The sequence below is a fragment of the Kogia breviceps genome, chromosome 12 (assembly GCF_026419965.1).
Source record: "Kogia breviceps isolate mKogBre1 chromosome 12, mKogBre1 haplotype 1, whole genome shotgun sequence".
NCBI classification, from domain to species: domain Eukaryota; kingdom Metazoa; phylum Chordata; class Mammalia; order Artiodactyla; family Physeteridae; genus Kogia; species Kogia breviceps.
Genome location: NC_081321.1, coordinates 47,317,481 through 47,461,659, shown reverse-complemented (window position 1 = coordinate 47,461,659; position 144,179 = coordinate 47,317,481).

The following is a 144,179-nucleotide window of genomic DNA, read 5'->3' as shown; positions in this document are numbered from 1 at the left end:
AAAATATTAATCTGAGTACTTTTATATTTATGTGTTGTATCTTTAGGAATTATTTTAATTTTTAAACATCTTCTCTTAATGAAAAAAAAATTTCATCCAATGTTAGAGGAATTCAGAACTTTACAAATAAGTGCAAAGGATTTCGGGAAGGTAGACAATAAAATTTTTCTTTAAGTGAACTATCAAACTTTTACATAAGGTTGGCCGTCTATAGTGCTACATGTAGATAAGTACATTCTAAATGCTTTAGCTAATGAAGAAGCATTTGAATTGTCTTATGATAAAAGAACTTAAATACATTTCAATGAATTGGTATATTTTAGAAATTATATTTTGTTTTCTTTCATTGACACGGATATTGTACATTAATGAGAAGTTGAATTACCTAAAAATACATCTCAGGTCATAGAAACTGAACACCAAAGGGAAATACTACTACTACTGGTATGACTGCTATAAAAAATAATAACAAAAAAAATCTTAATTGCCACTGTACTTCTGCTAGTCTAACAAAAACAGGAACATTTTTACAAATATAAAATATATTTAAATTACATATATTTGTACAAATGATTCTTATAACCATTTATTTATATATTATATAAAACAGTTCTTTTTGTTATATTAGCAGAAGTCTAGTGATGATTAAGAATATGTACCAAAATACAGTTATAACTGACATGGTGCTATCAGTACCCCCAGTTATTGAGGACCTATTATTTTGACCTCTTGGTATGTGTCCTCTACTACAGGTATAATATCTCTATGTTAATGGATCTTCTAGTGAAGTTGTGAGTTGCTGGACTCAGGAAATGTCAGTGATCATACTTATCATCTGGAGAAGAGGAACTATATTAAGAATAAACCTATTTAACCAGAGAGAAACAGAGATGGAAGAGAAATGCGGGATACTGTTTGATCCCTTACTGCCTGTTTTGAAGTGTTTGTTTGTTTTTCTTGACACAACTGTATTCCCGTAATTAAGAGGCTTGGCTGTCAACCTCTTTAGCCATTAATCATGCTTTGAGATGGCTTATGCTAGCCAACTGGAGGGTAAAGATGAATATTCAGGTAAGTCTGAGTTAAACACACACACACACACACACACACACACACACACACACACATATAATTAAAAAGGCAAACTTTTTGCCCGCTGCTATCATACAGGTATAATTAATTCCTGCAACTAGCTTAGGTATTGATTATTTTCCAACTAGCTTAGGTATTGATTATTTTCCACTGAGGTTTATTCACTTCATTGCTCAACTTCATAGATACAGATAACTAAAAATTAACCAACCTTTATAAATTTTTGCCAAAAAATAGATATGTAATAAAAATATGATGTGGGCTTCCCTGGTGGCGCAGTGGTTGAGAATCCGCCTGCCATTGCAGGGGACACGGGTTCGTGCCCCGGTCCGGGAAGATCCCACATGCCGCGGAGCGGCTGGGCCCGTGAGCCATGGCTGCTGAGCCGGTGCGTCCGGAGCCTGTGCTCCGCAACGGGAGAGGCCACAACAGTGAGAGGCCCGCATACCACAAAAAAAAAAAATATATGATGTAAATACATATTATATAGTAATAATCACATATAAGGAGTAAGTTTATTAAGCATATATTAGTGTTAAGACAGAAAAAAATAAATCTTCCACTGTTTGTAGCCCATGTATTCAAGTTCATGCAAAGAAATTGAGAAATAATACTTGGAGGAGTATAATCTGCCTCATTTGTTTTCAAAGGTAATTTCCTTATCCACTAATTTTTGTGGAAGTGTTTGCATGAGTAATCTCAGACAGAGATATGATAAGAGGAGGAAGCCAGGGAAGGCTTTGCTGTGCTTTTGCTATAAAATCTCTTTCTGAGGATTTGTCAGGTAATGCCATGTCAAGGGAGAGTTGGTCTCTCAAGGAGTATGTCAGTTGAATAATTTTAAGCAAATATCAAGGAGAATCAAATAAGCAATTAACTTAAATAGGTGAGTAAATGCCCATTTTATCATTAAAACTATCAAGGTAAAGATTTACAAAGTGCTTAGGTTTCCAAGCTATTTGCAAGATTTGGAAGAAAGGAACAAAGGATTGGAAGGAAAACTAGCACTTAGGTTTCTGAACATTTTTGTCAAAGCATGTACTGCCACTAGAGAGTGTACTTACTGAATGTAAAGAAAGATATATGCTAATTCTATACATGGACAAATTCCACTTAAACAAGTAGCTAATTTTACTAAAATTTTAATTTTCTTTCAAAAGGTTTGAAGAAGCAAATGATGTAACTGCTACTGGGACATAATTATAATTAATGAGGAAAAACAAGTGAGCATTAGTGGACCTGGCATAGAATATGTGCTAGTTAAATAAATGTTTATTAAATGATTTAATTGGTTAGAGATACAAAAGTTACCTGAATCATACACAGTGTCAAGTAGAAACTTATAACAGGATAGGAAGAAAGTACTAAAAAGTGTCAGACATAACAACTTACTTGTACAATAGATTTATTCTGAGAGTCAGACAAATGAGTACGTCATCCCATAGTGAATACATTATAAAATAGACTCTACTCTTTATTATTCTTGTAACATTTAAATTCACTTAAACTTTTTGAGCCTCAGATTTTTTTCACTTACAAAAAAGAATAAAATATTTAACTCACAGAACTGTTATAAATATATTTATACTATTTGCATGTGTACACACATACACACACAAATACCATGTAGACACGTATACTGATCCTAGAAACTTGTAAGTTTCTAGCAAATAAAACTACCACTTTTTAAAATTATAAACTCTAAATTGATAAATTTATTTTTTACTGTAATCAGTAATCAGCACTACTTTTGACTTGAATCTGAAATTAGCTTTTGGCCATAAATCCAGTATTCAATTCCAACTTCTCAGTTCATAACACATTGAAGCAGAGATTCCTGTAACCTCCACTGTGGATGGCCAGTTCCAAATGACTATTAGTCTGCCCCAGTTAGTGGTTCACTTTCCTGTTCTCCACTATAATTACATTCCTGTCCTGAACACTAACCCAGTTGATGAGAGACCAGTTAATTCCCCTTGTACGAATAAATTCTTAGTCCTGGGACAAGATCTTATCTCTATTCCCCAGCTACAGACTATGCCCCTTCTTTAAAGTAAGATGTTGACACTTACTGGATACTGACAGAGATCCCTGATAAAACTGTACTCTAAAATTTTGTCCTCCTCTCTCATCTCTCCTTCCAATAGGAGAGTGAATCTAAATTTTTCTTACACAGGAATATAACTTCTTACAAGTAGAGAATCCTTATATCATCTTGATAATACTATGTAAATATTTAGAGATATTTATCTAGGATATTTAAGAAGTGTTTACAGATACCATCAAATGGACAGAATTAATTGGATAATAATTGACTGTTTATTTAATGAACACTATTGCCAGCCTGTAAATAAGTGACCTTTTGATGGAATGACTGATTAGGATCAGGTTAATGTCAGGTTAATACAATGAAAATGGTAAAATTACTTGTGTAAACAGATCTAATCTCAATGCTGAACATTAGGTGTTCATTCATACTCTATTTTCTACTGCTACAGAATACGTATTTTTAAATTATTGCTATGTTGAAAGAGCCAATTATGTATTTACAAGAGTATCTGCAATTTTACACTATTAAAAACATAGTTTTGTAAAGTCTTTGTTCCTTAGAAGCACCAATCTTTATTATGACAAAAAGGCTTCAAGTTCTCTGGGGATTAAGATTCTAATTTATTTATGTCTGTATCAAAAATGTCTTGTATGGCATATAGTTGATAATCCATAAATTCATGTTTTTCCCTGTTTTTCCTGTGCTGTAATACAAATGCATTTCTTACTATAGGTAATTATTTTAAAGTGTGAGAAACATGGCATAGAGATATTTATTGAGCTTACTCATTGAATGACTAAATTCCTTCGCCTTTCTATCCCTTATCTAGCATAAATTTGAAAATGTGTAAAACTTAATTGAGATTGAGATGAAGAAACTTTCTATCGTCACCATAATAACTGTCGACTTAAAAAAAATGCGTAACGTGAGAGGTGCAAGTTAAGTTTTATTTGGGGCAAAATGAGGACTGCAGCCCCGGAGACAGCATTTCAGATAGCTCTGAGAAACTACTTCAAAGAGGTAGGGGGGAAGATCAGTATATATGTGACGTTGGTGAAGGGGGAGTACGTGCAGTCGAGCACATATGTTTTTTTGCAGAAGGTCTCTGCTAGTCACGAGGAGCAGTCGTCACCATGCAGGATTTTAGTGTTTTTCTAGGTATGAGGAGATATGATAATTGGGCTCATAAAATCGGCTCCTGAAAATATCTATCTGAAGACTTGTTCTGCCAGTTTTTCCCAGAGCACAGCGTGCCTCATTTCTGCTCTCCACCCTGAACTCCTTTCAGGGGGTGTTGAAAGTCAGCAGCTGCAGCAGCACATGTTTTAATCCTTGTAGAGGGAGATGGCAAGTGCCAATTTGTAGTTGACAAGGCCCCCTCATGATCATAAATTCGACCATGCTTTGGGAGGCATTTCATGACCACTTCATCCCACAGTGCTAGGAAGGCTCTTTCCTAGGTATGGTGAAGATTTCACTGATAGGCCACTCAGTGTGCTATTACTGGACTAAGTCTTATAAACAATAACCAAAGGGAGCTCTGGATCACCTGTCTTGCTAATCTGTTATGGTCCAAGAAAAATTCCCTCTTGTATCTTCCCATATGCAGAGTTATACTATTATAATCATTGATCTCATATAAAACTATATATTTTTGACAGTCACACATTTGGTAATGCAAGAAGCAACTATCTTATAAAGCAGGCAAAATACAAATAACATAGCTAGCAGTATTATTAAAGTCATAAGTAAGAATTCAGCCAAGAACTTCCATTAGATGCAGCCCGGTATATCCTCAGGTCATCTGACTTAGTCTCTTGTGTACCACTCTTTATCTTTCAAGGAAATTATATATTGACACAGTCCATAAGGCTCCCTAAATTCTAAGTTTTCTAAATTTTATATTATTGTCTAAAGTAATTAAAACTTGACTTAACATTTACAAAGTACAATTTGGTAAGGGAAAAAAGAGATTTAATCCTTTTATGATCTAAGAATGACATGCTATTTTTATTCTTTTTAATGTGAAGCAAATTTTCTAGCTGATTATTGAACATCATAAAATTACATAGCATATAGTGTTTATTAGGAAAATATAAAATATGTCTGATTTTGGTATTGCGATAATACTCATCTCATGAAGTAAGTTGAGAAATGTTTCTTCCTCTTCTATTGTAAGGAGAATTTGTGAAGTGTTAGCATAAATTATTGTTTGTATATTTGGTAGCATTCACCAGTAAAGTCATCTGCACCTGGAATTTTCTTTGTGGGTATTTTTTTTTCCCCTGTACTTTATGTCTTTCCAGAAATTTGTCCATTTAATCTAAGCTCTCTAATTTGTTGGCATTCAACTGTTCATAGCATTCCCTCATATTCATCCTTTATTGCTGCAAGGTCAGTAGCAATGTCCCACTCTTTGTTTTCTTCTTTTAATAACTTGAGTCTTTTCTCTTTTCCTCTTGGTCAGTCTACCTAAAATTTGTCAATTTTGGGCTTCCCCGGTGGCGCAGTGGTTGCGAGTCCGCCTGCCGATGCGGGGGACGCGGGTTCGTGCCCCGGTCCGGGAGGATCCCACGTGCCGCGGAGCGGCTGGGCCCGTGAGCCGTGGCCGCTGAGCCTGCGCGTCCGAAGCCTGTGCTCTGCAACGGGAGAGGCCACAACGGTGAGAGGCCCGCATAATGAGGAAAAAAAAAAAAAAAAAAAAAAAATTTGTCAATTTTGCTGATACTTTCAAAGAACCAATTCTGCGGTTCTTGGGTTTTCTTATTAGTTTTTTTTCTTCTATAATTCACTAATCTACATTCAAATACTCATTATTTCCTTTTTTCTACTTGCTTTGGGTTTAGCTGCTCTTTTTTCAGTTTCTCAAGGTGGAAGTTAGGTTATTGATATGAGATCTTTCTTCAAAATTAATGTAGATACTAATACCTATACATTGCCCTCTAAATACTGCTTTAGTTAAATTCCATAAGTTTGGTATGTTATGACTTTTCATTCATTTCAAATCATTTTATAATTTCCCATGTGATTTCTTCTTGACCAATTGGTTATTTAGAAGTGTACTGTTTAATTTCCACATACTTGAAATTTCCCAAAGTTCTTCTTGTAATTAATTTATAATTTTACTGCATTGTGGTCAGGAGTGAGTCAGAGAGATAAGACATGAAAACCAGGACCATGAGCTAAGAAACATGGCAGCCTCTAGAGCTGGAAACAGCCCTCAACTGACAGCAGCAAGAAAAGAGAAACCTCAATCCTGCAATTGAAAGGAACTGAATTCTGCCAATAACCTGAATGAGGAAGGCAACAGATTGTCCCCTAGAGCATCCAGAAAGAAACACAGGCTGCCAGCATCTAGCCTGGTAAGACCTGTATCAGACTTCTGACCTAGTGTAAAAACTATGAAATGATAAACTGGTGTTGTGTTAATCTGGTAAATTTGTCATAATTTGTTAGGGCAGCAATAGAAAAGTAATACAACACTCTATGTTTATTTGAGTAATGTGAAGCTTCTACTTAATTTTATTAGTAACCCTATCCTTGGCTTGTACACCTGTCTTTATTCATCAAATTCATTTTATGAAAATGAAGTAGCTTTTACATATACACATCTCTTAATCTTCTTAATTATTCTAAATACTGTTTAAAATCATTGGACTGCAGGAGTTATTTACTATATAATTCTACCAAGTCCTTATTTGTGAGGCATAACTGCCTTATCTGTAGGTCTTTCAGATTAATCTTACCTGCTTTGGTAAAAATTATATAGTACCAAAGGGAATTTGGTTATAAAGAACTGGCACTTATATCCTCTGTGGAAACCTATCCCAACACACAAAGGATGCAAAGCATAGAGAGGCCCTGTGAAAATATATTATGAAGTCTCTTCTACAAGTTTATTTGATGTAACTTGAGAAAACAAAGTATGTGAATCCTAATTTCTGTAGGATCTTACTAGAAGAGCAAAGTTTTTAAAGCTTAAATGTCTATCCCATTTGTTTTATTTTTCTCTGTATTTACTTTTTAATTTATATTTATTTATTTTATTTAATTTTGGCTGCGTTGGGTCTTCGTTGCTGCACACAGGCTTTCTCTAGTTGTGGCAAGCGGGGGCTACTCTTTGTTGCGGTGCATAGGCTTCTCATTGTGGTGGCTTCTCTTGTTGTGGAGCACGCGGGCTTCAGTGTTTGTGGTGCGTGGACTCAGTAGTTGTGGCTCACAGGCTCTAGAGCGCAAGCTCAGTAATTATGGCACACGCTTACTTGCTCCACGGCATGTGGGATCTTCCCAGACCAGGATTCAAACCCGTGTCCCCTGCATTGGCAGGCAGATTCTTAACCACTGCACCACCAGGGAAGCCCTGTATTTACATTTATTGTCAATTTAGAGGTATATTTATAGTTCCATTAGTCTTCTAAATTTTATTAAAATTCTGCCTACTTTGAATGGTCTTTAATTACTCCTCATATCATTGTGTCATGAGATCCTCATCTAACTTGTTATGAACATGATTTGTAAAGGTAGAATATGCTTTTTTATGCAAGAGTTAGGTCAATTTTCCATCCCAGTAGTACTTAGCTCAGATGGAAAAAAATCTTGAGGCTCACAAGGATTGAATGGCTGAAACAAAAATTCATTGCTTCAATTGTTTTCTGGTAATGCAAGATTTAAAGATAAGAAATATTTAAGGTTCTTCTACAGTGAACTAATAAGTTAAAAACGTAGGCATCATGCTGGTGCTGCTTTTACTTCTTTCGTTTGGAGTTTTTCGTGTACTGCCTTCATAGAGGTTTGGAGATTTAAGCTAAATCAAAATTATGTGATAGTTTGTTGTATTTGAAGTGGGAACGGGAGTGAAGATTTAAAAGGTAATTGGTATTTGAAGTCAAAACAAAAAGAAAATTCCAAGGAACTGTATGAATGTTCAATTCTCCTCTCAATTCCTACATTTCGTAAAGGATCTGGAAGTGATCTTAGGGTTTATCCAGTATAGATACCAAGCCACTGGAAGACTAAGGAAGTGGTCCAAGAGCATAAAACTAATTAGAAGTAGAATGGGTTCTTGTCACTCCTAGTTAAGCATTTCTTTTTATCTATAAAATATTAGCTTTCTGTGTAACATTTTACATCTTTCCTAAGAGAGGAAGGTAATGAAGAACAATTTTTTTTAATAAAAATGTGTATAATAGTCACTCATTGTACCTGGGAGAATATAGAAATAGAAAGATTACAAAGAGCACTTCTTTAAAATAATATTCATTCTAATAGGACTTTGACAAATGCCCTAATATTTCTTTCTCAATGTCCTCATCTAATTCAGTTTGTATAATAATCCTTTTCTAAATGCATTACCCTAAGTGGTATAACTGAAAATGGATCATAAAATTTGTGAATTTAAGAGCCATAAATTCCTGTATATGCATATTCCTTAAGACAAGTTTAGATAAAAGAAGAATCTAGAGTAAAAAAATCATGTTTTAATAGATATTTAATTGTAGCATACAGCTCACCTTTTTAATAAGGAAACCATGCTATCCAATGGCATATTACTTGAAGCTTCTGTGGGGTAGAGACCACAGGGTTGGCAAATTGGCTTGACTAAGTATGTGATAACATGTGTGGCTTCTGATATCCCTAAAAACTCATAGTAGGAATAAAATTGAGCTTCTCATTTTGATGCTAGGCGATGTACTAGAATAAAAGCATGCAATGGATGAAATAAAAAAATACATGGGGGAAAGGTATACATCATTTCTTGAGTTCATGCATGCTGCTGCTACTAGGGAGTGTTGAACCTGAGCATAAACACTGGCAAGTAAACCACTCTAAAGGTAAAATAAAGCAAGGACTATAATGTTTATATCACTAATGATTTTTCTTTTTTTTTTTATTCTGAATAGATTTTTATTGCAAGAACAATTGTCAGCCTCACTATAAAATAATTTTCATTAACACATGTAAAATAGAAAAAAACCTTGTCTTAGTTCAGCCTGCTATAACAAATTACCATAGGCAGAGTGGCTTAATCAACAAATATCTATTTCTCACAGCTCTGTAAATGAAGTCTGAGATCATGGTGTCAGAGTAGTCAGGTTCTGGTGAGAGCCCTCTTCCCGGTTGCAGAGGGCTGGCTTGTATTTTCAAGTGGCAGAGAGCTAGCTAGCTTTCTGACCTCTTTTAATAAAAGCACTACTCCCACTTATGAGGACTCTACCCTCAAGACCTAATCACTTCTGAAAGGCCTCATCTCAAAATACCATCACAACAGGATTAGGGTTTAAACATAGGAATTTTGAAATTTTGAGAGGAGACAAACATTCAATCCATTGCAAAGTTTTTCTCCACAGTAACTCTTCACACTTTCTCTTAGGTTCAAGCATTCCTATCACTGCAACAGGAGGTGGTGAGAAGATGATCAAAGGAGGAATGGGGAGTATGTGTAGCATTGGGTTACCCTTCTGTCTCATATATTCACCCTACAAAGTACACTCATCTTTGTGAGGACTGGTAAGAACTCATAACTCTATGCCTTTAAGGCTGAAATAACCTTGTTTACTAGATCCTACAGCTCCAAAGGCATCCCTAGGACTCTCCCCAAAACCCTATTTGTTGTGACTTAGTTAAATCAATATTTGTTTAGTAGACCTCCAGGGTGTGAATGGTGAACCCTATAGTTCAACAAAAGATCAGATCCCAAGGGAAGGTGAAATAGAGAAGTTTATTACTTGCAGGTCTTGAAGGAGGTAATTAGCACCTCCAGGGGCCACAAGGGGAGGACAAGGTAGGGTACAGGTAGAGAGAGCAGGGCAGGACCTGTGGCACATGCCTTTATTAGGGTCCAAGAGGGCGAGGTCCTCTATGAACTTCAAGCAGGGAGGGTCTTTTCTAAGGTTTGCACTGGGGGAAGGCTCTGGACAGCTGAGGAGAGTGCTTTTCACAGGGTTGTTGGGGAAGTCATAGCAGGAATTTACATTTACTTGTGACTCTGCAGACTGTGAGCTAAGGCATGAGTTCCAAGCAGGGGGCTAGTGACAGTTGAAGGCCCCTGCATCATGTCTGGCCACACAGAATGGATGTCAAGGCAGCAAGATTATGGAGTCCGTTAGCTAAGCTCTCAGCATCGTAGTAAAGAGCCATAATAAATCAACCACTTTGAACGTATCTTCTAATATTCCTGGTCTCAGTTCCCTGACCAGCCTCTATTCTGTCTCTTAAACATTCAAGTATTTTTTCCCTAGGTCCATTTGCCTTACTTCATCTGCTAGGAGCACACATCTCACACATCTTCCCTTGGTTATTTTTCACCCTACAGCTCTTACCTAGTAACTGTCCTTAACGGGGTCTTTTCAGACACCACTCTAAAATAGCCCTCACCCTTCTTTTTATTTTTTTTTGTCTTTTTTCGTTGTTGTTGTTGTTGTTTTTCTTTTTTTAGCATCTTTACTGGAGTATAATTGCTTTACAATGGTGTGTTACTTGCTGCTTTATAAAACAGTGAATCAGCTATACGTATACATATATCCCCATATCTCCTCTCTCTTGCATCTCCCTCCCAAACTCCCTATCCCACCAATCTAGGTGGACACAAAGCACCAAGCTAGGGCCTGGTGGTGCAGTGGTTGAGAGTCCGCCTACCAATGCAGGGGACACGGGTTCGTGCCCCGGTCCGGGAAGATCCCACATGCCATGGAGCAGCTAGGCCCGTGAGCTATGGCGGCTGAGCCTGCACGTCTGGAGCCTGTGCTCCACAACGGGAGAGGCCACAACAGTGAGAGGCCCGCGTACTGCAAAAAAAAAAAAAAAAAAAAAAAAGTACCAAGCTGATCTCCCTATACTATGGGGCTGCTTCCCACTAGCTATGTGTTTTACATTTGGTAGTATCTATATATTTTTTTTATTTTTTTATGTTTTATTGTTTTTTGTGGTATGTGGGCCTCCACTGTTGTGGCCTCTCCCATTGCGGAGCACAGGATCCGGACACGCAGGCTCAGCAGCCATGGCTCCCGGGCCCAGCCGCTTCACAGCATGTGAGATCTTCCCGGACCGGGGCATGAACCCATGTCCCCTGCATCGGCAGGTGGACTCTCAACCACTGCGCCACCAGGGAAGCCCGGTAGTGTCTATATGTCCATGCCACTATCTCACTTCATTGAAGCTTACCCTTCGCCCTCCCCATGTCCTCAAGTCCATTCTCCATGTCTGTGTCTTTATTCCTAGTTTCTTCAGAACCTTTTTTTTTTTTTTTTTAGATTCCATGTGTAAGTGTTAGCATACGGTATTTGTTTTTCTCCTTCTGACTTACTTCACTCTGTATGACAGTCTCTAGGTCGATCCACCTCACTACAAATAACTCAATTTCATTTCTTTTTATGGCTGAGTAATATTCTATTGTATATGTGTGCCACATCTTCTTTATCCATTCATCTGTCGCTGGACACTTAAGTTGATTCCGTGTCCTGGCTGTTGTAAATAGAGCTGCAATGAACATTGTGGTACATGACTCTTTGAATACTGGTTTTCTCAGGGTATATGCCCAGGACTGGGATTGTTGGGTCATATGGTACTTCTATTTTTAATTTTTTAAGGAACCTCCATACTGTTCTCCATAGTGGCTGTAACAATTTACATGCCCACGAACAGTGCAAGAGGGTTCCCTTATCTCCACACCCTCTCCAGCATTTATTATTTGTAGATTTTTTGAGGAGGGCCATTCAGACCAGTGTGAGGTGATACCTCATTGTAGGTTTGATTTGCATTTCTCTAATGATTACTGATGTTCATGTGTTTGTTCGCAATCTGTGTATCTTCTTTGGATAAATGTCTCTTTAGCGCTTCTGCCCATTTTTAGCTTGGGTTGTTTGTTTTTTTGATATTGAACTGCATGAGCTGCTTGTAACTTTTGGAGATTAATCCTTTGTCAGTTGCTTCATTTGCCAATATTTTCTCCCATTCTAAGGGTTTTCTTTTCATCTTGTTTATGGTTTCCTTTGCTGTGCAAAAGCTTTTAAGTTTCATTAGGTCCCATTTGTTTATTTTTGTTTTTATTTCCATTTCTCTAGGAGGTGGGTCAAAAAGGATCTTGCTGTGATTTATGTCATAGAGTGTTCTGCCTATGTTTTCCTCTAAGAGTTTTATAGTGTCTGGCCTTACATTTAGGTCTCTAATCCATTTTCAGTTTCTGTATGGTGTTAGGGAGTGCTCTGATTTCATTCTTTTACATGCAGCTGTCCAGTTTTCCCAGCACCACTTTTTGAAGAGGCTGTCTTTTCTCCATTGTACAGTCTTGCCTCCTTTGTCAAAGATAAGGTGACCATATGTGTGTGGGTTTATCTCTGGGCTTTCTATCCTGTTCCATTGATCTGTATTTTGGGTTTTGTGCCAGTATCATACTGTCTTGATTACTGTAGCTTTGTAGTATAGTCTGAAGTCAGGGAGCCTGATTCCTCCAGCTCCGTTTTTCTTTCTCAGTATTGCTTGGCTTTTCAGGGTGTTTTGTGTTTCCATACAAATTGTGAAATTTTTTGCTCTAGTTCTGTGAAAAATGCCACTGGTAGTTTGATAGGGATTTCACTGAATCTGTAGATTGCTTTGGAGAGTACAGTCATTTTCACAATGTCACTTCATCCAATCTAAGAACATGATATATCTCTCCATCTGTTTGTTTCATCTTTAATTTCTTTCATCAGTGTCTTTTAATTTTCTACATACAGGAGTTTTGTCTCCTTAGGTAGGTTTATTCCTAGGTATTTTATTCTTTTTGTTGCAAAGAAAAATGGCAGTGTTTCTTGAATTTCTCTTTCAGATTTTTCAGCATTAGTGTTTAGAAATGCAAACAATTTCAGTGCATTAATTTTGTATCCTGATACTTTACCAAATTCATTGATTAACTCTAGTAATTTTCTGGTAGCATCTTTAGGATTCTCTATGTATAGTATCATGTCATCTGCAAACAGTGACAGTTTTACTTCTTGTTTTCTGATTTGGACTCCTTTTATTTCTTTTTCTTCTGTGATTCCTGTGGCTAAAACTTCCAAAACAATGTTGAATAAGAGTGGTGAGTGTGTGCAACCTTGTCTTGTTCCTGATCTTAGTGGAAATGTTTTCAGTTTTTCATGATTGAGAATGATGTTGGCTGTGGGTTTGATGTATATGGCCTTTATTATGTTGAGGTAAGTTCCCTCTATGCCAACTTTCTACAGGGTTTTTTTCATAAATCGATGTTGAATTTTGTAGAAAGCTTTTTCTGCATCTATTGAGATGATCATATGGTTTTCTCCTTCAATTTGTTAATGTGGTTTATCACATTGATAGATTTGCGTATATTGAAGAATCCTTGCATTACTGGGATAAAACCCACTTGATCATGATGTATGATACTTTTAATGTGCTGTTGGATTCTGTTTGCTAGTATTTTGTTGAGGATTTTTGCATCTATGTTCATCAGTGATATTGGCCTGTAGTTTTCTTTCTTTGTGTCATCTTTGTCTGTTTTTTTTATCAGGGTGATTGTGGCCTTGTAGAATGAGTTTGGGAATATTCCTCCCTCTGCTAACTTTTGGAAGAGTTTGAGAAGGATAGGTGTTAGCTCTTCTCTAAATGTTTGATTTAATTTGCCGGTGAAGCGCTCTGGTCCTGGGCTTTTGTTTGCTGGAAGATTTTTAATCACAGTTTCAATTTCAGTGCTTGTGATATGTCTGTTTATATTTTCTAGTTCTTCCTGGTTCAGTCTTGGAAGGTTGTGTTTTTCTAATAATTTTTCCATTTCTTCCACGTTGTCCATTTTATTGGCATATAGTTGCTTGTAATAATCTCTCGTGATCCTTTGAATTTCTGCAGTGTCAGTTGTTACTTCTCCTTTTTCATTTCTAATTCTATTGATTTGAGTCATTTCCCTTTTTTTCTTGTTGAGTCTGGCTAATGGTTTATCAATTTTGTTTATCTTCTCAAAGAACCATCTTCTAGTTTTATTGATCTTTGCTATCATTTCCTTCATTTCTTTTTCATTTATTTCTGACCTGATCTTTATAATTTCGTTCTTTCTGCTAATGTTGGGGTTTTTCTGTTCTTCTTTCTCTAATTGCTTTAGGGGTAATGTTAGGTTTTTTACAAGATTTTTCTTGTTTCTTCAGGTAGGATTGTTTTGCTATAAAACTTCCCTCTTAGAAGTGCTTTTACTGCATTCCATAGGTCTTGGGTCGTCGTGTTTACATTGTCATTTGTTTCTAGGCATTTTTTGATTTCCTCTTAGATATCTTCAGTGATCTCTTGGTTATTGAGTAGTGTGTTGGGTAGCCTCCATGTGTTTCTATTTTTTACAGATATTTTCCTGTAATTGGTATCTAGTCTCATAGCATTGTGGTAGGATAAGATATTTGATACAGTTTCAGTTTTCTTAAATTTACCAACGCTTGATTTGTGACCCAAGATATGACCTATCCTGGAGAATGTTCCATGAACACTTGAGGAGAAAGTGTATTCTTTTATTTTTGGATGGAATGTCCTATAAATATCAGTTAAGTACATCTTGTTTAATGTATCATTTAAAGCTTGTGTTTCCTTATTTATTATCATTTTGGATGATCTATCCATTGGTGAAAGTGGGTTGTTAAAGTCCTCTACAATTATTGTGTTACTGTCAATTTCCCCTTTTATGGCTGTTAGCAGTTGCCTTATGTATTGAGGTACTCCTATGTTGAGTGCATAAATATTTACAATTCTTATATGTTCCTCTTGAATTGATCCCTTTATCATTATGTAGTGTCTTTCTTTGTCTCTTGTTATAGTCTTTATTTTAAAGTCTGTTTTATCTGATATGAGAATTGCTACTCCAGCTTTCCTTTGATTTACATTTGCATGGAATCTCTTTTTCCATCCCCCCACTTTCAGTCTGTATATGTTCCTAGGTCTGAGGTGGATCTCTTGTAGATAGCATATATATGGGTCTTGTTTTTGTATCCATTCAGCCAGTCAGTATCTTTTGGTTGGAGCATTTAATCCATTTACATTTAAGGTAATTATCCATTTGTATGTTCCTATTACCATTTTCTTAATTGTTTTGGGTTTGTTATTGTAAGTCTTTTTGTTCTCTTGTGTTTTCTGCCTAGAGAAATTCCTTTAGCATTTGTTGTAAAGCTGGTTTGGTGGTGCTGAATTCTCTTAGCTTTTGCTTGTCTTTAAAGGTTTTAATTTCTCTGTCAGATCTGAATGAGATCCTTGCTGGGTAGGGTAATCTTGGCTGTAGGTTTTTTTCCTTTCATCACTTTTAATATGTCCTGTGACTCCCTTCTTGCTTGCAGAGTTTCTGCCCAAAGATCATCTGTTAACCTTATGGGGATTCCCTTGTGTGTTATTTTTTACTTTCCCTTGCTGCTTTTAATATTTTTTCTTTGTATTTAATTTTTGATAGTTTGATGAATATGTATCTTGGACTGTTTCTACTTTGATTTATCTGTATGGGACTCTGTGTGCTTCCTGTACTTGACTGACTGTTTCCTTTCCCATATTAGGGAAGTTTTCAACTTTAATCTCTTCAAATATTTTCTCAGTCCCTTTCTTTTTCTCCTCTTCCTCTGGGACCTCTGTAATTCAAATGTTGGTGCATTTAATGTTCTCCCAGAGATCTTGAGACTGTCCTTAAGTCTTTTCATTCTTTTTTCTCTATTCTGCTCTGCGGTAGTTATTTCTACTATTTTATCTTTCAGGTCACTTATCCGTTCTTCTGCCTCAGTTATTCTGCTATTGATTCCTTCTAGAGAATTTTTAATTTTATTCATTGGGTTGTTCATCATTGTTTGTTTGCTCTTTTGTTCTTCTAGGTCCTTGTTAAACATTTCTTACATTTTCTCCATTCTATTTCCAAGATTTTGTGTATCTTTACTCTCATTTCTCTGAATTTTTTTCAAGTACACTGCCTATTTCCTCTTCATTTGTTTGGTCTGTTGGGTTTTTACCTTGTTCCTTCATCTGCTGCATATTACTCTGTCTTCTCATTTTGTTTATCTTACTGTGTGGGGGGGGTCTCCTTTTTGCAGGCTGCAGGTTCATAATTCCCATTGTTTTTGGTGTCTGCCCCCAGTGGGTAAGGTTGGTTCAGTGGTTTATGTAGGCTACCTGGTGGAGGGGACTAGTACCTGTGTTCTGGTGGATGGGGCTGGATCTTGTCTTTCTTGTGGGCAGGACCGAATCCGGTGGTGTGTTTGGGTTGTCTGTGAACTTATTATGATTTTAGGCAGCATTTCTGCTAATGTCTGGTGTTGTGTTCGTGTCTTGCTAGTTGTTTGGCATAGGGTGTCCCTCACTCTAGCTTGCTGGTCTTTGAGTGGTCCTGGGTCTTAGCATTGAGGTGGAGATCTCTGGGAGAGCTTTCATCATTTGATATTATGTGGGCCTGGGAGGTCTCTGGTGGACCAATGTCCTAAACTCAGCTCTCCAACCTCAGAGGCTCAGGCCTGACACCTGGCCAGAGTGCCAACACCGTGTCAGCCACATGGCTTGGAAGAAAAGGGAGGGAAAAAAGAAAGAAAGAAAGAAAAAAATAATAAACGTTATTAAAATAAAAAATAAATTATTATTAAAAATAAAAAAGTTTAAAAAAGAAGAAAAAATAAAGAAAGAAGAGAGCTACCAAACCAAAAAACCAATCCACGAATTATACCAAATGCTAGAAACTATACTATTAAAAAAAAAAAAAAAAAAAAAACACAGACAGACAGAACCCTAGGACAAATGGTAAGATCAAAGCTATATAGACAAAGTCATACAAAGAAGCATACACATACACACTCATAAGAAGAGAAAAAGGAAAAAATATATATATATATAAAAGGAAGAGAGCAACCAAATCAATTAACAAATCTATCAATGATAATAAGCTCTAAATATTAAGATAAACAAAAACCAGAAACAAATTAGATGCAGAAAGCAAACCCCAAGTCTACAGTTGTTCCCAAAGTCCACCTTCTCAATTTGGGATGATTCATTCTCTATTCAGGTATTCCAGAGATGCAGGGTGCATCAGGTTGATTGTGGAGATTTAATCACCTGCTTCTGGGCTGCTTGGAGAAATTTCCCTTTCTCTTCTTTGTTCGCACAGCTTCTGGGGTTCAGCTTTGGATTTGGCGCTGCCTCTGAGTGTAGGTCGCCTGAGGGCATCTTTTCCTGCCCAGACAGGATGGAGTTAAAGGAGCAACTGATTAGGAGGCTCTGGCTCACTCAGGCATGGGGAGGGAGGGGTACAGAATGCGGGGTGAGCCTGTGGCAGCAGAGGCCAGTGTGTCTTTGCAAATGCCTGAGGCTTGCCATGTGTTCTCCCAGGGAAGTTGTCCATGGATCACGGGACCCTGGCAGTGGGAGGCTGCTCAGGCTCCCGGGGTGTGGGGGACATGTATGGATAGTGACCTGTTCTTGCACACAGGCTTCTTGGTGGCTGTAGCAGCAGCCTTAACATTTCATGCCCATCTCTGGTGTTCATGCAGATAGCCACGGCTCATGCCCATCTCTGGAGCTCGTTTAGGCAGTGCTCTGAATCCCCTCTCCTTGCACACCCCAATGCAATGGTCTCTTGCCTCTTAGTCAGGTCCAGACTTTGTCCCAGACTCCCTCCCAGCTAGCTGTGGCGCACTAGCCCCCTCAGGCTGTGGTCATGCAGCCAACCCCAGTGCTCTCCCTGGGGTCTGACCTCCAAAGCCCGAGCCTCAGCTCCCAGCCCCTGCCCATCCCAGCAGGTGAGTAGACAAGCCTCTCAGGCTGGTGAGTGCTAGTCGGCACTGATCCTCTGTGCGGGAATCTCGCTGCTTTGCCCTTTGCACCCCTGTTGCTGTGCTCTCCTCCATGGCTCTGACGCTTCCCCCACACTCACCCCCCGTAGCCACCAGTGAAGGGGCTTCCTAGTGTGTGGAGACTTTCCCTCCTTACAGCTCCCTCCCAGTGGTGCAGGTCCCGTCCCTATTCTTTTGTCTCTGTTTTTTCTTTTTTCATTTGCCCTACTCAGATACGTGGGGAGTTTCTTGCCTTTTGGGAACTCTGAGGTCTTCTGCCAGCGTTTAGTAGGTGTTCTGTAGGAGTTGTTCCATATGTAGATGTATTTTTGATGAATTTATTGGGAGGAAGGTGATCTCCACGTCTTACTCCTCCACTGTCTTGAAGGTGCCCCCCGCCAACTAATGATTTTTCTAAGTTACTCAGCTATGTCCAGGGCCCTGAATTATGCAACTGAGTTATTCCACATTTCCCTAGGGTGCTCTTTTATAGTTGACAATGGTGGAGGGAGGAACAGTGTAGATTAAAAAGGAATTTTTATTCTATGTAGGAAGTCTCACAGTTTTCCACAGACTGGAGAGGAAAAGAAACTACTAGTATTAGTACCTCCCATGTTGCTGAGGAAATTTCAAACTATATTAAATACCAAAACATTTTTTTTCAGAATTCTTATTTCTCAGGTCTTAGAGTACTAATTTGATATATAACAAAGGTTTATTTCTCACTGCACACCATACTATAATGTGGGTTGCCTATGGAGGTGAGAAAGCATCTTTGCTGCATGCAATCATCTGGGACTCAGTTTTATGCCATCTAATGGTTTGGTCATGATGTAGGGCTTGAGTATACTCCACTGGTCATTGGCATCCTACTAGCCAATGACCAAAGAGAGAAATCTTTTGGAAGACCTCCAGGGACATTTTAAGGGCCAGCATCTGTTCAGTTTTCAGTGGCTAAAACTAGGTCACTTGGCCCCACATAGATGCAAGGACACTGGGACATAGTCTGGAAGTTTCTTTAATAGAGGGAGTTCATTGATATTGGTAAAAACTCTCTACTACAGTAAATACCATTAAATTATTCATAAACACAAAGTTAGCTCACAAATAGATTCCACCCCCAGCAGGTACTCCTCTGTATTTCTTGCATCCCTCGTGTAATTCATCACTAACAATATTCTAAATGACACTATAATTCGCTGCTATCCACTTTCACTAAAACTCAGTATTTACACTCCTTTTAAAGCCTGTAAAATCAGCTGCAATTTTGCTGCCTAATAACTAAAACATTTGGTGACACCTTTAATCCACCTCTAGTTCAAATACTATAAGTACTTACTTCAGATATCCCTGAAGATTCAGTTGAACAATTAGCCTTGATAAGCAGATTTTTAATCAAGGAAATAAGCAGAGTTAATTATGCACATAGGCTGTGCTTTAAATGATTCTTATTAACTGAGTGCTTCACCTACTAGCACACAACCCAGGGGCAACATGGCAGTTCTTCCTTTAACTGCTGCTTGCTGAGATTACAGTTAGAGACAGACTTAATCCAATTAGCAAATCAGTCCTCATGTGAAAAGTGAAAAACCACTGACAGTTGCAAAGGTTCCCATTAGTGATTTTCTATTGCTGTGTTCTCTAATTATATTCCTCCACTACACAAAGGTGTCACACAGGCCAGAAAACAGACAATGAAATATATTTGAATACCAAAAAGATAATTTCTGCTGGAAATAATGTAATCTCACCAGGATCTATGGTACAATATTAAAGCTAGGTAATCCCTTGAAAATGTTATTTTATTTAAAAATCTTCACCCCAACTAGCCACTTTTTTATTTAAGGTTAACTCTGTTGTGGAGAAAAAAAGTTATAAGAAAAACAAATCAATGGAAAAAAAATTCTGAAATAGCCTGGAGTTTTCTGAATTCTACTTGAATGAATTTCAACATGAGTGCAGGATACATGTGGTGTAATTAATTCTTAGATTACTAGTGTAACAAGGTTATCTTTTTTTTTTTTTTTTTTTTGTGGTAGGCGTGCCTCTCACTGTTGTGGTCTCTCCCTTTGCGGAGCACAGGCTCCGGACGCGCAGGCTCAGCAGCCATGGCTCACGGGCCCAGCCGCTCGGCGGCATGTGGGATCTTCCCGGACCAGGGCACGAACCCGTGTCCCCTGCATCGGCAGGCGGATTCTCAACCACTGCGCCACCACGGAAGCCCAAGATAAGGTAATCTTATGTGATATCTTACAACAGTGGACATTAAGCCCCATTGCTAGAGCAGAAAGGAAATTCAAAATGAAGATAGTCTGGTTCCTCGCATTATAGTGTTATGATGTGTTTCACAACTATTATCAGCTCAAGACAGGCTGGAAAGTGAGAGTCCCTGCTTTGTTTTTAATATGAAATACTACTTGTTTAACCTGATTCTGTTACAGGACCACAAGAAAACGTAATCTACACTTGGTATTTTTTTAAGATCTAAAAATCTGAGTTTAATATCTGGAGAATGTGTTTGAGAGAGACTTCCAAAAAACTGAGAATGGAGATTATGGCATTATTTTTATGCTTCTATAATCCTACTCTTTTCCTTGACAATCTTTCGTGTTAAAGGAATGAAGATCATAAAGTATACCTCTCTTCATTTAAATTTTTTTTCTCACTAAATAGTATGAGCCTCTTTGATATACTCATTTTCATATAAACTATGTGTATTATATTCTTCTGTGCAGACAACTATGAATTCTGCTTAGGATCTATATTACATTTTCTCAGAAGTGTCAATATCAGGGTCCAAATAATTAAAATGATAGAAACATTAGGTGATATTTTGTGAGATGTTAAAGGCAAGAGATATAGAATGCACAGATATAGTTTTAGATCAATAGATTGTATGTAGACAGGTATATGCATATGAGTATACATAATATATAAAATATATATTATATACTACATAATGCTTATTATACTTAAATATATAATGGTCATTTATATACAGTCATATAATAATATATGACATCTAATAATTCATATCTATCTGTCTACATCTCAAAGCTTAAAAGTGAGTCTAGCAATATCCTTGAACTCTCAGTAGATCTTATTACAACATTCAAACTGTTAAATGAGTCATTATAGCACACTAAGGATTAGTGAGTTGGAATTGACAAGTAAAGAACTTATAAATAATTGAGATCAGAAATACAATTCAAGGTGATGAAACTCGCCAAAAATTATTCTGGGTGGTACAGTGCCAAGTATACAAAGAAAGTGTCTGTGAAGGCAGAAAGTTAATTTTACAAGCATAATACAGGAAATAAAAGTTTTGTCCTTTCTGGGGCTAATGAGTGTGGGTTAGTTGTTCCATGTATGTCTAACCAAATGATCCAGAACTTCACCTAAAACTATTACCTAATCAAAGTGCAAAATGCATTTTGATGTGTGGTGCAATTAAACAATAAATTCTAAATGTATTCATTAAACAGGAATTGAAAATAAATATGACTTTAGGGTCAAGTCCTTCAAAACCTGAGTTAGTACTAAAGTCAAATCCATCAAAGTTACAATTATCTCAGCAGTTAAAATTCTATGAGATTCAAAGTATTAATCTGCATATCCAGTATATCTCTTGATTGAGGAGAATACTGCAGAAGTTCTTCATCTCACTCAAAAAGCAAAAACAAAACCAAAAAACACCACTCATCTATTTCCATGATATTAAATCAATTTAGTTTTACCTACATGTTATAGGTTTATGTAAGAGCTCACACTATTTATATGGTAGAATTTCAGTTTTACTGTATATGGCAATTTTTGTAGAGTGAAAAAGTTATGTAAATGGTAAGACTTTAAATATAATATAGCTAAGAAATTTAGCATTTTTTAATGAAAAAATTTCATGAGAAAAAAACTTAAAACATAAACATGGTAGGTTTTATTTTACTCTAGTATATTTTATTCATTGCAAAATACCATTGTATTACATGAAATAAAATAATCCAGTGAGAATCCATAGATACATACAAATACTTAAATACATTAAAACAGAATTTTCTGCTCATGAACAGATGCAGGATCATTTTGACACTACAGGAGCTACTATGAGTAAAGTAATACAGATTGAAAGGTTTCTGAGACAGGTCTTAATGTGTGACTGAGAGGATGTATAGGCCCCCAAATTGGATGGAAATACACACGTACAAACATATCACATACATAGTCTTTTTCTATTTATATAAAGACTCATGCTCTTAAAATCATAAAATTTTTGTAAGGTATTTAGAAATCTTCCAGTGATTCTCAACTATTGTAACTAACCTTGGGGTATTTATTATTAAATTTATTAATGTGTTTAAACATTTCAAATGGTATTAAACTATAAAGAAAATTTGAGAAACATTGGGTTAAGAAACATTGTATTAAAAAATGAAATTTCCATAAAGGGATATCAATGGAGAAGTTAAAATACCTGAAAACTTGCTTGTGATAGGAAGACTTTTTAATATAATTTAAAACAATGTATTCAATAATAGGTACTTTCCTTTTAAAAAATTATTTTGAAAGTTAGAGTGATAACTAATTAAACTTTTTTTTTCTGTTTGTATTGAGGTAGAAAAAAGTGTTTTTGCTTATCCTAAATATTTTTCCAATCTTAGCCATGTCTCATTTGGCTGAATACAGATCGACTCACACATTCCCAATTCTTGAGAATTTTATAGTAAAGCCTAGTAAAATATGGATGACACTTTATAATGAAAGGTGAAGATACACTGAATGATATACAAAAAGGTGAAATATGGAGATATCAGCTAGAAAGAAAGAAGTCAGAAGTCACATGTTGGATGAAAGAGTGGGGGTATGTTAGGAACTAGATTTTTCACTAAGCACTAGCTAACTAAGCACTAGTTTTCACTAAGCACTAGCTAACCTATGGATAAAGCCAGTCCTGCATTCCTGGGTCTCTACTTATGCTCTTGTGCTGGCTGGAGATGTCGTGCCCTTCACTCATCTGCTGGCTAATATTTATTCATCCTGACTTTGAAGACACAGATCAAATAGCATTTCTCTGCCTTCCCCGCCTCCCCAAGAATCATCCATCCATTTACTCCAGAGTTTACTTCCCTTTAATCTGTACTCTCATAGAAGTTTGCCTGTTTACAATATTAGTCACAAAGCATTTTTATTTATTTGTCTTTCCACTTAACTATAACTATTGTTTGAGATCTTCAAGAATAGGACACAGTTTTTGGAGATGGAGAGAATTATTCAAAATCATAGTCAACCTCTAACTAGCTAACCGACTCTGGCCTAGTATGTTAGAGAATCTATAGGTTCCTCATTTGTTAAAATTGAGATAATAAAATCAATTTCATATGGTGGTGGCAAAGACAGATTTAGGTAAAACGGGTGATAAGTTTAACGCATTACTTATTGTAACATATATGGGCCCACGTCCCCATGCAACTCCCTTGCACTTACTTGTTCAAATTTAAATGCCCAGAACATCTATTACTTGTTAAGTGCTGAGTATATGGCATTTTCTTCCCATTTTTCATCCTTCTATTTATCTTCAAGTCTAATCTGAGCATCAAAACAGTGCTTGACAAACAGGAAAAAAAAATAATTGAATTATGTGTGAATATTTTTGTGCTTGTCTAATTTCAATAACTCTTATTATAAATGCAGCAGTTAAAAACATGAAAAATAAAATAAGCATTCATCCCATTTTCCTCAGACATCACACACACACACGCATACACAAAATGCCTTCTTTCTGTACTTTTACATTTTTATCATAAAAGTGTTTATATTATATGTATTATATACATATCACCTATTATAATGATACAATATATAGTATGTAGGTTATATACAGTGTATTCTATATAATATAATACAGTATTATACTATGTGTGTTATTGTGTATAAATATATATACATATTTTAGCCTGTACTGTTCACTTTAATATTGTTTCAATCATCTTCATATGGTCAAATATAGTAAAACATGTTATTTATAATTCCTGAACAGTATTGCTTCAAGTGATGCACTATCATTTATTTAACTATCCTGTTGCTTTGGTGAGATAAATGCTTAACATTTTTAAGTCACTGTCTCTAAAATTTAACATATTCACATTTGCTTTCAAAATTAATGTTTTCCCTTCATATAGTCATATTTTTTCTTTTTTATGTTTATTTGATGATTTGTTTGGGTTTTTTGAGGAAAATGTAGAGTAGACTAAAAACTTAAAGCAGGATACAATCTCTTTTGCTAAATGAAAATAATGTTGATAGAGATGCACTGAGCAGATATATATAAGAAATGTCCGAAGCATAAAAAGGTTTTTATTTTAAATTTTGAGGAAACTGCTATAAACACAGGCAAAAGAAGAAAGCCAGTCAATGCAGTTATCAAAATGATTGGTTCACCTACTGAGTATTTTATGAATTCAAAAACACTATAAAGAGATGTTACAGAAGTAATGTCACCCAGGACATAGATTTATCCTGCTATTTTATAGACAGTTTTATAATTTGTTTTAGTTTTCCTCTTTTTCTGTCATTTTTCTTCCTTTTGAATAGTCACTTTTAATACACTTTCTTTTCCTTTACTAATTCACAAAGTGCTTCACTGAAGTGTTTTTATATAACAAAATCAACTGAACTAATTCTATATGCATGTACCAACATCCATGGATTTTCATTTCTACTATTGGCATGATATTCTTGGCCTAATTTCCTCTTTATTCATCTATTTAAACCAAAATGTTCAATATTTTTCTAATTTGTATCTGGATAAATCAACCCTGTAAATAAGCTAGAGTGCTTGGGATCAATGACAAATCAGAGTAAGAACTCTGAAATCGAGCAGTTTATTAAAATTTTTCTTTTGTTTTTGTTATAGCTGCTAATTTTATTCTAAATAATACAGATATTGGTAAGCAAAGCAGATGCTGTTGTAACAACAAAAATTAAAAATCCCAAAAACAAAAGGGTGGCATCTGTTAGAGGTTGTTCACCAGGCAGAGAGGAAACAGTGCAGCTGGAAATTTGGAGACAGAGATTCTCATTGGTAAAAGTGCAAGATATTCAGGTTATCTTCTGACACTAAGGCTCTATGGGAAAACATTAAGACACAGAAAGTTAAAGCATGCATTTGCTGTAACTGGCTGAGTTCATCAAGGTAGTAGAGAAAAGAGATGAGCCCAGACAAGACTGGGCAAGTTTAAGAGCAAATAGTGAAAGCTAATAGAAAGAATCCAAAATCTTGGGGCCTACAGTATTTGAAAAGTCAACCACTTCTAGCCCTCAAAAGTAAAAGATGTGATTGAAAAAGGGATTTGGATGGGATAGGCCCATTAAGATTTACATGTGCAAGATTAGATTAAGAATAGGGGCTTCCTCATTCAAACTCATTCTTTCAGGCAGCCTCAAGATGCGTGTTAAATTGAGAGCAATAACCAACGGAGTTAAAAACAAAAACATAAATCAGTTTTAGAAGTTTCCTCTGGAAAAGATTTTTGTATAGGTATTGGCTTATACAATTAACTAGAAATAAATGGATTTCAAGCCTACTAAGTTTTTGAGAAAATTATGTTGTCAAATAAATTATTGATGTAAAAAATTTTGAATATTTCTTTTATTTTTTATTGAATGAAACAATAGTGCTGTACAATTTTCAAAAGTTTCACACACGTGATTTCATATAATCCCATAATAACCCTTTTTTCATCCCCTAACCCTTTATTGCTCCTTGCCCCTTCCATCCCCACTGGTAGCCACTAGTTTGTTCTCTGTATCTGTGAGTCTGCTTCTTTTTTGTTTTATTCACTAGTTGTATTTTTTAGATTCCACATATAAATGATATCATACAGTATTTGTCTTTCTCTGTCTGACTTATTTCACTTAGCATAATGCCCTCCAAGTCCATCCAGGTTGTTGCAAATGGCAAATTTTCATTTAATTTTATGGCTGAGTAGTATTCCATTGTATATGTACCACATCTTCTTTATCCATTCAATTGTTGATGGACACTTCAGTTGCTTCTATACCTTGGCAATTGTACATAACTCTGCTATGATCACTGGGGTGCATGTATCTTTTCAAATAACTGTTTTTGGGTTTTTTTGGATATATACCCAGGAGTGGAATTGCTGGGTCATATGGTAGTTCCATTTTTAGTTTTTTGAGTAATCTCCATACTGTTTTCCACAGTGACTGCACCAATTTACCTTCCCATCATAGTGTAGGAGGGTTCCCTTTTCTCCACATCCTTGCCAACGTTTGTTGAATATTTGAATCTTAACCCTTGGGTCTCCAAACTTAAAGAACCTAAGTCACCCCAGGGGGGTTCACCCCTGATACCCACCTTAAAAATGTCTATGGAGGAAAATGGACAAGAAAAACCTCTCACTGTTGAGTCTGGAAAATAAAGGACAATAGAGAGAGGAATTCCTCCTAGAAAGCAGAATCAAGGGTTTCCCAGGGAACTTTACCACTGCCATAAAAGCAGGATCCATCCACAAGAGTTTATCATTGCCATGAACCAGTGAGACTGTGTTTTTTCTTATTTTTTCCTGATAAAAGTGTTCGCTGCAGTTACGGTTCCCCTTTGCCACCAGTGGGCACTAGTATATGTGTGTCTGTAGTGGGAAAAGATGGAAACAAATAAATTTACTTCCCATTTATAGAGGACCAGTTTATATGCAGCTACATTTAAACATGGAGAGTAGTTCACATAGTTCAGATTTCTTGATCTTTGAGCTGAGTAAAATAACTAAATGGGACTGTAGCTTATTTGTCTGTGGAAGAGTGTGAGGGTACTCTGGTTGTGGGAAATATCTGCAACATAAATTTATGTTGGCCAGAGTAAGAAAATCCAGAGACAGCTTGCTGCCTACCAAAGAGTTACGTTCTTTCTTCCATAGTGTTATCGTGCTGGGTTGCAACTTCCTAGAAAGAGATTACTTTTTTCAACATTCCTTGTGTCTTGGGGACCTACATGAATAATATATTCATTTGTTAAGAAGAGAAAGCATAGATGAGGAAAAGTATTGGTGTAGAGGGTGAGTGAATCAAGATACTTATATTGGACAGATTTAGTTTGAGATGGCTATTAGATATCTAGGTGGAAATTTCAATTACAAATATGCAGTTACAGATATTGTCTTGGAGTTCTCCTTATTAAAATCCTTTTATATTGTTAATGTTTACTGAGGCATACCCTTTAGCCTGGTGTTAAAGAAGTACTTACTAAGGTCATGCTTGGCTTTTTTCCTTATTTTTAGAGCTATTAAAACTCTATCATTCTAGAAACGATTTGTCCTGATGGCAAGATCCATTTTCCAGAAAAGAAGGAAACATACAACATAGTGGTTCAAGACAATAGCTCTGTAACAATAACAAAGTTACTTCATCTCTATAAGTTTATGTTTCTGTTGATGTAAAATGACATAAACACTTGTCAACTTGATGTAAGGATTAAATGAGCTAACATTTAATATGTAAACCATAGAAAATGTTTGACATATGGTAAAAATAAAATGACATAATTGTGGTAAGGTTGATAAATTCCCTCTCTATCGTGCAAAAATTTAGTACTAGAACACATTGCACACCTCTGGGGCAAATGATTCATGGTCTAAGGAATGATAGCTTAATGCTATCATAATACCGAATGAGTTTTCTTTTTAGTAAAACCAGGATATCAAACTCCTAACTCTATTATTTAATTTACAAATGATATCTCAAAGTCAGTCTTTTAAAAATGGGGTAAATTATGTTGAGAAATACTTTTCATTGCCAAGAAAAGAATAAAACCTGTTATTTTCTACTTATGTGTATCATGTTGTGAAATATTCGTACAATTTAGGCCTGTTAATTTTGACTAAAGGAATAGTAGGGAAAGGGAGTTGCTTTAAAAAAACAAACCTATTAACTGCCATCAGTCTCTTGGCCATTAATGCAAACTAAAACCTTTTATTCATAGTTATCTTGTAAAATATTGACAAATTTTTATAGTTTATTCTCAATATCTTTTCACAAAGTGAGGAGTATAATCTGGGATTCTGCTTTAAAATTTAATGTCATAACGAACATTTGGTTTTAATGAAAAGTTGAACTAAAGGAAATTCTCACTGACTTTTGTTTCTTGTTTTTTGCTCTAAGATGCTCATTTTTAATGATGTAATTCTTTTTCACAGTATGTCAGAGGTTACAGTACATTTTGCATGTACTTCAAATGGTATATCACAAGTTATTAGCCCATGAATTTAATTTTCTTACTACTAACAGAATGACTAAATGTTTTCATCTGGCAAAGTTGCCTGTAAATGGATTCTATGTGGCATGTTTCCAATGATGAGAGATTAAAGATTATATTCAGGTGTTATTTGTCTTGCCCAGAAAGAGTACTCACCAATATATAAAAGTGGCAGGATAACGCATTTAAAATTAGTCCAAGTTCCAAAAGTGGATTACAGATGATCCATGTAAAAGTAATACTCCTAAAGCGTAATAAGTGGTGCTATTCACTGGGAACATTTTGATACTTCAACATTTGGCAAACAGAGGCAGCAGATTTTAAATCTACTTGCTCTTAGAAATAACAGTTTTGAGGATTTTGAACTTGGCTGAATTTTCTAAAGTCACTCAATAAACAAACTATTAAGAATGCATTTCATGCACATAATAAAAGGGCAGAATTCCAAAGCAAACAAACACATATTTTATTAGTCTGCTTATGTCCCAAACAGGATATGTTACTGACAATGAAACAAATTTGGTTTAAATATTCTAACTCATATTCCTCCAAAGACTTTTTTTCAACAGCTTGACATTCAAAATTATTGATGACTTTACTCACATATTAAAACTGCTTTTATAATTGCTTTTAATCAATTTCCTTGTGTTTGTCATTGTCCATCATATTTTCTCTCTGTTAGGTGTAGAGAAATATTAAGGCCCCCCTTTTGACTGTTATTTTTTTTAATTTTCATGCTTTTGAATTTGCTTCTACATATATGTTGTCATTTACTATTCACAACATCCTGTTAGAGAATTAAGATAAAATTTTACCTTCATTCGTTTTACGTGTAGGAAACAATAGACATTGTGAAAAGTCAAGTGTCACAAGCTAGTTAATGATAGCTCCAATACTGGGAGGTAATTATAATTGTTCAAATTATGCCCCAATTTAAGGTGTATTATATCACCAAAATATTATTTGTGCTAGTGTGTTCTCCCTTTTAACCCTTTCCTCTGCTATTATTTGTATAATTTCTCACATCAAGAAGCCACAGTAAGCATGGAGGCCATTTCATAGTGGTCCCATTATTTCATTAGTATACTTGCAAGCTCGTGTTATGTCACAGGATGAAAGTGTTTGGAGTTATGAGGAAAACAAGTGAAGTAAAAATATTTCAAACAGCATGACTGATATTGTAAACAATTGATAAAATTCAGTTTCTATTCATATATATCTAAAATGTAGAATACATGTATTTAAAACTTCTAGAATAAAACAGCTCTCCGTATAATTGTGCCATTAGTAACAACAGTCAACTGTTTTAAAAAAATGTCAAGGGAAGTATTTTGTGTCACATCTCTTCAAGGACAACCTGTTTCTATTCCACAAAAGATCATGGACTCAACTGCATCTTGTTTCTTTAATGACTGCTTAATTTTTTAAGAATTGTGACACGTTTCCTTTAAGTTCATGTTGCTGCAGTCTTCTATATAGCAAGGCAAAGTTTCCAAAGTCAATACACAAAGAACTTCCATTTAAGCCTATAATCAATAGTTGCCAATGATGAATGAGCATCAGTTATTAACAGTGGATGTGGTTTAGGTTGTTTTACTTATGTCTGCTTTTAAAGTGCTTATAATGGATTGCCACTGTCAGGTGCATCCATTAAACAGAGTTCATTCCACTGAAAGCACAGAGAAGGATCAGAATTGTTGATAAGAGATGGTTAATAATCCCAGGTTACCTCTCTTTGATTCAAAAATTCACTCTCTGTGATATACGAAGAAAATTAGGCTCACAGATTAATTTCTGCTATATTATTTTTACAAAATATTAGGATTATTATTGAATACCTGTATTCAGATTTTATTGAACTTGCAACAAATTTACTACTAAATGAGAATTTGCCAAAGTTTAGACATAACGAGTTTTTCTATAAAACATTCCCAACTAAAAGTCAGTAATCTTTACTGGAATAAGGGAATAAGTTACAAACTGAGATGAGATATTACAAACTGAGATGAGATAAAGTCTTGGCATGTGGCAGCACATGGCAGTATTATAATGTGATGATAAAATGAATTAATGATATTTTAGAAGGTGTTATATAAAGACCCATAGGAGATCAGTATGGAGAAAAAATTCAGATTGAAACTTATCCAAAGTACCAGGGCCATGTGTGGAAAACAGAACTTGGAGTAGGACTCACTTAAATTTCAAAACTAGAAACCCAGGTAGAATAAAAGGCAGGCAAATGGTAAAAAATCACTCAACATCTTGAGTTTATACTATGAGAGAAAATGGGTCAACAGTGTAAAAGCAAGCAAGAAAAATACATAGATCCAATTAGCTTTTCTACAAGAGAATGACAAGAGTTTGACCTTTCAGAGGGAAAGAAATGATGTGAGATTAGTTATCAATGGAGTATAACCTTTAAAAATTGCCAATCAGTATATTGTATACCTGTAACATATAATATTGTACATCAACTATACTTCAATAAAAATAAATAAAAATTTTAAAGCACATGATTATTAATTCATCATCAGTTATATGTAATGACTATGTGCCTAGTTTTTCAAGTGTAAAGTATTATATTTAATTCCTAAAATAAACTTGTAGGGAAATCATTATGATAATATTTATTCCACATCGAGAACTGAGGTTCAAAGGTGTTTAATAACATGCCCAAGACAATATAGCAAAAAAATGAAAAAGCACAGTTAATCCTTATCTAATTTATGATCTATCATTGGTGTCTTCTGTAGCAGACAGCTAAGACCAAGTATAGAACTTAAAATACAATGGTTAATATGTGTTATAATTTTCACTTTTCCCAGTATCCTATCTCTTGCATGCACTTAATTGCCTAGAAATATATTAATGCATTAAATTAAGGAGAACAGCACTTAGCACCATGAATTTATGGATTGGTGAGTGATATCAAAATAATATTTCTTCATTATCAAATTCTAACTCTTCTGTTTCTACTAAGAAAAGAATTTCTACTAACAGTAGCAGCTGAAGCTGTAGATTATTTCCTTGACCTGAAGCGTGCTTTTTTCCAAACTTTTCTGTGACAAATGTTAAGGTCTCTGACACATACTTCTGATTCTTCAAGTCTCAGTAGACACTGGCTGCCCTCATGTGCTTCCTAACCCTCACTCTGAAACCTACTGAATATACACAATAACTGGGGATTTCAAAAGGAAGATTTTCATCCAACTTTCTCCAGGGAGATTTTTGTCTCTATATTCCAACAAGAAATTAGACATTTTAAATTTTGACACACATCCTTGAAGGCTTCCCACAATACCTTTTCTCTACCAAGGTTTGTCTATTTATTGGTTTGTCTTGTAGAACCCTCCAAACTCTTGATAGTTTTTCTGAATTACATAAAGTAAATCACATATAATTATTGACATAGAATATCACTGAAGTATGTTTTGAGACAGCTAAGATTAAATATAACTGATAAGTAAAAATGAAACATACCTTTTTACAGTGTCATTACAATTTTTTAAAGAGTTCAGATTTACAGTGATTTAAAACACTTGATTAAAATATGATTCTCTTTTATATATTTAAGTACCCATATTGCTTTTGTTTCTTATTTGTCTCAACGATAGCCTTGAGTCATCTCAAGATTTTTAAATAGAAATTTACCAGCCAAATCACAGTTTAAATATCAAGTTGTTTCTGGCCTTAAAAGTATCATAAATTTAACTCTGTAATATAGCAAGCCCAATATTTCCCTTAGACTTTATCACACCAAGTCTCAACCAGGTATCTGGGGGAAGCAGGTTAGTTTAAAAACTTAAAAATATCTGAATTTATGGTTTGTGACATTCACTTACATAAGTATCTATGGAATAAAGAATAAAGGCTAACATAGATTGAAAAATCAGTTAATTTATATAGGAGAATCAATTCTTTCAAATGGTTTCACTATAAACTTTACTTATTTTATTGGCTTTTATATATAACACAATTAGTCTCCAAACATTACAAAAAATGAAACCTAATATCTTGATAAAATAACATCAAAGGTATATTTTCAAATTTCTGGCTTATATAGAATTAGCTGAAGGTTAAATCATTTCTCCAAGATTAGAGATCTAAAATATTTGCTTTCTGAGAATAGTGAAGAAAGTGCTTTACTATTTACCTTTGCGAATACTAGGTAGTTATCAGGAGAGAATATGTATTAAAAAGACTGAGAGCATGTTATCTGAACCTTTCCTTTGTGGTCAGATGCTTTTTGCCATAAACTAAAGTGGTTCTACGAGACTAAATTTCACATCCCTGTAATAGAATCAAACATGATCAGATACCCATCTATTCCATTTCTTAAAATTAAAAGACTTCTAAAACAAATTTTAAATTGATGTAAACATTTTAAATTGTTATAAATCAAATGAGAATGGAAACTAGTTATTTCCTTTGAAGCACAAGTTATAAAAATTATGTAACATTTAGGAAAGAAAATTAAATCTATCCAACCATATGATATCCTCTATGATAAATAAATTAAAGTATAAAGAGATTATCATAGTATATTATATCTTATTATGCTTTTCTAGAATTCATTAAATTGAAACACTGTAAAAAAGAGGCACAGGGGATGAAACCGGATACCTGGAGCAAAAGATAGCATTTGTTTTGATGATAAATATTTAAGTGAAATATTTTTAAGCTGTACATTACTAATCCCAGTTGTTATTTTACCTAATTATGAAAAGTCATACACTGCAGAAAAAAAACATGATTTGTTAATTTTTCTACCAATATATTTCAGTGTCTTTGTTCTTTTTTGACTAGGAAAACTGCAACAAATTTCAATTGTCTCAAATTATTCATTTTCTCTCTCTCTCCCTCTCCGTCTCCCTCTCTCTTTAAAAATTTTCCCTATCTCCTGGATTTCAGGATCTTTTTCTCCACTTCAACTATCATACCAAATATTGTGTTGGTATTAGAGTGAGATCTTAAAACTTATAAATTAAAAAAAAAACAAAAGCAGATGAATCAGTACTACTTTCTTTTTCCAAACTATATAAGTATAGTCCAGAGAGGAAAAAATAATTACAAGCAACATTGAGTATATATCCATTTCTGTCAACAATAAGAATGGAAAAATTCTCTTTAGAAGATAGTCTTTTGCATTTCAACATATTTTACATTGCCAGAAGTTTTTCAGAAATTAAAAAGAAGGTTCTCTGTACTCTGTCCTCTGGAAGGAGATGTTGAAACAAAGTGATTCTCTGATTGAGAGAGAAACATTAAAGAGAAAATTTAGGTCTGCTGGCAACACATTTTTTAGTTTTCCTTCTGTGACAATGCCATGATTTCTTCTTCATTCCTGAATATTTTCCAGGATATAGAACTCTAAACTCATAGATTTTTCTTTTAGCACTTGAGAATGGTGTGCTAGCTCCTTCTAATTGCAGTGGTTTCTTCTGGGAAATTTAGGGTCATTTAACTTATTTCTCCGCATATGTAAGGTACTGTATCACTCTCAATACTTTCAAAAAATTTTCTTGGTCTTTAGTTTTCAGAATTTTGACAAATGATGTGTCTTGGTGTGGTTTCTTTGAGTTTATTCTGTTTGAGATTTGTTCAGCTTCTTGAATCTGTAAGATTATATCTGTTGCTAAATTTTGGAAGTTTTCAGGTCAGTGTTCAAATACATTTTCAGCACCACCCTTTTCTTCTATTTTTCCAGGACTCTTAAATGACACAAATGTCAAATATGTAAAGTCCAATATGTTTCTGAGACTCTGGGTTTTGTTTGTTTGTGTTCAGTCTGTCATCTTACTTTTGTTTAGATTGGATAATTTCTGTTCTGGTTTCTTCAAGTTCAGTAATTCTTTCCTCTGTGCACCTCATTCTGCTGTTGAGCCAATCCATCAATAAATTAAAAATTGCATTTTTTAATTTCTAAAATTTCAATTTAGTTCTTCTTATCTTCTATTTCTTTACTAAAACTTTCTGTTTTTTCATTTGTTTTAAGCATTTTAATAATAATTCATTAAAATATCTTTATGATAGACACTTTGGCATCCTTGAAAGTATACATCTACACATAAGTGAATAAAGAAATTGTGGTATATGTATATAATGTAATATTATTTAGCCTTAAAATATGGGATCCTGCCATTCATGACAACATGGATGACCTAGAGGACATTATGCTAAGTGAAATAAGCCATATACAGAAAACTTTTAACAACTATATGATATCATTTATACAGGGGATCTAAAAATGTCAAATACAAATAGCAGAGATTTGAATGGTGGTGGCATGGGGAAATGGTAAGATATTCATTGAAGGATACAAAATTGTAGTCTATAGGATGAATAAATCTAGAGATCTAAAGTGCATGATGAATATACTTAATAATACTGTATTGAACACTAGAAATTTGCTAAGAGAGTAGATTTCAGGTAAGGAGTATACATGTGAAAATTAAGAAGCTGGCCGTGGATGATGTCATCCAGAGTAAGAAGAAAATACTGTCCAGAACAGAAAACCTACTTAAAAATTAAGTAGAGAGGAGACCTTCAAGATGGCAGAGGAGTAAGATGTGGAGATCACCTTCCTCACGATAAATACATCAAAAATACATCTACATATGGAACAACTCGTACAGAACAGCTACTGAATACTGGCAGAAGATCTCAGACTTCCCAAAATGCAAGAAACTCCCCACATACCTGGGTAGGGCAAAAGAAAAAAACAGAGACAAAAGAATATGGATGGGACCCACACCTCTGGGAGGGATCTGTGAAGGAGGAAAAGTTTACACACACTAGGATGCCCATTCACTGGAGGGGACAGAGGGTTGGTGGCGGGGAAGCTTCAGAGCCATGAAGGAAAGCGCGGCAACGGGTGCAGAGAGCAAAGTGGAGAGATTCTCACACAGGATCAGTGCTGACCAACATACACCAGCCTGAGACATTTGTCTGCTCACCCATCAGCATAGCTGGGGGCTGGGAGCTGAGGCTCCGGCTTCGGAGGTCAAATCCCAAGGATAGGACTGCAGTTGGCTGTGTGAAGAGAGCCTGAAGCAGGCTAGTGTGCCACAGCTAGCCAGGAGGGAGTCTGGGAAAAAGTCTGGTCCTGCCAGAGAGTCAAGAGACCTTTGTTTCAGGGTGCGCGAGGAGAGGGGATTCCTTCCCCGTGTGCCCACAAGCACTAAAATCTACCTAAAGTCATACTAAGTTCACAGACACTCCAAAAAACACCACCGGTCGTGGCCTTGCCCAACAGAGGGACAAGGTAGAGCCCCACCTGCGAGAACAGGGAAGCCCCCAGGATATATTTAAAGTGATAAAACGGAAAAACCAACAACCAAGATTACTCTATCCAGCAAGAATCTCATTCAGATATGATGGAGAAATTAAAAACTCTACAGACAAGCAAAAGTTAAGAGACTTCAGCACCACCAAACCAGCTTTACAATAAACGCTAAAGGAACTTCTCTAGGCAGGAAACACAGAAAAAGAAAACACCTACAATAATAAACCCAAAACAATTTTAAGAAAATGGTAATAAGAACATACGTATCAATAATTACCTTAAATGCTGTCTACAAGAGACCCGCTTCAGACCTTTGGACGCATACAGACTGAAAGTGAGGGGATAGAAAAAGGTATTCCATGCAAATGGAAATCAAAAGTAAGCTGGAGGAGCAATACTCATATCAGACAAAATAGACTTTAAAATAAAGACTATTACAAGAGACAAGGACACTACATAATGATCAAGGGATCAATCCAAGAAGAGGATATAACAATTGTAAATATTTATACACCCAACATAGGAGCACCTCAATATGTAATGCAACTGCTAACAGCCATAAAAGGGGAAATCAACAGTAACACAATAATAGTACGGAATCTTGACACCCCACTTTTGCCAATGGACAGATCATCCAAAATGAAAATAAATAAGGAAACACAAGCTTTAGAAGAAAATCTAGACCAGATAGATTTAATTGACATTTATAACATTCCATCCAAAAACAATAGAATACATTTTCTTCTCAAGTGCTCATGGAACATTCTCCAGGATACATCATATCTTGGGTCACAAATCAAGCCTCACTAAATTTAAGAAAATTGAAATCATATCAAGTATCTGTTCTGACCACAATGCTATGAGACTAGATATCAATTACAGGAAAAAAAACTGTAAAAAATACAAACACATGGAGGCTAAACAATATGCTACTAAATAACCAAAAGATTACTGAAGAAATCACAGAGGAAATAAAAAAATACCTAGAAGCAAATGACGATGAAACACGATGACCCAAAACGTATGGTATGCAGCAAAAGCAATTCTAAGAGGGAAGTTTATAGCAATACAATCCTACCTCAAGAAACAAGAAAAATCTCAAATAAACAACCTAACCCTACACCTAAAGCAATTAGAGAAGAACAAAAAAAAAAAAACCCCAAGTTAGCATAAGGAAATAAATCATAAAGATCAGATTAGAAATAAATGAAAAAGAAATGATAGCAAAGATCAGTCAAACTAAAAGCTGGTTCTTTGAGAAGGTACACCAAATTGATAAGCCATTAGCCAGACTCACCAAGAAAAAGAAGACTCAAATCAAAGAATTAAAAATGAAATAAGAGAAGTAACAATTGACACTGCAGAAATACAAAGAATCATGAGAGACTACTACAAGCAACTATATGCCAGTAAATTTGACAACCTGGAAGAAATGGACAAATTCTTAGAAAAGTACAACCTTCCAAGACTGAACTAGGCAGAAACAGAAAGTATGAACAGACCAGTTAAAGCACTGAAGTTGAAACTGTGATTAAAAATCTTCCAACAAACAAAAGCCCAGGACCAGATGACTTCACAGGTGAATTCTATCAAACATTTAGAGAAGAGCTAACACCTATCCTTCTCAAACTCTTCCAAAATATAGCAGAGGGAGGAATATTCCCAAACTCATTCTATGAGGCCACCATCACCCTGATACCAAAACCAGACAAAAATGTCACAAAAAAAGAAAACTACAGACCAATATGACTGATGACATAGATGCAATCCCTATCAAACTAACAATGACATTCTTCACAGAATTAGAACAAAAACTTTTACAATTCATATGGAAACACATAAAACCCTGAATAGCCAAAGCAATCTTGAGAAAGGAAAATGGATTTGGAGGAATATGGTTTCCTGGCTTCAAACTATAACACAAAGCTACAGTAATCAAGAGAGTATGGTACTGGCAGAAAAACAAATATAGATCAATGGAACAGGATAGAAAGCCCAAAGATAAACCCATGCACATATGGTAAGCTTATCTTTGACAAAGTAGCCAAGAATATACAATGGAAAAAAGGCAACCTGTTCAGTAAGTGGTGCTGGGAAAACTAGACCGCTACATGTAAAAGAATGAAATTAGAAGAATTCCTAATACCATACACAAAAATAAACTCAAAATGGATTAAAGACCTAAATATAAGGCCAGACACTATAAACTCTTAGAGGAAAACATAGGCAGAACACTCTATGACATAAATCACAGCAAGTTCCTTTTTGACCCACATCCTAGAGAAATGGAAATAAAAATAAAAATAAACAAACAGGGCCTAATGAAACTTCAAAGCTTTTGCACAGCAAAGGAAGCCATAAACAAGACAAAAAGACAACCCTCGGAATGGGAGAAAATATTTGCAGATGAAACAACTGACAAAGGATTGATCTCCAAAATATACAAGCAACTCATGCAGCTTAGTATCAAGAAACAGCAACCCAATCCAAAAATGGGTAGAAGATCTAAATAGTTATTTCTCCAAAGAAGATATACAGATTGCCAAGAAACACATGAAAGGATGCTCAACATCACTAATCATTAGAGAAATGCAAATCAAAACTACAATGAGGTATCACCTCACACCAGTCTGAATGGCCATCATCAAAAATTCTACAAACAATAAATGCTGAAGAGAGTGTGGAGAAAAGGGAACCCTCTTGCACTGTTGGTGGGCATGATATTGGTACAGCCACTATGGAGAACAGTATGTAGGTCCCTTAACAAACTAAAAATAGAACTACCGTATGACTCAGCAATCCCACTACTGGGCATATACCCTGAGAAAACCATAATTCAAAAAGAGACATCTACCACAATGTTTATTGCAGCACTATTTACAATAGCCAGGACATGGAAGCAACTAAATGTCCATCAACAGATGAATGGATAAAGAAGATGTGCCACATATATACAATAGAATATTACTCGGCAATAAAAAGAAATTGAGTTATTTGTAGTGAGGTGGATGGACCTAGAGTTTGTCATATAGAATGAAGTAAGTCAGAAAGAGGAAAAACAAATACCATATGCTAACACTTATATATTTGGAATCTAAAAAGAAAAAAAGAAAAATGGTTCTGAAGAACCTAGAGGCTGGACAGGAATAAAGACACAGATGCAGAGAATGGACTTGAGGACATACGGAGGGGGAAGGGTAAGCTGAGACGAAGTGAATGAGTAGCTTGGACATATATACACTACCAAATATAAAATACATAGCTTGTGGGAAGCTGGTGCCTAGCACAGGGAGATCAGCTTGGTGCTTTGTGACCACCCAGAAGGGTGGGATAGGGAGGGTGGGAAGGAGGGGATATGGGGTTTATGTACACATATAACTGATTCACTTTGTTATACAGCAGAAACTAACAACATTGTAAAGCAATTTTACTACAATAAAGATGTTAAAAAGAAAATTAAGTAGAGAAAGGTGAAATAGAGGGGTTTTTTTTCAGTTAGAAACTGTACTTGAAACATTAAAGATGGTACCTGACACCTAAACTAAATTATTTTAGTAAAATATTCCACTTTAGAACCTATTTAGATAATAGAACTTTGAGGTTGTCAATACTGTCACATAACCATATTGGTTTTTTTTTTCTTAAAATGAGGAGTTTCTCCAACGTTGTGTTGACTCATGTATCTTGAATAAAAGCCTTTATATACAGCTGGTTTATACAGTGCTGTCTTTGAAGAATGCCCAAAGCACAACCCTTGTAATTGCAGAGATATGACTTATGAATAATCAGTACAGTACATGCATATTTGAACTGGCTCACCAGTGACCCAGAAGCTTGTTAGAGCTAAATCCATATAACAGCGTGTTAACTTTCCTCAAGCTCTTTGGAAATGAAGTGCTGTCTGGTAGTCATTAATTTTCATTATTCCTGATTAAACAGTTCTATTGGGAGGTGCATTAAAATTATGAGCTAAAATTAGACTTTGGGAATTACTGCAGATTTTCTTTACATGCTTTTCAACACTATATTATATAGGCTAATTCAGGCTCATTCTCTTTAGAGATAAAATTATCTTTTGTTAAGTTTTGTTTTCTTTTCTGTTAATTCATGCACGAAGAAAAATCAGAAGGACAGTTGCCTGCATTCAATGTGAAAGAGTGTTGGATGCTTTGTGGTAGGCATTTTATCAAAGTGAAAGGCTTTTCCAGCACCATGAGTCCCTGTCATTTTTGGTTTGACAATATGTGTCTCCCGCTTAGATTCTAGGAGGTGCAGCACCATTAAATATACTTTGATTCTCCTTTAGACATCAAGTTTTTTAAGTTTCAGTAAGATTTCCATAGCAATCTGCCTTATAGTTCTCCACTAATAAATGCATAAAACATGGAACAAATTAAGATTTATAATGCACATTATCTGTGTCCTGAATTTCATAACCATACATGTTAATCCCAGATGCTAAAATCAAGCAGATGTGTTTTGTGAAAGTGGAAATTGAATATATGATTCCATCTCTATTGTAAGGATTAATAATGAAAATCAAAAGAAGAAACAAAAATTCTGAAAAAAAATCAGCATATGCTGTGCGTGGCATATTTATATTCTCTTGCCTCGTTAAAAAAACCTTAACATAATATTAAATGTAGCGAACATGTTGAGTTTTTTTTTAAATTTTAAGGTCAGTAAATATTGAGTAAAATCATGTCAATGCATATGTATTAAACACATTATTTGCAGGACATTATTTATTCATTTGATAACCTCATTTGCACATATTATTAGCATTAAGTTAAAAATGTCATGGTGTGAGTCTGGATCAAGATGGTGAAGTAGTAAGATCCTGAGCTCACCTCCTCCCATGGGCATACCAATACTACAACTACACATAGAACAGCTGAAAATTACTTGAAGACTAGCAGAACAGACTTTCTACAACTAAGAATATAGAGAAAAGGCAACATCAAGCGGGGATTGGGGGGCAGTGTTGTGGTCTAGTCAGAATCCACACCGCTAGCACGGCAACCAACAAGTAAGAGGAATATCAAATTGCAAAGGTCCCCCCAGAGGAGTCAGGGGTCCAAGCCCCACATTGGGCTCCCCAGCCCAGGGGAACACCCATAATATCTGGCATTGAAAATCAGTAGGGCTTACACCCAGGAGAGCCAGAGGACTGTGGGAAACCTAAACTCCATTTTTAAAGGACTTGTGCACAAACTCTCTCCAGATGCCAGCACAGAGACAGCAGCTTGAAAAATGTCCGGGTCATGGAAGGAGATTCATTGACTGATTTTAGGGCATGTGCCAGAGGGGCAGGGAACTGGTAGAACTTTTTCCAAGGACAGAAGTGATGGCGGGTGCCATTATTATTATTATTTTAAAATTATCTTTCCACTTAACTGACCTGGCACTGGTGAGCACCTTTTATGTCTCTTTCCATCAACCTAGCTAACACAAAAAGCCCACCCATGCATTCCACTCAGGACCCACCTGATTGAGCCGGCCCCTCCTAAGCAGCTGTTGCCCTGCACTAGCTGGTGGGCTGCCCAGTCAGCACCACCACCCCTCTAAAGTGTCTCCCGCTTCAGAGTGCCAGCCCCACACACAAGCACACCAGCAAGAGACACAGATGGGCTTCGCAGCCAGCACACCCACAGCAATTGCAGCCCAATCACAACAGGAGGGTGCACACAACACACACAGGGGCTAACCTTGGAGCACCTGCCTTTGTGACCAGGGAGGAATGCACCACTGGACCGTGCAGGACACCTTGTACATACGGCCACACTTTCAAGACCAGGAGACATAACTGAAATGCCTAATACATAGAAACAAACACAGAGCATTAGGCAAAGTGAGGAGAGAAAATAATACCTTCCAAATGAAAGAATAAGACAAGACCCAAGAAAATGAACAAAATGAAATGCAGATGAGCAATTTACCAGATAAAGAGTTCAAAATGTTACCTTTTCACCTACCTAACATGTGTTCAGTCTTTCTTTAAAGACTTCTCTGAGACAGAAATTAATACACAGTGTAACTCTGAGAAATTAATAGTGGCTGTAGGCCTGTATTGAGAAGAATTCTGAGTCCCATCTATATTCAGTGCAACAGTTTCATAAATTTTTTTCAGTCTTTGCTCTTAATGCCTGCAGGTGGAAAAGTGTCTCTTGAGGGTACATTCATAGAGACTATATGATTAAAGCTTAAGATATTATTGTCAGAGCTTTGAAACAGGATGATTTTAGTTTCTAAGCCCGGATCTGTGAATTACTAATTCTGTGTCCTTTAGGCAAGCTAGTTGGACTCCTTGTCCCTTGGTTTCCTTATCCATTAAATCCAGTAATAATGCCTGCTGAAAACGTTTAGTCTAGGCACAAGTGAGAGGAGTCAGGTAAGGAAAGCTTAGTGAAGTAACTTTATATGTGGTAAAGTTACTATATATATAAATATGTATATACAGCTGATGTTGTTTTTATGTCTACTGACCACTCAGCCACTATGTCTCCTTCTATGCTATCAGAGTACTTGAAACATAACATATATGCATTCCACTCTGCTGTGACTATACATCAAGGCATGGATTTCTATCCTTAAACTCTGAACTTCTCTACAGTAGAGCTTGCATCTTATTCACTAGTATATTCCCAGCATCCATCTCAGTGTCAGGCATGTAGAAACACTCAATAAATCTTGAATAATTGACTAAATAAAATAAAAAAGGAACAACTTACTATATTCTTGGATCAGGCTCAAACCCTCCCTCACTCACGGGATTTTCTCCATGATGCATTTTGTTCAAATGTACCTTTCTTCCATCTTAATGGCAGTACTTAATGTAGATTTAATTGCAATATAAAATCAAAGATATATACTTTTCATTTAATGTCAAAAATTGAGGGAACAGAAACTTCACATATTCATCTTTGGACTTGGTTTTGTCTTACATATAGCATACAGTTAATGAGGGAGAAGGCATTGAAACAAATAAGTATGAGGCTAAACAGAATTACACATGTATTATAATAATAATATAGAAACAAAGCAAAGTACTCTTAAATAACAGAAGAAGGAACTATTGATTTTGACTGGAGATCTTAGGGCAACTAGACTGAATATTTAGCATTGAAATAACTTTGAAGAAGGAGTAGAGTTTTGATAGCAGAAATGAGGAGAGATAGTTCATTCTCTCATTCTCTTTGTTGAAATATATTATTGTAACTATATTATAAAATATCTTTATTTTTCAAGACATTTATTATGATTTATATTAAAAATATCTCCCTCCCATAGGTACGGGTTGATATATGGATGAAGAAAGAAAGAAATGGATACATACCCTATTTCTTCTTCCAGCATCTTTTGCAGAAGTAAATGTCATGGTAGGATAGTGTAGCATACAAGAACACATATTCTTGTATGGTTTTATATTTCCCAATAATAGAAATATGGCCATTATTCGAATAGCAACAATTTCCTCAAAACAATGTTAGACAAATATTTGATTAACAATATTTTATTGAAATACAGTGTGCAGAATGGAAAATGTATGCATGAAATGTGTATAACTTCTTTAATTTTCACAATGTGAACATACCTGAGTAAGAACCACTCACATCAAAATATAGAAAAATCACCATGAAAATTAGAAAAAAATTTTGTGCTCCTTCCATGACACTGTACACCTAAAGAACCATTATTCTGAATTCTATAAGCAAAGATGAGTTTTTCTTGGTTTTGAAATTTATGTAAATGAAATCACACAGTATGTGTTCTTGATTGTGGCTTCTTTCATTTGTGATTATAATTTGAAATTCATATATGTTGTTGCATGTAGCAGTGATCTGTGTGATTTATCCATGCTGTTGCACATAGTAGAGATTTATTAATTTAGATTTGGTGCTGTTACAAATAATGCTGCTTTACACAATTTTATACATGTGTTTTGATGTAAAGTTATACACAGATACTTTGGATATATATGTAGGAGTGAAATTGCTATAAGATATGCATACGTTTAGCTTTACTATTTTTTTAACATCTTTATTGGAGTATAACTGTTTTACAGTGGTGTGTTAGTTTCTGCTTTACAACAAAGTGAATCAATTATACATATGTTCCCATATCTCTTCCCTCTTGCGTCTCCCTCCCTCCCACCCTCCCTATCCCACCCCTCTAGGTGGTCACAAAACAACAAGCTGATCTCTCCCTGTGCCATGCGGCTGCTTCCCACTAGCTATCTATTTTACATTTCATAGTGTATATATGTCCATGCCACTCTCTCACTTTGTCACAGCTTACTCTTCCCCCTTCCCATATCCTCAAGTCCATTCTCTAGTAGGTCTGTGTCTTTATTCCCGTCTTACCCCTAGGTTCTTCATGACCTTTTTCTTCCCTTAGATTCCATATATATGTGTTAGCATATGATATTTGTTTTTCTCTTTCTGACTTACTTCATTCTGTATGACAGACTCTAGGTCCATCCACCTCACTACAAATAACTCAATTTCGTTTCTTTTTATGGCTGAGTAATATTCCATTGTATATATGTGCCACATCTTCTTTATCCATTCATCCGATGATGGACACTTAGGTTGCTTCCATCTCCTGGCTATTGTAAATAGAGCTCCAATGAACATTTTGGTACATGACTCTTTTTGAATTACGGTTTTCTCAGGGTTGCTGGGTCGTATGGTAGTTCTATTTGCAGTTTTTTAAGGAACCTCCATACTGTTTTCCATAGTGGCTGTATCAATTTACATTCCCACAAGCAGTGCAAGTGTGACCCCTTTTCTCCAACCCTCTCCAGCATTTATTGTTTCTAGATTTTTTGATGATGCCCATTCTGACTGGTGTGAGATGATATCTCATTGTAGTTTTGATTTGCATTTCTCTAATGATTAATGATGTTGAGCATTCTTTCATGTGTTCGTTGGCAATCTGTATATCTTCTTTGGAGAAATGTCTGTTTAGGTCTTCTGCCCATTTTTGGATTGGGTTGTTTGATTTTTTTCTTATTGAGCTGCATGAGCTGCTTGTAAATTTTGGAAATTAAAAATTTGTCTGTTGCTTGTCTGTTGCTTTATTTGCAAATATTTTCTCCCATTCTGATGGTTGTCTTTTTTTGTTTGTTTTTGTGGTATGCAGGCCTCTCACCACTGTGGCCTCTCCCATTGCAGAGCACAGGCTACGGACGTGCAGGCTCAGTGGCCATGGCTCACGGGCCCAGCCAGTCTGCAGCATGTGGGATCTTCCCAGACCTGGGCACGAACCCCTGTCCCTGCATCATCAGGTGGACTCTCAACCACTGTGCCACCAGGGAAGCCCCTGAGGGTTGTCTTTTCATCTTGTTTATGGTTTCCTTTGCTGTGCAAAAGCTTTTAAGTTTCATTAGATCCCATTTGTTTATTTTTGTTTTTATTTCCATTTCTCTAGGAGGTGAGTCACAAAGGATTTTGCTGTGATTTATGTCATAGAGTGTTCTGCCTATGTTTTCCTCTAAGTGTTTGATAGTTTCTGGCCTTACATTTAGATATTTAATCCATTTTGAGCTTATTTTTGTGTATGGTGTTAGGGAATGTTCTAATCTCATACTTTTACATCTACCTGTCGAGTTTTCCCAGCACCACTTACTGAAGAGGCTGTCTTTTCTCCACTGTATATTCTTGCCTCCTTTCTCAAAGATAAGGTGACCATATGTGCATGGGTTTATCTCTGGGCTTTCTATCCTGTTCAATTTATCTATATTTCTGTTTTTGTGCCAGTACCATACTGTCTTGATTACTGTAGCTTTGTAATATAGTCTGAAGTCAGGAAACCTGATTCCTCCAGCTCCATTTTTCGTTCTCAACATTGCTTTGGCTATTCGAAGTCTTTTGTGTTTCCATACAAATTGTGAAATTTTTTGTTCTAGTTCTGTGAAAAATGCCAGTGGTAGTTTGATACAAATTGCATTGAATCTGTATATTGCTTTGGGTAGTAAAGTCATTTTCACAATGTTCATCTTCCAATCCAAGAACATGGTATATCTCTCCATGTATTTGTATCATCTTTAAGTTCTTTCATCAGTGTCTTATAATTTTCTGCATACAAGTCTTTTGTCTCCTTAGGTAGGTTTATTCCTAGATGTTTTATTCTTTTTGTTCCAATGGTAAATGGGAGTGTTTTCTTAATTTCATTTTCAGATTTTTCATCATTAGTGTATAAGAATGCCAAAGATTTCTGTGCATTAATTTTGTATCCTGCTACTTTACCAAATTCATTGATTACCTCTAGTAGTTTTCTGGTAGCATCTTTAGGATTCTCTATGTATAGTATCATCTGCAAACAGTGACAGCTTTACTTCTTTTCCAATTTGGATTCCTTTTATTTCTTTTTCTTTTCTGATTGCTGTGGCTAAAACTTCCAAAACTATGTTGAATAAGAGTGGTGAGAGTGGGCAACCTTGTCTTGTTCCTGATCTTAGTGGAAATGGTTTCAGTTTTTCACCATTGAGGATGATGTTGGCTGTGGGTTTGTCATATATGGCCTTTATTATGTTGAGGAACGTTCCCTCTATGTCTACTTTCTGCAGGGTTTTTATCATAAATGGGTGTTGAATTTTGTCGAAAGCTTTCTCTGCTCTATTGAGATGATCATATGGTTTTTCTCCTATTTTTTAATATGGTGTATCACGTTGATTGATTTGCATATATTGAAGAATCCTTGCATTACTGGGATAAAACCCACTTGATCATGGTGTATGATCCTTTTAATGTGCTGTTGGATTCTGTTTGCTAGTATTTTGTTGAGGATTTTTGCATCTATGTTCATCAGTGATATTGGCCTATAGTTTTTTTTCTTTGTGACATCTTTGTCTGGTTTTTGTATCAGATTGATTTTAGCCTCATAGAATGAGTTTGGGAGTGTTCCTCCCTCTGCTATCTTTTGGAAGCGTTTGAGGATAGGTGTTAGCTATTCTCTAAATGTTTGATAGAATTTGCCTGTGAAGCCATCTGGTCCTGGGCTTTTGTTTGCTGGAAGATTTTTAATCACAGTCTCAATTTCAGTGCTTGTGATTGGTCTGTTCATATTTTCTATTTCTTCCTGGTTCAGTCTTGGCAGGTTGTGCATTTCTAAGAATTTTTCCATTTCTTCCAGGTTCTCCATTTTATTGGTATAGAGTTGCTTGTAGTAATCTCTCATGATCTTTTGTATTTCTGCAGTGTCAGAGCTTTACTATTTTTAAAGTGGTTGTGCAGTTTACAAACATACTAACAATAAATGTATTTTCAATCACACTATATCCTCACCAACACTTTGTATTCAGTTTTTTTTCCTTTTAGTTTAAATAATTTGGGGGGAGGTATATAGGTAAATAGTTGTTATGAGTAGTAATGTTGAATATCTTAATATCTTCTATTGAAAAGCATTTTTATTCATTTTCCCATTTTCTTATTGCAGTTTGTCCTTTCTCATTGATCTGTAACAATCTTTTTATGCTAATGTATATGAATCTTTGGTCTGAGATATGTACTCTAAATATATTATTTTATTCTCTATTTTTTCATTTTCTTAATAGTAACATATTTTACAAACTCAAATTCTGAATTTAACTGATATCCATTTAATTAATATTTTCCTTCCTTATTAATTTTTTTTCTTTTTTTTTTATCTTAAAGAAATAATCATTTATCTCAAGGTAAACAAAAGATACTCTATTATTTTTTCTGGAAAAATTGTTTTATTTTTCCATTTAGGCCTATAGAAATTGATTTTATATATATGGCATAAGACAGGAGTCAAGGTTCATTTTTCCCTATTTGAATATTCAGTTGATCCAGCATAAAGTAGCAATTATTGTTATAAGTGAAGTGACAGTGTAAGTAGATTTGTATCTGTACAAGTAGGTCTGACTCTTTATTCTGTCCTGTCTGCTCTTTAATTCTTATTTCAATGACACTTTTAATTGTCAAAAATTGGAAATAAGTTTCTATAACATAGTGCAAGTCCTTCAACTTTGTTTTTCCTCACAAAAGTGTCTTCACTGTTCTTGCCATTTGCATTTCCATGTAAGTCTTAGATTCATTTTGTCAGTTTTCTCAGGTGAAAGAAAAACAAAGCTCTAAGAATTTTACTTTAAATTTCTTTGGATCCACAGATCAATTTTAAAAGAATGGACATTTTTACAATATTGGTCTTTCAATTCATAAAAAGGATAAACTTTTAATTTATTTCATTTTTTAATGCTTCTCAGAAATGTATTTTTATTTTCTAAGAAGTTTTACACATCTTAATTAGCTAATTCCAAACATATTTGGTAATTTTAATACTATTACAAATATATTCCTTTATTTGATCTAATAACTTTTTTCTGATGTATAGAAATGCAATTTAATTTTGTATATTGTCATTGTATCCAGTGATTGTGCTAAATTTACTTAATAGTTCTAATAGTTTACTTGTATACACTTGGGACTTTTTTTAATGTAAACAATAATGCCTTGTATTAAGACAGTTTTATTTCTCCTTCTCTCTTTCTCATATCTGTGTTTGTCTTGCAAGAATAATATAAAATATAAATAGTGTTAACAAATAGACTTGTCTAACTTCCTGAGTAAGATTCCACTATTCTATCTTTAGATATGGTACTTGCTATATATTTATTAAATGAAGGATAACTCTTACTATTCTTGGCTGCTTAGATGTTTTGTATGGCTTGTATTTATTTTGTTTTCTTGAACCATGATTGGGTGCTGAATTTTATCAAGTATATTTATGCATTAAATATAAATTTTCTCATATAGTCTCCTAAGTAGTGAGGTGTATGATTGATTTTCAGACATTTAAATAGGCTTGCATCCTGACATCAGCTGTAGTTGATTTTTATTTGAGGTGTTCGTTCAAGTCCTGGCTGCCTTGGTAACTCAGTGAGATTGCTACAAACTCAAGGTTTCTGCTTTCTGATGGCCAGACGTGCCAGGAGAAAAAAATTACTGCAAATATACAGGTGACCTCAATATATTTTGTTCTTAAATCTTGGTCTGAGTGCTGACTACTCTTCAGTGCCTTCAGACACATGTTTTCACTTGTTTGTTTTTTGTTTGTTTTCCCATCTCTTTATTTTTTCTTTCTTAAAAAAAATTTATCTAGCATTTGTGGTCTGATTATATCTACACTGTAAAGTTGGAAGCAAAATCTTCAATAATTTATTTTCATTGTGAAAATTTATAAATTCTTGAGATCAGGGAATTAAAATGTCCCAAATCTAATTTGTGACAGGCCCAGTGACAATGTAAGATATGTTTTGTTCTCATCGGGCCCAATCATGTAGAAGCATGTGGCACAAAAACCTTTATATTCAGACAGAATAAAGGGAAATATAAACTTTTCAGAGTCCACGAAACTCTGCATTAAACTTGCATTCTATAAAATTACCTCTTTTGGAAATATTTACCATAGAAACAGATCCACATTTTTGGAGAAATATTATCTGCTGGTTTTCCTAGAAAGTGTCTATGAGTGGTTCTGAATCAAGAGAATAGCCAGCCATTGTAGCATGTCATTGTTTGCTGATTTCAGAAATAACAGCATTTACTTTAACTTATTTTGGGGTGTCCTTTTACACTTTTGGTATACTGGTTATGATATAAGGCAAAGCACAAGAGTCTTATGATCATACATAAGTGCAGAATGTAAATACACTAACTATCATATTTGCATAAGAGTTTGAGCACAAACACTGAAACTGATAGAAATCATGTTGATCTTTAGTCCCTCACATTACATTCATATTAATAATGAATGTGACAAAAGCATCATAAATATGCAAAAGGGTAACACATCAGCCTAAACATCACCAGTAATTTGTAGACTTACACTCATAGGAAACCACTAATGGAATATAGTGCATTTTCTTTTCTATGAATAGTCAAATGTCATGCATAATGTAACAGTGCGATTGCTAATAGCAGACTCAGGCAGGATAGTTTAAACTTGTTATTATGGGCAGTACAAACTGATCTTTGAAGTGGCCTATAATAAAATACTTCTCTGCCTTTGCCCTATCCTGATTGTTCAGTTATCCTTTCCCAGAGCTTGTATTTTATAGGAAACACAAAACTGATTACCTTGGTATTGGGTGGGGGGAAGTACTTAACATTCTGTAACAAATATAGAAGAATGGTGACCAATGAATAACTAACAAATCAAAGTTAAACGTCGGTGAACCATCTGCTCTGCCTTTTTAATGTCAGAGTATTGAAACATTCTTTCAGAATATCCATTATCACATTATACCCTCATGGTATGTATTTTCAAAACAGCCTTTGTTTATGTAAAATCTCTTACAGAAATGGTAATACTGAAGTCATCTGCAGAGTCTAAGTTATTGGAGCTCACAGGATAATTAACAGCACCTAAAACTAGGATAAGTATTGGAAGCTCCAGGAAAATGCTGACTTATAAAGGAATCCTGCTTGATATAAATATCCTGGGTATTTCTGTTTAGTCACAGGTTATATTGGGTTAGATAATAGTGGATAAACTAAATGATCCTAGTATTTTAGCTCTATTTGGACCCCCTAAGAATTCTTGAGTTCTTAGTTATAGAGTACCATTCTATATTCTCAAGGCTAAGCAGAGTATGTCTAGCATCTATTTGGTCTTGTTATAAAAGTACTATAGAAGAAGTATTAAATTGCAGAGGTTCCCCAACCTAGGATTTTTTAATAGTTTGTATGAGTGGTTAATAATACTTTATTATATGGTTTTATGGCACAATATAAAATGTTACTTTTAATACAGGCAATTAGTGAAAGCTCTTAATGTGTATTATTAGAAATCATTGACAAATTTGAAATTCTATAATATATATTTATAAAATAGTTTCACAAATATTTATTAAATACATATTTTTTAGTATTTGAAGAGATAAAGCCTCTAATGTAGTCTACTTAAATTATATGAAAATATGCAAAATCTCATCTTTGGATTAGAAGTATCATTAAGATATATTCATATAATACATTGATATTGAATCAGAAAGCCACACCCCACTCCCAGGGATTGTCTGCATACAATGACTGACAGAAGCAAAGGTAAAGTTGAGCCACTGAGTTGTAAACGGAGCATACTATAAGAGCTATCTCAGACTGGGAGCTCCTCATCAGTTCTGCCAGTACCTTTGTTGATACTGCCGTGCAGCCACAATTCTTCCTCTCCCCAGTTAATGCTCCCTTCATTTTTCTTGATATAGATTTCAAGAATAATATTTAATTAGCTTATTGTATGCTAATCTTCATCTCAGAGTCTGCTTTCTGGTTAACACATCTGATAGTAAGTCCTTTGCTGCATATTCTCTGAGAAGCAAGTATCAAGACAAACATGGAGGCTTTTATCACATTCAGTGCTTGTGAGAACAAATGGAGAGAGATCCTGGAGAAGCTTGGATAGTCATCAGACCTTGAAGGAAGTCTTACTGTATAGTATAATGTTCAGTGTAGTCACACTGAATGGTATAATGTTTGACAAATTCACTGGAGATTCTTAAATCAAAGTCAGCCCTACAAGGAATCCTGTGCCTCTCAGGAATTGGCTGGCTTTAATATCCCTGCTCTAAGAGGTATACAGTGTCCCCGGTATCCTTGGGGTATTGGTTCCAGGACCTACCTTGGATACTAAAACCTGCAGATGTTTTCTACATCTGTGACTCTATTTCTGTTTTGTAAATAAGTTCATTTGTACCATTTTTTTTAGATTCCATGTATAAATGGTATCATATGATTTTTGTCTTTCTCTGTCTGACTTACTTCCCTCAGTATGACAATCTCTAGGTCCATTCATGTTGCTGCAAATGGCATTATTTCATTCTTTTTTATGGCCAAGTAATATTCCATTATATATATATATATATATATATATATATATATATATACCACATCTCCTTTATCCACTCCTCTGTCAATGGACATTTAGGTTGCTTTACTGGAGGGGGAAGAGGGAGGAGAGATAAATTGGGAGATTGGGATTGACATACATACACTACTACATAGGAAATAGATAACTAATAAGAACCTACTGTATAGCACAGCGAACTCTACTCAATACTGTGTGATAACCTGTATGGGAAAAGAATCTAAAAAAGAGTGGCTATATGTATATGTATAACTGATTCACATTGCTGTACAGCAGAAACTAACACAACATTGTAAATCAACTATACTCCAATAAAAATTTTTAAAAGAAAAAAATATTAAAAAATAAAACCTTTAGATGCTAAGTCCTGTAGTCAGTCCCCCTTATCCACAGTTCTGCGTCCTCAATTCTACCCGAGGATTGTGTAGTATGACTTGGAAAAAAGAAATCCATGTATATGTGGACCCATGCAGTTCAAACCCATGTTGTTTGGGGGTCAACTGTCTATTCCTTAACCTGGTTAATTCTCACAACAAACCTGTGAGGTAAATGTTCACACACCTCGTTTTACTGATGAGAAGCTATTTCACTGGAATGTTAACTGCCTAAACTTACCCAACCTGTGAGTTACAGAGCAGTGTTAACCAAGACAATCTTGTCCCAGGGTTTGTGCTCCTAAGAACCACACTGTAATCACACTGAGCCACTCCATGGGCAGGAATTCCTTGAAGCAAATGAGACTAGATCACCCAAAGCAGTACCCTGTTTTCCTCCCACAATTATATATTGTCTTTCTTCCAGCCTTCCTGTAATGAAACATAAGACCATTGTCAGAATGTACAAAGACAAAAAGGAAATTCTAAAACTTTGTAGATTATTAAACACAGGCTGTGAATGACTAGATAATCAAATACAATTAATGTTTCATACCAATTACCATTTTATTTCTGGATGCATAGTCGGAATAGACAAACTCAGTAATGGCAGAATTCCTATTTTAGGTCCCTGAACCATCTCATGAGGAAAATGAATTAGGAAAGTCTAAGTGGGAGCCCTTGAAAGTTCTCTACTTTACCAGCATGCAATAAATAAAGAAAAATATCACTTTGTCCCTGAGAGAACTGGAATAATTAATTCTATCATCAGAGATTTTAAATACACTGTATTTGGGAAGAAAAAAAATGAGTGATTAGGAAGAGAGAGATAACCCTGAAAGTAAGTTTAAATGTTGAATCGACTGAATGATTATCCAGAAGATACTGTTTAACCTAAAAGAATGTTTTGTTGTTGTTTGTTTTAAGCCAGAAACTACTCATATTTATTTGGAAAGCTCAAGTATTTCATCAACTTTGCTTTGACCTTTTTAATTCCCACCCCCAACCCGTACCAAGCTGAAAACTGGAGCTTCTAGCTTAAGGAGCTGAGATAGCGAAAAGAAAAAATAAATGTTGCAACACTTTATTTTTGCTTTAAGCAATCATTCCTCTACACCTCCCTATCTATCTCTCTATCTCTATCTCTAGATGTATTTATATAGAGATGTAATAGAACTGTTCTAAATACTTCTATAAGTATTAACTGATTTAATCCTCATGATATCCCAATCGAGCAGAAACTGTTATTAATCACATTTTCAGGTGAGAAAACCAAGTCCAAGGGCTACTAAGTAAATTGCCCCAAAGTTCACAGTTAATAAAGAAAATGAAACAAGGTTTTGCATTCAAGGAATTAACTCAAGAGCCTGTGCAGGCACATGATAGTCAGTTAAGATATGTCTGTTTTAAATCTTATGAAAATATGAGTAAATTAGTCAATTTAATGAGAGCTTAGAGGCCAGTTAGTATGAAAAATGTTTCATTAAAAACTGAGGCAGGGGCTTCCCTGGTGGCGCAGTGGTTGAGAGTCCGCCTGCCGATGAAGCAGACACGGGTTCGTGCCCTGGTCCGGGAAAATCCCACATGCCACGGAGCGGCTGAGCCCGTGAGCCATGGCCGCTGAGCCTGCGCATCTGGAGCCTGTGCTCCGCAATGGGAGAGGCCACAACAGTGAGAGGCCCGCGTACTGTGAAAAAAAAAAAAGAACTGAGGCAGAGTTTAAGGATTTACCACTTTTTTTCTTAGAAATAACAGGTCTATTTAGCATCAATATGCACAAATTGTATACACATAGATTTATATGCATTCATATATATTTGTATATTATTCAAAGACATAATTAACTTTATTGGTAAATAATTTAAGGTACTAGCTAGATACCATTGGGCATCAATTACATTCTACAAGGATCTAGCACAGATTTACAGTCACAATTAATGGCATGTCAGATTGTTGGAAGAAAGTATTGATGTTCAATAATAAAGCAATCAGATTCTCAGAAGGCCAGATAGTTTGAACATCTTTCAAAAAGTGTCATTTATGTAAGATTACATTCAAAATGTTCTCATATTTCAAAAAGAAATGGTGGAAGTATCAAAGTAAGTGTATTTATCTTTGTGGCTGTGTTTTATGGCACAAGAAAAATATAGACTAAAGGTGAATATTCAAGTCTATCATCTGAATCTTTGGCTACATGTTGCCAAATATTCAGAAACATTTGGTTTGTTATTATATGGTGATACAATAGTGTAATAATAATTTTCCCCTATGTACTGTGGTGTCATTTGATACAATCTTATTGTAGCAAGTTGACTTCTAAGATTGCCCCCAGTGAACTCTGCCTCCTGAGATGTTATGCTTGTGTAATCCTCTTCTGACTGTGAGTTGGACTTAGTCACTTAATTTTAACCACTATAATATGATAAAAACAATGAGATGTCACTTATGTGATTAGCTTACAAAAGATTGTGACTTCTGTTTTTCCAGTATTCTCTCCCTTTCTGTCTGGCTTTGATGGAACAATCTGCCATGTTGAAAAAACCATGTAGCAAGGAACTGAGAGTGCGCACTAGTGAGTGAGGAACTAAGCTTCTCAATCCAACAACCCTCAACTAACTGAACGAGCCAACAACCACACATGTGAGTATGAGAGCAGATTATTATTCCCCAGTAGAACCTTCAGTGTTGCACCGTACATTGATCACAGTCTTATGAAAGACTCTGAAGTAGAAGGCCCAGCTAAGCTGGGCATGTATTCCTGACACACATAGACTGGGAGATAATAAATATGTGTTGTTTTTATTGTTTTATTGTGGCAAAGTATACATAATATTTATCCTTTTGACCATTTGTAATTGTACAGTTGAGTAAGTAGTCTTATATAAATTAGCAATATTATGCAACTATTACCACTGTTTCTATTCAAAACTTTTTCATCATCATCCAAAAGAGTTTGTACCCATTAACAGTAACACCCCTTCCCCCGAGCCCAAGTAACCACTATTCTTTCTGACTCTATGGATTTTCCTATTCTGTGCACCTCATGTAAGTATAATCATAAAAATTTGTCCTTCTATATCTGGCTTATTTCACTAAGCACAATGATTACAAGGTCCATGTTGTAGCATACTCAAAATTTCATTCCTTTTTATGGTTAAATAACATTCCAATGAAGCATGTATCACATTTTGTTTATCCATTCATCTGAAGACAGACAGTGGGTAGTTTCCATCTTTTGGCTATTGTGAATAATGCTGCTATGAAAATTGGTGTACAAATATCTCTTTGAGTCCCTACTTTCGATTCTTTTAGATACATACCTTGGAGTAGAATTGCTGGGTCATATGGTACTTCTATGTTTAATCTTTTGAGAAACTGCCAAAATATTCTGCAGTGGCTCCACCATTTTACAATCTCTACAACAATGCATGAGTGTTCCATTTTCTCCACATCATCACCAACACTTGTTATTTTCTGGTGCTTTTTATTTATTTATTTATTTTTATTATTTAGCCATTCTATTAGGTTTGAAGTGGTATCTCACTGTGGTCTGGGTTTGCAGTTCTTTAATAACTACTGATGTTAAGTGTCTTTTCATGAGCAATTGGTCATTTGTATATTTTCTTTGAAGAAATATCTCTTCAAGTCCATTGTCCATTTTTTATTTGGGTTGTTTGCCTATTGTTGTTGAGTTTTAGGGGTTCTTTATATATCCTGGATATTAGTTTTATACTTAATTTGAAAATATCTTCTCTCATTCATTAGGTTGTCTTTTTGCTTTCTTGATACATAAATGTTCTTAATTTTAACAAAGTTCATTCTATTTTTTTTCTTTTGTTGCCTATGCTTTGGTGCCGGTGTCATGTCTATGAAGTCGTTGGCAAATTCAGTATCATGGAGATTTTCTCCAATGCTTTCTTCTAATGGTTTTAGTGTTTTAGCTCTTGGGTTTAGGTTTTTGATCCATCTTTAGTTAATTTTCATATATGGTATGGGTAAGGTCCAAATTTATACTTTTGCATGTAGATGTTCAGTTTTCCCAGAACCATTTCTTAAAAAGACTCTTCTTCCCCAATGAATAGTCTTGATACTCTTGTCAAAAATCAACTCATGATTTTGTGAGGATTTATTTCTGGGCTCTCTATTCTGTTCCTTAGGTTTATGTGTCTGTCACACTAGTACCACACTTTTTAAACTATTGTAGTTTTCTAGTAAGTTTTGGAATTGTAAAGTGAGTTCTTCAGTGTCCTTCCTCTTTTTCAAGATGGTTTTATTAGTCAAGGCCCATGGGACTCCATATGTATTTGGGAACTGAGTTTTCCAATTTTTTTTTTTGCACAAAAAGAATGTAAGAAGTTTGATAGAGGTTATGTTAAACCTGTAAATTGTTTGGCGCATTAACTCTTCCAATCCATGAACACAGTGTCTTTCCATTTATTAGGTCTTCTTCAACTTCTTTCAGCAGTATTTTCTAGTTGCAACATACAAGTCTTTCACCTCCTTGGTTATATTTATTTATAATTATTTAATTCTTTCAGGTGCTAATGTAAATATAATTTCTTTATTAATCTCCATTTTGAATTATTTATTGCTTGTGTATGTGAACACAAATGACTTTTGTATGTTGATCTTTTACCCTGCAACTTTGCTGAATTTGTTTATTAGCTCTACCAGCTTTCTTGTGAATTTGGGGGGGGGATTTTCTATATATAAAATCATGTCATCTATGAATAGAGATAATTTTTTAATCTTCCTTTTTAATTTGGATACCATGTATTTTTTTTCTTCTCTAAAAATTCTGGCTAAAACTTCCAATACAACATTGAATTTCAGTGGTGAAATGGGCATCTGTGTTCATGACCATAGTGGGAAAGTTTTTAGTCTTTCAACATTGTATATGATGTTAGTTGTGGGTTTTTTTTTTTTGTTTTTTTTTTGCGGTATGCGGGCCTCTCACTGCTGCGGCCTCTCCTGTTGCGGAGCACAGGCTCCGGACGCGCAGGCCCAGCGGCCATGGCTCACGGGCCCAGCCGCTCCGCGGCATGTGGGATCCTCCCGGACCAGGGCACGAACCCGTGTCCCCTGCATCGGCAGGCGGACTCCCAACCGCTGCGCCACCAGGGAAGCCCTAGTTGTGGGTTTTTAATAAATAACTTTTATCATGTTGAGGAATTTTACCTCTATGCTCAGTACTCTTAGAGTTTTTATTAGGAAAGTATGTTACATTTTCTCAAAAGCTTTTTCTGAGTCAGTTTAAATAATCATGTAGTTTTTTCCCCTACTTTTATTAATACGATGTATTACCTTGATTTTTCTTGTGCGGAACCACTCTTGCATGTCCAAGGATAAATCCCATTTGATCATGGTTAATAATCTTATTAATATATTTTTGGATTTCATTTGCTAAATTTTGTTGAAGGTTTTGCATCTATATTCATATGGTATATTGTTCTATACTTTTATTTTCTCATGATATTTTTATCTGGTTTTGGTATCAGTAATACTGGCATAGTAGAATGATTTAGGAAGTGTTGCTGCCTCTTAAATTTTTTGGAAAATATAAGAATGACTGGTGTTAATAATTAGTTAAATGTTTAGTAGAATTCACTGGTAAAGCCATCTGCTCCAGGACTTTTCTTTGCAGGGAGAATTTTGATTACTGATTCAATCTCTTGCTATAGGTCAATTGAGATTTTCTATTTTTTTCTTGAGTGTAAAGTTAAATTATTGATTTAAGATCTTTCTTCTTTTTTAAAGTAAACATTTATAGCTATAAATTTTCCTCTGAGTTCTGCTTTCACTGCATCCATACTGAATTTTTATTTTCATTCACCTTCATTTTCTAATTTCCCTTATGATTTTCTCTTTGAATCACTATTTAAGAGCATGTTGTTTAATTTCAACATGTTATGAATTTTTTAGTTTTCCTTTTGTTGTTGATTTCTAGCTTCACCCTTTTATAGTCAGAGAATATGCTATGTGTGTTGACTATATTTTTTAATCTATTGAGAATAGTTTTATGACCTACCATGTGACCTATGCTGGAGAAGCTCCCATGAGCAATTAAGAAGAAGGTGTATTCCACTGTTGTTGTGGGAGTATTTGTATATGTCTGTGAAATCTATTTGGCAATTGTTTTATTTAGGTTTTCTATTTCCTTACCTTTATTCTAAACATTTTCTTGGTAATGACTTATGTTTTTATGCCCAACTATTTCCAGGCTCCCTCTAGATAAGTATAATTTAACTTTGAATTCTAATATATCTGTTTCTTAAGCTTAGTTCATCTATGATTCCCTATGTCAAATATTAGAAAATCACTTTGGCAGCAGCCTTGTTGATATACATATACAAGACTCAAAGCCTAGAGACTACAGCCTTGGTTCCTAGAAGGAGTCATGAAGGGATAAGTTTGAAAATAATTACTGGCCTTCATCAGAAATCATCAACAATAGCCCAGTCCTCTCTAATGAGTGTGGTTAACATCAGGACAGCCTAAGAGTTCTGCTAAGAAGAGGAATTAATGAATAATGCAACAGATATTTTAGATATGATCAGAGAAGATAATCTTTTTTTTTTTTTTTTTCTGTGGTACGCGGGCCTCTCACTGTTGTGGTCTCTCCCGTTGCGGAGCACAGGCTCCGGATGTGCAGGCTCAGTGGCCATGGCTCATGAGCCCAGCCGCTCCACGGCATGTGGGATCTTCCTGGACCGGGGCATAAACCCGTGTCCCCTGCATCGGCAGGTGGACGCTCAACCACTGTGCCACCAGGGAAGCCCCCAGAGAAGATAATCTTTGATACTTCCCCTTCCAGACCCACATGGTTGGTGTATTAGATAAAATATTTATTTTCTCCTCCAAAATAGTTTAAAATTGAAATCCTGAGCAGAGGTGTTGCTTTATAGAGAGAAAACAAAAGGAATAATTAACATGGTTGCCTACATGGGGCTCAGGCTCTCCCACATATATTTACCTGTAAGCACAGTCTGTGTCCAGGTCTTTGACATTTCCCCAAGATATATTACTCACAGGTAAACATGAGCTCACAGGTCAGAGTAAGTAGACACCTGAGTAGCACAACTACTCTAAAAGAAATGTAACAGGCTAAAATACATTTATTATATAAAGTAGAATTAGTGGAAAATATAAACTAAGCACTTAAAGTATGTTCTATAAACATAACCACAGAGGTAATAAAGTTGTTCATACTGTGAAATAAAAATAAGAAAGCCTAAAATAGGTGAGTGCATATATCAAGTATAAAATATAATAGGTGAGAGCACTAAATGTATACACTGAGGAAAATAAAATAATGAATTAAAAGATCAAATTTTAAAAATATTCCAGATGTCAGTAGAAAAGGATACAGGGACAGAGAATTTTAAAAAAATAAAAATAAAAAACCAAAAAACCTAGATGATTTTAAAATGGGAGTAGCAGTCTGAAATCAAATATAATATTTGATTATAACAGTACAATCAAAATTGAATGAGAAGAAAAAAATAAGATGTAGGGAAAAGGTAAATGTGAGGAAAATATTTGAAACAGTAGATATAAAATACACGGCATTAAAGAAAATGAGAGCCTCTATTGATGTGTATGTGTGTGTGTAATATCAGGCAAAATGAAAAGCTAAAATCAAACACATTACAGAGAAATTTAAGATATTAAAATCCAAGAGAAAAGTCTAAAAGCTTCTAAAAGGAAAGTGATTACCATTTATAAAAGAACAAGATTAATTTGGCACTAAACTTCTCAAAAGCAACCCTAGATATGATAAATAAATGGAATAATTACTTTTAAGTGTTAAAGATAAAGAACTTTAGACACAAGATTTTGTGTGCTTCAAAATTTTCAAAGGTTTTCTTTCAAATACTAGGCATAATAAAAATACTTTTAGGAACTCAAGGTCTCATAACTTTTGTTTTATAATAATTCATGTTGAGAAATGTATTTGGAAAAAAAAGAGAGAAAACAAAAGAGTAATCAGAGTTAAATAATCATATATTTTGATAAAGTTTAAAATTGACTTTTATAAAAGCTTAAGACAAATAAAATAAAATAAATGAAAAGACAATAAAAAGAGAACTCATCAGATGAAACAAAATCAACATTATGGAAGGGTAGGTGTCTGAAAGTACTTGAATACTTAACGTGTAAAATATGAGACATAGTCATTGATAAGAATAAGACATTTTAAAATAATATGATTCAGAAAATCACTATAAGACCTAAATAGAATGCACAAATTTTAAAGCAGTATAGAAACTCTGATATCTACTATCTGCTGTAAGAGAAAAATAGAAAACTATTTTTATTAAAGAAAAAAAGAAAGTAGAGAATATTAAAAATATGGCAAGAATAACTTCTAATGTATCAAAATGCAATAAATGTAGATGAGTTATACTACATAAATGACAGTCCTTGAATTTTATTGAAAAATATATAAAAAACCAACAATGCATTGTTTATAAGAAATAAGTTCAAATTAATTATGAGATTTATAAATCTGTGATAATTTACTCAAAGAGGATATTTAGAATCATAGATAGAGCATCTTGAAAGGGAGTATCCCCAAGTTAAAATAAGAAAATAGAGCTCAGAATCTGAATATCAAAATAGGCAAACATGTCAAGGTCAAGTAGTAGATGAATAACCAACAAAGAATATATATTCTACCTCTAAAGTGTGTTGGAAACATCACATGATACTTTAAATATGGAAGTGCTTTTAAAAGTGCTAAAGTTCAATACAAATATAGCAGTTTGTTATATTAATGAGTAAAATTTGTTTTTCTTTTTTTAAAACTGTGAGTGAATTTTCTGGTTAGAAAGAATTACAAATCACAGGAATTGTTCCTTTCCCAGCAAAAGGCAGCAAAATATTTACCTCCTAGGTGAGAATATGTGAATAACCACCCCCTTCAAAGAAGCACTGTAAAGTCCCATTGTATAATAATAAGAATGCATAGACATGTAACATTTGAAGACATAAAATCTCTTCAAGGCCTGTGATTCTCAGCTTTTGAAATGTATTAGAATGAATTAGGAAGTGGTAAAAAAAAAAGGGAGAGAGAAAATTAAGACACATGATCCATCTCAGTTCAAATTACTAGAACTAAAAAAGATGTTTCAAAAATTATTCTAATTTTAATAAATTAAAATAATTCTGATTTATTAATAATATTTTATTGTTTATCCTTAGTTATAAAGTGGTTCAGGCTTCCATAAGGTGATCAAAATTTTCTAGTAAGAAGATCAAAAAATTATTTTTGACTAAATATTGTCATAAACAATATATATAAAATCCATTCATACTATAGCATTTTAAAAATTAGCTAAATATATATACTTAAATCACATATTATCTAATAAACCAGTTTATAAATAATGCTGTTTTGCGCTGATAAATTATGAAATATTTTATACAGATTTTTTACCTGCATTTTGGCAATATCCAGAACTACTATCTGAGTCATATTGTTTTGCTTTCTGGAATACAGTGTTTTCATTTATGTCTTAGTTTTTTCAAATATAGTAACATTTAAATTATGTGCATGTTGTTTTCAATGGAAATTAAATCAGAAGCCACAATTTGAATAATATTAAGGCAAGTCCATTCATTTATACTGGAACTATATTCTGTGACCTCCATAAAAAATACTTGATTTTTTTTTTTAATGATGATTTTAAAAACGTTTAAAAGCCAATCAACATTTGTGAGCTCATAATCCAGGAATATTTATTAGATTTGTATTAGTTATCTTTTGTTCCTTTATAATTGGTTCATCCTAGTAACCTAAAAAACCCTAAAATTAGCATTAATTGAGAGAGTATCCCATTTTCTCATTATTATATAGTTTAAAATAAACAATTAAAAGAATGTGCTACAATATGACTGTCCAGGTAAAATCCTCAAAAATAAGGTAACCTCTTCATTTTCGAAGGATAACTTTGGGGAAAAAAATGTGCTTTTATATTTGGGCATTTTTTCTTATTAAATAAGTTGAGAACTTTCCACATGGTATTAATGATAAATTAATATCCATAGAAGTTAATTTAAGAGATAACATGCTTATAATATATAATTATAGACATTAATGGCATAAACAGTTACAAATATCATGGAAATATATGCTTAGAATCCTCCTGAAAATAGATAAAATGCAACAAATTCAAACGTTGAAATATATCAAAACTGATTGTTTGAAGGAAATGAAACATAATTGTACTTTAAAATTACTAGTGAATAATTTTTGTCCTTCAGTGTATATGGAAATAACAAAATTGTTTTTATAGACATCATCTACTTGTCTTGTTATATAAAGCTGGTTGTAAGGAAAATAGATAAACTGCCTAGACTTGAGTGTATATGTAATTGTGGAAGATGATGTTAATGTTTGATGATTATTATTCTTATAATAACAGATCTGAGTTATTACTAACAGTTTCCCAGAATTCTTCTGAAAATAGGCTAGTATATGGCATTCGGGTTTTTTAAGCTGCATATTTTGGTGATTCTGTAAATTAAATATTTTAAGTAAGAACTGGATTAAATACAATGACTATATAGGGCGACTTTTTTCCTGCAATGTAATAAAGGAGAGCTTCTTTTAAAAGTGCCTGACTGCTATGGCTGTAAATATACTTTTCTAGAAGCTGCTCTTGGTAAATCCAAATAGGCATTTTAATAATCAGTTATTGAGCATTGAAGTTGTATTATAAAATATTTTAGTCAATATCTATTACAGTATACAATACATCCATCTTAAAATTATTGTATGATAATTTTTATCAACTGATACAATTACCATAGAACAATATATTAAATCACAAAAATAAGTGTATACTTCCTTTATCTTTCCCATTACTAAGTACTAAAAGTGCTTTTTCCCCACAATCCTTATGTCAGTCACTCAAAGATAAAGATAAGAATTTTTCCAAAACTTTCTCATCTCTTAAGAAATCTAGTTTCTGTGCTTGATTTCATTTGCTTCCCTTACTTATTGCTCTATGTCCTTTAAAGCTTTACTGCTTTATAGAAAATAATAAACAGAAAAACAAAAGAAAATATCATGATAATACACCTACTAGAAACAAGTTAAAAAAATTTTTGCTACTTTGTAAACAATTTCTTTATCTAGATATTCAGAGGTCAGCCTGACATAAGGTAAAGTACTGAATGGAGTGACAGTTGCCCAATAAGTTGAAGCTATGTGAATGATTAAAAATTTATGTAACTTTCTGGTTCCACATGTAAGGAGTTTGGAAATCACCACTTCATCCTAACAAGTTAAAAACGGAACAGACTGAAAAATCAACAAAGCTTCTTGGATTCCTAAAAGAAGGGAGAACAAGGGCAAACTACTGCCCCCAAGATTGGAGATATAGACAAGTAAATACAGGGAGTCACAGCTTCCGAGAGCAGACACTCACAAGCAGAAATCACCACAGAAACCAGTGATAGGACAGGAAAATCTGAACTATAATTGGCAAATTGCTAGAGGCTCAGTGTGGACAACTCTGTTAAAAACTCCAGGGGGACCCAGTCATAGGGGGCCCCCATAATATTGTGAGATATACTCCCAGAAGCTCAACCAGGTTCCCACAGTAAATATTAGGGAAAAAAATCCTTGTGCCTCCAGCAGGGGGATGGGCAAAGGAATCCTTTTGAAATATACCAAAGCACTCTGTTCTTTTCAAGGAGGTCTGACCTCAGGGGAAACTTGTTAACCAGAGCCTAACCTGCTAGGGTATTATCGGGGCCTAACTGACCTGAAGGAAGAGAAATACTCAACTCTAGCCCATTCTAGTCACCTAATGGGGGAGCAAAAACTGAGAAACACCTGTGAAATGTACAGTCCAGAAACATAGGCTCACTGAAAGGATGAGACCTAATCATAGGACTGTGGAATGTTTCTCCTCCCTTCACACCATGTTACTAATGCCTATTTACAGCAGTTCTACCCAGTACATCAGGTCGAGCTATCAAGAAAAATTGCAAGGCATACCGTAGGCAAAAAAGGCACAATTTGAAGAGGAAGAGTAAGCATCAGAGCCAGACATGTGAGGGAAGTTAGAATTATCAGACCAGAAATTTAAGACTGACTGATATACTAAGGGCTTTAATGGATAAAATAGACAGTATGCAAGTACTGAGCAATGTAAACAAATAGATGTAAATCCTTAAATAGGACCAAAAAGAAATGTGAGAGATAAAAAGTGTGTAACAGAAATGGAGAATATCTTTGGTAGGCTTATTAGTAGACTGGACACAGCTGAGAAAACAATCTCTGAGCTAGTGGATATGTCAGTAGAATCCTCTAAAACCAAAGAGCAGTATGTGAAGGAGAGAAAAGGGAATCATATGAAATGTTCAATTAAATCCTCAAAAGGGAGAAAAAGAGTGAAAGACAAAACAGGAACAAAGATAAGGGTAACAAATAGAAAAAATTAATAAATATGATAGTTGTGTATCGACATATCAATAATCATTTTGAAAGTCAACATCTAAATGCACCAATTAAAAGAAAGGGATTGCCCAAGTGGATCAAAAAAAGAAGAAAAAAACAAAAAACCAGACCCAACTGTATGTTGTCTACAAGAAACTCACTTTAAATATAAAGACATATATAGATTAAAAGTAAATGGATGGATTCTGTTTCTGTTTCATAGGTAGGTTCATTTATGTCATATTTTAGATTCCACATATAATTTATATCATATGGTATTTGTCTTTATCTTTCTGACTTACTTCACTTAGTATGATAATATGAATCACTTTGCTGTACAGAAGATATTAACACAACATTATAAATCAACTATACTTCAATTTTAAAAAAGTAAATGGATGGAGGAAAATATACAATGCTAACGCTGACCAAAAGAAAGAAGGATTAGTTATATGAATTTCAGACAAAGCAGACTTCAAAGCAAGGAAAGTTATCAGGGATAAAGAAGGGCATTGCTTAATGAAAAAGGATCACTTCTCCAAAAAGATATAACAATTCTTAACACGTATATGCCTTACAACAGAGTGTCAAATTACCTGAGGCAAAAACCAGTAGAAATTCAAGGAAAAAAATGAATCCACTAGTGTACTTCAAGACTTCAACACCCTTTTCTCAGAAATGGAAAGATCCAGCAGGCAGAAAGACAGTAAAGACATAGCAGAACTCAACAACACCATTAATCAACTGTATATATAATTGACATCTATAGACTACTTCATCCAACAACAGCAGAGTTCACATTCTTCTCATGCTCACATGAAACATTCAACAAGATAGACCACATTCTGGGCCATAAAACACATCTTAACAAATTTAAAATAATAGGATATATACAGTGTCTTCTCTCATACCACCACGGAATTAAACAAAAATATCAGTAACAGAAAAACAACTGGAAAATCCCAAATACATGGAGATTAACAACATATTTCTAAGTAACACATGGGTCAAAGAATAAATTTCAAGGAAAATTTAAAAGACTACTTTTAGCTAAATGAAAATGAAAACACAACTTATCACAATATGTCAGATGCAGTGAAAGCAGTGCTTAGAAGGAAGTTTATAGCATTGGATACATATATTAAAAAAGAAGAAAAATCTGAAATAATTTATGTTTCCTCTATAGGAAACTGGAAAAAGAAGAGAAAATTAAATCCAAAGTAAGCAGAAGAAAAGAAATAATAAGTTTAGAGTAGAAATCAATGAAATTGAAAACAGGAAATCAGTAGAGACAATCAACAAAACCAAAAGGTGTTTCTTTGGAAAAAAATCAATAAATTCTGTAAGCCGCTAGCCAGGCTACATAAGAAAAAAGGGTTAAGATATAAATTACTAATATCAAAAATGAAAGAGGGGACACACCTTCAGATCCTATGGATATTAAAGGATATGAAGGAATACAATGAACCACGGTATGCCCACAAATTAGAAACCTAGATCAAATCAATCAATTCCTTGAAAGAAAATCTGAAAAACTCACACAAGAAGAAATAGACAATCTGAATAGCCCTTTATCTAGCAAAGAAGTCAAATGAATAATTAATAACTTTCTAAAACAGAAAACAGACATGGATGTGTTCACTGGTGAATTCCACCAAACATTTAAATGAAGAAATTGTACCAATTCTCTACACTCTCTTTTGGAGGACAGAAACAGACAAAATACTTTCTAACTTATTCTGAGGCCAGCATTACCCTAATACTAAAACCAGATAAAGGCATTGCAAGAAAAGAAATTACAGTCCAATATTTCTCATGAACATGGATACAAAAATTCTCAACAAAATATTAGCTATTGAGCAATGTATGAAAAGAATTACACACTGTGACCAACTGAGATTTATCCCAAGTATGTAAGGCTGGTTTAATAGTCAGAAATGAATTAAGGTAATCCATCACATCAACAGACTAAAATAGAAAACTCATGATCATTGATATGAGTTTGGCATCAATTGATGCCAAAGAACATTTGACAAAACAACACCCATTCATGATAAAAATTCACACTAAATAGAAATTCACACTAAATGGAAATAGAGAGAAACTTCCTCAACCTGCTAAAGAATAATTACAAAAAACCTATAGCTAACATCATACTTAATAGTGGGAAACATGAAGCTTTCCCACTGACTCAGGTACACAGCAGGATTGTACTTTCTCACCACTCAGTGTGAACATCTACTAGAATTCTAGACAGAATTCTACTAGAATTCTGGCTAATGCAATAAGGGAAAAAAAGGAAATAAAATGTGTACAAAGTGGGAAGGAAAAAAAAACTGTTCACAGATGACGTGTTCACCTATGTAGAAAAGTCCAAAAGAATCAATAAAAAAACTTCAGGAACTAGTAAGTGATTACAACAAGGTTATAGAATACAAGGTTAATATACAAAAATAAATCACTTTCTTATATACCAACAATGAATAAGTAGAATTTGAAATTAAAAACAGAGTATCATTTACATTGGCACCCCCTAAAATGAAATATTTATACATAAATCTAACAAAATATATACAAAATCTATATGAGGAAAACTACAAAACTCAGATGAATTAATTTTAAAAAGAACTACATATATGCAGAGATAATCCATGTTCATCAATAGGAAGACACAATATTGTCGACATGTCAGTTTTTCCCAGCTTGATCTATACATTCAATGAATTCTCCATCAATATCACAGCAAATTATTTTATGGATATCAACATACTGATTCTAAAGTTTATGTGGAGAGGAAGAAGACACAGAATATTCAACACAACATTGAAGGAGAAGAATAAAGTTGAGGACTGGCACTGTCCAACTTCAAGACTTGCTATAAAGCAAAAGAACTCAGAATAGTGTGGTATTGGTGAAAGATTAGACAAATAGATCAATGAAACAATAGAGATTTAAGAAATAGATCAATATAAATATAACCAACTCATCTTTGACAAAGGAGCAAAGGTAATAAAATAGATAAAATATATTTTGACAAGTGATGTTGGAACAACTGAAAATATACATACAAAAAATAAATTAGACAAAAACCTTACACTCCACAAAAATTAATTAAAAGTGGATTTGAGACCTATATGTAAAACACAAAACTAAGAGGATAACATAGGAGAAAACTTAGATGACCTTAGGTATGCCAGTGCCTTTTTAGGTAGAACAATAAAGGAATGATTCATGAAAGAAATAACTGATAAGCTGGACTTAATTACAATTAAAAACTTCTGCTCTGAGAAAGACACTATCAAAAAAAAAAAAATGAGAAAAAAGCCACACACTTGGAGAAAATATTGCAGAAGACACATCTGATAAATGACTGTTATCCAAAATATGCAAAGAACTCTTAAAATTCAACAATAAGAAAATAACCTGATTTTAAAATGTGCCAAACACCTTAATAGACATCTCACCAAAGAAAATATACAGGTAGCAAATAAGCATATGAAAATATGTTCCACATCATATGTCATCAGGGAAATGCAAATGAAAATAAGATAGCACTATATATATATTAGAATGGCCAAAATCCAGGACACTGACAACACTGAATGATGGTGAGGATGTGGAGCAACAGAAACTCTCATTCATTACCGGTGGAAATGCAAAATGGTACAATCACTTTGGGAGACATTTTGGCAGTTTCTCACAAAATAGAACATATTCTTATGATACGATCCAGCAATTGTGCTCCTTGGTATTTATGCAAAGGTATTGAAAACCTATGTCCACACAAAAACCTGCATGTGGAGGTTTATAGCAGCTTTATTTGTACTTGCCAAAACTTGGAAGCTATGAAGATGTTCTTCAGTAGGTGAATGGGTAAGTAAACTGTAGTACACCTAGACAATGGAATATTATTCAGCACTAAAAACAAATGAGTTGTCAAGCCATGAAAAGACAAAAGGGAACCTTAAATGTATATTGCTACATGAAATAAGCCTATTTTTAAAGACTATATACTGTATAATTCCACCTATATGACATACTGGAAAAGGCAAAACTATGGAGACAGAAAAAAGATCAGTGTTTTCCAGGGGTTTGGGGATACAGAGGGATGAATAGGGAAGACACAGGGGATTTTTAGAGCAGTGAAACTATTCTGTATGGTACTGTATTGTTGGTTGCATGTCATTATACATCTGTCCAAATCCACAGAAACAGAATGCACACTGCCAGGGGTGAATTCTAATGTACGTTATGGACTTTGGCTGATTATGATGTGTCGACGAAGGTTCATTAATTGTAACAAATGTAACATCCTGGTGGGAGATGTTGATAATGGGCATGGCTATGCTTATATGTGGGCAAGTGTGCATTGGAAATCTCTGTACCTTCCCCTCAATTTTGCTGAGAACCTTATACTGCTCTAAAAAACCAAAAATCTTAATTTAGAAAAGGAAAATAACCCTAAAATACTTACATAAATGATTGTTTGGGTTTACTTTAATGTTATCTTATTTGTCAAGAAATCTTGGTCTGTCACTTTCATTCCCCTATAATCAATTTTGTTATTTTAAAACTTTGCAGATTTATTTGCAACCTGCAAGCAACCCACATGCAGTACTCTTAGTCAATGCATGTGTCATCATAGTTCTTAGATATAAATTACAGAAATGAATTTCAATTACTATAATTAAAAGATGGATTATTAGAAGCATAACATACAGCTCAGAGAATCTATGGAAAACCTATTAAAATAAGCACCTAGAAAGTGGAAGGGAAGAGAGAAAAACTGAGAACACAGTGATATCCCCCAAAGACCTCCAGAACAGCACAGTTTATGATGGGGCACAAAAGATTGACTGACACAGTTGGATAACCACCCTCATTCAGTACTTAATGCAGCACTGATGGGCTTTTTGATTCCAGCGTCATGTCTTCAGGGTACTCCAGATTCTGGTAGTCAAAGCCACAATTGGTAGAATGAATGTTAAACTGTCACTGCTGTTTTGGGTTATTAACACCAGAGTCAGAGTCGGATATTTACTATAGGCTCACCGTTCCAAGTGATACCATGTGACTGGCTTAGCTTTAGTCGCATACTGGTGAATTGGATGCCAAGGTCTGAAGGAAATGTAGAAAAGATTGTCCAGTAGGACAACATCGCTAGCAAAAATTCCCAATATAGTTTACCACTTTGGCTACCCAACACCCATATATGCTTCTTTGCCTAATTAAAACTGTTTATACCTAATTCAATGCAACCATTCTGCATTTTGCCCAAAACACATTCACCCATCCACAAGGTATTATAAGTTACTGCCTCTAGTTCTGTTCTATCAACTCAATATTCTTCATATCATAAAATTATCACATAAAATTATCACAGCATATCTTATATAGCAAGGTCAGTGAATATTCAGGAATAAGGCAAAAATAGTTAAACTGTATAAGTATTCACAGGCTATAGCAATAAAGAAAATTAGGTAGAGACTACAGTCTTCATTTCTACAAGTCATACAACAATAATATGGTGAATTGAGTTTCTTAATTACCCTTAATTTACCCAAAGTCACAGCTAGTAAGTAGTAGGACCAGATTCCAGACCAGGTGGTCAAGTTTCAGAGTCCATGCTGTTAATCTGTAGGCATATTACTTCTCAGTCCTACTAGCTTTCAGTCCTTTTTCTGGTTTCTGTAATAAATAGTTTTCAGGTGCTTATTTGTCTCAAGATCTTTAAGATGAAGTTTTCTAGTCTTCATTCTTCTATGAAATTTTGTAATGTCTCATATTCCTTCTAATTTATCCCTTGTATTTACTGAAGTTCAATGTGCAACACCATATTTAGATCTTATGTTTAGAGACTGTCAGAGCAAGTGATGTTCCCCTGCATCATTATTGTTCCTCTTAGAGCCTTCTCACCCTTTCCCATGATTTTCCCCTTTGCTTTCTCCTCAGTGAGAACTAGTCAGTGCTGTTTCTCTTACAGACTTCGTGTCCAAAGTAAGCCTGTCAGGCAGCCTAAATCAGCCATACCCTTGACCCTGTGTCAACTCTCTTGTTCTTACTCTACTTTATTCTTCCTAGTGGAACCATTTCTCCTGAGCTAAGCTTCCTCAAATATAATAGAGGTAAACAATTTTGGCCTGAGATTTAGGTGTGGACATTTTTTTTCAGTCATTTGGAATGTTGTAGTTTTTTAAGTCACTGAATATCTCTCTTAGATACTTTTCCACATCATGTAGCTTAATTTATCATAAAGATTTATTAGATTGTATCCCTACATTTTTATAAAACTTAAGAATTTGCTTAAGATGTACTCCATGCACATATTTTATTAGAAGCATAAAGGAAGAGTGGAAGGAAGGCATTCAAGAATAAGGTTCAAGTTTATTAGATCCCTTGTTTTGTCCATTTAACTCTCAACTATTTCCTCATTGCTATCCCTAATGGGTATGTGGAGGATAAGAGTACTTTGAGTTTCTCAAGAAAATATGCATACATAATAGGAGACATTACAAGAGTAACTGTTTTTGACCTGATTTAATTAGAGTGATTCTAGAATCTCATAAGTATAATGCCAGCTATTACTTTTAGATGTACTTTATCATGTTGGTAATACTGTCATTCACATCCAATTTGTAATGAAATGTTTAAATAAAGAATTTAAAAAAATATTTTCTTTCAAGGAATTCACTGGTGGTCTAGTGGTTAGGACTCCACACTTTCACTGCCAAGTGTTGGTTTGATCTCTGGTCAGGGAACTAAGATCCCACAAGCCTTGCAGCAGGGCCAAAAATAATAATAATAATAATTTTAAAAATAAAAATATTTTCTTTCAAATTTCCCTTTTGGTTGATTCTATTCCCCTCTTTCTTTTTCACCCTCAGTTCTCAAGGCTTACCATTTCCTCCTTAATATTTTTCACATCTGAACTTCCTTTTAATCTTTCTTCCTAGAACAGGCCTTTATCATCTCTTGACTGTACCATTTTAGTGGTTTCCTGTGAGATAGATTATTAATACCACGAAAATGGGGACTGTGTCTCTGGTTCTCCTGCATATCCTACATATACTGAGAACAATGCCTGAGTATAGCAAGGAGGCTTTTAAAATGTATCATAAACTGATGAATGAATGAATGAATAATGAATATGCATTTCCTAATTCATTCTCCCCTTCTCTCCAATAAATGCCCAATGAATAATCAGACTAATCAACTGCTTGTATGATAGCACTTTTCTGCGTATATAAATATACACATATATGTATGTTTGTATGTTATGTATTGAATCACAATTTTTCTTAGAATAAATTACTTTTCTTCCAATAGTTTGAAAACTCATTGATTAAAAAAAATTATCTAGGAAATTAATTTTACCAGACTTACTAAATTTTTCTCTTCATGGTGATAGTGGATCACAATATCAGAAAAAGTAAAGATCCCATGTGCAAAGAATACAGAAGTTGGCAAAATATGCAAATGTTTAGATTAATGGTTACTACTGATGTTCAGAAAATTATCTTCAGGATATTGCAAAAATCCTGGGATATCACTATTGCTTTCATGGGTCAAATTTCCTCTCTCATGTTGTTTTCAGATTTGTCTAAATGAAAGCTTTCCTCTTTTCTTTTCTTTTCTCTGTGTTCCATCATTGTTGAATGCTACATGTGAGAAAGGTGATAGAATTCAAGTGCAGTTTTAAGGCAGCCTAGTATAGTGGTTAAGAGCATGCACTTTGGAGTCAGACCACATGAGCTTGAATTCTTGCTGGGCAATTTTGGTACTTTTCTTAATCTCCATGTACCTCAGTTTCCTAATCTGTGTAATATGAATATCACAGCACTTATTTTGTGGAGATGATGTGAGGATTAAATAGGTGCTGGTCACATGGATGATTCTTACACATTTTATCATCACTTGTTTTTTCACTTTAACCTTGGTTTCATCTTCATATGCAGAATGAAATTAGTAATTAAATAAGTAACCCACGAAATATAGTAAAATTAAAAGGAAAGATTGCACTTAAATGTTTCAACAAAAACCTTTTTTTACGTATAAAGTATCCAAATTATCACCTAAATGTGCATTGTTCTTTCTTAGCAATAACTGTACTGAACATAACTCTCTAATTCTAGTGATTCTACTTTCTTTCAATCAACTTACATTAAAAACACTATTCAATATAAGTAATATTTAATTAAAGTATGAGTTTAATGTAAGTATAGCGTGCTAGTATACACATTCCTATATGTACACACTGCTAAAAAAAAAACCCCTAAATCTTCAAACCATGGGTCTAGGTTTCATTAAATAAGTTCAGCAATTGCTTCTTTTTTCACTATAGTGTATCATCACATTGTGTGACTAGGGCTTCAGTGCTTTATGATAATTGGCCTCCTATTCCTCTGACTCACAGTTTGATGTTGTATACTGGAGATAATTGGGCAGATAGGCCTTGAAATAATTTTCTCTCACTGCTTTTGGTCTATTTTTCACTGACCAACAATGCTAATCATATTTTGTTCTTCATATACAAAGGGAAAGGAAAAAGAGCACACTGAAATGCCAAGACCAAAATATTCCTTGCTCTTGATGTCAAAAATCTATTTGAAGGTAGTCTACAAAGAGGAAAATCTCAATAGGCAGCAACTTTATGTTTACTTATATATTCAACTGGAAGTAAGTTCCAGTGAGAAAATTTAAGCATCTTGCTTCCTCTATGCATTATTCATTGTAAATCAGCAAATATCTGCCCTAGTCTTCCAAGTGTAGGTTCCAGGGCCCCAGTGGACATAATGGCCCAGGATTTAGATATTCACTTTTTCCGATATTTGATGAAATTTAATATGACTGGGCTTTGGGCAGTGACCTTTACTTTAAAATGAGTGTACCATGTAATGCCATGTTATTATCATTATTTTCTTCCATCTAAATCAGTTTATTCTATGTTGTTTGAGACAAAAGTAAAAGTAGAAATATTTTTGATAGAGTAAAACAAAATAATATAATTTTTTATGGAATTGTTCAATGCCATTCTACTCGTAGAGGCAGAAAATGGGTTGATTCTATTAACTATAAATTACATTTTTATATAGTAAGTCCTAATAATAAGAGTACCATATCGTTCACATCCAATTTTTGTTCATAAATCATATACAGAATGCAATGCATACATTTTAATGTGTTATATTATTAGGAAAAAATTTATACAATATTAGTGAACATACTAGCTATCAAATTTACTTTTGATAAGTCAAAAGAAAGATCAGTGAAATTTCTGCAAGTTAATACAAATCCCTATAAATAAAGTGTCAGGTAAGAGTTATGCTAGTTTATACTATTTCATGTTGGTTTTGGTAAGATATGTTAACACAGTCAAGGACTGATTACATGACACCAATTCTGTCTGGCTGGAGGAAGGCAAAGCTGTTCTCATAACAGAATAATAATTCAGTTCCTTTTTCTGAAATCCAAAGAACTATTCAAACTGAGTATAAAAATAGAACATAATCTTGAAGTTATCCTAAAAAACTAATAATGTGCATGTCATCTAAAAACTGAAAACCATAACATGACTTAATAAATCATATCACCTACTGACTACCCAACAGTGGGCTGTGTCAGGTTAAGATGAAAAGATTACGTTTCAAACTTATAGAAGGAAAAACATAAAAATGGGAAGGGATGACCAGGAAGATTTTTTCCTAATGCTCTTATCCAACTTAACAATATTTATTAAACCACAGTTTGGGGGAAATTTTATTTATATATTTCTATCAGACAGGGAATATTTATTGAAAGCACACAAGTTACATTAAACTTTTCTTGGCTTTATATTTCTTTATTTAAAAAGTAAATTAGAGAATTATTTTTTTATATATTCTAGAAATACCATTCATTTGCATTACTTTCTATCATTTCTGTCTATATGGACTGGTTTTACTAATAATAGAAATAGTAGTAAAAATGGTTTACATTTATTACAGATTTACCACTTGCCATGCTCTGTGTCAGGCAATCTACATTTACTTCATGTTATGTTTCCTTATGCGGAAGGTAATATCTCCATTCTCCACATAAACACATGCCTGAATTATAGCTCTGCCTATATAGTCTTCCAGAGACATATAAGGAAGAGGTGACATTTCTTGCAAGGCATTCCAAAGGAAGGCAATAATACTGAACTGGAGTATTGAAATCTTCTCAATACCCACCTTAAAAAGCATTTTCCCAGATCATATTTGGTAATACATAGGATAAGGGTTGTCTTGGAGGATTCAGCTTTATTTTTCAACAAAATATCAGGCTGGCTTCATTAGGCAATAGCAAGTGTCTTGGCTTGTCGCCTTTAATCCTTCCTGCTGCCGATGGCCTAGTCCAGAACTTAATTCCTTATTTGAATTTTCCTTTATATATCTCTCTCCAACCTCTCCCCACTCCAATCCAATCCTTCCTTATTTGGACTTTCTAAATTGTAAAGCCCATCATGTTACACTGTGATTTAAATTTTTTACATCATACTTCACTGCTTAATATAGTTGAACACTGACCAACTGGGTAAGTATGACCCTTAGACTGTTTCATTTAGCTAAGCAAATATTTGAATTTGAATGTCTTATGGTTGGGCATATATTTTCCAGTTCTACAGCTCTTAACATTCCCCAATATCTTTTGCTATTTAGATTCATACGTGTACATGTTCCTGTACTCACACAGGGAGTAGATTTTTTTACTTTTAATTAAGTAGATATAATTGAGTATCCTTAGCTACCATTTATGGACCAGGAGATGGTATGGTTTCTGAAGTTATGTTGCCTGGTTTCAAATTCTGGGTTCAAAATCACGGTAAACAAAATTTCCATGTGTCTATAATAATTTTGTTGTGGCGATACAGTGGACTTAGGCAAGTAACTAAATCTGCTTTTCAATCTCTCATCAAACAAGTGGGATAATAATTTTACTACAATGCCACAGTGTCATTGAAATTTTGCAGCCTAAGAACTTAACACAGTCCTTGGTTCATAGTAAAGTGTTCATTAGATAATAATGAAAATTATTTTTATACACTCCCAATTTCAAAGTAGTAAGACTGATCTCTATCAGAGCAATACCAGAATACTATTTCTCACACACAGGGATATTTTTCAGCTTATGTTCATTCCAGTATCTTATCTGGAATTGTCTTTCCTGCTTTTGCTGCCCAGCTTTCTCTTCATTCTCTAAGTTCCAGATCAAATACCACCTGTTATCTTTAGCTTTACCTGAGTCTTCTAGGGAGAATAATTTATCCTGTGTTCTCAAAGTTACTTTTTGCATATCTCTGAAATGCCATTCATCATATTGGAATTTATTTATTTATAATTATAGCTAACATTGGTTGAACACTTACTATGTGACAAGTATTATGTTAAGTACTTTACATACATTATTTCAATTTAAGTTTCAAAGTAATCCTCAGTGGTATCTATTGTTATCCTCATTTCTCAGATTCATACACTTAATTCAAATTTTATTTTATGTAACAGAAAGAAGTAAATTGCTTAAGTATATACTCTTTGTAAGTAGCTGACCTGGGATTTAACCCAAGACTATATGACACCAGAGCACATTTCTTAATCACTATAATATGTGAGTAGTAAGTACCACATTCGTCCCCAAACCCCTGAGCAGGGATCATGTCTCATACATCATGTTTTAAGCCTCAGCATCTAGATGAGCTTCTGACCAGAGGAGGGGCTCCAATATATTGTGCATGTGTGAATCACTTGATTAACTTGTCTTTAGAGGAGCTGAGGTTCCTGGAAATTGCTAACAAAAATTTTAACATACAAAGGATCTTTAGCATCCCTGGAAGAAACTTGCCAGAAGACCAGAGCGTGAGCTAGGCGATTATTAGAAAGACCTAAGGATTAGCACTGAGTAATCTTTGTCTCTAATAGAAATAAATTGGATACCAAAAACAGGACGTCAAGAGAAATAGTCATGAGGATATACTATGGTAACTTTCAAAACAGGTGAAATAAAACTAATTTGACTCAGAATGAACTGAGCTTACAAGGCAATCAACTGCTATAGCAGTTAACTATTATTATAAAATAAGTCATCACAAAATGTATGTTAAATCAATTATCTTTTTTTTCTCATTTATCTATAAATTAGCTGGATGGTTTAGCTGACCTTGTTGGGCACTGCTGATCTTGGTTGGGCTAACTTCTGTACATGTGGACAGCGGGTAAGTTGGGTAGAAGCTGGCTTAAGATGGCCTTGGCTAAAACAAGGTTTGAAGGTACAAAGAGTTGCCTTCAAAGAAATTACCAAATAGTAGAATATATGCTATGTAAAGAATCAATTCTAATTCAATAAACTATGTGATACATGGTTCAAAAGAATATATGATGCTGCTGGAATTAGAAGAAATACTTTTGTTATGACAATTGGAGATGATTTCATGAAAGTCACATTACTACTGGGGCTTAAAAGAAGCCTCGGTTTTTGGCAAATGGATACTTTTTAACAGATGGGTTGAAAGTTGTAAATATACTGAGGCTAAAATGTTCAAGATATATTCAGGTAAGGGCAGATTGTCCAAACTGAACAGTAAATAGGCAAGTAATGGAAAGAGCTCAGCTGGGGGTGGAAAGTTGGGGTCTAGTTTATGCTGAGTTATTTTGGATATGTTTCATATCCCTTATGTAGTCTCTTCCTCAGATATTTTATATTTAATTGTGGAGCAAAAAAAAAAAAAGTTAAAGGAAGGAGCAATTACTCATTTGCTAGTAGAGAGACTGCTCCTTAGCAGAAACATGCATAATGAAATGGATAGTAATTACATGCCAAATTTTAAAGTAACAATAAAACCTTGCCTAAACTTTTTCTCAAAGTTAGGGATAAAAATGTTTGAACCAAATAGAGCTAAGACACTAACAAGAACATATAAGTGCTCTTATTTCATTCATTTCCCTATTAGTAAACATGGGTAATAATATTATAAAAATGCCATGTAATTTCTCCTGTTCAACTTATCTTTACTGCTGCAAAGTGATTAGTGCTGGGATGTCAGGGACAATGACTTCTTTGCTGATATAGTGATTAAATGCTGTGGAGCCTGTTTTCACTAGCAAAGGTGGTAATCGCATGGAGGAGAATGACAAAAGCATCAGTACACGTCCATGGAACTGTCTCTAGAACAAAAACATAAGAAGCAGGATGCTTTCATAGACACTAGACTGCTCTTCATCACTGCCCCATCAGACTTCTAAAACTGATCCCTGTCAGCAGCTATAAAGAAATATAACAACAACAAAGAATAAAAGTTGTCTGGGAATTTTAGTATAACCATCTCCTTCCAGTTTTGCCTTGTCTGGAGGCACTGAAATTAGCTGCTGGAGGCACCATTAAATTCAGCCAAAATATAAATATAAATATTTTTATTCCAAAAGTTTCAAATGAGAAATTAGTTTCTATATTTATTTTATATTTTATGAGGTAGATTCAAGCCCACTTCAACAAATGATACATGCTAAGAACCTTATGTAATGTATTTAAAGTACATGCTACTTAAAAAACTTTTTCAGGCTGACTACTCTTGAACTTAAACTTTGCTCTTCATTTAAACATACTTAACTTAGTCCCTGGCTATTCGTACATAACTATCCAAAGCAGAAACATTAACTTATCTTGTACATTTTCTTCCAACTCTTTTAAAATTTTACTTACAGAAATTAAAGAGATTCTTTTTATCCCATTCTGCATATTAATATGCAGCTCAATATTAAAGGAACAAACAACCCAGTCCAAAAATGGGCAGAAGACTTAAATAGACATTTCTCCAAAGAAGACATACAGATGGCCAAGAAGCACATGAAAAGCTGCTCAACATCACTAATTATTAGAGAAATGCAAATCAAAACTACAATGAGGTATCACCTCACACCAGTTAGAATGGGCATCAGAAAATCTACAAACAACAAATGCTGGAGAGAGTGTGGAGGAAAGGGAACCCTCTTGCACTGTTGGTGGGAATGTAAATTGATACAGCCACTATGGAGAACAGTACGGAGGTTCCTTAAAAAACTAAAAATAGAATTACCATATGACCCAGCAATCCCACTACTGGGCGTATACCCAGAGCAAACCATAATTCAAAAAGACACATGCGGGCTTCCCTGGTGGCGCAGTGGTTGAGAGTCCACCTGCCGATGCAGGGGTCATGGGTTCGTGCCCTGGTCTGGGAGGATCCCACGTGCCGCGGAGCAGCTGGGCCCATGAGCCATGGCCGCTGGGCCTGCGCGTCCGGAGCCTGTGCTCCGCAACGGGAGAGGCCACAACAGTGAGAGGCCCGCATACCACACACACACAAAAAAAGGCACATGCAACCCCAATGTTCATTGCAGCACTATTTACAATAGACAGGTCATGGAAGCAACCTAAATGTCCATCGACAGACAAATGGATAAAGAAGATGTAGTACATATATATATATATAATGAAATATTACTCAGCCATAAAAAGGAACAAAATTGGGTCATTTGTAGAGACGTGGATGCATCTAGAGACTGTCATACAGAGTGAAGTAAGTCAGAAAGAGTAAAACAAATATCGTATATTAATGCATATATGTGGAAACCGAGATGAACTGGTTTGCAGGGCAGAAATTGAGACACAGGAGTAGAGAAAAAACGTATGGACACTAAGCGGGAAAAGTGGAGGGGGATGGGAGTGGTGGTGGGATGAATTGGGAGACTGGGATTGATATGTATACACTGATGTGTATAAAATAGATGACTAATAAGAACCTGCTGTATAAATAAATAAATATAATAAAAAAGACACCATTACAACATTTAAAAATATTTAATTTAATCCAGCTGACAGTGTTTTGAGACCTATAAGCTTTTGCTTGTTGTTGGATTATCAGTGAGCTTTGTGTGAATAACAATCACAAATTCTGAATGTCGTCACAAAAAGTTTTATTATTTTAGTAATTTTTCCCTTCCAGGAGCCATTGCCCAAATATTACGACCTGTTTCTTGCACCAGAGTTTTGTGATTGCATTTTCCTAGGCTTTCAACATCATTAACAATGTGCATGTTTAAGTACATATACATTGTTTGAGCTCTGTCATTGCAGATTTGAATACATTTAATTACTGATTTCAGTTGCTTGGAAGGTTGTTAAACAAAAACTGTTATTATCTTTTAGGTTATCATTCTTAGGCAACACACTGCTATTCAGGCATTTCTCCTATATTATACACATTTATCTATTTATATAATCATTTCCTAATTTTGTACAAGTGAATAATGAATTCTACATCCCCAGGATGTTTAAATAGAGTTTGAAGAACCAAATAAATACCGAAATAATCCCCCTTATTACACACTATCTATGTATACGTGTCTGACTGCTGATATCACTAAAAATTGTATCCATGCACTTATCTGTGTTTGGTTCAAAAAATTTCTGCCTGGTAGAAGGACATAGTTCATCTGAGTTTTGATAGCTTAATATATTTGTCAAATAGCACTGGCAATCTCTGAATGTCTGTTGTGAATATTTTCATCTAATATGATAAAAATGATCCAGAACCTTGCAAAGGCAAAACAGCCTAGTAGTTAAAAGCACAGGGCTTCCCTGGTGGTGCAGTGGTTGAGAGTCCGCCTGCCAATGCAGGGGACACAGGTTCGTGCCCCGGTCTGGGAAGATCCCACATGCTGCGGAGCGGCTGGGCCCGTGAGTCATGGCCACCGAGCCTGTGCGTCTGGAGCCTGTGCTCCGCAACGGGAGAGGCCACAGCAGTGAGAGGCCCGTGTACCGCAATTTAAAAAAAAAAAAAAAAAACACAGACTCTAGAACTAGACTCCCTGGATTTGTCTCTTAGCTCTGCCACTTGCTGTTGTGTGACCGAGGACAAGTTGAATATGTATGTGGTGCACGTGTCTTTGTGTATGTGTATATTTATAAACAGTAATATCTAGCTTCTTAAACCATAGTTTGTACTATTATTATTATTGTTATTCATGATTGTCCTATTTCTTGAGTTAACACAAAACTAACGCTTAATTAGGAGCAGCACTAATTCCCACAAAGAACCTGGATGAGGGCTTTAGGGAGACCTCTCCAAAAATTTAAAACTTTGACACGATTATTAAAAAAAACATTGCTCTCTCTAAACATGGATTAATGATCATTGATAAAAATGAAAAAACACATTTCCTTTGAGGCTTGGAATCTAAGGATTGGGCATTAAGAGAACAGAGTACCAAGGCAATGTGAGGGGAACTCTTGCTCAAACCTCAAAGGTTTACATTTCGTTTTCTGACACTTATATATGGAGAGAATAGCCTTACTGTATATTTTATATATGACTAATACAGTGCATTTTTGTGCAATAAAAATCACAAAATTGAAACAAACTCTTAGCTATAGTGTTTCATGTTTTCAAAAGATCCTGTCATTTCTAGTATATTCCTCTAGTCAGCTCTGCCTCTCATCTTCACAGCAGTATGTAAAACACTGAATCGCTTTTTTCTCAGGCTCAGTGGGTGGCCCTACAACCTACCTCACAGGAAAATGGAAAGGGAACAAATAATTCTTACCTCAGCTTCCCAGAACCAAACCCCAACAGAATAATCCATTCACTTTTCTTTCTGTTACAGTAGATCTTCCCACATACAACTTTTCTTATTTAGACACGATTTATTTTGTTTTCATTTAGTGTTAACTAGAAATATCACTTCTCTTTCCTGGAACATAGACACGTCTTCTAGATTGATTTCTACTCATTAGCCCTTAAACCTGTTTAAAAGTTAACCAAAACAAAACTTTAAAAATGTCTACACCACCAAAAAAATTAACACCCTGGAATTACTACTGGGTCACACTATCCTTCCATCACTTAGATTTTGTTGTGTAATATATTACTCAGAAACTACTTAATGGCCTACAAGAGTAAACATTCATTATTTTCATAATTCTCTAAGTTGGCTGAGTATTTCTTCTTGTCTGGGCTATCTTCCCTGTGGCTGGATGGTCTAGGGTGACCTCACCCAAATGTCTGACAATTTGCAGTCTGAATGGTCTCATGGTTGTGTAGCTTGGTAAAGATAGCTCATGTCTGCTCTCTCATCTTCCAGTAGCTTTGCTTGACTCTTATAAACTGTTCATGAATACTAGCACTATCTTTGAAGCTTGATTTATGCCCTATCCAAGACATATTTGATAAGAGATACTGTACCATTTCATGGTTATATCAGAGGTTCATAATGTGATTCTGGTATTTATACAAATACAATTTAAACAGTCATGCACCATTTTACACCAGATAGCACTTTCAAGAAAAATACTTGACAAACCAAAAGTCAAATCTCAAGAAGAAGTTAAACAAAGGGTGGAGAATTGAACCTAAAACTGAGCTACATGACAGCTATTACTGAACATTCCAAGACCTAGAAATATTTATAATTATCATTTTTACAACTTAAGATAACCTCTTTGTGGTAGAAGAGTTAATGCCAGTTATAGAATGCTTTAAGAAAGACTTTACTTTGATTTCTGAATCAAATAAAAGCACTATTAATATCTCAGAAATAGCTTTTTCAAGTATACACATAATGCCTAAATCATGCAGTCTAATCGCAAGCATAATTCAGGAAATTCAGTTAATGCAGCCACTGCTTTGGAAGGTACAGGTCAATTAATTGTTCCTTAAATATATTGGCTAAAGTTCAGTAATCCAGAGAGAATAGCTTCCTCCCCTTAAAAATTAGCATAAATCTGTAAGCCTCAGGTATACAGAGAAATATAATAAAAATAATATATTCCTATTATAATAGGAAGTAATGCAAAGAGAGAAAGATAGAATTGCTAAAATATACATCAGTTCTCTCTCAACTCAGTTTCAAATATTTCTCTACGACTTCTTCCTGGAGACCCAGATCCACAGAGTCATTCATTCTCTTTGGTGGACCTGTCTCTCAAAATTCATTCTTGTAATTTGAATCCACCCTTACGTATCCCTGTCTGAAGCTCCCATTTCCTCTTAGCTCAATGTTAAACCAACATATCATCACATTTAAAGCAAGATTAGAATCGTCAAATAAAAATCCAACATGTTGCAGTAGAAAAGGGGCCTAGAAAGTTTGAGTTGCCTAAGACAGAGTTAAGACAAAATCAAGACTTATAGACTAGTGTTCTTTCCATTCAATCACACATGAACTTTGCTAATGGTGACTGTCAAAATCTGCTTTCCTTCAGGACTTTTGGGCTGTTTTTATCTTACAAAGGTCTTCTGGAGTCTAGCACATTTTTAGCAAAAGATGTCTTTCATATCACACTACATAAGGCTTTGCTTATTCCAACCACATGTCATAGCAGTTGCAGCCCCATGAAGTCTATGATAATCATTTTAAATACAAAAAATAGTATATATTTGACTGCACATAAAATCAATTTTATTGAAATGCATTTATCAAAACATAAATATGATATGGTAATACATACTCTTATATAAGCTAAGAATTTACAATATTGGCCAAGTGTGGAATTAGAACATTATACTATAGAGTAGTCTTTCCCTTACCTCCTTCTACGTATTGATCAAACAACAATTGAAGTTAGGGAACACTAGAAAGCAATAAGAAAATGCAACTTTATTTAAAATCACTTGAAAAAAAATGACCAGATGTCTTTGAGGGTTTTTGCATATATTTTGCAGTCCTAAAATATATATATATATATATATATATATATATATATATATATATATATATATATATATAAAATTAACTTATTTATTTATTTTTGGCTGTGTTGGGTCTTCGTTGCTGTGCGCGGGCTTTCTCTAGTTGCAGCAAGTGGGGGATACTCTTTGTTGAGGTGAGCAGGCTTCTCAATGCAGTGGCTTCTCTTGTTGCAGAGCTTGGGCTCTCGTCACACGGGCTTTAGTAGTTGTGGCACATGGCCTCAGTGGTTGTGGCTCTCGGTCTCTAGAGTGCAGTCTCAGTAGTTGTGGCGCACAGGCTTGCTTGCTCCACAGCATGTGGGATCTTCCCAGACCAGGGCATGAACCCCTGTCCCCTGCATTGGCAGGCGGATTCTTAACCACTGCATCACCAGGGAAGTCCCAAAATTATATTTAAATTTAATTAAATTCCAATTATTTAATCAAACTTAAATTTTACTTAAATCGCTCTGTCTAATCATCAGTTTGACAAATGGCTAATTTTCCTAAAAAGAACTACCTTTTAAATGTTTGGGATTTTTAAAAACTCAGTCACTGGGTTATCTTTTAAAAAATAAAATTTAAGTAATTAAATTTTTGACTACAAGATCATACAAATTGCACACATATAGTAGTGTGACTGAAAGCAAATAAAATTGAAAAAAATCCAAATATACAACAATCTTCTCATTCTTAATATGGTAAAAACTGTGATACATATAAAAATTTAAATTATCCTCAAAACATTTTTAACAAAAGCCCAAAGGATATCTGAACAAATATTAAAACATTAAAAAGTGATTGAATATAGGTGAAATATCATTAGATATCCTAGTCAAACACAGCATCAGGATAAATAATGGTTGAGTACACTGGTATCAAGTCACCATTTTCTGTCAGCTGGATTTGGGTGATTGTGCTACAAACAATTTATGGCCTAGGATACCTTCATTTTCTCTCCAAATCTTACTTCAACTTCTTGGTCAGAGGCATCACTTCCATACAGTGGTCCTTGATTCCACCAGGCTGAAGTAATAATTTTTTTCCCTCCTCTATTGTCAATTTCACTTTAGGTACATAAGGTTGTCAAATATATCATGTAGGGGAGCAAAATTTGCCACCCCAAAATGTGTCTCTTTGGCATAAGGATTAATTTAGCCTCATTATTTTTAAGGCCCAAAAGATTCAGGAAGAACCTTTGACTTTCCTCTTAAATGCCTAAAAGAATATAAAAAGCGGATATGTTCCAGGAAGGGAGCTATCGCCATAGGTAACTTCAGTATAAACTAGGTGTGGTAGACGGGAAGAACCTAGCAAAGTCTGTTAAGCCTGTTTGTTGTTCCTATGTTGTTGTTGTCACATTGTCTCTTCAAGGTGCAACAAATATTTGATTACCAAACATTTGCTTTTCTATCTCCATGTCAATTGCCTTCCTCCCCTTTGAAGTTCCAAACCAATACTCCCAAAACCATTTTTGTATTTAGCTGAAGACAGTATTTAAGGTGAGGGTTTCAGTCATTTTGGTGAGTTGCTCAGTTTTCCTGGGTATCCCCAATGTATGTGTTATTAAACTTTTGCTTGATTTTCTCCTGTTAATCTGTCTCACATCAACTTAATTCCTAGACCAGTCAGAGGAACCTAGAAGAGTAGAGGAAAATCTCTTCCTTTCTGACAATCACATTGGATCAGTGAGATATCATCTAGTATATGAATATGTAAATATGTGAATGTCTCTCAATTTATGAACCAACAGATTTTAATGTTTTATAGTATATCTAATTTGAATCAAGCTATGACACAGTTACAAATCATTAACCACACTGTAGGAGGAGGAAGAGGATGATGACACTCTGAATTCCATTTTAATGATGTCCTGCATACTTTATTTCAGTCCTATTCTATACCTATTACATACAGTGCATAGCATACTGTACTAAAGGGCAAAGACTGCAACAGCATTCTTTGTGATTATAGTGATTATTGCCATAGGTCCGTTTACCCATTTACCATTCACAGAAAACTCAACTATATCATTTTAAGCAATTCCTTCTGCTGGTAACATTTAAATGTACTTTGTTTATCCAAGTGATAAATTCAACTATATAAATGACTTGGTTACACCTGGATGGCACTGCTAAATGATAATTAGTGCCTAAGTTTTAAGTATCTTCCTTCCCTATACACATCATCTGGTTATTGATTTGTCTGGAAATAAAATCAACGTAAATTGCTAGATTTCATCTATAAAAGAATATTGTCAACTTGCCTTACAACCTTTGTAGATATCTTTCCTCATGTGCATATAAAGCATTAGGAACACCTATTTGTAAGATCTGAAACTCAGACTACTGTGGCGTTTTCATTCAAAGACCAAAGACCAACATTTCTGATCTAATAAGTCTTGAATTTATTGTCCCTTCAAGCAATTTGAAGAATGAGCCATGTTCTATTTGAAAGCCCACCCATAAGCCATTCTTTTTATTTTCTCAGTGGCTTGCATTTGTGAACTTTCCTGAAGTTTGATGGTAGGTATAATTCTAAGACTTTAAATCTGCCACTGGCCTTTAAATAAAGATCACTGTTTAGTGAATAAATTCCTTTAGCTAAAAATTGCCCCAAAAGGGGGAGGCTTTTTCTATTGCTAAATAAGATTGAAAGAAAGACAGCTGAGAAAGAAAGGACATTGGCTAATAGATTGATGGATTTCAATCTCAATCACAAGTGGAGCAACCATTAAACTTTTTGAATCTTTTTTAAAAATGAGGATGTCAGCGCAAATAACCTTTAAATGTCTTGTCAAATTAACATTTTACCAGGAACTTCATGAGACAGAAGTTATATCTGTGACTAAATCTGACAGACTTTTTATGAGATTCAAATAAAAGAAATAATTTTATTCTTGCCTTTATGAAAACTTCTTTTCTACCCTTTTCTTCAATGAGTATCTCACTTTGTCATTGGCATCAGCAGTCCAAATATCAACATTATTAATATGTCAATTACTTTCTGTATGAATTTTGAAGGCTCATTGCCTTTTGATCAAATGCTTTTTAATTTATTCTTTTGATTGATGTTCAAAGTGTACCAAATATATATATAGGAATTGTAATATAAAGGCATGTCTTTTCTTTATTTGTTTCCTCTCCTTCATTGAGCAGTCATTGAACTTTGACATCTGTAACTTGCTAATAACTTCAGGCCCTAGTTACCTTGCCTGTGAAATATCTGAGAGAAAAATGGTAAAATAGATCCCAGGAGCGACACTCGGCATACCCACCAGCAATATACTTCTACTCAGATCTCAACTAAAACAATAGTCAGCACTTAATGAATCGATATCACATTTTATGTCTTTCCAGACATTACTTGATGTTTCCTTGTTTGCTGGTGCTTTTAGAGATTTCCCTGGTTGATAATGTTTTTGTGTTGCTACCAAGCCTAATTTGGCTTTTAGCAGAGCCTTTGAATTTTTTATAATAAAGTCATTTACAGATGCCAGTAGGTAAATTAGCACCACAAGTGCAGCTAAATTGCATAATTGCACCAACTGATTTTGTGTTAGCTTTCAAGATGTATAGATACCTGGTGGCATCTCTGTCAAGTTTATAGATATCACCTTGCCATAGCATTTAAATATATGTGAAGCCTAACACACACACACACACACACACACACACACACATTGATTCTTAAGGGGATATCTAACCATATGATTCTATTAGAAATAGATGCCATAACTGACCTTGCTTCTTTTTAAAAAAAAATTATTTATTTATTTATTTTGGCTGCGTTTGGGTCTTCGTTGCTGCGCATGGGGTTTCTCTAGTTGCAGCAATGGGGGCTACTCTGTGCATAGGTTTCTTATTGCGGTGGCTTCTCTTGTGGTGGAGCACGGGTTCTAGGTGGGTGGGCTTCAGTAGTTGTGGCTCACGAGCTTAGTTGCTCTGTGGCGTGTGAGACTGTGAGATATTCCCAGACCAGGGATCGAACCTGTGTCCCCTATACTGGCAGGCGGATTCTTAACCACTGCCACCACCAGGGAAGTCCCGACCTTGACTTCTTTTTCTTTGAATTATCAAGTGAAAGTAACTTACATTTTCATTTCCTACACATATTTTTAATCTCTCCCAAGAGATCTATACTTCTCAGTATAAATAGAATTTTAGAGGATTAATGTGACCATTGCAGTATCCCTCCAAATTAAGCCAAAGTACACGGTGATTTTTTCATTTTATATCTTGATTCCAAACACTTGGGCAATTGTATGCAATATACTCTAAGATGGTAGCACTGGAATGGTATGGCTGGTCATTGGAAATGATCATATTTGAAAACTCTTGATTAGAAATGCTCACAATTGAAATCTCTTGAGAATAAAGAAAAATTTAATTCATGGTCCCTCTTATATAGAGAAAATCATATTATTAGTACTTCTCATACTGGCTTGCATTTGGGTCTACCTATACTAAATAATCTTAAAGTGTTTGAATCTAGCTTCTAGAGTGCTTCTAAGTCATAGAATCACTTTCCTTCAGACTGAAATAAAACTATTTAGGGAGTTAAAGTGTCATTTGTTCAGAAAAGAATAGCACAGAAAAATGAAGTAGACTAGAAAAATAAGCTCTATGCTTAATGTTTAAATGTATGGTTTTTGTCATGAAATTCCTCTTAAAGTTAATTTCTTCTTTTTTTAACATCTTTATTTTAGTATAACTGTTTTACAATAGTGTGTTAGTTTCTCCTTTACAACAAAGTGAATCAGTTATACATATACATATGTTCCCATATCTCTTCCTTCTTGCGTCACCCTCCCTCCCACCCTCCCTATCCCACCCCTCTAGGTGGTCACAAAGCACAGAGGTGAACTCCCTGTGCTATGCGGCAGCTTCCCACTAGCTATCTAATTTACATTTGGTAGCATGTATATGTCCCTGCCACTCTCTCACATCGTCACCGCTTACCATTCCCCCTCCCCATATCCTCAAGTCCATGCTCTAGTAGGTCTGTGTTTTATTCCCGTCCTACCACTAATCTCTTCATGACATTTTTTTTCGTAGATTCCATATATATGTGTTAGCATACGGTATTTGTTTTTCTCCTTCTGACTTACTTCACTCTGTATGACAGACTCCAGGTCTATCCACCTCATTACAAATAACTCAGTTTCATTTCTTTTTATGGCTGAGTAATATTCCATTGTATATATGTGCCACATCTTCTTTATCCATTCATCTGTTGATGGACACTTAGGTTGCTTCCATGTCCTGGCTATCGTAAATAGAGCTGCAATAAACATTTTGGTACATGACTCTTTTTGAATTATGGTTTTCTCAGGGTATATGCCTAGTAGTGGGATTGCAGGGTCATATGGTAGTTCTATTTGTAGTTTTTTAAGGAACATCCATACTGTTCTCCATAGTGGCTGTATCAATTTACATTCCCACCAGCAGTGCAAGAGGGTTCCCTTTTCTCCACACCCTCTCCAGCATTTATTGTTTCTAGAGTTTTTGATGATGGCCAATCTGACCGGTGTGAGGTGATATCTCATTGTAGTTTTGATTTGCATTTCTCTAATGATTAATGATGTTGAGCATTCTTTCATGTGTTTGTTGGCAAATTGTATATCTTCTTTGGAGAAATGTCTATTTAGTTCTTCTGCCCATTTTTGGATTGGGTTGTTTGTTTTTTTGTTATTGAGCTGCCTGAGTTGCTTATAAATTTTGGATATTAATCCTTTGTCAGTTGCTTCATTTGCAAATATTTTCTCCCATTCTGAGGGTTGTCTTTTGGTCTTGTTTATGGTATCCTTTGCTGTGCAAAAGCTTTTAAGTTTCATTAGATCCCATTTGTTTATTTTTGTTTTTATTTCCATTCCTCTAGGAGATGGGTCAAAAAGGATCTTGCTGTGATTTATGTCATAGAGTGTTCTGCCTATGATTTCCTCTAAGAGTTTGATAGTGTCTGGCCTTACATTTAGGTCTTTAACCCATTTTGAGTTTATTTTTGTGTGTGGTGTTAGGGAGTGTTCTAATTTCATACTTTTACAGGTAGCTGTCCAGTTTTCCCAGCACCACTTATTGAAGAGGCTGTCTTTTCTCCACTGTATATCCTTCCCTCCTTTATCAAAGATAAGGTGACCATATGTGTGTGGGTTTATCTCTGGGCTTTCTATCATGTTCCATTGATCTATATTTCTGTTTTTGTGCCAGTACCATACTGTCTTGATTACTGTGGCCTTGTAGTATAGTCTGAAGTCAGGGAGCCTGATTCCTCCAGCTCCATTTTTCGTTCTCAACATTGCTTTGGCTATTCAGGGTCTTCTGTGTTTCCATACAAATTGTGAAATTTTTTGTTCTAGTTCTGTAAAAAATGCCAGTGGTAATTTGATAGGGATTGCATTGAATCTGTAGATTGCTTTGGGTAGTAGAGTCATTTTCACAATGTTGATTCTTCCAATCCAAGAACATGGTATATTTCTCCACCTATTTGTATCATCTTTAATTTCTTTCATCAGTGTCTTACAGTTTTCTGCATACAAGTCCTTTGTCTCCTTAGGTAGGTTTATTCCTAGATATTTTATTCTTTTTGTTGCAATGGTAAATGGGAGTGTTTTCTTAATTTCACGCTCCAATTTTTCATCATTAGTGTATAAGAATGCCAGAGATTTCTGTGCATTAATTTTGTATCCTGCTACTTTACCAAATTCATTGATTAGATCTAGTAGTTTTCTGGTAGCATCTTTAGGATTCTCTATGTATAGTATCATGTCATCTGCAAACAGTGACAGCTTTACTTCTTCTTTTCCTATTTGGATTCCTTTTATTTCTTTATTTTCTCTGATTGCTGTGGCTAGAACTTCCAAAACTAGGTTGAATAAGAGTGGTGAGAGTGGGCAACCTTGTCTTGTTCCTGACCTTAGTGGAAATGGTTTCAGTTTTTCACCATTGAGAACAATGCTGGCTGTGGGTTTGTCATATATGGCCTTTATTATGTTGAGGTATGTTCCCTCTATGCCTACTTTCTGCAGGGTTTTTATCATAAATGCGTGTTGAATTTTGTCAAAAGCTTTCTCTGCATCTACTGAAATGATCATATGATTTTTCTCCTTCAGTTTGTTGATATGGTGTATCACATTGATTGATTTGCATATATTGAAGAATCCTTGCATTCCTGGAATAAACCTCACTTGATCATGGTGTATGATCCTTTTAATGTGCTGTTGGATTCTGTTTGCTAGTATTTTGTTGAGGATTTTTGCATCTATGTTCATCAGTGATATTGGCCTGTAGTTTTCTTTCTTTGTGACGTCTTTGTCTGGTTTTGGTATCAGGGTGATGGTGGCCTCATAGAATGAGTTTGGGAGTGTTCCTCGCTCTGCTATCTTTTGGAAGAGTTTGAGAAGGATAGGTGTTAGCTCTTCTCTAAATGTTTGATAGAATTCACCTGTGAAGGCATCTGGTCCTGGGCTTTTGTTTGTTGGAAGATTTTTAATCACAGTTTCAATTGCAGTGTTTGTGATTGGTCTGTTCATATTTTCAATTTCTTCCTGGTTCAGTATCGGCAGCTTGTGCATTTCTCAGAATTTGTCCATTTCTTCCAGAATGTCCATTTTATTGGCATACAGTTGCTTGTAGGAATCTCTAATAATCTTTTATATTTCTGCTGTGTCACTTGTTACATCTCCTTTTTCATTTCTAATTCTATTGATTTGAGTCTTCTCTCTTTTATTCTTCATGAGTCTGGCTAATGGTTTATCAATTTTATTTATCTTTTCAAAGAACCAGCTTTTACTTTTATTGATCTTTGCTATTGTTTCCTTCATTTCTTTTTCATTTATTTCTGATCTGATCTTTATGATTTCTTTCCTTCTGCTAAATTTGGGGTTGTTTTGTTCTTCCTTCTCTAATTGCTTTAGGTGCAAAGTTAGGTTGTTTATTCAAGATGTTTCGTGTTTCTTAAGGTATGATTGTATTGCTCTAAACTTCCCTCTTAGAACTGCTTTTGCTGTACCCCATAGGATTTGGGTTGTCGTGTCTCCATTGTCATTTGTTTCTAAGTATTTTTTGATTTCCTCTTTGATTTCTTCAGTGATCACTTCGTTATTAAGTAGTGTATTGTTTAGCCTCCATGTGTTTGTATTTTTTTACAGCTCTTTTCCTGTAATTGATATCTATTCTCATAGCATTGTGATCAGAAAAGATACTTGATACGATTTCAATGTTCTTAAATTTGCCAAGGCTCGATTTGTGACCCAAGATATGATCGATCCTGGAGAATGTTCCATGAGCACTTGAGAAAAATGTGTATTCTGTTGTTTTTGGATGGAATGTCCTATAAATATCGAGTAAATCCAACTTGTGTAATGTATCATTTAAAGCTTGTGTTTCCTTATTTATTTTCATTTTGGATGATCTGTCCATTGGTGACAGTGGGGTGATAAAGTCCCCTACTATGATTGTGTTACTGTCGATTTCCCCTTTTATGGCTGTTAGTATTTGCCTTATGTATTGAGGTGCTCCTATGTTGGATGCATAAATATTAACAGTTGTTTTATCTTCTTCATGGATCAATCCCTTGATCATTATGTAGTGTCCTTCTTTGTCTCTTGTAATGGTTTTTATTTTAAAGTCTATTTTGTCTGATATGAGAATTGCTACTCCAGCTTTCTTCTGATTTCCATTTGCATGGAATATCTTTTTCCATCCCCTCACTTTCAATCTGTAAGTGTCCCTAGGTCTGAAGTGGGTCTCTTGTAGACAGCATATATATGGGTCCTGTTTTTGTATCCATTCAGCCAGTCTGTGTCTTTTGGTGGGAGCATTTAATCCATTTACATTTAAGGTAATTATTGATATGTGTGTTCCTATTACCATTTACTTAATTGTTTCGAGTTGTTCTTGTAGGTCTTTTCCTTCTCTTGTGTTTCTTTCTTAGAGAAGTTCCTTTAGCATTTGCTGTAAAGCTGGTTTGGTGGTGCTGAACTGTCTCAGCTTTTGCTTGTCTGTAAAGGTTTTAATTTCTCCTTCAAATCTGAATGAGATCCTTGCTGGGTAGAGTAATCTTGGTTGTAGGTTTTTCCCCTTCATCACTTTAAATATGTCCTGCCACTCCCTTCTGGCTTGTAGAGTTTCTGCTGAAAGATCACATGTTAACCTTTTGGGGATTCCCTTGTGTGTTATTTGTTGTTTTTCCCTTGCTGCTTTTAATATGTTTTCTTTGTATTTAATTTTTGACAGTTTGATTATTATGTGTCTCGGCATGTTTATCCTTGGGTTTATCCTGTATGAGACTCTCTGTGCTTCCTGGACTTGATTGACTATTTCCTTTCCTATATTAGGGAAGTTTTCAAGTATAATCTCTTCAAATATTTTCTCAGTCCCTTTCTTTTTCTCTTCTTCTTCTGGGACCCCTATGATTTGAATGTTGGTGTGTTTAATGTTGTCCCAGAGGTCTCTGAGACTGTCCTCAGTTCTTTTCATTCTTTTTTCTTTCTTCTGCTCTGCAGTAGTTATTTCCACTATTTTATCTTCCAGGTCACTTATCCGTCCTTCTGCCTCAGTTATTCTGCTATTGATCCCATCTAGAGTATTTTTCATTTCATTTATTGTGTTACTCATTGTTACTTGCTTCCCCTTTATTTCTTCTAGGTCCTTGTTAACTGTTTCTTGCAATTTGTCTATTCTATTTCTAAGATTTTGAATCAACTTTACTATCATTATTCTGAATTCTTTTTCAGGTAGACTGGCTATTACCTCTTCATTTGTTAGGTCTGATGTGTTTTTATCTTGCTCCTTCATCTGCTCTGTGTTTTTCTGTCTTCTCATTTTGCTTATCTTACTGTGTTTGGGGTCTCCTTTTTGCAGGCTGCAGGTTCGTAGTTCCCTCTGTTTTTGGTGGCTGTCCCCAGTGGCTGAGGTTGGTTCAGTGGGTTGAGCAGGTTTCCTGGTTTGGGGGACTAGTGCCTCTGTTCTGGTGGATGAGGCTGGATCTTGTCTTTCTGGTGGGCTGGTCCACGTCTGGTGGTGTGTATCGGGATGTTGGTAGGCTTATTATGATTTGGGGCAGCCTCTCTGCTAATGGATGGGGCTGTAGACCTGTCTTGCTCTTTGTTGGGCATAGGGTTTCCAGCACTGTTCGTTGCTGGTCCTTGAGTGAAGCTGGGTCTTGGTGTTGAGATGGAGATCTCTGGGAGATTTTCGCCATTTGATATTACGTGGAGCTGAGAGGCCTCTTATGGACCAGTGTCCTGAGGTTGGTTCTCCCACCTCAGAGACACAGCCTTGCCAAGAGCCTTTAATCCACACGGCTCAAAATAAATGGGAGAAAAAAATAGAAAGGAAAAAAGGAAGGAAGAATAGAAGGGAGGGAGGAAGAAAGGAAGGGAGGAAGGAAGGGAGGAATGAAGGAGGGAAGTAGGAAAGAAAGGGGGGAAGAGAGGAAGAAAGAAAGGAAGAAGCTAAAATAAAGTAGGGTAAAATATAGTTATTAAAATAAAAAACAATTATTAAGAAGAAAAATTTCTATTAAAGGAAAAAAAAAACCAAAAATAAAAAAAAAGGGTCCATCTAACCCTAGGACAAATGGTGAAAACAAAGCTATACAGACAAAATCTCACACAGCAGCACACACATACACACTCACAAAAAGAAAAAAAAAAGGGGAAAATAATAGTATATCTTGCTCCCAAAATCCACCTCCTCAACTTGGGATATTTCGCTGTCTATTAAGGTTTTCCACAGATGCAGGGCACTTCAAGTTGACTGTGGAACTTTAATCCGCTGCTTCTGAGGCTGCTGGGAGAGACCTCCCCCTCTCTTTGTTCGCGCAGCTCCTGGGGTTCAGCTTTGGACTTGGCCCCGCCTCTGCGTGTAGTTCCTCCGAGGGCGTCTGCCCTTCGCTCAGACAGGACAGGGTTAAAGGAGCAGCTCATCATAAGAGACTATTATGAACAAGTATATGCCAACAAATGGACAAACAATAAGAATGAATAAATTCCTAGAAACATACAATCTTCTAAGACTGAATCATGAAGAAATAGAAAATCTGAATAGACTAATCCTAGTAAGGAGATTGCAACAGTAATCAATAAAATCTCCTAACAAGCAAAACTCTAGGACCATATGGATTCACTGGCAAATTCTATCATAAATTCAAAGAATATTTAGTATCTCTTCTCAAATTGTTTCAAAAAATTGAAAAAGAGGGAAACCTTCCACATACATTTGTTAATCTAGCATTACTCTGATACCAAAACCAGGTGAAAACACCACACAAAGAAGAAAATTACAGGCCAGTATCACTAATGAACACAGATGCAGAAATCCTCAACAAAATATTAGCAAACCAAATCCAACAATACGTTAAAAGGATCATACACCACGATCGAGTGGGCTTTATTCCAGGGATACAAGGATGGTTCAACAATTGCAAGTCAATCAACATGATACATCCCACTAAAAAAATCAAGGGTAAAAATTATATGATCATCTCAATAGATGCAGAAAAAACTTTTCACAAAATTTGATATCCTTTTATGATGAAAACTCTCAACAAAGTGGGTATAGAGGGAAACACCTCAACAAAGTAAAGGCCATATATGACAAACTCACAGCTAACATCATATATACAGAGATCTGTGGTTTTCTGTACAGTAATACTGGGCTCTAAAAACTACAAATTAATAAAAACAATCCCATATACAATTGCATAAAAAAGAAAAAAATACCAAGGAATAATTTTAACCACAGGGGAAAGAACTGTACACTGAAAACTACAAGACACTGAAGGAGACACAAATAAATGGAAAGATATTCCATGTTTATGGATTGGACAAATTAACATTGTTAAAATGGCTGTACTGCACAAAACAATCTACAGATTCAATGCAATCCCTATCAAAATTCCAATGTCATATTTCACATAGCAAGAACAAATAATTCTAAAATTTGTATAGAGCCACAAACAATCCAAATAGCCAAAGCAGTCTTGAGAAAGAAGAACAAAGCTGGAGGTATCACCCTCCCTGATTTCAAACTATACTACAAAACGACAACAAAGAAGTATGGTAGTGGCACAAAACAGAAACACAGATGAATGGAGCAGAATTGAGAGCCCAGAAATAAACCTACACATGTATGGACAATTAACTTACCACAAAGGAGCTAAGAACATACACTGAAGAAAGGATAGTGTTTTCAGTAAATGTTGGGAAAACTGGACAGCCACATGCAAAAAATGAAACTAGACCACTATCTTACATCATACACAAAATGAACTCAAAATAGATTAAGTACTTGAATGAAAAAAAAATGTAAAATTCCTAGAAGAAAATTTAGGTAATAACGTCATTGACATTGGTTTTAGCAATGCTTTTGTGGATTTGACTCCAAAGGCAAGGGGAACAGAAGCAAAAATAAGCAAATGGGACTATATCAAACTAAAAAGTTTCTGCACAGTGAAGAAAACCATCATCAAAACAAAAAGACAACCTCCTGAATGGGAGAAGATATTTGCAAATCATATAACCATTAGGCCGTAAATATCCAAAATATATAAAGAACTCAAACAACTCAACAGTGAGAAAACAACCCTATTACAAAATGTGCAGAAAGTTTGAATAGATATGTTTCCAAAGACTTATAGAGGACCAACAAGCACATGAAAAGATGTGCAACATCACTAATTATTAGGGAAATGAAAATCAAAATAGCAATGAGATGTCACCTCACACCTGTTAGAATGGCTATTGTCAAAAAAGAGAAAAGGAAACCCTTTTACACTGTTAGTGCAACCATAATTCTTGCAGCCACTATGGCATAAAAGTATGTCGATTCCTCAAAAAAATTAAGAATAGAACTACCATATGATCCAGTGTTTCCTCATCTGTGTATTTATCCAGAAAACAAAAAAACACTAATTTGAAAAGATATATGCAGCCCTATGTTCATTACAGCATTATTTACAATAGCCAAGATATGGAAACAACCTAAGTGTCCATCGATGGATGAATGAATAAAGAAGATGTGTACACAATGGAATACTACTCAGCCATGAAAACAAATTAAACCCTTCATTTGCAACAACATGAATGGACCTTGAAGGTATGCTAAGTGAAATATTTTAGACAGAAAAAGACAAATGCTATATGATCTCACTCATGTGTGAATCTAAGAAAGCAAAACAAACAAACAAAATAAAACAAAAACAAACCGATACAGAGATCAGACTTGTGGTTACCATAGGGGAAAGGGTTGGGGGTCTGCAAAGTGGATGAAGAGGACCAGCTCTGTAGTGATGGATGGTAACTAGGTTTGTGGTGTTGATCATTTGCAATGTATACAGATGTCCAGTTTTAACTTTGAACACCTGTGATGTATATAATTTTTTTAAAAACACAGCAAAGCAAATGACATATTCTATTATCACACATATGTTTGTATGAAGCTAATTTTAATGGTCTCCATAGCTATCATAGAAAACTGCTCCTCCACCCTCTACTTTAGAGGCTTAATTCCAAAAGATCCAGCAGTGCTCTATTTCATCTTTTTCTTTAAAACAATACTGTGTTCAAACCCTCAGCAATGCGAAGATATTCCTTACTGAAATAATGTTTAATTCTGAATAAACATGTTCTAGGTCTTTAATGGTAATAAGTTTATATAATTAATCCTCAAAATCAAATACTAAGTTATGGTTCAGTGCATTTTATCTTAATGAAAACATAATGATCTTAGGCCATGCATTTTTAGAAAAGTTTGAAACTTAAAATATTTTATTTTTATAACCTGAATAGTCTTGGGTATCTTACTTCATGAACCTCAGCTGAGGTGTGCCCTTCTCTTTTCCCTGAATGTGGTTTTCCCTCCCTAAGTTATTCAATGCCTTCATCTCCTACCCCTAACCCCATTCCACTCCTTCTGAAACTCTGCTCTTAGAAAAAGAACTGAATTGTTTTCCCTCTCTTGGAGAAAAGCTGTAAGTCTTATCCTAACTTCTCCAAACTGCTCTCTTTTCTAGTTGTGATCATCTCCAGGGCAAACTTGGTTCTAAGGCACTGAAACACAGAATTATCCTTCCCCACTTAAGAACGAATGAAAACTCCTCAAAGCAAACCTTTTCTTTCTCTTTCCTGACTATAACATCTGAGAAGCTTAAGGGTTTTTCCATTCATTCTAATTTATTGTTTGAGCAAGACTTTATATGCATCACACACACACACACACACACACACACACACACACACACACACACACACACATATATATGATATCTGATTGTATTTTTTCTTAGCAAATTTCCCCAGAAATCTTTCATTTCTTTATTAGTTCACGCCTTTGAACGTATGATAATTTATGTACCTAATTCCTCCCTAACCCAAACTCTTTTTCCATACACATGGAGAATGTCTTACAGATTATATTTCTAGACATATAAATATGTTAACTATCCATATTATATCTGTAATAAGAATTTTTATATAAAATGTGAAAGGAATTTTTCCTCATAAACAAAAATGATAATTTTAATATAAGCTATGGAAAATCAAATTTGAATAAAATAATATTTTTTTTTCATCTACCACCTAAAACTAAATAGTGTATTCTGGTTCCCCCACCATGTTCTTCTTTCCAAGTGAAGAATAAACTAATGGTAAATGTGTGCTAGTTGGAAGTTTCCACTTCTCAAACTCTAATTTTCTTGACAGAGATGTCCTATAGTCAGAAATTTGCTTGCAGTACATTTAATAAATTGAAATAGCAATTGCTTTTTCTTGATGTTCTGCCTGAAGCTCAACCTGTAGATATGCATAATTCACTCCTAGCAGGAACTAAATTTTGGAACTATAAGAACAAGATGAGTAAACCTCAAATTTCTAACTGTAGTGAACAGGAAGACTGTTTTGAAAGAACATATAGTAAGGAGGAAAAAAAAATTAAGCAAGTATGCTGAAGAAAATACATATGCTGGCTAAGTTTTGATGAATTGCTTTTTTCTCTGTGCAGTTTTTATTCTTATTGCAGATGAGGCTGTAGTTTTAAATTTCCTTATTTGTTAAGAAATGAAATTTTCTTTTCATCTTTTTCCCCTTCTTAATGTCTTTGAAATAGCTTCTCCTTTTATATACATTTACCAGCCAGGATACCTCATATGTCTCTTCTTTATACGTACTAAATTTGCTGCTTCTCACTTTGGTCATTCCACTCTTCTCATACAAATATGTGCATATGCATACATGTTCACACATAGAAATGCATACGTATGTCCATAGTGAAAGTTACTAATGTAACTTCTGTTGAATATGTTAAATGGTCATGAGAGGGAGGATAGAAATCCTTGAATTCATCAGAGATCTACGATTCAACAGAATTGTTGCAATAAGAATGATAATATTGCATTTCCCAGAATTTTTGGACGGTTTCTAGCCTTGTCCTTGTATCCTAAGGACATGACCTATTGAGTTGGGTGAGTACTCAAATGACACTAGACAATGCTACAAATTCATATAAAGGGTCATACCAGATACTTTTTTTCACTTTTATTGCTAATTTTTTAATTGAAAAACATAAAAGACAGCGAGATGTTCCAAAGGGAGCCTAGACTAAAATCTTGATGGGGGAAATAGGAAAAAGGAAGAGAACATGTATCCTATAAGTTGGAAAGCTTGCTCTTAACAGGTAACTAAGCAAATAAATCTACACATGGTCCAGTAGAAGCTGGAAGGAAAGTGTAAACTGATCATAGCCATGGGAGCATTCTAAAGTTTTATAGCTATGCCCTCAGTATAGTATCTCTGGCCACATGTAGCTATTTAAATCTATATTAAATTAAATTAAAATTTTAGTTTTTCAGTCATACAAGACATTTCAAATGCTTTATAATAGTCTGTGTGGCTACTGCCTCTGGAGGATGCAGATGCAGAAATTTTCCATATTTGTATAATGTTCTATTAATCAGCATTGTTTTTTAGACATAAACTCTGTATGACTGGATGTAAGTAGTGGTGATTTCATACATAGAGACCAAACTATCTCCCTGTGGATATGGTAGAAACTGTTAGCTGTTCCTAATATCTATTTTTCCTTTTCACACAATTTTTAGCTAGTTGTATAATTGTCCAGAATAAAGGCCATGTCCTCCAACCTCATTTACAGCTAGGTCAAAGATAGATACAAATGGAAGTGTTATATGTCAAATTTCTGGGGTTTTCCCTAAAAGACAGTGTGCTCTCATTTCTGTTCTGTTTTTCTAGGCCCTTCCAATCTGCTGCCTGAGTGTGGATAATGTGTTCCAACCCCTAATTGCTATATTCAATCATTAGAACAATGCTACCCACTAGGGTTAGTGAAACAATAGTAGAGAAAAGCCTGAATTCCTGGAAACCTCAAGGAGCAGGGCCACCATACTAGCCTAGAACTGCCTACATCCTGACTTTTATATGAAAAAGAAATACATTTCATTTAATTTAAGCCTTTGTACATGTAGCTATCCTTACATCTGAACCTAAGAAATAACTTTTATTGCATTGCCTATGACCCACAAATTAGTTTGTTTTTGGATTTCTTTGTTTGTTTCTATTTTTGGCAAGAGGAAAAATATTTTTTGAAATGGTATTGTGGCAGAGTTAATAAAAATAGGCAAAAACCACTGGATTTTCTACCTTATATAAATTAGTCTTTCTGGATAGCATTTTAATATTTATGTCTTTTGTATACTAGGGTAATTTATAGCAAATTCCTTTGTGTACCCTTTCTATATGTTGTACATCTTTCTATCACTGTGCTTTTTCATTTTAATATCTTTCTCCTCTTAGCCAGTTGTAGGCTCCGAAAGGATATAACTAATATCTCTGTCTAATCTTCTACATATGTTAGCCACTTGCATGCAGGCAGGCAAGAAAGAAGAAAGGAAAGAAGGAAAGACTAGGTGGGATGAGAATAGGCCATGGTCTGCCACAAGAAAATATGATTATGAATAAATAAGAGGTTTATAATGTCAAAGGAAGTAGGAATCAGACACTAACTTAGATGGAAACTACATGAGAAATTCTTAAAATACCCTCATTCTTCAGAATTACAGCTTGATAAGGTCACATATGAGAATTTTTCGTTTGGCTAATTCACATAGTTCCTAAAAAGAAGATAGTCTTAAGGAGAGGTTTTTAAATAATGTAATGAGAATACTTGGGCCTTTGCAGTTCATGGGCAGGCCTCTTTGAATATTAGTTATATGAGTCAAAGGAAGCACAAGTCATGTAATTGACAACCTCAAATGGCTCCCATGAGGACTTGGAACAGGTACAGGAATAGGAAATAATGAGGTTAGGTAGATTGATACATAGATATAGTCATATAGTTATATAATTAGGTATATGGTTATATAATTACAGTTATATAGTTAGTTTTAGAGTTATATGATTAATTACATAGTAATATAATTACAGCCCAAAATATAAAATAAATGTCCATGAATCTGTGGATAATTTTAAATAATTTTTTTAAGTAAAATATTTTGAAAAGTAATTTTAAATAAACTTTTTCTGTGATATTAAAAAAAATTTTATTGGAGTATAGTTGAATTACAATGTTTTGTTAGTTTCAGGTGAACAGCAAAGTGAATCAGTTATACATATACATATATCCACTCTCTTTTTAGATTCTTTTCCTATATAGGCCATTACAGAGTATTGAATAGAGTTTCCTGTGCTATACAGCAGGTTCTTATTAGTTATCTGTTTTATATATAGAAGTGTGTATATGTCAATGCCACAACCACTATGGAGAACAGTATGGAGGTTCCTTAAAAAACTAAAAATAGAACTACCATATGACCTAGCAATCCCACCCCTCGGCATATACCCAGAGAAAACCATAATTTGAAAAGATATGTGTACCTCATTGTTCATTGCAGCACTGTTTATAATAGTCAGGACATGGAAGCAACCTAAATGTCCATCAACAGAAGAATGGATGAAGAAGATGTGATACATATATACAATGAATATTACTCAGCCATAAAAAGAACAAAATAATGCCATTTGCAGCAACATGCATGGACCTAGAGATTGTCATACTGAGTGAAGTAAGTCAGACACAGAAAGACAAATATCATATGATATCGCTTATATGTAGAATCTTAAAAAGATACAAATGGATTTATTTACAAAACAAAAGTAGAGTCGCAGATATAGAAAACAAACTTATGGTTACCAGAGGATAAGGGGGAGGGATAATTTTAAATAAACTTTTTATTTGATAACAGTTTTAGATTTATAGAAGGTAGTATACAAAGTTCTTATATACCCTACACTCAATTTCTCTTATTATTAACATCTTAGAGTAGTGTGTTTGTCACAATTAATGCACCAATATTGGTGAATTATTATTAAGGTTCATAGTTTATTCAGATTTCCTCAGGTTTTATATAGCATCCTTTTAATTCCAGGATACCATCCAGAATATCACATTATAGTTAGGAGTTGTGTCCTTTGTGGCTCCTCTTGGCTGTGACAGTTTTTCAGACTTTTCCTACTTTTCACGAATTTGACAGTTTTGAAGAGTACTGCTCAGGTATTTTAAGGACACATCTTTATTGGAGTTACTATTATGCTTTTCTCATGATTGGACTGATGCTGTGTTTTTGGGGAAGAATGCCGTACCATTTTCCTCACATCATTATCAAGGATACATACTATCAACTTAACTTGTACACTGTTAATGTTGATCCTGGTCGCATGGCTGAGGCAGTGTTTGTCAGGTTTCTCTACTGTAAAGCTAAACTTTCCCCCCACTTTCCATACTGTGCTCTTTTGGAAGGAAGTCACTATGAGCAGACCACACTTAAGGAGTAAGGATTTATGCTCCCTACTCAGGACAGAGTATCTCCATAAATTGTTTGAAATTCTTCTGTGTAGGAGCTTTGTCTCTTCTCCCCCATGTGTTTATTATTTAAGCATTTATTTATATCACTGTGGGCTCATGGGTATTTATTTTATATTTTAAACTATAATCTCTTACTACTTTATGTATTATTTTGTTCAAATTTTTTTAGCTTTGGACATTGAGAACTATTTCAGTTGGCTCCTGTGGCCCTTTGACATACCCCATTGTCGTGGCTTTTTTTTTTTTTTTTTTTTTTGAGCACTTACTTACTTTCTGGCACTACAAGAGGCTCACCTTGTATAGTCCCTGTATATTTCCTGTCCCAGTCCTAAAAACAGCAATGTCTCCTTTTATTGGTATCATAGCAAGGTATGAATGCTAAGTATATCATTGCAATAAATGTGTGTACTCACCTGTGTGTATACATATAACTATGAATATTTCTATTAGATAAACCTCCGTATGTATATGAAACCAAACATGAGTTGGTGACCCATGTCCTCATCTCTAATCCATTACCACATGGGTCATCATAGCCTCCTCCCCTTGCGTATCTTAATCTCCCACTCTGACAGTAGAAACCTGGCTCCCATTGTCCACCATCAATTTCCTTAACTGTTTAATAGCAGTATCAGAATTGTTAACCTGTACTTTCTTGGGAAGAAATTTTATCAACTAGAGTGCAGTGAGTATGTGTAGTTCATTTTGCCTTTAGTATTATAGACTTCAGTCATTTCCAAAGTTACTACTGCCACCAGCATTTTCCCTTGTGTCACACTAGAGAGGATATCACATATACAGTTGACCCTTGGACAACTTGGGGTTTAGGGCTGCTGACCCTTCTCGCAGTCGAAAATCCATGTATAGTCAGCCCTCCATATACATGGTTCCTCTGTATCTGGCGTTCTGCATTCCTGGATTCAACCAACCCTGGATCATGTAGTACTGTTGCATTTGCTACTGAAAAAATATCTGTGTATAAATGGACCCACACAGTTCAAACCCATGTTGTTCAAGGGTCAACTGTATTTGTAATACACTTAAATTGTCACAGTCTTCTTTCCATCTTGGGATTCCCCAGACTTCTAAATATTTTTAAAAAATTGTATATATTGAGGCTCACTCTGTCCTGTAAAGTTCAATGGGTTTTGACAAATGCATAATATTATGGGAACACAATTACAGTATCAAACAGAATAGTTTCATCACCCTAACGATTCCCCTTTGCTTCAATCTACTCAATGCTCAACCTTCCCTCTGAATCCCTGGCAGCCACGAATCAATTTACTGTGATTAAAGTTTTTCTTTTTCCAAATGTCCAGTTATTGGAATCATACAGTCTGTAGCCTTTTCACACTCACATCTTTCACTTATCAGTATGCATTTAGCATTCACTTATTTTTTTTCTGACTTGATAGCTCATTTTCTTTCAGTGTTGAATAGTATTATGTTTATTTGTGTACCCACTGAAGGACTGCTTTTTGCATCCAGTTTTTAGAGATTATGAATAAATCTGCTTTAAACATCCATGTGCAAGTTTTTATGCGGATATGATTTTCAGATCAGTTGGGTAAATATTTAGAAGTGTGATTACTGGATCTCATGGTAAGATTACTTTCAGCTTTCTAAGAAACTCCCAAACTGTGGTCCAAAATGGCTATACCATTTTGCATTTCCACCAGCAGTGAATGAGAGTTCATAATACTCTTCACCTACATCAGCAATTGGTATTGTCAGGTTTTTTGGGTTTTTTTTGTTTGTTTTTTTTATTATTATTTGAGACATTCTAATAGGTGTGTAGAGGTATTTAATTATTATTTTAATTTCTAATTCATTAAAAACAATGTTAAGTATCAAAATTATATTTATTTTCTATCTGTACATTTTAGTGAGGTATCTATTCACGTATTTTGCTTATTTCTAGGTTGGGTTGATTGTTTTCTTATTTCTGTGTTTTAAGAGGTATTTTTTAATATTTTAAACACATCCATTATTAGATACGTGTTTTGGAAATATTTTCTCCCAGTCTGTACTAGTTGTTTTATTCTATTAACAGTTTCTTTCCAGAGCAAACTTTAAAAAAGTTTAATAAATTCAGTTTATCAATATTTTATATCTTGTGTTTTTGGTGTTATATTTGACAACATCACCAAACCAAAAATCAAATATATTTTCTCCTATATATGCTTCTAGAAATTTTACAGTGTTGCATTTATCATTTAAGTCTGTAATACACTCTGAGTTAATTTTTACATCCAGAATATAAAAGACACATGGTCTATGTGTTTATTCTTTCATCAATAACACACTGTCTTACTGTAGCTTTACAGTAAATCTCAGTGTATAGTATTTTTTGTACACTTTATACATTGTAGGATAGATTTGCTAATATATAGCTGAAAACTTTTGCATCTATGTTCATGAGCAATATTTGTCTGCTTTTTCTTCCTTGTAATATCCTCATCTGGTGTTCATATTAGGAAAATTCTTGCCTCAAAGAATGAGTGTGGGACTTCCCTGGTGGCACAGTGGTTGAGAGTCCGCCTGCCGATGCAGGGGATACGGGTTCATGCCCCGGTCTGGGAAGATCCCACATGCCGCGGAGCGGCTGGGCCAGTGAGCCATGGCCGCCGAGCCTGTGCGTCCAGAGCCTATGCTCCGCAACGGGAGAGGCCACAACAGTGAGAGGCCCGCGTACTGAAAAAAAAGAAAAAAAAAAAAAAATGAGTGTGGAAGTGTAGTGTTCCCTCTGCTTCTACATTCTGGAAGGGGCTATGGAGAATTGGTATCATTTCTTCCTTAAATGTTTGATAAAAGTCACCAGTGAGACAAACTGAGGCAGATGTTTTCTTTTTTTGGAGATTATTAATTTTTTATTTGATTTCTTTAATAGATAAACAGTTTTTTAGATTATTTATTTCTCCTGTGTAGGTTTTGGTAATTTTTGTTTTTTAAGGAAATGGTCCACTGTATCTAAGATATCAAATTCTAGGGCATACAGTTTTATAGAGTTCCTTCATTATGCATTTATTGGATCAGTAATAAAGGTCCCTACTTTATATCTGACATTGGTAATTTATTTTTTTTTCTATGTTATTGTGGTTAGAGGTTTATCAGTCTTACTGAGCTTTACAAATAACCAGTTTTTTATTTCATTGATATGCTCTATTTTCTTGTTTTCAAACTAATTTTCTACTCTAAATTTTATTATTTCTCTTCTTCTACATGATTTAGGGTGTAATGGCTCTTTTTTCTCTAGTTTTCTAAGGTAGGAGCTTAGATTATTGATTTTAGATCTTCTTTTTTAAAATATGTATTCAGTGGTATAAATTATTTTAAAATTTTCCTTGAGACTTCTTATTTGACCGTGTGTCACTTTGAAATATATTGTTTAATCTCCAAATATTAGGATATTTTTCCCATGATTTTTCTGTTATTAATTTCTATTTTAATTTCATTGTTGTCAAACATATGTTTTCTATTCCTTTAAATTTGTTAAGTTTTGTCTTTCCACCCAAATCTTAACCATTATTGCTTCAAATATTTCTTTTCCTCTATTCTATTTCCTTCTGTTGGTATTCCAATTATGCATGTTACATTGGTAGTTTGCCTGGTAACCTCAAATATTTGATGGGTCCAAGGAATATTATTGACTTTAGGTTTCATCTTTTTTCTTGTGATAAATATGGGAGTGATTACTTCCACACTATTTACATGTCAGAGTTGAAATTGTAAGTCATCTGAAAGTTTCAGGAGTCAATAATATGGAAAGCTGCACCAACATTTGTACTCCTTTCATTGCACATATTTAGGTGTAGAAGGCCATAATGGAAGATTAACAAAACTACCACTCTGTTTGAAATTCTTTCAGTATGGTCCAGTAACAGGAGAAATTTTCAGGCAATGGAAATATGCAATCATCAGGGATAATATCCTGTGACCTGAACCTGTTTGGAAAATATTTATTGTCATGAAGAATAGTATTTATGAAAGTTGGGTTAACCTCAAAAGTTACTTAGATTTTCAAGAAACAAAATAATCAAGTGTCAGTACATAGGATTTGATGTAAAAAACAAAACTGTACTTCAAAGATGTGTGGCTTTGGGAAAACTAAACATCCTAATTTTGGTTAAAGTTTTTTTAATAATAAAAGGAAAATAATAGAGCTCTTTTTTTGTAGTTTTTGAAAAGGTACATGGCATGTAGAAATCACTCAGTATTAGCAATGATGATGGTGGTGATGGTAGAGTTTCTTTGTCATTGTTTCTATAGTATTAGGCACAACTCACAGAAACTTTTAGATGTCACAGTGTCTCCTGTAATGCTCTATGGCCTATTATTAAGTATTGTACAAAATTCAGAAGTAACCTTTAGAGAAACGGACCAATTCTCACTGGTCTCCTTTGGGAGTGATGATCTAGAGCACATCTGATTGTTAATGTAGCAAATGAGCACAAAAGACTCCAACCAATTAAGTCTGTTTTGTTGACAGAGACTCTCTTGAAGGTTTTCAGAGAGCATTTGATTGTATTTTATTCCAATACAATTGTGTTAAATCACCTTCTGATAAACAATGACCACGTAGTCACTAGTCTTTGAGAGGGAGTTTTCTGGAGCATGGTTCATCTAGTTGAGAGATGTTTGTTATTAGACAACTATGTTTTCTTCAGGATTAATAGTGGGTAAGATTGGGGGTTTATAATTTCAAGAATCATTTGTGTTTAAGCCTAAATATCACTTCCTTCGACAAGCCCTCGTGAAACTCTAAACTAAATCAAGACCCTGAGTTATAGTCTCCATTATACCTTTCAATTTTCATTTCTACCACTTACACAGTTTGCAATTATGTCCTCAAATTAGGTTTTAAAATCTCTTATAGACTAGATATAGTACAGACTTATGCAACTTTAGGACCTATGCTTGTAAAATTTTAAAAAATAGTTATGCAAGGAGATAACCGAGATACTAGCTATTTTGGTCAGGCTTTAGTAGGCTTATGGCTTTCTTATAAGCATAAAATTGGCAGAAATTATGCTGTGTGATTTCTGAGGCTACTTTAGAATAGGCATCGCAGTTTCCAGCTTAGTTTATGCAAACATTCACAGATGGAGCGTTACAAGTAAGCCAAGCATCATAGAAAAGCCACACATAGGTGCTCCAATCAGTGTACATAGTTTTTAGCCTCCAAGCCTAGGTGCCAAGCATGTAAATGGATGAGCCTTCAGATGCTTCCAGCCCTTAGTCATGAGCCACCCCAGCCTTGGAGTCTTTGCAGCTGAGGTTCCAGATATTGTGGAACAGAGCCAAGCTGTCCCCACTATAACCTTTCAAAATCCTTGATCTTCAGAATTTGTGAATGTAACATATTTGTTGTTTTAAGTCACAAAGTTTGGAGATAATTTGTTACAAAGCAGTAGTAACTGAAACCTGGAAAATAATGGAAATATCACAAGGATACTTTAGAATTTGGACAAAGAACTAACTCTATATGAATTTAGGATTCAAATGATGGGCTCTGAATGCACACTCTAAGTGCATATAGTAAGAACCATGTAATAAGTGCTCACTGTATCCTAAGAATATGCTAATGACCTTATATGCATAATCACATATAATTCTCATAATAACTCTATATTTATGTACTATAACTATCTCTGTTTAAAAACAAGAAACAGAAGCTCAGAGAGGTAAAGTAACTTAAGTGTCACAGATACAATAGGCCTCATAGGTGCCAGTGGGATGCTCTAAAGCTGGAATGGTCCTTCAGAATTGTCCCAATTGTGAGCAGGGAGAGAGTTCAGCCCTTTATAGCCTGTGTCAACCAATCACAGCATTCAGGCTGCTCCAGAGAATCCTCTTCAATCATATAGAGTTGATAAACATGACACACTATTTTATGGTGATAGACATCAGGAGAGTTTTTAATTGGTAGAAGCATTTACTGGAAGGACGGACTAAGTATGTTTCTGGGGATGCTTATATGAGTCTGTTTATTAATCTGGTTTTGGTTACAGGAATGTATTTTGCTTTTGAATATTCACTGAGCTACACACTAAGTTGTAAACATTTTTTTTTTTTTTTTTTTTTTTTTTTTGTGGTATGCGGGCCTCTCACTGTTGTGGCCTCTCCCGTTGCGGAGTGCAGGCTCTGGACGCGCAGGCCTAGCGGCCATGGCTCACGGGCTTAGTTGCTCTGCGGCATGTGGGATCTTCCCGGACCAGGGCACGAACCTGTGTCTCCTGCATCGGCAGGCGGATTCCCAACCACTGCGCCACCAGGGAAGCCCTGTAAACATTTTTGTATGTATTTTGGGACATCAAAGTTTTTTTAAATCTGCTATTTGAATCCTGATTACCCATCAAAACAAGGTAGAGTTTATTCCAAGAAAGCAAGATAGATTTAAAATTTTAAAATAAATTACTGCCATTCACCAGACTAGCAGAATGGAGGAGAAAAAACCCATGTAACCATTTCAGTAGATGTAGTTAAAACAATTGATAAATACTATTACTGGAAAAAAGTATTTGATAAGCATTACCTTCTCACTAACAAAAATATTTGGGCCATCTCTTAGATATGTTCTTCTCTAATTGACTTTCAATCCTGTTTGTCTTCACTCAAGATGCAAATTTCCCAAGAGAAAATCTGATTGGCTTTATTTTGGTTATGTCCACACTTTTCTGACAAGGGTAAGAGAGTTACTCTGGTTCCTGCTGTACAAAAAGTAGGCAAAAATAAGAGATACTCACTTCAATGTTAATTTTAATAAATTTTTATTTAAATCAGTGCACTACCAGGTTCAAAGATACAGATACAGGCAACTAAATTTCATATATTCTGAGCTATAAATGGTTCACTGAAATTGGAAAGACAGATTAAGTGAGAAAATTACTGTATATAAAACAGCAGAGATAGACAAGAACCAGATCTCAAATGACCTGTTAGCCCATGTAAGTAATATGGATTTAATTATGAAGAAATAGAAAATTATTGAAGCATTTAAAGTAGAATGGACATGAGCTAATGTGTACTTTAGTTAAGAAACAACATGCTGGCGTCTGTGATGAGAATAAATGTGAGAAGAGTGAACTTCAAGCACGGAGATTAATTGTAACAATCCAGGTGAGAAATAAAAAGGACCTGAATTAATTGGTAATGGAATGAAGAGAAAGGGACAAATTTAATTGCAGTTTATAAGGTACCATCCATGAAGCTGAGTATCTAGCTGAGAATGCAGAAGTAAAGGAGCATGAAGAGTCAAGGTTGAAAGGCACATCTAATTAACAATTGAGAGGATATGAGAGAAAGATCAGTGAATGGGAAAACATAGAGATAATGAATCAATTTGATCTATTTTAACGTTAAGTTTCCAGTTGCTCATCATGTTGGAGATGTCCAGTAGGAGTCTGGATATATAAGTCTGCTTTGAATTTAGGTATAAAGTATCAGAATGTGGTGAACAATTATTTTAAGCTTTTCCTTTAGTTTGGAACTTCTTTTTCTAATCCTCTTCTCCTTGAATATACCTATCCCCACTTAAAGAATATATTCAAGTGTTGCTTCTGAAAAGCTTTACCTGTCATGATCCCCACACCATAAGAGAAGAGAGCACTTTCTGTTCTTCTCTACTCTGTTTTCCTTAGTGTATCTAGAGCTGTCCATATTTAACTCTAACATGGAACTTAGCAAAATTATTTATATTCATCTAGAGTTTAAACTCTATAGGAGCAAGAATTTGGAATATCTCCTCTAGAATATATCTTTAAGGCATAGCACTCTTCTTTGTAGATGTTGGTTGTATGATAAATATTTGGTGAACCAAATAATGAAACAATGAATAAATGAATCTGCAAACAAAGAGACTCAGTAGTATGTAGTCCCATTATCCCAAATACTTATCCCAGTGCCTGGCACATAATAGATATGCAATAAAGAGTTTTAGTTATGAAATACCAAAGAACTACAGAATTGCTCACACTCTATAGTAAATTCATAAATACAGGTGAACTGCATGCATTTTCTTTTATCATTTCCAACATTGTCTCTCTTTTGCTAGAAACACTATATATTTATACTTTAGCTGGAAGAATACATTGAGGTTTGTGCATCGTATTTTAATAATATACGTCATATTAGGAGTGTACATTATATACTTCCTGCCTTTATGTGTAATTTGCCCATTACTTCAGGGTACAAGACTTTTGCAACAGTCTTTTGCATTCCATTGACACTCTGGCCACTAATAGATATTCTACTCTTTTCTTCATTATTTTACACTTTAGATATCAATAATATTGAGAAATAATGATAAGTAAAAAGCTAAATGACATTCTAATTCACTCTGGAAATGGCTCCTTAAACACTCATTATCTGGCTAATGCACAATAAGGGGAAATGTATTTCCTAGTCATTGGCTAGCCATCTAATCTTGCTACATTTCATGTGCAATCCTGATTTTATCTTCCTACATTCTGGTTGTGGTTGAAGACTGTTCACAAATGGTATTATTTGAGAGTGTGTGTGTGTTTGAATGTGTAGCATTGCTGAGAAAAAATATAATGAGTGTAATGAACTTTCCAAGGAAATTGAAGCTTAGTTCTATCACCAGTACTTTTGAAATGGTAATTCATGGTGCTCTTCATCAACTACATTATAAATGTAATGGTCTTTAAAAACAGAACACATTGTTCACATTTTTTTGTTTTGATGCCTCAAGTTCTATTTTGAGTATCATATTTTGTACCACGTGTTTCTTTGTGAAATTTTATTTTTAAAATTCTTCTCATGTTCTTTGTGTCAATCATTGAAAATTCAACAGTAATGCTGCTTATTTCAAATAGCCTTTATGCCTTTTCTGCTGCCTTTAGTCTGTCGTTGGTTAGTAAAAAAATATATCAAATCTTCTTATGAGTTATATTTAATATAAGAATCAATATAGCACAAAATGAAGCCATATGAGTAGAATTCAAGACTTTGGTTGAGGAGATTTGCAATAAAAAATTTTGTTCCTAAATATTTTTTTTCTTTTCATGTATTTTCAGAATCATGTAATGTGTTCTGTGGGACTGATATTCACAGAAATCAAATCTGTGTAAAAGTGAGACACTTGTCTATTGAAAAAAAGATTTACACAAGAATAATTATTTCCAAGTTGTTCTGTAGCTGAAATTATGCTTTTTCCTTAAATAAGAGATGAAATGATCTAGTGAAATTAGTACCTGATTTGGAATCAGAAATATGAATTTAAATCACAGAACAGATAATTCATTAAGTATGTTAACTTATAGAACTCAATTAACTTGTGAACCTTAATTATCTACAAAGTGGGGCACAATCACTTATGTCACACTGTAAGACTTCAGTGATATAGCATACCAAAAAACACTACCATAGTGTCTGTTATGTGCCAGGGTAGGTTCTAAACTCTTTGCATATATTATTTATGTAAATCATGTATATTATATATATATATAATTTTTAGGATAGAATCTGATATACATAATCAGGATAGATTCTGTTAGCCTAATAATAAAACTTTATGGCACTTCGAGCATGCAAATCACATGAGAAGAAAAAATCATTAGTGCTGTTTGGAGAACGAAACACCAAATCTAATAGTTCTCTTTTTCAGTATTAGGCAAGTATATAATATGTAATTCTTGTTATTCATGATTCTTCAATAACATGAAAATTGGCAATTACTGATTCTTTGTTATAAAGCTCTTCTAGAGATCCTAAAAACTCCAGGAAGGTTCAGACTGCCCAGAACTGGGCAAAAAAGATTAACACTGAATGAGGCCCTCAAGTAATTTTGAGACAAATTTCCTGAAGATCTGTAATATTCACTCATGCATAGCCATGAGTAGCCAGGGTGTGGCTGCAAGAACACAAACAAACAAAAAACCTAGTCCTTGCTTAGAAGCTTTATGAATAATATCTGGAAAAATAAAAGTTCCTATTGGCATTTCAGGATGGGACCGGTGAAGATAATGATATAATTGTGACAAATTCAGAAGATTGTCATATTTTTTTTTTGAGAAATGAACCCAAAGAAAATATGTGAAACTTGGAAAATATTACAACCAGTTATTTTAAAAAACAGGCTTTGGTTATCAAAATGTCATAATTGTAGGGATTAGAAATCATCATTTCTATTCCTGAGGAATTTCAAGATCCATCTAAAGCAATACAAATTGTTCTGATATCATTTTTACAGCCTGCACCTTATTATACATTATTAGGGATTTATATCTGCCCTTGCCTCTTGTCTGAGAATTTCTTTGAATACTTGCTGAGCAATTACATTCTTTAGCGATGGGGAAGAAATAATAGGGGTGAGAGGTGTAACTCAAATTAACTCTTTTTCTTTTTTACTAGTTTTTAACACCTTCCGCAGTTCCTGTTGCTAAATGGCCTGAGCTTATACTTAATGCTAAAAATCAGTGCTATCTAGCAGATGTTAACAGAGATGGGAACAGTTAGACTGATGTAAATACAATATTCCCATGTGCCCAGAATCTTATTCCTGAACAGGCTTTAAAGAACATAAATCGAGGGAGTTTTGTCAGTCTATTTCCAAATACAACAGAATTGTAGACTCTCAGAAATAAAGAATAAAGATAATAGGTCAACTTGATGTGCCAGAGTTGTAGAACCTGCAGGGAAGGTGGTGCCACAGAAGGATGAATTATCCACTCCTCAAACTTGAGGTGATCAATGATCATGTGCACTGTATGTGTGCACTAATCTCTTTGCAAAATGTCTTATTACTTCCAACACAGGAGATATGTGAATTGACAGGATAAAAGCAATAATCCTAGAAAGTAATGAGAAAAAAATAAGTTATCCTGTGTTGAATTGGAATCAAATTGTTGTCAAGAACTTTAACACGGAGGAATGTGAAAAAGAGGAAAATAAACTCTACAGTTTAGTGGTTATCCAATGGAATAAGGTTCTGACTGAGCATCAGTATAGAGGGAAGTGTAACATGCAGAAAACAGAAAGCAAGAGAAATCTGTTACACTTCCAAGGAGGCAGAACCTCCCTGAAATTGTGAGGTAGGTGAATGGTTAAGGAATACAGAGAGAGTTACACCTGAATAAACTTTGGATAATTTGTTTGGATAAGATGCTTTGGTATATATATTCTAGTTTTTTTGAACCCGAGTTTCCTCATCTGTAAAATAATGTAGATAATGACATATTCTTTTCACTTTTTTGTGATAGACAACTGAGATAATACATGAGAAACAACATGAAAAAATAGAAGGCAATAGTTATGGAATTGGTGGCAGATGAATAATGTCAGTGTTTTGTGAAAATGATGTAATGTAGGAGAAAACAAATCCCAATACAACTAGATCTGTATAAAGTGAAATATTATTTTCCTAAGTTTTGTATTTAATTTACCTGGATTGTGAACAAAATTTAATCATTAAATCCCTACTATTTTATTGGTCTGTGAGCAAATAACATGTTTTTTTGTTTGTTTTGTTTTGGTCACACCTCATGGCTTATGGGATCTTAGTTCCTCAAGCAGGCATTGAATCTGTGGCCCCTGTAGTGGAAGCGTGGAGTCCTAACCACTGGACTGCCAGGGAATTCCCAATACCATGTTTTTATGTATCAATTTTTTTTTTTTTTTTTTTTTTTTTGGCGGTATGCGGGCCTCTCACTGTTGTGGCCTCTCCCGTTGCGGGGCACAGGCTCCGGACGCACAGGCCTAGCGGCCATGGCTCACGGGCTTAGTTGCTCCGCGGCATGTGGGATCTTCCCGGACCAGGGCACGAACCCGTGTCTCCTGCATTGGCAGGCGGATTCTCAACCACTGCGCCACCAGGGAAGCCCTATGTATCAATTTTTAACTAAAATATGGGCACATTATCACTATTTTTCTACTACTTTTTTTTTAAGGTACTAATGGTAAAGCCAGGATCTACCATCACTGAAGGATACCATGTATTTATTTCAAAAAACTAAATATGGTTGAATGAAGAACTAAATTAACTGCCCATTAAACATCTAAAATCAACACAAAATCGGGGATTTTACCCATACCTTTTTTGTATTTAACATTCTAGTATATATGTGACAGAAAAAGAGAGGGAGAGAGAGATAGAATAAGTAGGCATGGCCTCCTTATTCAGTTGTAATGGACTGTTTTCCATCTGTCATGCCCCAGATTCTATGTTATCAGCTGAATCAGTCAATAAATTCATATAACAGAATTTTTTGTCTAGCTTAGTTTTATTTCCTTACACACCCTCTTAAAAGGACTGTTGTTATACATCAATAACCCCTTTCCTGAGCAAATACCAAAATGTATACTTTTGTTTTTTACACTGTGGGGGGAAAAGCACATACCCAGCATACACCACACACCATTATTTACTTGTGTTTGGTGTTTTGTTTGCCACAAAGCAGTTATCATAAATAACATCCAAGAGAGTACACTCAGCCTTTAATAATATTGTTTTTGTTTTGGAATACATCACCTAGCATGGAAAATGTCATATAAAATTCATATCCATAACTGTTTACAGAGGGGGGAAAAAGAACAGTTGCACTTTGTAACGCTAGCACAATTCTCCAAAACACTGAGAAAGATGCCATGTGCTCTGTCTTTTTTCACACTTATTTTTGGTATCTGGAGCTATGTTTCAGGGTTATATTGATTTTCATTCTGGCTGTGGTTGATTAATGTTTCAGGAAGGAGTCAGGTGCATTAGTGCATAGCTGAATAGAAATATCAGTGCTTTTTCTCAAGTCAAAGTGGGGCGGGGGTGGGACAAAACCAGCCCACCTACTGGTTTTAGCTGGTAATGTGTACACACAATAAAATGAATCTCTAAAATTGACAACAACATGGACTGGTTAACAGGAAGCTCCACATTCTTTTCAATACTTGTTATTGTTATTAATGTCCTGTCAGCAACTTCTGGCAACAAATACAATGTTAGTGTTTTGAGAGAACATTAGTGATCTTTTTATTTTTTTCTTCAGATTTAATCTTTAGGTTAAGTGTGTTCACCTTATAAATTTGCTTCCCAGAAGGTACATTCTTTAGTAATTGCTTTTCCTTGATAAGGATTTCTCATTCATTACAGGGAAACTGCAAATGTAATAGTTAAGAGACACGATTCCACTGTAGTAACATTTTTCATCCTGACCCTATTCCCAAGGTTGAGAAACTACTTGTCAGTTTAATGTTTTCTATTTGCTTCTTTGCCAGCTGCATGTTTCTATTTTAATAGCTCATTTTCCACCATCCACAATTCCCTTCTTCATATCAGCTTGGCTTTTTTTTATATGACTGTTACATAATGCTCACAGATTTCTCTGAACCTATTAAATGTCCAACATATTGTCATCCAGATAAACAATCACACCTAATTAATGTGACTTGCAAACTCCCATTCATTTCTGAGAGGGAAATAACATTTTGTAGAAATAACAGATAGCCATTTAGACCCACTGGTTATTACTGGGTTTGAAATTACATTTTATTTAAAGAAATGTTAATGATTACAGTGAATGAAAACACATTTAATAAAACAGACAGTAATTCAATTTGGTTGTAATCAAAGTTTATCTTAATTTTGGAAGAAATCAACATTTTAAAAAAATTTAGCAGTTCTCACATTTGCTAAAATTATACATCTTAGATGGAACATGACTAAAACTTCAGCTTAAATGTACATTTAATACTGCCAAAGGCTAATCAACTTCAGGAAGTCCAGTAGCCATATAATGAGGAACTGATTATGAAACTCTAAATCAATAATGTCCCTATAATAAATAGAGAATGTCCTTAGTATAAAAGTCAAATGCACTCGTTTACCATACACTTCAGTTCTTTGAAACAGTGCCACATGTTAGTTTGCTCCAAATGTGAACCATGTTTTTCTGTTTCCTTGAAATTACTGAAAAGCTTTCATTTCTTACTGCTGACCAAAAAAAAAAAAAGTATCAAATAATGTAACTTCTTATTCAACTTATGCATATCTAGTCTTAAAATCATATTTCCTATTACATTAGGTCCATTTATTTTCTCTGAAAAAAATCTCTTCTGAAGCCCTGAAGTTTTAATCTGGACTAATTGCTTTCTTGACACATTCCAAAATTCTTTACTTGAATATCTTCTGTGTTTACTGGAATCTCAATCTTCCTCTGTGTTGTTTTTGTTTTTGTTTTGTTTTTTGCATTGTTTTGTTGTGGTTTATTGTCAACTATCTTCCTTTGAAAGGAATATAGGGAAGAAAATTTGTGTTTTTGCATGTCTGAAAATATATTTATTTTGACTTCATGCTTGATTTTTCTTTGGATGGGCATAGAATATATAAATAAATAACATTATTAAAAAGTAATTTAATCTAAGTTTGCATGTTGCCTCTTGTTCCATTGGTCTTTCCTAAAAATGTTATCATTTCTAAAATGTTATCATCTCAAGAATATTATATAAACAGAATCATAACCTTTTAGACTGACTTCTCCATTAAGCATAATTCCCTGAAGATTCATCCAGGTTGTTTATGTGTCAATAGGTTGTTCCTTTATATTGCTGAATACCATTCCATGGTAAATATGTAGCACAGTGTGTTAAACAATTCACTTGCTGAAGGATTTCTGGACTGATTTCTTTTTTGCTGTTACAGATAAAGCTGCTTCTAATATTTCCATACAGATTTTTGTGTGTGAACATGTTTTTATTTCTCTGGGATAAATGCCCCTGGATGCAAGTGCTGGGTCATATGGTAGCTGTATGTTTAGTGTTTTCAGACTCTACCAAACTATACCAAGAGTCTCTGTACCATTTTACATTCCCACCAGCAATATGTCAGCAATCTAATGTCCAAATGCTCACCAAAATTTAGTGGTGTCATTATTTTATTACTTTAGCCATCCTAGTAGATGTGTGATGTCTCATCGTGATTTTAATTTGTATTTCCATAATGAGCTAATGATGTGAAACATCTTTTCACATGCTAATGGTCTTCTGTATTTCATCTTCAGCGACAAATATGTTCATTTATTTTGTCCATCTTTATATTGTATTTTTTTATGTTGAATTTTGGGATTTTTATATATTCTAGATATTAGTGCTCTATTAGACACATGGTTTGCAAATGTATTCTGTGGCTTTTGTTTTCATTGTCTTCAGATGGGCATTTAAAAAAATTTTTTTATAAGATCCATTTTTTAATCAATTTTTCCTTTATGGATTATGCTGCTTTTGTAATAAGAACTTGTTGCCAGCCCCAGATCAAAAAGATTTTATATTTTTTAATGTTCTATATTTTTATGTATTACTATTCAATCTGTGTTCCATTTAGAGATTTTTCTTGAAGTATAATTGACTTAACAATATTATATAAGTTTCAGATGTACAACATAGTGTTTTGATGTTTTTATATATTACAAAATGATCACCATGATAACTGTTAGACAATAGGTCTAGTCTAATAACATACAAAGTTATTACAATATTATTGATTGTATTCCCTATGCAGTACATTACATCTCTGTGACTTATTTATTCTATAACTGGAAGTTTGTACCTCTTAACAGCCCTCACCTAATTCATTCATCCCCACACACTCCCCTTTGGCAACTACCACTTTGTTCTATGTATCTATGAGTCTGTTTCTGTTTTGCTATGTTTGTTCCTTTGCTTTTTGTTTTTTGTTTTGTTTTAGATTCCACATACAAGTGAGATCATATTCTCTTATTCACTTTCTGTGTCTGACTTATTTCACTTAGCATAATACCCTCTAGGTCCATCCATATTGTCACAAATGGCAATATTTCATTCTTTTTGTGGCTGAGTAATATTCTGTCGTATGTATATACCATATGCATTTGAAATGAAGGTGTATTCTGCTTCTCAATGGACTGTTCCATACATATCTATTAAGTTCATCTGATCTAATGTGTCATTTAATGCCATTGTTTCCTTATTGATTTTCTGTCTAGATGATCTATTCATTGATATAAGTGGGGTGTTAAAGTCCCCTACTATTATTGCATTACTGTCCATTTTTTTATGTTTGCTAATATTTGCTTTATGTATTTTTGTGCTCCTATATTTGGTGTAGTATCTTCTTGTTGGTTTGATCTCTTTATCATTATGTAATGTCCTTCTCTGTCTCTTATTACATACAGTCTTTGTTTTAAAGTCTGTATTGTCTGATATTGTCCTTCTCTGTCTCTTATTACATACAGTCTTTGTTTTAAAGTCTGTATTGTCTGATATAAGTATTGCTACCTCAGATTTCTTTTTATTCCCATTTGTATGGAATAACTTTTTCCATTGGATATACTTTTTGTTTGAGGTATGAGGTTTAAGTTGAGGTTTATTCTTTTTCTTATGTATATCTAATTGTTCCTGGACTATTTGTTGAACAGGATATATTTCCTCATTTGAATTGTTTTCCAATTTTGTCAAAAATCAATTGGGTATATTATGTGGATATATTTCTGCTTCATAGATCTATGTTACCATCCCTCCACCAATAATATACTCTTAATTATTATAGTTATATATTTAGCTTTAATATTGTATAGAGTAATTCTTCTACTTTATTCTTTATCCAAGATATTTTAGCTATCTTGGGACCTGTGCTTTTCCTTTTAAATTTTAGAACAAATCTGTCCATATCTACACAAAATCTTGCTGGGGTTTTGTAGGAGTTGCACTAAACCTATATGCCTACTAGGTTGCTAAGTAGGGGATCAGTAAAAAAACAGGTCTGGGTAGTCTTCTGACTGGGAGCATACGTGACTCCCTGCTGCTGTGCCGTTCCTCCTGTTCTGAATCCCCAAACCAGCTCACCTTCCTAGCACCTTTCACAGTTCTCATTTGCTTGTCTTTTGTGTGTTTTCCAGGGATAATATAGTTGTGCTTAGCAGGGAGGGTTAGAGGAAAACAGGTCTATACCATCTTTTCCAGGCTGGAAGTCTTCATTTTTAAAAAAAATTCTGTCTTCCCTTGTTACTTTGAAATTTTACTATTGTATGTCTAGGTGAAAATTTAAAAATTTATCATCATCTACACTGGGTAAACACTCAGTGTGAAGGCTCATGTTTCTTTTCAGCAGTGGGAATTTTCCTTCTATCATGTCTTTGTTAACTTTGTCCCATACATTTTACCTATTCTCTTATCCTGGAACTCCTATTACTTGAATATTGGCCCACCTGTATTGATTACTTATGGCTTTTTAATATTTTTCCCTCTGAGGATTACTATATCTTTATCATTTTGCTACATGTTCTACCATTATATTCAAGCAATTGTATACATTTTTTTCAATTCAGCAACTATATTTTTAATTTCTAAGGATACACTCTTTTTCACCATTTTTCATAACATTATTAAATTATTTCTGTAAGGCAATAGCAATATCTTTTCAAAAAGCTCTGAAAACCAATTATAGGTTTTGTTTTTAAATTATTTCCTGTTCTCTGAATTATCTCTGATTTCTTGATGACTTAATTTTTTGTTTTCTTTTCTCAGTCTTTCTTTTTTACACTGTTAACTGTTTTGAGTCTTCTCTGCTAAGCATGTAATACATGTCCATTTACCATGAAGCTTGCTGCTAGTTAACTTGATGTATGAGAGGGACATTTTCTTCCATTTACAGTGAGTTAAGTTTGCAGTCTATTGCTATGGGCTCTCAAATGCTGAGATGATGAGAACAATAGCAAGTCCCCACTGGTTTGTTCAATGCCTTGTAAATTACCTCTACCATATTGTATCTTGGGGCTGAATGCTAGATTGCATGGTATTTTTCAGATAGTGTATGAAAAGATACAGCTGTTTTCTTAATTAAACTTCAATCAATGTCCTTGTTTTCAGCAGCCCTTCTCACCTTGGCCCTCTAACAAACTGCCAAAGAGAAGCCTGGGTCTGCATTTGGCCAGGCAATCTGTATTCATGACATACTGACATTTCCTCTCTGCTTCATCCATTAGCATTCTCCAGAGTCCAACTACGTAAAAATTTAAAAACTCTCATCCACCTGTGAAGACCCTGTTGTTTCTCTTTGTTGTTGTTGCTCCATTCTTTTACTATTTCTCTTACTTCTATGGAGTGTTGGGTATGCAGTTTAGGGATAATGGGTTGTAAATTCTTGTGCTAAGTCTTTCATATTAAATTGCAAGTCTATTCATAACATTTAAGTACTAAATTACACTTGTTATAAATAAACATTGCAAGAAGAGAAAATCTCTTGAGCATGATATTTACCAATAATTTCTAGAAATGGGAGCTGTTATATTATTATTTCCATGACATCCAAACTGTATTTCCCCAAAGGGTTAAAAAGGGAAAGTATACATTGGATTCTCTTAAGTTCCTGTAGATATTATAATATTTTTAGAAATCTCCTTTTTATCTACCTTGCACCCAAGAATAAAATATTCTTGAATTTATGAATATTACTTCTTTTCCTGATTTTGTTGTGTTTACTTAAATATTTTTATAGTAAAATTGAAGCATGCAAAAGAGCATCACATTAAACAATTTAAACGATATTTGCTTGACTACCATGTCTATCTATATGTAAAGCATAAGAAAATTATATTCTTTTTTATATTTATATGTATATATTTTAAAATTAGACCCAGAATGCTTTCTATTATTTGATCTTTCATTGACTAGAAGTGTGAGTTAGAAAAGTCATTTTATTTCCCTGGGTTCAATTCTTCACGTGGGGAAAGAAGGGACTTTGCTAGACAGTATATATTTTTCCTAGGATTTTACATTTCATAGAATACATGTTTTAGTCTGTATATGCAACTTATGTTTGGAGCATCAGCAGTTACACTGAGGAATTTCTAGTTTCAGTGTTCTACTTTATTTGCTAATATTTATCAATGAAATATTTTGATCATTCTGGCAAAAACTTTAAAATGTTACTTAACTGTTTCATTAACTTCAGTAAATGTTATTAAGTCATTTCTATCAAGCCTCTGAAATTATTTTGTCAACTGAGCTAAAGGCAGTTTAGAGGCCAACACAATACATAGATCAAATACGCACTGGGAACATATGTATTTAAAAAGTACTTGCATGTACTGAAACCACTTTGAAATTTATATATGAAGAAATATTACAATGAATGTATTTATTTGGCATGATTGTGTGATAGACATTTAAATGTACCTATTACTTACCCATTCACAGTCTTTTTTCTCTCTAATAGAACTCTGATATTTTCAGGAGTATAATGCACTAAGAAAACCTTCTAGATTCCCACTGAGTTACTTTTGTAAAACTAACCCATATATCTGATCAATTAGATATAAGCTTCAGTCTACTGGTGGCACTTCCAAAAAGCTGTTGCTATCCTAAAAAAAGTATTGGGTTGGCCAAAAGGTTTATTCAGGTTTTTCTGTAAGATGTTAAATATTAAACTTGGCTGGTACTATTCTTTTGCCCTTCACTTTCTCCCTTCTTTTCTTCTTTCTTTCATTCTTTTAAAAATAATTATAGCAGCCATCTTTTATAAGGCAATGAGTAACAGAGTAAGAGTACTGGGAAAGAAAAATAAAATCACCCTTGGAAACTGACTGTGTCATAGAACTATCCATACTAGCTCTTATCTCCTTTATGTCTGAAGTTTTCTGCTACATGAGAAAAATAGATCCCTATTTAGATAAGTCTGTAGTCACATATTTCCATTATGTGAAGCTGAGTATTTTAATTTTGCAGTTTCTTCATTTTTCAATTGAACAGACACATGCTGATTTAATAATATATGAATAGTATAATATAATATTGAATTGATCTATATTTATTGAGAATAAGGGAAGTCAGATGATACATCTGTTCCACAAATTCAAAGTAGCAAAATATTTAAACCTTCTCAGAGAGGTGGCATGTGCTTGCTAGGTGTCATTTATAAATGTAGGTAACAGTATTATAGAAGTGGTGAAATTTACAGAGAGTTTCAGAAAAAAAGAAAGCTAGACATCTAATCACCACACAATTTGACCTGACGGATAAAGAGAAGTCCGTTAGTTGGTCTAAATATGCAAGGAAATTAAAAGCAGAAGGATCAACATGTCCAACTGTATAAAGAGTTACATGATATTTTTAAAGAATGTCAAATAATACAATAATTATAATTTATAAACTCTGAGGACAGTGGAGTTATTGTAAGTTGAGCCTATCTGTAGCACTTAGCACTGTGCCTGGTATACATAGTAAGCACCTCAAAATTTAATGAAATTAATGAATATATAAATGCATTCATGAAAAATCGCAGAAATTTGGAGTGGTAGGGGAGAAAAAGATAGGAAATATATATTCATTCTTGTCTAATGATTACTTTTTTCTTTGTTGTGTCTCTCACAACCAAATTCTTACTATTTAACATGATGAGAATAATTATCTTATGAAGGCTATCTTGCTGTGAATGATAAAACAATATGCCCATACCCATTCAACATTAATAAATGGGTATAATTTATAAGGGATCACTAAACATTTAATATCAGTCATGTTAGATCTTATAGAATTTTGAAAAACAAATGTCAGATAATTGCTTAATTCACTAAATTAATTACATAAGCAAGATTTCAGTATTTTATGCATTTAAAAAATAATTTGGGTGTATCAGTAGTAAGACATATAAATTTGAAACATTTCAAGATGTTGCTTAATGAAGTTATATCTAAGGAATATATGTGTCTAGTACCAGGTCAGATGAGTTTTTTAAAATAAATAATTTAGAGATTTGACTTTCTTAATTTATATAAATATTTCCTGCAAGATAACATATATTCTTAAAAATTAAAATCTGTCTAGCCAATCTCCATTTCATCCTGAATTATAGCTTACTTTTACATCAAGTCATAAAAATTGCATTCTTCCAATTTCTGTTGGTAATCAACTGTGACATTAAATGGTGTAAATCTTTGTTCAATTCCTGCTTCTTCTAAGAAATGAAAATAAAGTACATCTAAAAATGGTGATTATAGCAAGCACAAGAGATTCTTTTTTGCTAAGTTCTTGGAAGTTTAGATTTGAACTTAAACATTTCCTGCCGTTCATCTGTAGCAATAAAAGAAAAATTGCTTTATTTTTGAACTAAAGATGATAGCTTAAAACTTAAACAACTTTTTTATTATTTCAGATCAATTTGAAAAGTATCACTGTGTTTTCTAACTAGAACCTCAGGCAATGTCAGTGAACATAACAGCCTAATGTAAGGGTGGCCTGGCAGCAAGAGCAGATGAGTCCAGACCAATATCTCTGCTGAGACTGACTCAGTCTGTTGCATTGGGCACATTTCTAGACCAATCTATGTCTAAAGTTTTTCTTATCCATGAAAGTTAGATTTTTGATAATAGCTTTTGCAGAGGGATGATCTGTAGATTTGTGACTTAATTTATAGATTAATTTTGAATCTGAAAGATATTTTAAATTACAAATTTTAAAGTAATTTTTTTAATAAAGAAAAATTTCAAACACAGCAAAGTGGATAAAGACTACAGTCAAATCCGCAACACATATCCAATGTTCAAAAATTATCAAGATTTCTTCTTCTTTCCATTGTTATTAAAATTTCTTCACTAAAATTTTGAGAAATCTCAAAACTTATATAACTCCACTCCTATATGTTTCAGTTTGCATTTATAAAAATACTTATTTTATTATTTTTATTTTCTTTATTTTTATTTTTTTGGCTGCATCGGGTCTTAGTTGCAGCATGCGGGATCTTCACTGAGGCATGTGGGATCTTAGTTCCCTGACCGGGATCAAACCTGAGTGCCCTGCATTGGAAGGTGGATTCTTTACCACTGGACCACTGGGGAAGTCCCTCAGTTTGCATTTTTTTTAAATAGGCAGTTTGTTACTAAAATATTCTGCTAATATGTCATGCATACAACAATAACAAAGTTTTATTATCATCAAATACCCACTTTATTCTAGGACAACCACTAAAAAAATATATAAAGAAAAAAGTAGTATAGCTGATATGTTAAGAAAGGAGATAAACTCGAATAATATTTTTAAAATCCTCAATTAAAACCACAAAAGACAGAAGAAAGGAAGATAAAATTGGAAACAAGAACAAGGGTAAAAAATAGAAAAAAAGCAATGCATAGCTTAGATATTAATCCAACTATATCAATAATCACTTTGAATATGAAGGTCTAAATGCACCAATTAAAAAAGAGATTGTCAGAGTGGACCAAAAAACAAGACACAAATATATATTCTCTTCAAGAAACCCACTTTAAAGATACATATAGATTTTTAAAAAGTGAGTAAATGGAGGAAAATATACCATGCTAACACTAATCAGAAGAAAGCAATAGTAGCTGTATTAATTTCAAAAAAAACAAACTTCAAACTGTGGAAAGTTATCAGGATGAAGAAAGGCACTACACGATGATAAAAGACTCAATTCCCCAAGAAGACATACAATCCTTTACATGTATAATATGTACCCAAATGAGAGTCAAAATATATAAGACAAAAAACAATAGAATTGCAAGGAGAAATAGATGAATCTCTAACGTACTTCAAGGCTTCAATACCCAACTCTTAGAAATGAACAAATCCAGCAGACAGAAAATCAGAAAATCAGTAAAGACATAGTGAAACTCAACACCATCAATCAACTGGATGTAATTGACATCGATAGACGACTTCATCCAACAACAGCAGAGTTCACATTGTTCTCAAGCTCACATGGAACGTTCAACAAACTAGATCACATTCTAGGTCATAAAACACACCTTGACAATTTAAAAGAATAGAAAACATACAATGTCTGCTCTCAAACCACCATGGAATTAAACTAGAAATCAATAACAAAAGATAACTGGAAACCCCAAAATAAATGGAGATTAAATAACATACTTATAAATAGCGTGAGCCAAAGAAGAAATATCAAGAGAAATTTAAAAGTAAAATTAAAATGAAAACTAAATGGAAATGAAAACACAAATTATCAAAATGTGTGGGATGTAGTAAAAGTATGCATTAAATGCTACATTATAATGATTTTTGTGACCATTTCCATTCCTTTAAGAGAGATGGGAGTAAAAGGTACTGGTGCTATGAAGAGAGGAGACTCTGCAATTCTCAATGTACAACTAGTCAGGATTTGAATAACATTCTAATCATTCAGGATGGGACAGAAAAACATCAGCACAAGTTGATGTTGAAGGAGAAGTAAGGAAAACCCTGACTAGGTTAAAACAACAAGCAGAAAAGGAGCCAAACACAACACCATCACAGGTATTTTGAAGAGCTTGCCACGGTATTCATGATGAATAGGTTCTATAAACGCTACCAGAAAGAAACTCATTAAATAGGCTAGTAAATAGAATTCAAAACAGACATCGACCTCCAAACCAACTTTATTGCATAGAATTGAAATTCCAGAGGAATATAAAGTGACTGGAGGTTGGAGAACCATTTCTCATGCATAGTTCTACTGTTTTGTTGCTCAAGATAACAAAAGAATTCTTATTTTCAAAACTTAGGACAATATTTTATATTTAAGTGCCAATACCACATTATTCGGTGATGGTACCTTCAAGACAGTACCAACACAGTTCATTCACTTATTTACTGTGCATGATGCAGTATTGGGTTATACTATGACATTGATTTATGCACTAACAATGAAAAGGTGAGAAGACACCCATATATATATATATATATATATATATATATATATATATATATATATATATGAGAAAGTACTTGCATTTACACAGGAAACAAATCTTGACATGAACCCTTCTTTGTGTATGATGATTTCGAGATTGCAAATATGAATGTGATTTGATTACTACTAACAAATATGCAAGGAAAAAGATGCTTGTTTCACTTTTCACAATCACTGTGGTGAAAAATATGTTCTTTGGATCTAACACACAAGTATATGACAATGGAAAGTAACACTTGTAAGGGTGCATCTGTGTTGTTTGGATTTTAATTTGTGCCTTTGGAAGATGTAAATGAAACTTGTGGGTACATTGTGGAGAATGCAGAAGAAAATTTAGATGACCTAATGGATTATGTTGAGAGACTGTATGTCTGTGGAAGATGTGGCAGGGGCAAAAGACCAGAAGCTCCAAGATTTCCACCAGAAACTTGGTATGTTTGTATATCATTACCAACAGTAATTACAGAATGGACAAAGCAGAGGAAGGCTGGCATAACAAATTTCAAAAGCTGATGATAGTGCATCCATCATCCTTCAATTTTGAGATTTACTGAAGTGTTAAAAGATGAACAGCAAATGCAATGAACAAGTTATCACTCAGGTTATTGGTGGCCACATTCAAACATGACCACCAATTTCATGATGACACCGACAAAATCAAATTTTATAATTGAAATTGTTAACATGCATAACAAATGTAAAGCCAGTAATTACATTGATATATATTTGAGAGCAATTCCTCACTAACTTAAGAGTAACCCTGCCAAAATTCATGATGAGGAAGAACAAGAATAAGTGTGAAACCCAAAATTCATCATGAATTACAATAAAAATGATTTAAATAAATTTAAACATTTAAAAGTTAAATGTTTGTATTATTTAACAAATCATGGAACAAATGTCTCAATGGACATTTTGGACAGGACCAAATTTCAAGGATCTTTTGGTGAAGTTAAATGTTTAATTATTTAATGAGTCAAAATGTTTCAATGGATGTTTTAGACAGAACCAAATATCCTGTAATACTAACAAATGTTTAATGAAGAAATTATACCAATTCTCTACAATCTCTTTCAGAGGATAGAAACAGAAGGAATACTTAGGCATTTCCTTAATATCAAAACCAGAGAAAGACATTATAAGAATAAACTGGAGACCAATATCTCTCATGAACATAGACAAAAAATCTTCAACAAAATATTAACATTAACAAATCAAATCCAACAATGTATAAAAAGAATTACACACTATGAACAAGTGGGATTTATCACAGGTATGTAAGGCTGGTTCAACATTTAAAAATCAATTAATGTAATCCATTACATCAACAGGCAAAAGAAGAAAATCACATGGTCATATCAATAAATGCAGAAAAAGCATATGACAAAATCCAAAATCTATACATGAAAAGAACTCTCAGCAAACTAGAAGTAGAGGGGAACTTTCTCAACTTGATAAAACGTATCTACAAAATACCTATAGCTAACATCATTCTTAATTGTGAGAAACTCAATCTTTCCATTACTATTAGGAACAAGGCAAGGATATCCCCTCTCACTACTTCTTTCAACACTATATTGGAAGTCCTGCAAATACAATAAGACAAAAAAAGAGAATAAAATGTGTATAGATTGGGAAGGAAGAAATAAAACTGGCTTTGTGTGCAACTAACCTCATCTTCTATTTGACAAATGTGAAAGACTAGACCAAAAAACTCCTGGAACTAAGAAGTGATTATAAAAACGTTGCAAGATAAAAAGATTAAAAGATAAAAGCTAATCATTTTCCTATATACCAGCAATGTAGAAGTGGCATTTGAAATTAAGAACACAATACTGTTTACATTACCATCCTCCAAAATGAAATACTTAGGTATAAATCTAACAAAATATGTACAAGACCTATATGGGAAAAGCCACAAAATTCTGATGAACAAAATCAAATAACCAGTTCATTTAAAAATGTCCCAGATTATCTCACACATATCTCTTGGAGTTCAAAGTAAGATTCAAAATAAAGTGTATACATTACTTTTAGTTATAATATTTTAAGTCTCTTTTAACCTAGACTAGTTGGTTATTCTTCTTGTTTTATGCATCGATTGAAGAAATACTGCACTTTCATAAAAACCCATAGCTTTGTATATTATGATAATATTTCTCTCTCAGTCTCTAGTGGTATATTTTAAATCTAATTTCCCAGCCTACAAAATCTTTAAATGTTGATGTTATTAGCAATATGGAAGCCCAGCTTATGCCTTCTAGTTTTGAACTGCCCAAAGGACTTCAGCAGCTTACCTGTATCTCAAAGCCCACTCCAGCTCCACCCCATAATATCCTGTGCCTCATTATTTGTCAGAGACATGGGTTGGGATGGTTGAATCAGTGGAGAAGAAATCAAACAAGTTCTCAGAAACAAATCTACTCTTGTTATTTTATTCTAGCCTTTTAACCAGAAAACCTCAACACCACACTTAGAACCAGTGCTAACTCTTTGAATATGCCATGAGAGTGATGAATCCACTCTCTCAAGCTGGGGAACTATTCCATGATTGTCTGAGACTTGGTTGCTGAGTTGGAACAGAATGGCCTTGCTCATGACCTCATTTTGCAATTTATCACATAAATCTCAGCGTTTAGCATTTTAATAAAATATTGGTAATTCAGCTACATAAAAAGTTCTATAAAGAAAAAATATACATGCCATTCATTTCACAGAGTCATTTTTCATAATATATAAAGAGCTTCTATATATAAATAAGAGAAAAATCAATAATAATAGAAGAATGAACATAAGCAATAATGAAATTTTTTCAAGGAATGAAATGCAAAGGAATTTTAAAGTATAAAACATGCTTATCCTCAATCATAATAAAAAAATATAAATTAAAGTTACACTGATACAATTTTTTTCTCCTTTAATATTGATAAAAATCAGAAAGCTTGAGAACACATTGTGTTGACAAAGTCTGGGTAAAACAGACTTTCATTTACATTATTGGGGGATGAGAAATAGCAAACAACTGGAAACAATCTAAATGTGTATCAGTAAGAGAATGGTTAATAAAAACCATTATTTTTATAACCATAAATAAGAGAATGGTTAAATAAATCATGGTCCATCAATGCATTAAAATTCTGTGTAGTTGGTTAATAAACTATAAGAAAGCTTTTCACACAATGAAATGGAGTGATTTCCAACAAATTAAGTAAAAGAGTCAAGCTGTACAATAGTATACAATAGTGTATAGTATGCTATCACTTATGTGAAAGAAGAGGATGCGTACATGTATTTATATGCACATTTGGTTATATAAATATAAAATACGTGTGGAAAGTAACCATAGAAAATGATAATAAAAGTTGCATTCAAGGAAAGAAAGTGTATAGCTGGAGGTCAGGTACGACAAATTGACTTTTTCACTGTTTATTCTTTTATACCTTTTGAATTTGAACTGTGTGAATGTATTACGTCAACAAAAAATACTAATTAAAAAATTTAAAGTTTCAAGTATGATGTGTGGAAGGTACAATATACTAGCAGTCATAAAGGTTTCCTCACATTGTAAATCTATTTATTCAAGCAGGTGTATTCATTTACAATTCTGCCTCCCTCTTCAATATTTAAAGGATACCTTGTGATTACATTGAACCCACTCACATAATCCAGGATAATGTCCTGATTTTATGGTTAGCTGATTAGCACTGTTAATTTCATCAACATAAACCTCCATTGTCATGTAACATAACATTTTCATAGGTTCTGGGAACTAGGATGTAGACCTCTTGGTGGGGCCATTATTCTACCTCCTACAATAGGCAACCTTTGGGAAATGCCTCTCCTTTTACACACTTTGCTCTTGTGTAAATGATGATACTACAACCTCAGAAACAATATAGGCTTGAGCTCTTTCTGCTATGTGGAAGTCTCAATTGTTCTATATTAAATAGCATAAGGTTAGAGTCAAGAGAGGCATAACTACCAACCATGGGTAGGTGTCACCTTCCTAAGATGTGACCTTGAGCCATGTCCTTCAATTTTCTTAGCTTTGATTTCTTATTCAGTATAAGAATAAAAGTATGTACCTCATGGAGCTGTTGTGAGAATTAAGTGAAATAATGTATATAAAGCTCAAAAAACACAGTAGTGAAACTATTTCTATTTAACAACATAGATGAAACTTAAATCAATGTTAAATTTTAAAAAGTTGTAGAATACATATATTATGTCATGATTTTTATGTACTCAAAAGTCAAACAAAACTTTTATGTTTAGAGAAACACATATATATGGCAAAACTATACAACAAAGCAAAGAAGTATAAACACAAAACAGAATCATGATTGTTGCTGGAGTTGCATGGGAGAGAGATTCATTGAGAAGAATATAGGCACTTTCATGTTACTGAAATATTCTAATTCTTAAGTCAGTGGGTAAATTCACAGAGGATGAATTTATAGTTTTATTATGATAGTTCCAAAGTTATAAATAGGTTATCACCACCTATCTATCCTTCTGTATTTACATGTTATGTACTAAAATATTTTTAATTAGTAAAATTTTTTATGATTAGAATGAGTAATTATAAAAATAATCTGGTAGAGCAGAAATGTCCATTTATTAGGTAAAAATAATCATCCTATCACCTTCCTAATACATAAATTAATCTATTTTTTATATATAGTGAGAATAAGATCCTCTGATATAATAGTAGTAGAAAGTTGAATAAAGTCAAATATTCTTAGAGGAATGCTGATTCTATTCATTTAAATATTATCAATTAATACATTTCATTAAATTATCATTTCTTCTCTTGATTTTAATTTCTTCTTTTGGATTAGATCCTACAGTCCAGTTCACTCCTGGTAAATTTTATCGGATTTACCCCACATTAAATCCTTGTGAGTTGAACTCAGCATACACTTCAAATGAGGAAAAGAAAAATGAACCTAAAGAAAATTGACCTGCATCTTTCAATTGACTTTGAAACAACCACAGAGCGTTTTAAAAATGAAGTCTAGAATTATTTATCCTAGTGAGAAACCTGGAAACAAAACGCTATTTACACTAAAAGAAAAAAAATTAAAAAACTGGTTCCAAAGAAACATACAGATTAAAAACTTCTTATCAATAAAAAAGATCTAATTACTATTGTCAGGATCGTCTTTTATGTAGCACCTGAACACTCAAGAGAGGATACCATCTGGGCAGATTTCAACTAGATGGTGAAGATAGCCTAGCTGAAATGGCAGCAATAAAATCTGCTTTCCAAATCTTCCTGATTAAATACCCTTAGTGTAAATTCACTCAGAGTTGTTAGGGAAACCACTGAAGTTCATATAATCCTTAAAAATTTAATCCTGAAATCCACAAATTGTTAGAAGTCTCTTGTATAACCTGACTCGTTATACATCCTTTTGTTGTTGTTGTTGTTGTTGTTGTTGTACGCGGGCCTCTCACTGTTGCGGCCTCTTCCATTGCGGAGCACAGGCTCCGGACGCACAGGCTCAGCGGCCATGGCTCACGGGCCCAGCCGCTCCGCGGCATGTGGGATCCTCCCGGACAAGGGCACGAACCCGTGTCCCCTGCATCGACAGGCGGACCCCCAACCACTGCGCCACCACGGAAGCCCTATACATCCTTAATTGAACTATATTTGTCTACCTTTTTCAGCGATGTAATTAAATCAGAATGATTCAACTCTCTATGATGACTGAAGAAGCATGTGACTTTAGTTCCTCTCTCCTTTTTTTTTTTTTTTTTTGCGGTACGCGGGCCTCTCACTGTTGTGGCCTCTCCCTTTGTGGGGCACAGGCTCCAGGCGCGCAGGCTCAGCAGCCATGGATCACAGGCCAGCCGCTCCGCGGCATGTGAGATCTTCCCGGACCGGGGCACGAACCCGTGTCCCCTGCATCGGCAGGCGGACTCTCAACCACCGCGCCACCAGGGAAGCCGCTCTCTCCTTATAAAAAGGTTGTCGGTTTGTCAATGAACTGAAATCTGTGGGGCTGGATTAAGGCAAATAAATCTGACTTCCAAAAGGAAATTGTTGTCAAATAAACTAGTTGCTTTTGCTAAGTCTTCCTGTAGTGTAAAAATACTCTAAGATATTTCTACCATGTAAGGTTTGCTGATTTTATTACCAGTAAAAAATACTATTCATGGAATTACTCCATCTTCTTTCCTTCCAGAATCAGAGCTTGATTTGAAAGTATGCCAGTGATTTGGAAACTCAAACTGGGATCAGAATAGGATTGTGAACATGTAGGAATGCCTACCAAATACCGTTAGTAATAGTCTTCTAATCTAGTTCATGTGCACAGAAAAAAGTGAGAGGACTCTTCCTTTTTAACCCATTTGGGAAAGGCCTATTTTCCAAACTTTCTTATTTTTCTGTCTCTCACACACACACACACACACACACACACACACACAGAGGACGTTCCACCCTTCTGTCCTTATTAATATCTAGTTTTTCAGAAAGATGGACTTTTCCTAAACTGGATTATTATCTCCTCATTGAACCCATTGCCTTTGAACTTAATAATGGTCCTTAAGGTGTGATTATCAAGAAGAATAATCCAAACACCGATTCTACAAATGATCTCCATACAAAATCATTTACTACTTTTCATAAACTGAAAGTTCAGTGGTCTGTCTGGTTGTCTTGGCTTCCTTTACCCTCATCCAGTCATTTCTTTTCACTCTGCCTTCAAGTTGAGTTTCATCATGGTCTTGAATCAATTGCATTCTTAGTTAGTATAGGTGAGGAGATCTTTCCAATATTGAGCAGGCTTCAAAAATAAAGTAAAAATCAACATGTCATGTCTTAATACCAGAAAGCAGCCTTCTGCTTTCCCCCTACATTGTACATGAAAGCCTGAGAAACAGGGTCCCCCGCTTGCCAATTCCTCTCATGGAAGTCCAGCCCTAAAACCCCATCTGGAGCCTGAGGCCCCACTCTCTGCTCCATTCCTTCTTAGAATTCCATGCTCCTGGCGCTCTCTTGTGCATCTCTTGCTCATATGGGCTGCTTTGTCCTTGTGCAGTTTTGCCTGCTGGTAACTACCTGTTCCTTCTTATTAAACCCTAACACCTCCACTGCTAGTATGAATCACCAAGTCATCTGTCATATCTTTCTGGATATCAGCAGCTAAATTGAAATTCATACCTGGCTCACCCTAGTAAACATCACTATTTTCTTAATATCTGACTCCCCTAACCTGACCTATCCCATCACTGACAGAACTTTAAAACACATTTCCAGAAAAACATTGAATCAAGTGCTTCTATTGAATTGTCTAGATAATTGACTAACTTTTCAATTTTAATATATGTCTATTGATGACAACATGGATGCTATGAACAACCTCTAGAATATGTATTAAGAGATCAGTTTCATCCAACATTTGTTCAGAAATACTTAATAATGAGTGCTGCCCATACTAGCTATTGGAGTTACACAAGAGATATGAAAGTGTCCCCGCCTTTAGGAAACTTTGTACAGTGATACAGACAATATAATAGCAAAACAAATTATCATGATGATTTTTAAGTAGTTTTTAATACTATGAAATAACAAACCAGGGAAAGATGAGAACAACCACTAAGTATTAGCAGTAACAAAGGCTTGAATGGTGGTAAAGCACTAGCTACAGGGCAATCCAGAAAGACTGTTCTAAGGGAGAGAACAGCAAATGCGACATTTCTGAAGGAAGGATTAAAAAAAGGTTAGATCATATATGTCATTAAAAAGTTATATCTCAAAATGAGGAAACTGACATTCAGATTGATACAAAATAATTCTAGAAAAGAGCATAAGATTCATTAACCTTAAATCTCAATAATGTTAAATAACAAATTCCTTTAAGAAGGTCAAAGAAATTTGGAAGTTTTCAGACACACTCAGAATAATTATTGTTCTCAGATGATATTCAGACTTCCAAAGGTCCCTAAAAAGACAGTTTATTGTTGCTATTTTTATCACCTTTTATTTGTATTTTTTTCTTCTTCATTTTGTTCTATAATTAATTTTCTCTCCAGGAAAATGTGCACAACTACTCTGAAATATCAGAATAGGCTTCCATTTCAACAATTCCACGTTAAATGTTGTACAGCTGAGGATAAGCATGAATAAAAAGAACCTGATTCGAACTCTAGGGTTCCTCTGCTTTACTTGGTCTGTGTGAGCACGGAACTTTAGAGAGAAATGACTTAGGTTTGTAATGATTAAACATTGATCATCGTCTTTCATTTCTGACCTACCACCTTGAAGCTATTGTACATTTATCCTAAATGGACAAGATACTCCAGTGTTATCTTCTTTGAAAGTTCCCTGAGAGAAATGTTTAAATCTAAACTGAACACTGTGTCCCAGGGGAATGTGTTTGTGAATAGTGGTGGCAGCTGGAGTATCTTTAAAATACAGGCTGCAAACAATAAATTGCCCTATCAATCTGATCACAGCTAACTTAAGTTTATAAGTAGCATTAAGAGATGTTATATTAGTTTCATCACAATGGCAAACAAATCTAAGTTCAATTCCAACCTATGCCACTTCTACACATCTCTATATATCTATCTATCATGATCTATTCATCTACCTTTCAACCTACTGTAAATATACAGTACTGATCATGACAATCAAATTAAAAAATATCTAGTTTAAACACTTTATTTCACAAATGAGAAGAATTCAATGACATGGCCAAGGTCATAGGCCTAGCTTATTGGTGATAATCCATAGCCCTCTTAGCCCTTCACCAATTTATCAACCTAGTCTGATGACTTTCCCCATTAACCCGTCAAAAGCATGTGAAGAAATAAATATTTTTCCACTATTTTTTTTTATTTTTGGTGCTGTTTCCTTACATTTGCGTTACTGTAACACAAAGGATTCTCTTTTTAGTGTTATCACTATTTTCAGGTAAATTCTCGAATTGGGATTATACAGCAATTTAGCTTTCAGAAAACCTCTAATTTTATTTATTTCTAAATGGATGAGGCAGGTAGAAATTATGCAAAATATTTAAATATATAAAAATAATTTTCATTTATTATCACTCAGTAGGTGAACGTATTGAGACTTGACAAAGTAAAATGATCCATTTCAAATTGTATGGAAAATTTCAAACTTATACAAAAGTAGAGTATAGTGAATCTCCACGTACCACTAACCTTGATTCAGTGATCAGAAAATTACGGCCACTTTTTCATATTATGTCCTTCCACCCCCTCCAGATTATTTTGTAGTGTATACTAGGCATATCATCAAATATTAAATAAATATTCATATTTTCTTAATTGTATTATAGATACATATTATGTAAAACACAAGTGTGTGTATTCGTATCTCTACAGTTTATACATAGGGTAGATACGTGTGATTTGTTGACATGTTGCCTGTATCTATAGGACTGTAGACTATAATTCTTTGCCTTATCTATTATTTTTTTACTTTCTTACAAGATTTTGTTGAAGAAATCAGATTGTTACTACCACTATCTGAATTTTACTCATTTAAGCCTCGTTATATGCTTTAACATTTCTCCTCTGTATTTCCCTCTTGTTAAACAAGAGACTTGGTAAGATTCAGATTTAATCATTTTAGTGAGACTATTTCTAATGTCTATCTGCCTTTCTTTTTGTAATGTTAGCACCCATAGGTTATCAATGCTCAAATACATGAATTTTTAGAGGTTGAGAAATGTTATACTTTAAATCTATCATTATTTCTTCATTTATTGCCTAGAATACTTTCATAAAGATTTCATCAACTATTGCATTATCCCAGTGTAAATATTATGTAAAAAAGGAAGATTAATATCTGCTTTCTTCTGTTAATTCACCAGTTTTAAAATAATGACTTGCTCCGTAGCATCCTCTGAAAGTAAAATTGAGTTCATTTTTTTTCCTTTTTGTTAATATGATTAACCTATGTCTTTAATGTACTTTATTCATTTTAACTTCTTGCAGTAATTATTCATATCAATTCACAGATTTTGCTATCATACTTTATTCTCAGTGACACCTGAGTTACTTTGCCATAATCTAGTGGTCCTTAAGAGTTTTCTTGTTTTCTAGTATTGTTACTGAAAGTGGGTGTCTGGCTGCTCACTGCTCAAAAGCCAGTAAAGAGGCAAGTTGGTGGAAAGGAAAGCTTGCTTTATTTCGGAGGCCGACAACCTCGGCGTGGGGGATGGACTCCTGTCCAAAGGCTGACTCCCCTCCCACTGATTATCAGCGGGCAAGGGCTTTTATAGGTGAAGGGAGTGAGCTACATGGAGAAACAGCACAGTCAGCTCTGACAGTCATCTTGAAATTGGTGATGCGGTGGTCTGATCAACATCATCCTGATTGTTTTAAGTATGGTTAATCTTCAGTTCCAGGTTTGGTTTGTTTCCATTTCTTTGAGGCCAGTTCTCAGAATTGTGGCAGCTTATGTCATGGCTACAGTCTGGTCATCATGTAGTTAACTTCTTCCACCTGGTAAGGGTTTTAGTATCTGTAAGACAGCTCAAAGGATATGGCTCAGAATATTATCTATAGTCCTTGAAGAGGAATCAAAGGTCCTTGACCTTGCTTAATGACTAGAGTATTATTATTTGGTCTACTTTGACTGTTTTCCTTTGTTTCTGTGTTTTCTCACTTCTCTAATTAAACTTATTCTTTGGCTAAAGTTTTTCCACAGACAAAAGGTAGGCTGAGGACATGGTGGTGGGGGCGAAGGACAGTAGCGTCCGGCTCCATTTCAGTATGACAGAATATTCTAAGCTCTTCCTGAATTTTTCTGCCGCCAGATATTTAATCAGCTATTTCTTCAAGAAGCCTGGTTCCTTTTGGTGAAAAATAGTATTTAAAACCACAATTTATTTGCCAAAGTGTGCTCACTGCTACTGAGTTGGTCAGTTTCCAGACTTTTCAGTAATAAAAGCTAGGAACTGTGTGCTTTGGTTAAAATATAGTTTAAGTTCACAATCTTTCTGATTTCAAATCAAGATTTTGGGATTTTTATTTAGTGAATGTATATTTTTGGTTATATTTGGGATGATAGTTTTTAACAATTTAAACCTCTCTCTACTTTCTAGAAACTGCTGAATGTTTACTTATCCTGCTTTAGTTATAGAACTCAGAACTGAGACCCATATAGTAGTTAAATACTTCCTACCACTGCATGTACTATAAGAAACAGCACAAACTCCCATGTGCTCATTTCTTATTCTGGAATAGTTGGGAAATTCCCCCATGGAGTGCCCAAGAGTGCTTGTAATAAATTCTAGTAAATCTTAGTAGTTGAATCAGAGCCTGGACCTAGTCAAGCAGAATGCTTTCACTGAGGATTTTACTAAAAATCTTCTTGGAATGTCCTGGACAAAGAAGGCTGTGATTTTAGGATAGAGTAGAGTATTAGTCAGAATATCTTAGTTGTACCTTGTTTCCCAGTTATTCCATTGTCTATATGAAACAGCTTTTCCTGACATGGTTTACCTAGTTTGCAGCTGTAGAGTTGTATGCATATGAAGAAACTGAATATTTGTAATACTTGTAGATAAAATAATATCTATCTTATGTTTCTTAGTCTTCAGTATGTATAGAAGGTATTTATGCAAAGAAGCAGAGAATGGAGAAATCTGGGAAAGATGGAGCTTTCCTAGAAAGTATGGAAAATTAAATGTGGAAGAGACTTAAATGATTGTATTGTTCAGTGTTCTAATGCCCAGTTATACATAGAATCACATAGGGAGCTTAATAAATAAAAATCTATGCCTGAGTTGTACTTTCAGAGCCTCTGGCTGATTTGGAGTAAGATATGAGTATTTTTAAAGCTCTTCAGATAAATCTAATGTGCAGCCAGAGTTGAGAACCAATAATATACTCCAAGGTATTCATAAGATAATTGAAGCCCAAAGAAATATATATATATATATATATATATATATATATATATATATATATATATATAGTGAAGAACACACACCTGGTTAAGCAGAGCCAGGTTAAGCAGAGCCAGTCTTATGCACAGGCCCATGCATAGGCCTGTATCACATGTTACCTCTTGATGGCTTTTAAAATTTCTCTGCTGGGTAACCTACATTTTTTCCCCCTTTTGTATTACTGTTCATGTACAGTCATCATGTGTACTAGATATTCATGCAATGAGTAAGGAAACATTTCCAGTAGGAAACACTGGACTGAACTTGGTGACAGTTCTTTGGCTGATTTCCCCTGGCAGCCCTTCCTATCAGGTTCTGTGTTGGCAGGGTTGTGCATGGAAGCAGCTTCAGAGATAACCAGCTTCTATTAATCAGGCTGTTTCCTACCCTTTACACTGTAGGTGCATCACATTGATAAAAGACTTTGTACTTCTCACTCTTCTCTGCATCTCTTGGAAATATATTAGCTCTTGTTAACATACAGCATGTAATAATAACCAAAAGAAATGACAATCTGTAAGAAATTATGGCATTCTCAGCAAGGATTTTCACAGCTTACAAAAGAAAAACAAAAAGTCTCAACCTGCTCATTTCTTGTGGGATCTTTTCCTATTACCTCTTTCTCTACTTAAATATTTGCATACTGAATGTTATAAAGCATAGGATCCGTATTTGTCATCTTGCTAAAGCGAACTATATATGCTGCAAATATTGGAATATTTTTTGCTAAGAAATCACTTAATTTAACCAAACCTTTACCCTGACAGTTTTCCAGAATTATCTGAAGAATATTTGAACATACTATGTCTTACCAAATTCCCATGGCTTAACTCCTTGACTAGAATTTTTATTTGATGGAAGTAAAGAGCTGGCAAGTCTCTTTTTGAAAACCAGAAATGGTCTTTTCATTAGCTCTTATGATCTGGGACAAGAAAATTCAAATTTTATGTCTAATTGAATTAAGAAAGATGATTTGAGATCATCCTGTACAATAGGCAAGAGAAAACAGTTTACTAAAACCAAGTTTGTCATTTGCACCAAACAATGGTTTATGTGTATCTTTTCTAGAAATCACTTTCTTCTAAGACAATAGTTCTTATAAACACTAAGTGACTCTAAATCACCTGAGGATCTTATTTAAAGTCATCTTCTGATTCAGTAGTTTCAGGGTGAGTCTCGAGATTCTGCATGTCTAGCAAGTTCCCAGATTCTCTCTGCACTGCTTGGACACAGCACCTTCAGAAACATAGGACCTTCTCTTGAGTAAGAAGTTAACTTACTAGAATCCTGAGAAAAGGTCACAAAGCAAAGATAAATTACTTTCATTGTCAAAGGGAATGTAGTCAAATTTTCCAGCTTTTCTTTTATTAACACTCTTTCAAGCTACCTATACTTATTTGGAGCTTGCAAGACTTCTATTTAAAAATATATATATATATATTTATATATATACTATATAAATGATATCTTAAAGAAGTGGTAAATCTGGAATGACAGTTTAATAGCTATGAGTTTTTCTTTTTCTTTTTTATGGAGATATAATTGACATATAACATTCTCTTAGTTTCAGGTATACAACATAATGATTATATATATTACATATATAGTGAAATGATCACCACAATGTCTACCACCACCACCACAGTTACTACTTTTTTTCTTGTGATGAGAATTTTTAATATCTACTCTCCTAGTAACTTTCAAATATACAATATGGTTTTATTAACTATAGTTGCCATGCTGTACATTATTTATTTTATAAGTGGCAGTTTGTACCTTTTGACCCTGTTTTCTGTATCTGTGATTCCAGTTTTGTTTTGTTTTGTTTTTTTAGGTTTTATACATAAGTGAGATCATACAGTATTTGTCTTTCTCTGTCTGAAATGGGTCTTTGTGATAAGTTTTTAAAAGACAGGAAATAACCTACTGTTACCTCTCTCCTTCACCCTTATGATTAGAATCTTCTCTATGTTATAATTATATAAATTTACTAACTGAAAACACAGAGCTTATGTCAATATTTTGCATGTATTTACTTCACAGAGCACTACTTAAAAAAAAAAAGCTCAGATCATATCTATATGTATAATTCAGGCACTGAGTCTACATTGCTTTTCCAAATAAGAAAGTGAAAAGAATATTTGACACCATTTTTTTTCAAGACTATAAACTAGTGGCTCTCTAAAACAATATCAATTTTCCCAAATGCCTCTAAAGTTGTTTCTAGAAACAAATCCTGTTGAGGATGGGGAAGTAAGAGATCCAACTGATCTAAGTTTCTTTTTTCTCCCCCCATACCTTCTTCTCTCTCTCTCTCTCTCTCTCTCTCTCTCTCTCTCTCTCTCACACACACACACACACACACACACACGCACACACGCACACACATATATACACACAGTTTATACATGCATGGCTTACTCCCCAGTCAAAGTTTCTGTTCACTTTAATTACATCATTTCCTAAATAGTCTTTCAACATTTAGAAGGATGGATATTTGGAAGTCCCTGAAATTTCCTATAGAATAAAAAATTGTCCTAAATCTATCATGGATGATGCTCTAGCTAAATAGAAAGTATTTCCAGTGAGGAAACTAGTAATAGTAAACATGTTCTGATGTTCTTGTGAAAACATGTGATTGTTGAATTAAAGTCTAAAAAAGGGACTCAATCCATATGTCAAGGCCTTTATATAACACATAAAGTCTGCATAAGAAGTAATTAGATTGTGCTTTTTTTTAATAAATAAAAAGAAAATTACACTTGGAGATTATGCTCCAAGAATATTTAGTTGGATCTAATTAGAGTAATGATCATCTATCAATGTGAAACTGAGAACTTTCTATTAGATTAACAGTTTTATTTTTCCAAACAAAAATACTATGAGATTTGATGCAAACCAATATTATCTGTACCAAGAAAATCTAAAGAAATTGATTTATCAAAACAATGTTAAATATCTTCTGATTTACTTTAAAAATAAATTATGAATATATTTGCTATAGTGAGCAAATCAAAAGAAAAAGAACAAGGAAAGTTATTTATATTTTTAATCTCTGAAAAATGTCTGCCAAGTTTTTATAGTGTGATATACCCTGCTTGACTGAATTACAAACTCCTTACTAAATGAGCAAAATTCTAGACTTCAGGCTTTAGTATCCTCTATATTGCAGAGAGGTTGAATTTATAACCTGATAATTATAATCACCAATTTAAAAGTAATTAATATATTTTGATAATCATTACTTTGGCCTATCTTGATATGTGGGGGGTATAATCTTTATCTTAAAAAATAAATTTCTTCCGGGCTTCCCTGGTGGCGCAGTGGTTGAGAGTCCACCTGCCGATGCAGGGGACACGGGTTCGTGCCCCGGTCTGGGAAGATCCCACATGCCGCAGAGCGGCTGGGCCCGTGAGCCATGGCCGCTGAGCCTGTGCGTCCGGAGCCTGCGCTCTGCAGTGGGAGAGGCCACAACAGTGAGAGACCCGCGTACCACAAAAAAAAAAAAAAAAAACAAACAACAAAAAAAAATTTCTTAGACCCATGGAGTTTTCTTATCTAAATATCCTAAAATAAGCCAGTCTTTCTCTTTGTTTTTTCTTTTTTCCATTCCCTGCTCTTATAATGTGAGATGAGTACTGATTTTTCAGTGCATGGGACTTTGAAAGACTAAACACAAGGTAAATGATCAGAGATATAGATTACTTACTTTAGTGTAAATCTTCATTTTGAATGCATATCATGGGTTTCATATTTAAGAACAGCAGATAATTGTATTCTAAACAAAAAAATAAAGAATGAGATCACTTCCTTTAAAACATTTAACATCTGAGGGAAATCCAAAATTAATATATTTTGTCACAAAAAAATTGAATAGCAATGATAAGATACAGAAGAAAATGATAAGCATAGAAGAGTCTTGCATTTTGATTACCATTGCACTTTTTTGGTATTCATTACTCTTCATTTTTTTAAGTCAAAGGGAACTGTCACATATACTAGTAGCACAAATGCATGGGTAGAAAAGAACACTATATATTTCCAAGAAAGCAACTATGAACGAGAAGAGATATTTATTTGATTTGGCAAAGCTTTTTATAAAAACACAATGCTAAGAATTATAAAATCATAAACAAGAATTGAGAAGTGTCTTATTTTAAAAAAATGAATATAGTTATCCACGGTACCAACTTAAATAAGATTTGTATGGAATATATTTTTGAGCTAATACAATTTTATTTTTAGAATAGGTTCCAATTATAATAACAAAGCATTTGTGAAAGTACTGTGAAGTTTAACTAAAATTAAAATAACTGGCTGATCTTCATTTATTATTTGATACATAAAGTGAAATAGAAAGGATTAACTGCATATGTTATTGTGTTTGTGGATATTCAACACATGTTTTCTAGCCACAGGAGAATTGAAACTATATAGTAAGGAAAATAATTTTTAAGCTAAAATACTAGTATTATGCATCTAAATTAGTATTTCCTCCTTCAAGATAGTCATCTTCCTTGTCCAAAATATGTTTAATTATTCTATTAAAATTGTTTTCTGTGCCATAAAAACAATTCTATGAATAGACTGAAAGACAGAAAAATTTTATCCTTTGAGACTGAACTCAATTTTATGGTAAGAGTTGAATATAATAAAGCTAATGCTCAAGCAGAATATTATCATTGAGAACCAAAGATAAGGTATGACTGAAAAGATTGAGGGAGTTATTAAATGTGGAATAGAAACAAGTTCAGAAATCACTTCTAGACAGTGTTGGGAAACTTTCATCAGAGGAAGCACTGATGCTTCCCAAGCACTTAAATTGCTTCCAAAATACCTTCCTTAGTGGATATCACTTATAGGGATATAAATGTTTAGGAATTACATTTTTAAAAGTGAGAAACATTTGTATCAGAATCTCATAGAAGCATATGCATTTATAATAATTAATATTTTATTTTTCACTGGAGAGAATAGAACTAATTTTTCATACAAATTATAGAAAAGTTTTTTTTCAAAATACTGAATGGAGATAGACAATTATGGCTAGTCTTGCTGCCTATCTCCTAATAGTTCCTCTCAGGATGATATAAAACAACAGAAGAAAAAAGTAATTCTATGTGGGCCCTAATTAAACTCAAAACGTTTTGCACAGAAAAGGAAACCATAAACAAAATGAAAAGACAACCCACAGAATGGGAGAAAACGAAAAGACAACAGACAGAATGGGAGAAAATATTTGCAAATGATGTGACCTACAAGGGATTAGTCTCCAAAATTTACAAACAGCTCATGCAGCTTAATATCCTCAAAACAAATAACCCAATCAAAAAAATGGGCAGGAGACCTAAACAGGAATTTCTCCAAAGAAGGCATACAGATGGCCAAGAGGCACATGAATAGATGTTCAACGTCACTAATTATTAGAGAAATGCAAATCAAAACTACAATGAGTTATCACCTTACACCAGTCAGAATGGCTATCATCAAAAAATTCACAAACAACAAATGCTGGAGAGGGTGTGGAGAGAAGGGAACCCTCCTATGCTGTTGGTGGGAATGTAAATTGCTGCAGCCACTATGGAGAACAGTATGGAGGTTCCTTAAGAAACTAAAAATAGAGCTACCACATCATCCTGCAATCACACTCCTGGGCATATACCTGGAGAAAAACATGGTCCGAAAGGATACATACACCCCAATGTTCAGTGCAGCGCTGTTTACAATAGCCAAGACATGGAAGCAACCTAAATGTCCATCGACAGAAGAATGGATAAAGAAAATGTGGTACATATATACAGTGGAATATTACTCAGCCATTTAAAAGAATGAAATAATGCCATTTGCAGCAACATGGATGGACCTAGAGATTGTCATACTGAGTGAAGTAAGTCAGACACAGAAAGACAAATATCATATGATATTGCTTATGTATGGAACCTAAAAAAATGATACAAATGAACTTATTTACAAAACTGAAACAGACTCACAGACTTAGAGAATAAATTTATGGTTACCAGTGGGGAAGGGTGAGGAGGAGGGATAGTTAGGGAGTTTGGAATTGATATGTACATGCTGCTATATTTAGATAACTTGGATAACCAACAAGGACCTACTGTATAGCACAGGGAACTCTGCTCAATATTCTGTAACAACCTAATTGGGAAAAGAATTTGAAAAAGAATAGATACATGTATATTTATAACTGAATCACTTTTTTGTACACCTGAAGCTAACACAACATGGTTAATCAACTGTACTCCAATATAAAATAAAAAGTTAAAAAAAATACTGAATGGAGATAGACAATTATGACTAGCCTTGCTACCTACCTCCTAATAGTTCCTAAACAACAGAAAAAAAGGAATTCTACATGGAATACAGGCCACAGGGAATAAACCTCGAAGTATAACTGACTCAAAGGGGCAGTTTTGCTTTAAGGGGAAGAACATAATTTTAAAAGCCAGATGAAATCTAAAGATTAGAATTTGAGGCACATAGATTCCAGGGAAGAAAAAGACAAAAAAGGAGAAGCACCCTTCTAAACTCAGGTATGAAAGGAAAAAGAAATAAGGAAAAAAAATTAAGATCTTATAAGACGAAGTCGTTCCACAAAATAAGATTTACAACCACACCACCACCAAAATGAACAAGGAAAACCACCAAAGTACTTGGACTTGCTCTTCTGACAGAAAGGGTACCGTAAAACTAGAAATCTTATAAAATGCCTGAAAATGTTAAAAATGAAAAGTAGGAAAGACAAGTTCATAATAATTACAGAAATTCAAGAACAACATT